Source organism: Thalassophryne amazonica, chromosome 18, assembly GCF_902500255.1.
Source record: "Thalassophryne amazonica chromosome 18, fThaAma1.1, whole genome shotgun sequence".
Taxonomy (NCBI): Eukaryota; Metazoa; Chordata; class Actinopteri; order Batrachoidiformes; family Batrachoididae; genus Thalassophryne; species Thalassophryne amazonica.
In genome coordinates, this window is record NC_047120.1 from 51842941 (window position 1) to 51962812 (window position 119872).

The window sequence follows — 119872 nt, forward strand, 5'->3', positions numbered from 1 at the left end:
CTGTGTCCCTTTTTGTATTTTGTGTGTATCCTCTCTCTGTCTGTCTCCCGTGTGGGTCCCTGTGGTGTTCTGTCTGATGCCCATGCATCTCCTTTGGTTTCAGTGTGTGTGTGTCCTCGTTGTCAATCATGTGGGTCCAGGTCGTGTATGTGTGTGCGCCTGTGGTGCATGTCTAAGTTGTGCAGGTGTGTGTCCCCCGTTCACAGTTCTTCATGTTAATGTGGTTTTTTGCTCTGTAGTTCTTTATGTAGTTATTCGTGTTTACACTTCATTCTATTTTGAGTTCCGTGTTTATTTTCCACGTATGTTCTTGGACTTAGTTTTGGTTATTGCACAGTTTGTTATTCGATCACTGTATGATTAGTTTTTCATGGTTTGGGTGTCTTTAAGTTCTATGGTTGTTTCAGCATTTTATGTTCTTAAATTATCTTTATGCCTCAGGTTTTGTTTCTTGATCAGGTTTTATTTCCGCGTACCTTTTGGTGTTTTGTTAACCTTGTGTCCCGACTTTTCGCATTCTCATTGGTTCCTCACATCTGTTGTTAATTAAAGTTTTTTTTAATCCACACCTTTGTTGCTATTCAGTTGCCGGTCCATTGCCACAGTGACGTGTGTTTGTTTCCACCCTGGTTACTGTATAAGTATGTTCTGTGTTTGTTACATTTCATCTGTTTGGTCCTCATCTTGTAATCGCCACCCATCTCTTTGTTTGAACTCTTTTACTTGCCCTGTCACTGTTGTCATGTTGTTTTCACGGTGGATTATTAAAGCATCTTGGTTTTTGCGCCTGTACCTGCTGTTTCCTGGCTGCCTGCTTTTTGGGGTTCAGTTAACACTGCTAAGCCCAAATGTAACAGTAAATGGTTGTTTCAGCATTTTATGTTCTTAAATTATCTTTATGCCTCAGGTTTTGTTTCTTGATCAGGTTTTATTTCCGCGTACCTTTTGGTGTTTTGTTAACCTTGTGTCCCGACTTTTCGCATTCTCATTGGTTCCTCACATCTGTTGTTAAAGTTTTTTTTTAATCCACACCTTTGTTGCTATTCAGTTGCCGGTCCATTGCCACAGTGACGTGTGTTTGTTTCCACCCTGGTTACTGTATAAGTATGTTCTGTGTTTGTTACATTTCATCTGTTTGGTCCTCATCTTGTAATCGCCTCCCATCTCTTTGTTTGAACTCTTGCCCTGGCACTGTTGTCATGTTGTTTTCACGGTGGATTATTAAAGCATCTTGGTTTTTGCACCTGTACCTGCTGTTTCCTGGCTGCCTGCTTTTGGGGTTCAGTTACACACTGCTAAGCCCAAATGTAACAGTAAATGCGTTTCAATAAAAAAGTGTATTTAACCCATTTTTGGATTGGTATATAAGTTGAATCCCTGGTCATTGGTGGCTAAAGTTGACCTTTAGATTTAACTTAATTGTAACAAAATAAATACATTTAGTGTCAGATTCAACAGGATACAGTTTTCCTACCCATTTTTTAAAAATAAGTACTTATTTCCATCCCGTTTGTGTTGGCATACTAATGGTTAACCTAACGATTACTCAATTTTCCCTTTAGTCACTTATTAACTGATGTTCATGTTGGTCGACCACGCCACATATCTGTTCTCATGCTGCTGATTTGTCATTTCCTTCTGGTGTGTAACCACCCTGCTGGCGTGTTGTCCCCCTGACTCCGTGTACACCAGGCACAGCTCCCCTCAGGCGCATAGGAAGTACAGCATTCCACGTACAAGCTGGCAGCACAGAAGCTCATGTCCCCGGTGGTGAAGATACTGTGCTCTCGTTTACATCCCTCACTGCCTCACCTGAGGCTGCTGGGAACTTCTGCCTCCAGGATGGGGATGACCAAGCAGTCTAACCCTGTCTCTGGGACTCTGATCTTTGAGGATTCCAGCGCGTTCAAAGTGAAGAGTTGGCCTGAGCTGATCCGAGCTCTGGGAGTCTTTCGCCTGTGCTCCTTCCCACTGCTGGTCAACAACTGTGGGAAGGTGAGATCTGACTTCTTTGTGTACAAGAAGAGGAAGAAAAGTGATGTTTCTTTGTGATGTCTGTCCCTCCTTCCAAAGGAATGTTGGACTCTGCAGTTTGGGAAATGTTTGGAAAAATGTTACTGAGAAAACAATCAACACTAGTTTGTAACTTAAAGAAGGAACACTGAGTTACAACTTCATTTTCATCAAAACAATCCGTGCTCTGAGCTATACAAATAACATTGCAGAGACCGTCACAAAAACTGAAAGACACGAAAAATATTCAGTAGCTTCATTGTTATAAGTTGTAATGTCACTAATGCCAGTCCTAGCCAATTTGGTGCCCCCAGTAAGATTTTTAATGGTGGATTCGAGGGGGTTAATAATGTGTGTAAAGAATAAAACTACAGTTGTATGACAAAGTTTGGGCACTCCTGATGATTTTCCTTTATAAATCATTGGTTGTCTGGATCAGAAATTTCAGTTAAATATATCATACGTATAGCAGACAAGCAGACTGATATTTGAGAAGTGAAATGAAGTTTATAGGATTTACAGAAAGTGTGCAATAATTATTTATACAAAATTAGGCAGGTGCCTAAATTTGGGCACCCTTGTCATTTTATTGATTTGAATACATTTAGCACTAACTGCTGGAACACAAATTTGGTTTGGTAAGCTCATTGACCTTTGACATCCGTACACAGGTGAATCCAATCACGAGAAAGGGTATTTAAGGTGGCTATTTACAAATGTTTCCCCTCTTTGCATCTCTTCTAATGAGTGGCAACATGGAAGCCTCTAAACAACTCTCAAATGACCTGAAAACAAAGACTGTTCAACATCATAGTTCAGGGGAAGGATACAAAAAGCTATCTCAGAGATTACAGCTCAATTTCCACTGTGAGGAACATAGTGAGGAACTGGAAGACAACAGACACAGTACTAGTTAAGGCCTGAAGTGGCAGGCCAAGAAAAATCTCATAAGCTGAAGCGAAGGATGGTGAAAGTCATAGTCAACCCACAGACCTGCTCTAAAGACCTACTACATGATCTTGCTGCAGATAGTGTCTCTGTGCATCGTTCAACTATACAGCGCACTTTGCACCAGGAGATGCTAGATGATACTGTAATGCAGAGGAAGCCTTTTCTGCATACATGCCACAGAGTCGCTTGAGGTATGCGAAAGCACATTTGGACAAGCCAGCTTCATTTTGGAATAAGGTGCTGTGGACTGATGAAACTAAAATTGAGTTATTTGGACATAACAAGGTGCGGTATGCATGGCTGAAAAAGAACACAGCATTCCAAGAAAAACACTTGCTACCTACAGTAAAATTTGGAGGTGGTTCCATCATGCTGTGTGGCTGTGTGACCAGTGCAGGTACTGGGAATGTTGTTCAAGTTGAGGGTCACATGGATTCTAGCCAATATCAGCAGATTCTTGAGAACAATGTTCATGAATTAGTGACAAAGTTGAAGTTGGGCTGGCTCTTTCAACAAGACAATGACCCTAAACACTGCTCAAAATCTATTAAGGCGTTCATGCAGAAGAACAAGTACAATATTCTGGAACGGCCATCTCAGTCCACAGACCTGAATATTATTGAAAACCTGTGGTGTGATTTTAAGGGGGCTGTCCATGCTCGGAAACCAACAAACCTGAGATGTTTTGTAAAGAACAATGGTCCAAAATACCTTCAACCAGAATCCAAACTCTCATTGGAACCTATAAGTGTTTAGAGGCTGTTATTTCTGCAAAAGGAGGATCTACTAAATATTGATGTATTTTTTTTCTGTTGGGGTGCCCAAATGTATGCACCTGCCTAATTATTGCACACTTTCTGTAAATCCTATAAACTTCATTTCACTTCTCAAATATCACTGTGTTTGTCTGCTATATGATATATTTAACTGGAATTGCTGATCCAAACAAACAGTGATTTATAAAGGAAAATCATGGAAATTATCAGGGGTGCCCAAACTTTTATAAACACAGACTACATCAACTGTAACACAAATAAACAAATAAGCTTACACCTATGTTATAGCATTTTTAGCTATTACAAGCAGAGGAAACTTTAACTTTGCTTAACCACTTGACATTTCAATCAAACTGTAAACAACCGCTGACACTGACAATCAATGCATGTTAAAATGACGGGGAGAAACTCTGCTCAAAGCCTCTACCAACTGTTCCCATCCAGAGGTGTCAAATCCAACTTCAGAAAGTAAAAGTCCAGCCACATATTTGTTCCATCTTCCCAATAAACCTGCTGATTGTAATTAGTTGAGCTCTTCAGGCAGGTGGATGAGCTCATTATTGAGATCACCTGTTTTAGGTGCACAGGTAGAAGCAACACATGGGAGGGTTTTTACTTTCTGAAGCTGGATTTGACACCTGTTCTCACCCCAACGAAACAGTTTATTTTAGGTAGGTCAGTTTAGGTAAACCCCACCCAGAAATGCCTTATAGTAGAAGACCAGCCTGTAGACCCTGTGACCAAATGCTGGGAACAAAGGTTTGGAAGTGGTTTGGGTACCCTAATGGATTTTGAACATTTTTTACTTGGGCTGCCCTCTTCAAACTTCCAGGCATTTTTGGGAGGGCACAACAAAGTTCAAACAAGGGTCAAAATTTATAATCATCCAAACAAGCAATATGCATATCAAATTGCTTGTCTACTTATAATGATGATATAATGATGTTTGCTATGCCTTCTAGCTCAACTGACGGTGCTATGGCCGGAAATATCAAAACGTCAACAATCTTAAGATATGAAAATTTAGTAAAAAAGGTTAACCTTGACCAATTTTGATGTTATTGGTGTCTAATCATATGTTTTCCTACATGAGAAATTCATTTAAGTACTTTTGACAAACATACTGTAAATGACAAGCTTGACTATGTAATTTCAAAATGGCTACCATTATTTGTACAAAAATGCAAGAATTAAGTGTCAAACGCACACTGGTTTATCACATCATACTACTCAGTGTTGTATCCATCAGAAGCAAAGTCAGAATCTTTGTCACAAGCACTAGTTTCTGAACCTGTGTCAGATTCTGCAATGTCAGTTGTTCCCTGGCTTGGAATAACGCAATAGCGAAAATTTACCCTCTTGTAATTTCCATCCATGCTGCAGAGGTGATGGTGGAGCGTCTGGTTTCATGTAGTTCAGCATGATGAATGACCTATACATGGTTCTTTTATAAGAATGAACAAATAAAAAAACAAAAACAATGATGATTAAACTTATAATGCCTCACCTGTACAGTGATATTCACAAATTATTGCTATGAGTGAATATAAGTGTATTGACAACAACAGCACATACACTGAAAATTCTATTTTATTTATTTACATAAATAATATGTATATTAACTGATTTCAATAGATAACCTATTTACAAATTTTCTCATTTGTTATAAATATTATATCAAAGTCAAATATAAAAATAACATTTTACTTGCCAATAGAAAGCCAATAAGATCAGTAAATTTCTTGAAGACAAGCATCACACAAGAGGGTATCACACCTATGATGTTCAGTTTGCGGGAGTTTCTATGCAGCTAAAGGAATGTCAAGGTTTTTAAGTCGATTCTAAGTAAATCATATTAATCTGTCATCTTACACTTATGGTTAATGTGTCCGATTTGAGGATAGAAAATACCTTGCTAATTCCAAGAGAAAGTACAGAGTAAGGAAATCCACCTGTTATAATTATTATATTCAGCATGAAATAAGGTCATGTCCATAACGGAGGGCACTGAACTCTTTACTCAGTACTTTTAAGATATTCAATTTCAATTTATTTCATTTACATAGCACCAAATCACAACAAAGCTTGTGATAGTGAAGATAGTGATGAAAAACATGAAAGGCTGTTATGAGGTAGGCCTACTTACCATCAAAATTTCAATTTGATTTAATATATTATTTATGAACTTGAATACCAATGAGACTAGTAAACAGTTTATTGAAGCCTTATTTCTTCACATACCTGGTCATCCTCATTGACCAATTACGTCAGTGTTTATTAAGACTGCTAATCATCATCTGCACAAAATTTGAAATTGTTAGTTTCCATTTTGCAGAATTTTCATTAAATCATAGATAGCAATTTCTGACAATTTTTGATAAGTGACATTGTCCTAATTTTACTTTTGCTAGGACCTACCCTGGTTGATTAGTGGAGTCATCTTAAAATTTCAAGCCCAAGAATTTAATTTTTAATTTTTTTAAGTGCTTAGATGAATTTCTCATGCTGAAAAACATTTCATTTGACACCAATATATAAAAATTGATCATAGTTAAAGGTTTCTACCAGTTTTTCAAATTATCAAACGTTCGTTGACCTTTTGATATTTCGGGCCATAGCGCCCTCATGTGAGGTCAGGTGCATAACAAACAATATATTTTTGGAATTGTTATAAGTTGAAACGTAATTTGATATGCATATTGACAAAAATGGGCTAATTTAAATTTAGATTAGATTAAATTTAGATTAGAGATGGTTTTATCAGTCAATCTCTGAGAGCAAATTATTCATCCGCTACAAAATAATTATTTCTATAACGCAGCGTCCAGCAGCACCCAGTGCAGCATCTGGCCCTTGTGCAGCCGTACGCGGGATAAAGGTGTGGCATAGCCTGACAACCAGCCCTGAATTGGGCCAGATACTGGCCTCCATTTTGGAGTGGGAATTCCCATTCCTAAATGACCAATAGGAAAGCAGCACTTGCACCACATCAAAGTGAGGCTGACGTCAGCATCTAGGCTACCAACCAATCACAGGCTAGGAGAGAGTTCAGTATCTGGCCCAATTCAGGGCAGATGTTGCCAACCGAACGGTCCCCCTAAAAATCGATCCCCCTGATGACGCGGGTCACGGATTATCACCTCGTTCCTGCTTCAAACTGCACTCCAGTCATCATCTATCTCATTGACAGACATCTGAAGCTTTTCTACAACAATCATTTCCACATAAATTCAGCATTATTTCATCATAAAATGCGTCGGAAAGGATTAGAGCGCCGTGGCTAAATGAGCTGCTAGCTGATGCATTCACTGCATGTCGGACATTTCAAAGCGTCATGGAATTTCGCCTTGTTTCTGCTTAAAACTGACTTTAGAATGATTTAAAAGGTTTTACCTTTATCATCTGATGGTTAATTAATCCCATTAATCCATTTGATTGCTTTGGGTGAAGAGACTCTATCTCAGACGAGCTGCTGTGGTCCAAAATGACGCATGCGCAGATGCAAAAGGTGGGCCGATTTTAGGGGCGGACCATTCGGTCTGTGACACCGGTTGTCTGGCTATGTGTGGCAGTGCCATATCGAGTCCTGTTGCTCTTATCATCCAGCCAGCCAGACTCGAGTTTGTTTATCAGGTCAGGGAATGATTTGCCGTCGTCATCTTTTAATAGGGCAGCGTAATCTGTCACCTTGTTCTGTTGTGATACAAATCAGTGCATTTTGTCCCACCTGTGTCCATTATTCATTGATCCAAATCACAGGCACATGTGCCTATAAACCTAATAAATGACACCGAACATGCAGGGAAATGGACCAGGCAGTTACTTCATGATTTTTTACTAGAGACACCATTCATGTGTCATTCACCAACCACATCCGTGATTAATTTTATTTTATTCTTCACAAATAATTTATTTCACTCTCTCAGAAACATGAACGTAGTGAGCAAGATTTACAGAGGTCCACAAAGCGAAACAGTGATCAGCTGATTCCGTTTACGAATAAACACTGCCTGGGTTGGCAGTGGGTCGAGTCGGGCTCATGTGCAACATAAGCTTCAGTTTTTTTTCCTTGGACACTAATACCACATTTTCACAAAAATCTTTCAAGGAATCAACACTCCAACGGGAAAAATAAACAAAGTCTGTCATTCTCGCTGCCCACACAGTCAGTCATGATGTCTCAAGACTACAGTTTACACCTCTTGTCCTTTGACCTCTCGCGTCAAACCCGGAAGAGAGTGAGATGGTGAAAAGGCTTATTTACGAGGTCTGTCCATAAAGTATCGTACCTTTTTATTTTTTTTAAACTATATGGATTTGATTCATATGTTTTCACGTCAGACAAGCTTAAACCCTAGTGCGCATGCGTGAGTTTTTCCACGCCTGTCAGTGACGTCATTCGCCTGTGAGCACGCCTTGGGAAGGAGTGGTCTCGCCCCGTCGTCGGATTTTCATTGTCTGGAAATGGTGGAATGATTTGGGGTTTTTTTCCATCAGAATTTTTTCAGAAGCTGTTAGAGACTGGCACCTGGAAACCATTCGAAAAATTTATCTGGCTTCTGGTGAAAATTTTACGGGCTTCACAGAGAATAAGGTCTGTTAGTACAGCTTTAAGGACCCCTTTAAGGACCCCTTTAAGGACCCCTTTAAGGACGCTCAGCGTGCCGCGCTCCGAGCTGCGACAACGCGGCACAAGCCACCGGACCATTTCTGAACTGATGGCTCTGTGGATACGAGACCGTCGTGTGCTCTTTCGAAGGTTATCACAAGAGCTGGACATCAGCCATTTTCCAGGAGAATTCACTTTTAACAAGAGATTTTGTCATGGAAAGCCACACATTTCAATCAATCAATTTTTTTTTTATATAGCGCCAAATCACAACAAACAGTTGCCCCAAGGCGCTTTATATTGTAAGGCAAGGCCATACAATAATGATGTAAAACCCCAACGGTCAAAACGACCCCCTGTGAGCAAGCACTTGGCTACAGTGGGAAGGAAAAACTCCCTTTTAACAGGAAGAAACCTCCAGCAGAACCAGGCTCAGGGAGGGGCAGTCTTCTGCTGGGACTGGTTGGGGCTGAGGGAGAAAAAAAATAAAAAGGTACGATACTTTATGGACAGACCTCGTATACCTCAGCCGGATGTGGATCCTCGGGTTTACCCGTGGATCCATACCTCCTGTATCAGGTGCTTTGGATTCACGTTGTGCCGAACTACTTTCCTTCGGCCATCTTTGTTGATGGAGGGACAATAGTTCCACACAAAATGGATCCTCAATCTTGTTTAATGTATCAGTTTTGTAAAAATACAGTCATGGCTGAGGTATAAAAACAAAACACCCACTCGTCTGGGGAGCAATATGAGCAGAGGTTCCAGTGAGTTGGGGATGGCGGAGGATCACCTGAGATCACCCAGACGAGTTGGTGTTTTGTCATTTTATCCTCAACATGCTGTCGAAAGTGGGTCACATAGGGTCATGCGATGACATCATCATGCTCAACCAATCATAGCATGAAATTTTGGTCACTTGCGTGAAGTCACGTGGGTCAGGTTGTGACTTCATCACGCTCGACCAACTTTGGCAAGTCCCGAGCCTGGTTCGGTAAACTTCGGCCATCTTTTGCCAAAGCATACTTGCCAATGTGCCAAAGCAATGTGCCATTCTTGTATCAACTGTGCTGCCATCAATGAAATTCACCAAAAAAAATAAATAAATAAAATTATGCGGGCCGATTTAGGCATGAGGGCGTGGATGATAAACTAATGCTTATGTTTTTTGTTTTAAATGCGGCCTTACAGTGCATCTGGAAAGTATTCAGAGCTTCATCTTTTCCACATTTTCTTATGTTACAGCCTTTTCTCAAAAATGGATGAAACAAAATTTTCCCACAAAATTCTACACACAATATGATACAGTTGCCATAACGACAATGTGAAAAAAGGTTTTGAGATTTTTGCAAATTTATATATAAAAAAAAACCCCACTAAGAAATCACATGTACATACATATTCACAGTCTTTGCCATGAAGCTCAACATTGAGTTCAGGTGCCTCCTGTTTCCGCTGATCATCCTTGAGATGTTTCTACAGCTTAACTGGAGTCCACCTGGGGTAAATTCACTTGGCTGGACAGGATTTAGAAAACCACACACCAGTCTACATATAAGGTCCCACAGTTGACAGTGCATGTCAGAGCGCAAACCAGGCATGAAGTCAAGGGAATTGTCTGTAGACCGCTGAGACAGGAATGTCTCAAGGCACAAATCTAGGGAAGGGTACAAAAACATTTCTGCTGTTTTGAAGGTGCCAATGAGCACAGTGGCCTCCATCATCCATAAATGGAAGAAGTTCAGATCCACAAGGACTCTTTCTAGAGCTGGCCGCCCGTCTAAACTGAGCGATTGGGGGAGAAGGACCTTAGTCAGGGAGGTGACCAAGAACCCCATGGTCACTCTGTCAGAGCTCCAGAATTCCTCTGTGGAGAGAGGAGAACCTTCCAGAAGGACAACCATCTCTGCAGCAATCCACAAATCAGGCTTGTATGGTAGAGTGGCCAGACGGAAGCCACTCCTTAGTAAAAGGCACCTGAAGGACTCTCAGACCATGAGAAACCAAATTCTCTGGTCTGATTGATGAATGAACTCTTTGGAGTGAATGCTAAGTGCCGTGTTTGGAGGAAACCAGGTACCATCCCTACAGTGAAGCATGGTGGTGGCAGCATCATGCTGTGGGGATGTTTTTCAGTGGCAGGAACTGGGAGACTAGTCAGGATTGAGGGAAAGATGAATGGAGGAATGTACAGAGACATCCTGGATGAAAACCTGCCCCAGAGCGCTCTTGACCTCAGAATGGGGCGACAGTTCATCTTTCAGCAGGACAATGACCCTAAACTCACAGCTAAGATATCAAAGACGTGGCTTCAGGACAACTCTGTGAATGTCCTTGAGTGGCCCAGCCACAGCCCAGACCTGAATCTGATTAAAGATCTGTGGAGAAATCTGAAAATGGCTGTGCACTGACGCTCCCCATCCAACCTGATGGAGCTTGACAGGTGCTGCAAAGAGGACTGTGGCAAAACTGCCTAAAGATAGGTGTGTCAAGCTTGTGGCATCATATTTAAGGAGACTTTGAGGCTGTAATTGCTGCCAAAGATACATCAAAAAAGTACGGAGCAAAGGGGGCGAATGTACAGGCGAGTTCTTCGTATTTTATTTGTAATATAAGTTTGCAAAATTTTCAAGACTTTTCATGTTGTCATCATGATGTGTTGTGAGTAGAATTTTGAGAGAGAGAAAAAAAAAGTAATTTACTCCATTTTGGAAGCAGACTGTAACATAACAAAATGTGGAAAAAGTGATGCACTGTGAATACTTTCTGGATATACTGTACGCCACGGTGTCACTGATATTTTCAATTTAAAAGATGCTGCAGCACATGAAGAAAAAAAAAAAAAGAATCTGGATTACAACCAGTACAATGTATAGAATGCTGTCAGACAGCACCTGTAAGGGCCCCTTCACACATAGTGCGAAGTTTGGTCGATGTCTGGTCGATGACAGCGAAACAGTGCAAAACTGTTTGAAATTAGTGCACCATGAAATATTGTGCCAATGGGAAGGTGTGCACGAACCTGGTGCGAGAGTTCACGCACACGCCGGTGTCTTTCAAGCAGGAACAGTGCGAGGTGCAGCACATGGCGCCGCTTATGTGGAAGAAATAAAAAAATAAAAACCAGCGGTACCTGTGGAACCACATTGCGCCGCTTATGTGGAAGAAAAAACAAACAAACAACAACAAAAAAAAATAAACAGCTGGCACCTGTGAAACCACATCACACTGCTTATGTGGAATAAATAAAAACCTGCCAATATCTGCGGAACCACATCGCGCCACTTATGTGAAAAAAAAAAAAAATCACACCACCCACTGGATGCAAACTCGCAGCTTTCAAAAGCTCTGATTCCCAGTCAGCGACTTTACCACTGAGCTATGGAGCTGTTCTTTGAAGGCTGCAGGAATCTGCCTCATATCAGGAAGGACATGGAAGTATTACAAAAAAATTAAAATTACACACCATATAAAAACGCTGCATTTATCAAGCAAGCAATACAAATATCATCTGTTCTGTTTCTCTGTAAATTACCCATGGTCACAGACATACGGTCATGAAATGACAAGAATGAGAAGCAGTTCACTCGTCTCATTCATGTTCACATCTGCTGGCAAGTCTCCAACTGGCCATGCGCATCTTGTGGACGACGCGCCGGTGGACACCGCATCATGTGGAAAAGAGCTCACGTGGGTGACGTGACAGTGAGATCGCCTGCTGCGTGTTCTGATCTGACGGTCCATTTCAACCTGGGAGCAGCCTGTCCATGTGCATGCTGTGCACACACTCGCTCACTGCAGCACGTCGCCACAGTGATACATGTTTTTATTTATGTCCACTTGATAACAGCAAACAGACACACGTGTGTCACAGTAGGCAGTTGTTAGTCCATGTCCGTCCAAACACAGTACGTGGTGTCCAGCTGGAATGTCCAGATCCAAAGATTTCCACAGCCGCTTCAGTGGGAGGACACACCTCCTGTCAGTTCAGCGCACAGACCAAAGCCACACTTGTGTGGGACTTAGACAAAATTCTCTGCGAGTACAGAAGTGATTGTCTACAGTCTGTTATCGTGCCAAGAGTGTGACTGACTAACCATTTTCTAAGTGCCATGCAAGCGGTGTTAGATGTTCGTGTGTGTCACCTGGAATTTGGCCGGCACTTGCCACGAGAGGGTGCAATGGGTTCACACAGCGCACACTTTGTCCTTCAGGCACTTGTGTGAAAAAATAGTTGTAGCAACAGGTACATGAGGCGTTGGAGACAGGGATGACATTACACAGTTTGCACACGATTCCTACGTCATGCGCACTAAGTGTGCACTTCATCCAAACTTCACACTATGTGTGATGGTGCCCTTAAAGAAAAACAGAAGCACAAAGAAAAATAAAAAATGTAAACAACTATGGGCCTCATTCATGAACCTTTCTTCAGAACAAATTTTTTCCTAATTCCTGCTTATGAAGTTTTTATGAAGACTGTGGCATTCCTGAATGTTTTCCTATCCAGGATTTGTTCTTCTCCTAGGAACACCCAGGAGTACTCCTATGCACATTTCAGTGCCGACATGTTGTCACATTGGTTGCGTTGCCTGCTTACGTGTATTTCATTAAAATGCAATATTTCTATAATATTTCTGTGATATCTCGGTTCATTATTATATATTACATTTTGGTAATTACATCTGCCAAGGACGTAATAAAATCATCTGCATTTATTTATTTATCTGTCTGTCTGTCTGCCTGTTAACAAGATTGCGTCAACACAACTGCACGGATTTTGCCGAAATTTTTACCACAGATAGATATTAGACCAAGGAAGACGCCATTAAATTTTGGAGATGATCCAGATCCTGGACCAAGTTTGACTTTGTAGGTTTTGAAAGATTACTGTTGGCAGGATTACGTCAAACTTACTGCACGTAGTTTGATGAAGTTTTCAAAACAGATAGATATTAGGCCATCGAAGACTCCATTAAAGTTTGGAGGTGATCCGGATCCAGATTGTGGATCAAGTTTCACTTTATAAAGTCGTTGAAGGATTACATCAAAACTACTCACAGATTCTCACTAAATTTTTAGCACGGACACGTGTTAAGCGATGGAAGACTCCATTAAATTTTGGAGATGACCAGGATCCGGATCCTGGATCAAGATTTCTCTTCATATACGCTTTGAAGGATTAATGTCAAAACTACTTCATGGATTCTCACCACATTTGCACCATAGATTGATATTATGGCATGGAAGACTACACTGAATTTAGGAGGTGATCTGGATCCAGATTCTGAATCAAGATTTTCCTTTCTATAGTCTTTAAAGGATTACGTCAAAACGACTTCACGGATTCTCACTAAATCTGCACCACACATAGATATTAGGGCATGGAAGACTCCATTGAATTTTGGAGGTGATCTGGATCCAGAGTTGGATTGTGGATCAAGATTTCCCTTTATGAACTCTTTGAAGAATTATGTCAAAACTACTTCATGGATTTTCACCAAAATTTCAGCACGGATACATAATAGGCCATGGAAGACCCTATTAAATTTTTGAGGTGATCCGCATCTGGATTCTGGATCAAGATTTCACTTTTTATACGCTTTGAAGGATTACGTCAAAACTACTTCATGGATTCTCACCACATTTGCACCACAGATAGATATTAGGGCATGGAACACTCCAATGAATTTTGGAGGGTGGATTGAGGTGCTTGATTAGTTAACATATCAGAGCTTTTTTCCTCACTAACAGCAGTTAACTAATAAAAAATTTAGTGCTACTTCTTTAGTACTATTTCTAACAGAGGGCTACGAGCCATCCATCCCTTGAAAAAAGGTATAGCCCCGTATTTGGAAAGAAAAGTACGGTTCAAATAGTTTAAAAATCATTTCACACACGCAAGAAAAGGTAGAAAAAAAAATTCACCAGCCGGCTATGCCAACGAGGTGTCCCTTATTTATTTTTCAGGGAGTCGTCAGCCCTAGTCATGAGTGAATCCAAAATCAGACTAGTTGGGACTTTGGTCCTACTAGTGCGGTGCCTGGACTGACAGAAGTAGTAGCTGGAAGTGGTCCGACAAAAGTGCCACTAGTTACTGAAAAAAGCGACTAGTTTTTGATCAAATGCCAATCTACTGTAGTGTGACCAAATTTTCAACAGGTGCTTACAAAGACTGACCTAGTAAAGAAAACTGCTAAATGATGTGGAAAAAAAACCTCACCTTTCCAAAAAACCTCACCTTTCCATAGTATTGTGTGCTGCACATTTTCTAACCCTAGTGACAGAAATTCGAGCCCCATGTCATGAGTTTCTCCTGCTTTATTTGTTGTTCTTCTGCTCCTTCTGTTCTTCTCTCCTTTCAGCTGATGTCGATATCGCGCACCCTCCTGGGGAGGAGGGGGTTCGCCCTGCTGATGCGACCTACAGTGTACTCTCAGTTTGTTGCAGGAGAGAGCGAGAGTGAGATTTCACAGTCCATGGAGAAGATGAGCCGGCTGGGGTTGAGGCCCATGCTGGCAGTACCGATTGAAGAGGATCTGGGAGAGAGCACCGGGTACAGCTCACTGTCATCACTAGTCATCAACTCAAGATCAAAATGCAGATTTTCAGCTTTAACTAGAGGGAATTCACACTCAAACTGGGTGAAGGTTAGAGGAATCAGCACTTTCATGCTGAAAAAAAAAAAAAATCTTGCATTTCTTTAAAAGTAGACTCCAGATTTTAAAAGGTTCCTCACTTCATAATCTGCACTTCCCCACATTCTGGAATAAGTTCATCTTTGTTTCTTCTGTGCATCTGGGGTTATTTTTCCTCACATAAATAGTTGACATCTTGTGGTCGACCCTCTGAGTGTCAACTTTTAATTCAATATGCTTGCATCTTGCAGGGTGTTCTTAATTTGGCCATTTGCCTTGAAATGGTATTTCTCCAGCACACTTGTAACACTTATTATCTGCAGTGCAAGATATGGCGACACGACACCCAAATTATTCATTTTTAACTGGTACTGTAGGTCCTGAGGTTCTTTGGTGTTGGTGCTTATCCTTTGGTTTGGTAACATGAAGCGGATGAGAATCTACAATTCGGAATGCCAGTCCAACACAGGTTACTTCTCCAGCCAAGCCAGGTACCTGTTTATAGCTGGGTGGACTGAGTCAATGCATTTTAAGTGTCTTGTTCAAAAACACAGACATGAAGCATGACCAGGACTTGAACCCAGCTCGACAGCCTTGGCCTGTGAACCTGGTTTGGTCAATGGTACAGATGGTTGCGAATGATGTTCTGAAACTATAACGTTGTTGGCTCAGTCCTTGATTACTCCTGTATCTGAAAGTCTCCTTGAAATTTTTTGCTTGTAAGAGTATTTCTACAGTGGTGTCACTTTTAATAGGGAAATATCTAAGTACTTTACCACTGAACACAACTTTATCAGTATCCAAATATTCCTGGACCCAGCTGTATATCACATCTAATGCTGACTGTTTTATTATATTTCTCTTTCACACTGTTCTAAAAAGTAAAGTATATTGATCAAAAAGTAAAGTATAATGAAGAATAATATTGCTGGTGTACTGTCTCCAGGGAGAAGCGATATGACGACAACATGGAGGCCATGTTGGAATGTGTGCGAATGTCCCACAGCAATGCGTGGAGCAAAGACCCGATGATGCAGCTGAAGGTCACGGCGCTGCTCAGCCCGGAGCTCTGCGTGAGACAACATTTACTGTCCCACATCATCACGTCACTTCATTTGGTCACATTTTGTGGACGACAGTTTGTCAAGAACAATGGTTCTAAATATCGTTTCAAGTCATCACATGATCTCAGAAACTGCTGGCATCATACAACCCCTGGCAAAAATTATGGAATCACCGGCCTCGGAGGATGTTCATTCAGTTGTTTCATTTTGTAGAAAAAAAGCAGATCACAGACATGACACAAAACTAAAGTCATTTCAAATGGCAACTTTCTGGCTTTAAGAAAGACTATAAGAAATCAAGAAAAAAGATTGTGGCAGTCAGTAATGGTTACTTTTTTAGACCAAGCAGAGGAAAAAAATAAGGAATCACTCAATTCTGAGGAAAAAATTATGGAATCACCCTGTAAATTTTCATCCCCAAAACTAACACCTGCATCATATCAGATCTGCTCGTTAGTCTGCATCTAAAAAGGAGTGAACACACCTTGGAGAGCTGTTGCACCAAGTGGACTGACATGAATCATGGCTCCAACATGAGATATGTCAATTGAAACAAAGGAGAGGATTATCAAACTCTTAAAAGAGAGTAAATTATCATGCAATGTTGCAAAAGATGTTGGTTGTTCACAGTCAGCTGTGTCTAAACTCTGGACCAAATACAAACAACATGGGAAGGATGTTAAAGGCAAACATACTGGTAGACCAAGGAAGACATCAAAGCGTCAATACAGAAAACTTAAAGCAATATGTCTCAAAAATCGAAAAATGCACAACAAAACAAATGAGGAACGAATGGGAGGAAACTGGAGTCAACGTCTGTGACCGAACTGTAAGAAACCGCCTAATGGAAATGGGATTTACATACAGAAAAGCTAAACGAAAGCCATCATTAACACCTAAACAGAAAAAAAAACAAGGTTATAATGGGCTAAGGAAAAGCAATTGTGGACTGTGGATGACTGGATGAAAGTCATATTCAGTGATGAATCTCGAATCTGCATTGGGCAAGGTGATGATGCTGGAACTTTTGTTTGGTGCCGTTCCAATGAGATTTATAAAGATGACTGCCTGAAGAGAACATGTAAATTTCCACAGTCATTGATGATATGGGGCTGCATGTCAGGTAAAGGCACTGGGGAGATGGCTGTCATTACATCATCAATAAATGCACAAGTTTACGTTGATATTTTGGACAATTGAAAGGATGTTTGGGGATGATGAAATCATTTTTCAAGATGATAATGCATCTTGCCATAGAGCAAAAACTGCGAAAACATTCCTTGCAAGAAGACACGTAGGGTCAATGTCATGGCACAGGTTCAATGTCAACGAGCAGATCTGATTTGATGCAGGTGTTAGTTTTGAGGATGAAAATTTACAGGATAATTCCATAATTTTTTCCTCAGAATTGAGTGATTCCATATTTTTTTCCTCTGCTTGGTCTAAAAAAGTAACCGTTACTGACTGCCATAAGATTTTTTTCTTGATTTCTTATAGTGTTTCTTAAAGCCAGAAAGTTGCCATTTGAAATGACTTTAGTTTTGTGTCATGTCTGTGATCTGCTTTTTTTCTACAAAATTAAACAACTGAATGAACATCCTCTGAGGCCGGTGATTCCATACTTTTTGCCAGGGGTGGTATTATGTGCCTGATGCAAGTTTGTAGCAACAGTAATGGAACATGATAAACAACAAAATTCACCCACCACTCAAATCTCAGTAACAAGAACTGAAAGGAGAGACCACAAATAGGTACAAATACTGAGAAAACCCAAATGTGTAGGTGATTCAGTTCAAAGGTTTTCCTGACCTTTGACCCAGTTATATGTCCGATGTATCTGAGTAACAGGTCAGCAAAACTGTTCCTTTGAAGAGATATGAACTATTTTTCTGCTGCTAAATGTTGTACTTGCAGCACGTTTCAGGATCTAAACAAAACTTCCCTCTTCGGCCAAATCACTAAAATCCATTTTTACAAACTGAGTGCTGTAGTATAACCAACAGGAGACTATTGATGTGTTCAGTGAATTTGGTGACACCACACTTGAATTTATTGAATATTTTGTCTGATCTCTGTTCATTTTTGCACTTTGTAGATGGTTCCTACACTTTCCGTTTCACAGCCGCCTGCTCGTTCAAATCAATGTTATTTTTTCAGCTCACAAGAAGGTTCATATGAATAAAAATAAGGCTGTAGCTCGTTGTCTACCTTCTTGAGGTTAGAAACTAGAGTTGTTTGTTTTTCTACAATGTTTCTCTTAAGATTTATTGAGCTGTGAACTTCAAATCTGTGAATATCTTTCTAACTTTACCGGAGTCTCCAGGGGAGGTTTCTGTCCTCCCTGAGTTTGACAACTATGTTACTGTTTGACAGGTGGACCATTCTAGTCAAATCCCTCACCTGACACTGTCCCCGGAGCGGGTCAGGGCCAGCGGGACCGGGCGCTTGGCACCAGAAGCAAGAGCTGCTGGGAGCTCACCTCACCACCTAGTGCAGCATATAAGAGAATCTTTAGAGCGGAATCCTGCAAACAGTGATACATGCATCATATTCGGCACAAATACTCCTTAGACATTACTCTTTTGAAAAAAAAAAACGGTCTCAAAATTAAAAGATGTTCCAATCATATTGAAAAATATACCACATTATTTGACTGATCATAAAGATTCCAAAAAGGTATAGTTTGGACTATCTATGACTGAATGTTCAGGAGTTATGGGGGAAAAACAGCAAAAATGGTGACAAAGGTCAGTTTCAGTTTGTACAGGGGTCAAAAGTTAAAATTGCTCCAATTTTGGTAAATAGTGATGAAAATTATCAGTTGAGTTAACAGAGTTTTAAAAAGAAATGGTTTGGACCATGTATCATGCTTAGTTATCACGTTACAGGGTAACATATGTCACATGTCACAGAATCCAATGAACGTTGACCTTATTTGACCTTTACTTTGGAGACTAAGCATTCAACACAGTCAAAACTATTCCATTTATTATTCCTATTAGCTCAACCAATAATTTCCATCATACCCCCGTCACACATAGCCGGGATCACGCAGAGTGGCGTTGGACTTATGAATTGGCGCACGTCCGAAAAGTGTCGGATTTCAGTTCCAAAACATTCTGACAGCCATCTGCAGAAGTCGACACAGTTGGTCAAAATTGGCCGACGGCCCTGAGTGTGATACACATGTTCAAAACTCTCTGGGCACCGTCGAGATGGGACACCTATTCCGACGGCGATCCATGTGTAATCTGACAACCATCTGACCGCAATTTACATATTCTGATGGCATCAAAACAGCATCTGAAACGATCTGATCATGGTTGATTGAGCTCTGAGATCGAATGGTCACAGCAAAGCCTGTCGACATGTTGCGTCACGTTTGTCCATCTCCGCTGGACCCCGGCCAGGGAGGGCGAAGGAAATGTTGTTATTTAATAACATGTGGCACTGTAGGCGCATCAGAGGCTCAGTGCAGCACCCAGAAATGCAGCTGAACAGGATGTCACCACTGTAACACAGGTATTATTACACATACACCTCCTAAGTCTATAGAAGGTATGATGTGGAAATGTTTGCCCAGCATATGATGACATAAATAAACATGTAACTCACTTGTGGTACTTTGTGTGTGTGCTGGCAATGTCGATCAGCTGAGAAATGCATAATCCACCTCTGGGATAAATAAATCCCATGTGAAACGCCGTCCCATAATGATAATCTAACTATAGTTGTGTTACGATGCGTATCAAGTAAAATGACAACAAAATGGAGTTTAAAGAAGAGAAAAGACAAAGTCTGGCTGCATCTGAAAGTTGCGCACATGTGGGAAGTTGGTGCACTGCCAGCACAGTCCAACAGCAGTTACAGAGTCCAGCCGGACAAATAAAATCTAGCAATGCAAGTATATACTGATCAAACACCTAAAGGGCTTTTTCACTGGACTAACAGCAGGCGATCACTGACAGCTGTCAGCCTGTTTGTGCGCTCTCTGAATGGACAGCTCCTGTGCTCACATGCGCACGTGCACCCCACGTGCACACACAGAGTGGCTGGTGCAGCGTTTATGAACACATATACACGCAGCTGAGCGAACATTTTGGCCACACACTCGCACACTGCTTTGATCACCTGTTCTACACACGCAGGCACACGCGGCTCTTTAAGCCATTGTGAACACATGTGCGCAGCTGAGTGGACACACACTCACCATTTGGATCACCTGTTCTACACACGTACACGCGCACACTCTGTCATGGGAGACACACACTGATGAGGTCAGTTTAGCGCTGGGAATGTGAAGAAAAGCAGAGATTTGATTGCGTGGGTGAGTGAGTGACAGCTCCAATGTCGGCGTCGTCTGACAGCAGTCTGTGCCATCTGACTGTTGTCTGATATATGTTTGGGCTGCATCCTGCAGGTGTGCACGAGGCAGTCCGGATGTGTTCAGCCCACGGCTGACCACGCCTCTTTTCCACCTGACTGCGTCAGATTATGGCAATATTTAGTGTGTTGGAATGGTTCCTCCACATTCTTGCTATGTGTGAAGGGGCTTCACTTTTTTTTAAACAAAATTGGTGCAACTTCAACTTTTGACCCCTGTACAAACTGAAATTGACCTTTGTCACTATTCTTGCTGTTTTTACCCGTAACATTCAGTCACAGACAGTCAAAACTATACTTTTTTGGAATCTTTATGATCAGATAAGTAATGTGGTGTTTTTAATGCGATTGGAGCGTTTTTAAATTTTGACCTCTGTGTAATTCTTCAATTGACCCCTACCTGGCTGCCGATTGGAAAATTAAAGTAGCCAGTTGGTTTTTTCAAAAGAGTAATACCTAAGGAATATTTGTGCCAAATTTGGTGCTTGTATCACCATTTGAAGGATTATTTCAGTTATCTGCTGCACTAACCTCACTGGCTGTAGTGTGAGCGTTTAAAGACACACATGCCGCAATGCATTATGGGAAAAATAGTTTCCTGACATCAGTGGTTGGTCAGTATATAACACACAAGTAACTGTAACATGTGGTGGGTTTTACAAATAAATCTGTATTTGTAAATATGTCATTTTTTCATTTGTAAAAAAAAGTCCATTTGAAAACTGAAAATTCTGTTTAGGTGATTCATCACTTTTAGCGAATGTGTGGCAACTGCTCTTTACACTGCTATGAACACTGCCATCTACTGGGTGGCCAGTAGATGGTAATTTTCCCATAATGCACTGCGGCATGTGTGTCTGTACTTTGTAAACACTAAAACCTTCAAAATTATTGCATTACTTTAAAACTAAAACATATAGCTGATAGTCACTTTGTAAAACAGCAGAGGTGACAATTTCAATAACTTATCTGGAATTAGTTTTTTTTAAATTTTAACCATAAGACAAAACTGTCTGCCTGTGCCTGACTTGTGTGATATGCCTGCAGGTCTGTATGTTGTGAAAAATAAATGATTTTTTTTCCTCCTCTCCTCTACTTTTCTTTCTCTCTTTGTGATCACCAAGTCTCTTTTGCTGAGAGAAGGATGATCTGAGACAGAAGCGCTGACTCATTGTGTCAGTAGCTGCCAGTGTACTGAAATCAATACTGAAAGTTATCAGTTTAGCTTTTAGCTGTAACTTCTGCAAAAATGTTTTAGAGGTTTATTGGTTTAGCTTCATAAAAGCTAACTTTTTGGTTAGCTGTGCCCACCACTGTATATATATTAAAATGAACGATATTCACGTTTTGCAAGACCTGCATTCACATTTTGGGAGATATTTTTTCAGTATTTGTGTTTTGCAATTAACGGTTTGCAGACATAAAATGTGAAAAATGCTATGAATGCACTGTATATATATATATATATATAGTAGTGTTCAGAATAATAGTAGTGCTATGTGACTAAAAAGATTAATCCAGGTTTTGAGTATATTTCTTATTGTTACATGGGAAACAAGGTACCAGTAGATTCAGTAGATTCTCACAAATCCAACAAGATGAAGCATTCATGATATGCACACTCTTAAGGCTATGAAATTGGGCTATTAGTAAAAAAAAAAGTAGAAAAGGGGGTGTTTACAATAATAGTAGCATCTGCTGTTGACGCTACAAACGCAAAACTGTTATGTTCAAACTGCTTTTTTAGCAATCCTGTGAATCACTAAACTAGTATTTAGTTGTATAACCACAGTTTTTTTATGATTTCTTCACATCTGCAAGGCATTAATTTTGTTGGTTTGGAACCAAGCTTTTGCTCATTTACTAGTGTGCTTGGGGTCATTGTCTTGTTGAAACACCCATTTCAAGGGCATGTCCTCTTCAGCATAAGGCAACATGACCTCTTCAAGTATTTTGACATATCCAAACTGATCCATGATACTTGGTATGCGATATATAGGCCCAACACCATAGTAGGAGAAACATGCCCATATCATGATGCTTGCACCACCATGCTTCACTGTCTTCACTGTGAACTGTGGCTTGAATTCCTTGTTTGGGGGTCGTCTCACAAACTGTCTGCAGCCCTTGGACCCAAAAAGAACAATTTTGCTCTCATCAGTCCACAAAATATTCCTCCATTTCTCTTTAGGCCAGTTGATGTGTTCTTTGGCAAATTGTAACCTCTTCTGCACGTCTTTTATTTAACAAAGGGACTTTGTGGGGGATTCTTCCAAATAAATTATCTTCACACAGGTGTCTTCTAACTGTCACAGCACTTACAGGTAACTCCAGACTGTCTTTGATCATCCTGGAGCTGATCAATGGGTGAGCCTTTGCCATTCTGGTTATTCTTCTATCCATTTTGATCATTGTTTTCCATTTTCTTCCACGCATCTCTGGTTTTTTTTGTCCATTTTAAAGCATTTGAGATCATTGTAGATGAACAGCATATCATTTTTTGCACCTGCGTATAAGTTTTCCCCTCTCCAATCAACTTTTTAATCAAACTAAGCTGTTCTTCTGAACAATGTCTTGAACATCCCATTTCCCTCAGGCTTTCAAAGAGAAAAGCATGTTCAACAGGTGCTGGCTTCATCCTTAAATAGGGGACACCTGATTCACACCTGTTTGTTCCACAAAATTGACGAACACTACTATTATTGTGAACACCCCCTTTTCTACTTGTTTTTTTTTTACTAATAGCCCATTTTCATAGCCTTAAGAGTGTGCATATCATAAATGCTTGGTCTTGTTGGATTTGTGAGAATCTACTGAATCTACTGGTACCTTGTTTCCCATGTAACAATAAGAAATATACTCAAAACCTGGATTAATCTTTTTAGTCACATAGCACTACTATTATTCTGAACACTACTGTATATATATATATATATATATATATATATATATATATATATATATATATATATATATATATATATATATATATATATATATATATATATATATATAGTAACATGCTGTAATTACTTTCCAAAATGAAGAAAGCTAATCTTTCAGGTTTAAAGATTAGAATGCATGTTTATGAGTGTTTTCACAGCTGCGGCACTGTGGGTTTCATAATTCCCACGCTTTTGTTTGTTCTGCCTGCATCAAGGTGAAGCTCACAACGCTGATGGCACAGCAACCGTACGAGCTGGATCTGCTGGTCAGCGCGATGAACAGAGAGGTACACCCACAGTTCACAAAAATAACTTTTATCTGACTTTGTATAAATATCTACAGAGTTTGTAATGACCTGACCTTTGCCCTAACCCATCAGCCAATCAGCTTCCCTGGTTTGGACAAAGGAGAGGCTGCCCACTTCCTCTGTGGCCTGCAGAGACTCAACAAAATAGCAGAGGTACTTCTGCAAAGGATTTTGGGAAGGTTAGAGTGATGCATTAGAGCGAGATGGCAGTTCGTCTTAAATTGTCACCTGTGTTCTTTAAGGCTAGTGTCAACAAAGTGCGAGTCCTGGTTGATGCAGAGTACACATACATGAACCCCGCCCTCTCCATAGTTGCCATGGCATTGATGAAGAAGTTTAACAAAGACGGTGCTTGGATCTGGAACACGTATCAGTGCTACCTGAAGGTGTTTGTCGCACTTTGCTATCAGTAGTGTTCAGGTTCAACACGATGCAGACTGTGAGTTTGTGTTTGCTGGTCTGTTTGTCAGGAGTCCAGGTCTCTGCTCTTAGAGGCGCTGCGTCTGTCCCGCTCCGAGGGATTCTGTCTGGGAGTCAAACTGGTCAGAGGAGCCTACATGGACAAAGAGAGGAAGCTGGCAGAGAAGGAGGGACGTGAGGATCCCATCCATATGTGCTGGGAGGACACTAACAACAGGTGGGGTCATGGCAACCAACACTTCTGGATTCATCCTCAAACCCAAATTAGCCAGCGAAACCAAGCGAATATCAAAAGGTTGTGTACTGGAAGAGTAAAGATCTGGTGAACAAAGACAGCTTTATTAATTATTCTTTTTGAAAATGACATCAGACTCTCAGCCTGGCTGATCAGTTCTCCTGATGAAGTGATCATGGCATGCTTGTCTCTGGGTCCTTGGACTTTGAGATTGAGAGATGCTGGTGAAGAGCTAGAATTGGGTGGATCGATCCTAATATCGATAATATTGATACCAACACTGGTATCGATATTGAACGATCCTCATGTAAAAAGATCGATACTCAAGCTTTTTTCTCTACTGCATGCACTGAGTGCTGCGCACGCAGATTAAAGATCAAAGTCTCCTCTCTGTCTGTAAGAGCAGCGCTGCACTGTGTCACACAACACGGAGCAGTGCAGCCTTGTATTGTGGTTTGTCAGCTCTCTACCTCAGGAGATTTTGTTTTAAGTTGAGTGATTTTTTTTTAAACAAAAATGTTGATTGTGATAATAAAGTATTTTCTTGTCACGTACAATGTTTGGCGAAATTCTATCCTAGGTCTTTTGGATCCTTTGGATCTATGAAGCTTAAATATGAAAAAGTATCGGTATCGGTGACACTGGGCCTGTATTTACTTGGTATCGGATCAATACCAAAATTCCCGGTATCACCCACCTCTACTACATAGAGCTGCGTTCTATTCTGCTAGAGTCCTCAATGCTCCCTGCTCACACTCAGACAATGAGAGCGCCACTGCCACCTACTGTAGTGGATGTACAATTACACTTTTTTTTTTTAGTTGGGGGGGGGGGGGAGCATGTTCCTAGAAGGGACAAAGGTGAGTGGTTAGTGGGCTAAAATCAGTTACATCTTGACTTTCTTCCAAATAACGTACATTTCATTCATAATATTATGAATACAGCCTATAACTCCTACATGTTTTTCTCAATTGTGTGAAATGGCTAATAAAAATAAGTTATACAAAACGATTATGTGGTCACTCGGGTGAACTGGTTTAGTCTTAACTTCTGGTTGTGACTGGGGAGATCTTGTTGATTGTCGGGAGCCAAATAAACAGAAATGGATAGAAAATGGTCAAAGCCATCAGGTGCCCAATTTAGGAAAAAAATAGAAATGTAGAAGAGGAGAAATGAACAATGGATAAAGGTATGCAACTGTGTGTTCTCTGTATGATTACAGCATCCATGTCATGAATGAAGAGCTAATGTTACCTGTTTTGGTACAATTCGATTTTAACAAACAACTAATTACACCATAAAATTGTACTCAAAATGATCAGAGAAATTGTTAGGCTTTTTAAAATTATTATTTTACACAGTTAAATGACAAACTGGAATTTGTCAGAGGGATGCACTAATAACAACAACAACAACAATAATAATAATTGTAAATTATGTATGAGACACTGAGATAAATTGGCTGAAGCCTAGTTACAGGTAAATAGAATAATTCTTTAACTAGTGCAAACATAAATTTCTGTTATTTTTGGGTGGTTATTTTAGGGGAGAAATCTCAAATATTAAAATAGTAATGTGTGCAAAATTAACACATGTTTAAATAGAAGAATGACTCATACTTGCAACAAAACTGTTACTCACTCATTCAATGTGTACTCCATTTAAGGGTTGCAGGGGTCTGGGACCTTTCCCAGCAATCATAGGGCGTGAGGTGGTGTACACCCTGGACACGATGCCAGTCTGTTGCACAAAACTGTTACAAGTTCAGTTATTATTTATAGCCATAATTTGGGTTAACGTTGGGTGTTAACATTAACATTCTCCCAAAATTTCTTGTATAATTTCCTGTTTTGTCTATTGTGTTGGTAGAATGGCCCAAGCAGAGGGTCACCCCTTTGAGTCTGGTCTGCTTGAGGTTTCTTCCTCAAATCAGAGGGAGTTTTCTTTACCACTGTCGACTATGTGCTTGCTCTGGGAGTTAGTAAGGTTAGACCTTACGTGTGTGAAGCGCCTTGGGGCAACTTTGTTGTGATTTGGTGCTATATAAATGAAAATAAATTGAAATGAGACAGATTAATATAGCATAGTTGACAGACAGTTAGCATGTGTAGCATGGTGAAGTCCAGATTGAAAAGATGTTCCTGCTAGCTTGGCTAGTGGAGAATTCCCCTTTGGCTGACCTGGTAGGGTTTGGTCTTGGCAATTTCAGGGGCACTTCTAAAGTATTAATGATAATGAAAATAAAATTATAAAAACTGGATGTTTGTACAAAATTTTGTGGGGTTTTTTTGGGAGGGGGGCGGCTGCTCAGAGGGGGTCTTGCCTATGGAGTCATTCAGTGTAGAACCACAACTCAAGTCACATCTTCCCATCCTTAGGCCCAATGAACCCGTCATGTTTGATCTTGTTCTTAAGAGTTAGTAGAGAAGCTTGAATCTTCGACTGGACTGGGTTGCTTGACGCGAGGACGTTTCATTCATTTCTTCTCTACAAGAGTCAAGACAGAAGTCAGACTACCAGAGCAAGAATTTCAGCTGAGGAAGCTTCTGCGATTTGAAGTGAAACGTCCTCGCGTCAAGCAACCCAGTCCAGTCGAAGATTCAAGCTTCTCTACTGTGGAAACCACCTGGACAACTGAGAGCCTTCACAGAAACTTCTTAAGAGATCTTGAAAACATACAGATGCCTGTGGCTGTGTCTAAAAACCGCTTTCTGTATAAATTTAGTAAATTACTTCATTTGGATCCAGCAGGTCTTGGAGGAGAACTAGTCATACCTTACTTATAATTGTCTATGTTTACAGGCAGATTCATTAATTTATTCTCTAACCTCACTTATTCCAATTAAGAGTCATTGGGGGCTGGGGCCTATTCCAGTATTGACTGGGCGAGTGGCGAGGTACACCTGTGAGAAACCGGCTGTCTGTCGCATATACACAAGACAGACAAACACATTCACACTCGGACTCACACCTACGGACAATTTACAGTCACCAGTTCACCAAACATGCATGTCGTTGGAAGTTGGAAGAAGCCGGAGCACCCAGAGGGAACCCACAAAAACATGGGGAGAACATGGAAACTCCTCACAGAAAGGACCAGGTCGGAAACGAATCTGGGACCTTCTCGCTGTAAGGCCACAGTGCTAACCACTAAGCCACCGTGCTGCCCATCGCGGACACATGATGAGGCAAAATTAAGTATTTGTAACCATTTATTCATTGGCATGTCCTTGTTTTTAATGCAGTTACAATGGCTCGCTCAACGTAATGCTGGATGCCATCTCACAGAACCCTGATCGCTACCGGATCATATTCGCCACACACAACGAGGAGTCAGTGAGGCAAGCCGCGATGCGGTAAGATCACATTAGCATGCCAATGACATGAAAAAAGAAGAAGAAGAAGAAAAAAAATATCACTGGATGAAGTATCAGTATTAGGTTGTTATTTGTACACAACTGAGATACTGAGCTCTATTAGTCAATGATTACTGAGCAGCTAACTCAAAATTCACTGTTATTTCTTGCATTAGCTGTTGTAAAGTGTTACATTTGAAAAATTTTAATAATTAAAAGTAATATTTGTTTAGAAATATTTTTGCAGTTTTAGAAAATGTTCCAATTTTTGTGCAGCGGTACAGTATAAAACATGAAGTTTGAACTTGACCGTCTGCTCTTGAAATAAGATATCTTTAGTGTCATTGCACAATATTGGAGTCATCTTCCAGGTGCCAAAATAAAAGCAATAAAAAAAATCTGATATTAGCACTGAGCAGAAGTAATATGAAACAATTTTTACGGTGAGCAAAGGCTGTAAGAATATCAAATAAACAGTATTTACAGCTGTATGCAATGTGCTAAAGTGGTGTAATGGATGTGATTTTCTGTTGGGTTCGATGGGGTCAGTGTTCAGCAGTGTGACAGCTCTGTGGTAGAAGATGTTTTCCGTCTTAAGGTTTGGGTGAAGATAGTGCCTAGGATGTGTGCTGTCCCTGTGACCTGCCTGATGCAGCGGGTCCTGTGAATGTTCTCTAGTCTGGGGAGCTGGAGAGCTTTTCTGTTGTCTGCAGTGCAGCCAGAGTACCATACTGAGATACAGTACATGAGGATGAACTCAATGGCTGACCTGTAGAAGCTCACCAGCAGCTGTTGTGGAGGTCGCGCTCTCTTCAGGAACCTCAGGAAGTGAAGCCTCTGGAGACCTATCTTGAACGCTACTGTTGTGTTGAAGGTCCAGGTCATATTGTGGCCGATGTTAATGCTGAGGTACTTGATACTCTGCATGACCTACACTCTCGTCGCTGATGGGGCGATATACAGTAGTGTTCAGAATAATAGTAGTGCTATGTGACTAAAAAGATTAATCCAGGTTTTGAGTATATTTCTTATTGCTACATGGGAAACAAGGTACCAGTAGATTCAGTAGAATCTCACAAATCCAACAAGACCAAGCATTCATGATATGCACACTCTTAAGGCTATGAAATTGGGCTATTAGTAAAAAAAGTAGAAAAGGGGGTGTTCACAATAATAGTAGCATCTGCTGTTGACGTTACAAACTCAAAACTATTATGTTCAAACTGCTTTTTTTTTTTATCAATCCTGTGAATCATTAAACTAGTATTTAGCTGTATAACCACAATTTTTCATGATTTCCTCACATCTGCGTGGCATTCATTTTGTTGGTTTGGAACCAAGATTTTGCTCGTTTACTAGTGTGCTTGGGGTCATTGTCTTGTTGAAACACCCATTTCAAGGGCATGTCCTCTTCAAGTATTTTGACATATCAATCAATCAATCAATTTTTTTTATATAGCGCCAAATCACAACAAACAGTTGCCCCAAGGCGCTTTATATTGTAAGGCAAGGCCATACAATAATTATGTAAAACCCCAATGGTCAAAACGACCCCCTGTGAGCAAGCACTTGGCTACAGTGGGAAGGAAAAACTCCCTTTTAACAGGAAGAAACCTCCAGCAGAACCAGGCTCAGGGAGGGGCAGTCTTCTGCTGGGACTGGTTGGGGCTGAGGGAGAGAACCAGGAAAAAGACATGCTGTGGAGGGGAGCAGAGATCGATCACTAATGATTAAATGCAGAGTGGTGCATACAGAGCAAAAAGAAAAAGAAACAGTGCATCATGGGAACCCCCCAGCAGTCTACGTCTATAGCAGCATAACTAAGGGATGGTTCAGGGTCACCTGATCCAGCCCTAACTATAAGCTTTAGCAAAAAGGAAAGTTTTAAGCCTAATCTTAAAAGTAGAGAGGGTGTCCGTCTCCCTGATCTGAATTGGGAGCTGGTTCCACAGGAGAGGAGCCTGAAAGCTGAAGGCTCTGCCTCCCATTCTACTCTTACAAACCCTAGGAACTACAAGTAAGCCTGCAGTCTGAGAGCGAAGCGCTCTATTGGGGTAATATGGTACTACGAGGTCCCTAAGATAAGATGGGACCTGATTATTCAAAACCTTATAAGTAAGAAGAAGAATTTTAAATTCTATTCTAGAATTAACAGGAAGCCAATGAAGAGAGGCCAATATGGGTGAGATATGCTCTCTCCTTCTAGTCCCCGTCAGTACTCTAGCTGCAGCATTTTGAATTAACTGAAGGCTTTTTAGGGAACTTTTAGGACAACCTGATAATAATGAATTACAATAGTCCAGCCTAGAGGAAATAAATGCATGAATTAGTTTTTCAGCATCACTCTGAGACAAGACCTTTCTGATTTTAGAGATATTGCGTAAATGCAAAAAAGCAGTCCTACATATTTGTTTAATATGCACTTTGAATGACATATCCTGATCAAAAATGACTCCAAGATTTCTCACAGTATTACTAGAGGTCAGGGTAATGCCATCCAGAGTAAGGATCTGGTTAGACACCATGTTTCTAAGATTTGTGGGGCCAAGTACAATAACTTCGTATTGTAACATATCCAAACTGATCCATGATACCTGGTATGCGATATATAGGCCCAACAGCATAATAGTAGAAACATGCCCATATCACGATGCTTGCATCACTATGCTTCACTATCTTCACTGTGAACTGTGGCTTGAATTCAGAGTTTGGGGGTCGTCTCACAAACTGTCTGTGGCCCTTGGACCCAAAAAGAACAATTTTACTCTCATCAGTCCACAAAATATTCCTCCATTTCTCTTTAGGCCAGTTGATGTGTTCTTTGGCAAATTGTAACCTCTTCTGCACGTCTTTTATTTAACAGAGGGACTTTGCGGGGGATTCTTGCAAATAAATTAGCTTCACACAGGCGTCTTCTAACTGTCACAGCACTTACAGGTAAGTCCAGACTGTCTTTGATCATCCTGGAGCTGATCAATGGGTGAGCCTTTGTCATTCTGGTTATTCTTCTATCCATTTTGATGGTTGTTTTCCATTTTCTTCCACACGTCTCTGTTTTTTTTTTGTCCATTTTAAAGCATTGGAGATCATTGTAGATGAACAGCCTACAATTTTTTGCACCTGCGTATAAGTTTCCCCCTCTCCAATCAACTTTTTAATCAAATTACGCTGTTCTTCTGAACAATGTCTTGAACGTCCCATTTTCCTCAGGCTTTCAAAGAGAAAAGCATGTTCAACAGGTGCTGGCTTCATCCTTACATAGGGGACACCTGATTCACACCTGTTTGTTCCACAAAACTGACAAAATCACTGACTGAATGCCACACTACTATTATTGTGAACATGTTTGAAGGGAAAGAGGTCCTATTAATGGGGGATATGAATATAAACTGGGCAGATAAAACACGTAAAAAGAACCTTAAAGAAATTATGAAATCATTCCAGATGAGACAAATAATTAATAAACCCACAAGGATAACAAAAACTTCTCAAACACTTATAGACTTAATCTTCACAAACAAACCTGAAAGGATATTGAAAATATATAATTTATTAACTGGATTATCTGATCATAATCTTATATTGGTTGCCAGAAAATTAAATAAAACCAGATTTAGGGATCAAATTCAATTAAAAACCAACCAACGTATATCTTTCATTTCAAAGAAGGATCTGTCTCTATTGGAAAATGATCTAAAGCAAACAAACTGGGATGACATAACAGAAAATAAATCATGTGAGGAAGCGTGTAATGATTTAATATTAAAATACATAAAGACAAAAAAAATCAAGGCTTGCCGTGGTTCAATAGTGACCTCTGGGAATTTATGAAAAAAAGAGATGCCTCACTTAAAAAGTTTATCAAAACTAGATTAACCTCTGATCAATTAATATATCGAAGTTTGACAAAGTTTGACAAAGTTTGACAAGTTTGACAAAGTTTTTAATTCGGCACACAAAATATTAAAATAGAAAAAAATGAACAATTCCACAAACAAACACAGACAAAACTAGTGAGTCCGAAAGGGTGTGGGCTGAAGCAAAGCTTATTAGCGCCCACCCCTGCTAGTACAAGTCCAACAATTCTAATCAGTCATATTTACATAAATATAAATTCACTACTACATGTCGACACACAGACATACACATCAATATACTATTCACTTATAATTATATTTATATAGTACCAGATCATAAGAAAGTCAAATCAAGGCACTTTACGCCAGTAAGGACTAACCTTACCAAGTCTGAGAAACAAGGTCACATTACTTAGAAAAGCAAAGGCAGATTTCTTCCTTAATCTAATTAAAGATGCAAAAGGGAATAGTAAATTGTTGTGGAGAAGTATGGACAAATTTCTTGGAAATGAAAAAAAAAAACACTCGATATGACCTACAGCTAAAAATAGATGATAGTACCAAAATGATGATGCAACACTAGCAATGTTTTTCAATGAATATTTTATAAACTCTGTTCAGAGACTGGCTCAGTTGTTTTCAGCACCTTGCTGGAAACAACTCAGTCTGTGATGTATCTGCCTTTAGTTTGACACCTGTTAATGATGCAAAGGTGGAAAGGCTCATTGGGCAACTCAGTAATAGCAAAGCAAAAGATCTGTATGGCTTAGATAATGCCTTTCTAAAAACAAACAAGGAAAGTCTAACACCAGTGTTGAGTAAATTAATTAATCAGTCTATTAGAGACGCTATCTTTCCTGATGTACTGAAAACTGGTATTGTCACGCCAATACGTAAGTCTGGAGACAAACTAAAGGTCAGTAATTACCGGCCTATCACCATCCTCCCTGCCAACTCCAAAGTGTATGAAAAGGTAGTAGCAGAGCAATTCATTACACACATCGAAACCAAATCTCTTTTAAATCATTTTCAATTTGGTTTCAGAAAAAATATTCAACAGAGACAGCTTGCTCCTACTTCCTTGAAGTAATTAAAACAAATTTAGATCATGGAGGTGTAGTGGGAGCTGTGTTTCTGGACCTGCGAAAGGCTTTCGATACTGTTTCTCACAATGTCTTAATAAGGAAACTATCAGATTTTGAACTGTCAAATCAGACAATAAATTGGATCGCATCATACCTAAGTGGCAGGAAACAATGTGTTTGAGTAAATCACACATTGTCCCCTTTAAAAGACTGCACTATGGGAGTTCCGCAGGGTTCCATTTTGGGGCCGCTGCTTTTTAGTTTGTACATTAATGATCTTCCATCAGTGTGTGACATTAACATCATTATGTATGCGGACGATACTGTCCTGTTTAGTCACGGAAAGAACATGATAGAAGTGGCCACAAAATTAACAGAATTGAAAAAGGTTGCTGCTTGGCTACAAAATTATCTCACACTAAATGTTGATAAAATGGTTGCAATGTACTTTACAAACAGACAAAAACCTTTAAATCAACCAGACATCCATATAAATGGGGAAAAAAATAAAATAAAAAATGTAAATAATTTTACCTACTTGGGCGTTACCCTTGACCCAACCTTGACTTTTAAAAATCATGTCAAGAAATTGTGTAATTCTTTAAAATTTAATCTGGCAAATTTTAGGTACATTCGAGGATCTCTTACTACTGAGGCATCTCATATGTATTTAAATTCTATGATTCTCTCACGCCTTCTGTATTGCGTGACTAGTTGGTCGTAGGCCAGTAAATCAGTCCTAAAGCCACTGAATCAATGTTCCAAAGGGCAATAAAAATTCATGATAGGAAATCCAGACAATATCATCATTGTCTTATTCTAAGTATGATTTTTTAAATTTTGTCAATCTAATAATACATGCAAATATCTGTCTACTCTTGACAGATGACATGGCTGCTCCTCCCCTAAGAAGGTTTGTCACATTGTGCTCAGAAAGAACAACTCGAGCTACAAGGGCGACCTCTAGAGGAGAGTGCAGCATTGCTAAATGTAGGACCTCTTTTGCCAAATCTGCCTTTTCTGTTGTTGCCTCTAGTCAGTGGAATATCTTTCCAAACGACATAATGAAATGTACAACTTTTCCAACGTTTGCACAGCTGACAAAGAAATGGCTTTTATCAAAGCAAGTTTGCACCCACCACTGATGAATGTATGTGTATGAGAGTGTGTGCACGTGAGAGCACAGAGTGCAGGCGTCTGAAAAATATGATTTGTATATACACTCAACAAAAATATAAACGCAACGCTTTTGGTTTTGCTCCCATTTTGTATGAGATGAACTCAAAGATCTAAAACTTTTTCCACATACACAATATCACCATTTCCCTCAAATATTGTTCACAAACCAGTCTAAATCTGTGATAGTGAGCACTTCTCCTTTGCTGAGATAATCCATCCCACCTCACAGGTGTGCCATACCAAGATGCGGATTAGACACCATGATTAGTGCACAGGTGTGCCTTAGACTGTCCACAATAAAAGGCCACTCTGAAAGGTGCAGTTTTATTTTACTGGCGGGGGGATACCAGTCAGTATCTGGTGTGACCACCATTTGCCTCATGCAGTGCAACACATCTCCTTCGCATAGAGTTGATCAGGTTGTCAATTGTGGCCTGTGGAATGTTGGTCCACTCCTCTTCAATGGCTGTGCAAAGTTGCTGGATATTGGCAGGAACTGGCACACGCTGTCGTATACGCCGGTCCAGAGCATCCCAAACATGCTCAATGGGTGACATGTCCGGTGAGTATGCCGGCCATGCAAGAACTGGGACATTTTCAGCTTCCAAGAATTGTGTACAGATCCTTGCAACATGGGGCCGTGCATTATCCTGCTGCAACATGAGGTGATGTTCTTGGATGTATGGCAAAACAATGGGCCTCAGGATCTCGTCACGGTATCTCTGTGCATTCAAAATGCCATCAATAAAATGCACCTGTGTTCTTCGTCCATAACAGACGCCTGCCCATACCATAACCCCACCGCCACCATGGGCCACTCGATCCACAACACTGACATCAGAAAACCGCTCACCCACACGACGCCACACACGCTGTCTGCCATCTGCCCTGAACAGTGTGAACCGGGATTCATCCGTGAAGAGGACACCTCTCCAACGTGCCAAACGCCAGCGAATGTAAGCATTTGCCCACTCAAGTCGGTTACGACGACGAACTGGAGTCAGGTCGAGACCCCAATGAGGACGACGAGCATGCAGATGAGCTTCCCTGAGACAGTTTCTGACAGTTTGTGCAGACATTCTTTGGTTATGCAAACCGATTGTTTCAGCAGCTGTCCGAGTGGCTGGTCTCAGACGATCTTGGAGGTGAACATGCTGGATGTGGAGGTCCTGGGCTGGTGTGGTTACACGTGGTCTGCAGTTGTGGGGCTGGTTGGATGTACTGCCAAATTCTCTGAAACGCCTTTGGAGACGGCTTATGGTAGAGAAATGAACATTCAATACACGAGCAACAGCTCTGGTTGACATTCCTGCTGTCAGCATGCCAATTGCACGCTCCCTCAAATGACTTGTGACATCTGTGGCATTGTGCTGTGTGATAAAACTGCACCTTTCAGAGTGGCCTTTTATTGTGGGCAGTCTAAGGCACACCTGTGCACTAATCATGATGTCTAATCAGCATCTTGATATGGCACACCTGTGAGGTGGGATGGATTATCTCAGCAAAGAAGTGCTCACTATCACAGATTTAGACTGGTTTGTGAACAATATTTGAGGGAAATGGTGATATTGTGTATGTGGAAAAAGTTTTAGATCTTTGAGTTCATCTCATACAAAATGGGAGCAAAACCAAAGTGTTGCGTTTATATTTTGTTGAGTGTATGATGTAAGTGTGAGAATATAGTGTGAAGATGTTTGAAAAGTGTGGCTATGTGTATGTGTGTACGTATATATATGTGGTATCTTTTGTATATGTCTTTGAATTGATAAAATGTTGAAGGTTTTTATGAATGGTATATTTGAGGGGTGAGGTATTATATGTTTACAGTATCAATAGTCTTTGTGCTAAATGGATTTTCTTTTCATTTACAAATGCTGTTATTTATAGTTAGACATCAACCTGTCCAGGGACTACAGGTGGAAATTAGTATTTTTTGGTATAACCTGGCACAATGCATCTTTCCTGTTTTTTTTTTTAGGTCAATGTATTATTGTGCACTGTCCCTGAGAAATAAAATCATACCATACCATACCCCCTTTTCTACTTTTTTTTTTTGTTTTTTTTTTACTAATAGCCCAATTTCATAGCCTTAAGAGTGTGCATATCATGAATGCTTGGTCTTGTTGGATTTGTGAGAATCTACTGGTACCTTGTTTCCCATGTAACAATAAGAAATATACTCAAAACCTGGATTAATGTTTTTAGTCACATAGCACTACTATTATTCTGAACACTACTGTAAGTGAAGATCAGCTCCTTTGGCTTTGTTGCGTTGAAGATCAGATTGTTCTCCAGGTTCTCAACCTCTGTTCTGTAGGCAGCCTCATCGCTGGCTGTAATCCTGCCTACCACGATAATGTCGTCTGCAAACGTTATAATGGTGGTGTTCTCATGAGTAGGTTTGCAGTCCTGTGTGTTGAGGGAGAAGAGGAAGGGGCTCAACACACAGCCCTGTGGTGCATCGATGTTCAGGGTGATGCTGGAGGAGACCGTGTGTACAGTCTGTGGTTTGCTGGTGAGGAAGTCCCAGGACACAGCTACACAAATGTGTGTTAAGGCCCAGGAGAACCAGCTTGGTGGCAAGTTTGTGGGGGGAGATGATGCTGAATGCGAAGCTATAATCTATAGCACATAGCTATTGCTGGTCGAGGTGGGTGAGGGCAGAATGACGGGCCAGTGAGACAGCATCCTCGGTTGACCCGTTTGCCTTGTTGGCAAACTAGTGCTGGTTCAAGGAAGGGGGATGCTGTTCTTCAAGTGTCCCAAGATGAATCACTCAAAGCACTTCATCACCGCCGGTGTTGGGGCCACTAGCTGAAAGTCATTCAAAGATCTGACGGCTGATTGCTTTGGCACAGGGATGATTGTTACTGACGTCAGGCACAGTCCCCAGATACAGCTTGAAGCACAGGCCGAATGCGACGTCACAAGAACAGGCGCTATGTTAACGCATCTTTATTTTGTCATCAGGATGGAAGAATTGGGGATAGACAAAGACGGCGGCTCCGTGTGCTTTGGGCAGCTGCTGGGAATGTGTGATCACGTCTCCCTCACACTTGGTGAGTTCTGCCTCAAACTGCGCTCTTTATAATTTAGCATCTAATCATACAATTAGCTTATTAAAAGGTGGGGTGGGGTACGGTCAACGTCACTGACAGTAAAGTCAGAATGGATGAATTATTGGAAATATTAGGAAAAAGCTAAGAATCGGTGTACACTCTGAGGAGCTTTGATAGACTAAATCAAAATCCTGTATCCTGTTTCAGCTCTCAACATTCCATCCTAGTGTGTATTTATGAGAAAAGGGATTTATTGGAGTTGTTCCTTGCACCGATTGATTTAAAGGCCTGTGCGGCAAAAATATAGTCGTTGAATGTGTGTTAGTCCATCCCTTATGTAACCAATCACTGAAAAACTATAAACATCCTGTAATTCACCAAATGCTAAAACGCTAAAGGCAGCACAGTCTGTATGTGTGTTTGCATGCACTTGTATTGTGGTATAGTCGAGTATATTAAGATTGTTTTTCACTCAACAGCCAGATGATGCAGGAGATTGTGATCTCATTTATGACCTAATCAGATGACTAATATTTTACTGGGATGTTGAGAAATAGACAAATACTCAACACGTTCTACCCAAACCTTTCAATTTTTGGGGCTTGAGATCATAATGACTGTTCAAACTAATATAGGCTTCTAAACTGGGTATGATGTGCATTTTTTTTTGTGGGTTTTAAACTGCAGATGAAGTCACATTCATCACAATAAGCAAAGCCCTAATACCGTGGAAGATATATACTGTATGTTCCAGAGTATAAGTTGCAGCTGTTAAAAAAGCCCTCTTGAAGAGGAACATTCATATATACAAGTCGCACCTTTTTTTCTACAGCAGCTCCTTAATTTGTTTGCACATTGCTGAAGTGTACTTCATATTATTTACATTTACTTTTTTATAATTGGAATTTATTTTGTTTAGTGCTTTGAGTCCTGTGAAAGTACACTACAGTTACTGAAAATATTAAGAACAAACTCATGGTTTTTCAATATATGTCGTAGGGCCTCCCAAACTAGTAAAAACAAAAGCAAGCCATGACATACTCTGGAAAATAGCTGAAAACACTATTTTTGACACCACGAGGATGAATTAACCTATTTTTCAACCTGACATTTTTAAGTGTGCTGGTATTGGTATGTCTGTGCACGTGCCTGTATTTTGATGTTCTGTCTTATACTATATTCCCCCTTGCCAGCTAAGGAGGGTTACACTGTGTACAAGTCAGTGCCTTACGGCTCGGTGGACGACACGGTGCCCTATCTGGTGCGCCGGGCTCAGGAGAACCGCACTGTATTGCAGGGGATCCGCAAAGAGAGAGACCTCCTGAAGCAGGAGTTTCGCCAGCGAATAAAGCGGAAGCTGAGAGGAGGCAGCTAACAAGCTTCCAACTCAGAAGAAATCAAATCTGCCTGAGCACCATTACTCCTTCAGATTTACAGGTTTAAACCACAGTCACACAAGAACTCTGCAGGTGGTGCCAAGGGCCAAACGTACCAAACGCATACATGTTTCTGGATCTCGGGCTGAAAGTTCAGCTCATATAGAAGTCAAATATTTTTTATTACTATTATTTTTATTACTTTGACCCGTTTTCAAAAGGTGCATTGAAAATAAGCTTTATTAATGTGAAATACACATAATGTAAGCTTATCTACAAAGCTGATGTTGCAACTAAACTCATGGTTCTAGCTTTTCTTTTAGTTAAGTCACTTTGATACTGTAAAATAAATATTTCCATTTTTGTGTGCTGATACATGTGGCAGAGAAATGTGCAGGCAGCTGCATTTAATTTGTGAGACGTACACACTAAATATACAGGGTTGTGAAATGAAAATTGTGAAATCTGAGGAAAATTTGCAGGGGGTCGAGCCAGAGCCTAGGGCCAAAACTAAATTAATTTTGTATCTAATGATCCATTTTCAGCATCTCCTGGAAGAAGACAAACAAACAACAACAAAAAAACCCAACTCAAAATAAGTGCATATGTAAATGATCCGAGATTCAGCCATTCATTTAAGCTGTCAATGATAATGTTGAAATAATAGAATATGACGTGGAAGTAGGACATGGAATGATTTTCCTTTTAATTGTAAACCAAATTATGCATAACTCAGAACAATTAAACTCTATGAACTTCATGAAGACTGAAAAGACTGTTACAGCATTTCAAAAACCATAGCTGAAGCTTGTAGAATATTTTGAAAATCAGGGTAAAATATCAATAACACACCTTATAGTAAAAAAGTCACATTGTTGTGTAAATTCCTGCAAATGCACTCAAAGCCAGTGTTTTTTCCCCCATAAAAAAACTCTACTTATTAAAACTCATTTACATTCTTGTGTAAATTCATGTAATCCATTTCAAAGCCACAATGTATTGTTTCCAATGAAAGAAAGTGTAGATTAGTAATAAAAAAGACACATAATCTTGTCTAAATCCTGTTTTGAACAGCACGTTTATTTAGAAAAATTCTTACTGTGTTTCCTGATGGCACAGTTCACTTTTCCCGTTTTATCTTTCAGATGTGTTCATGGAAGCCAGTGACAACTCCACGGATTGTTGTCCCTGTCAAACTTTTTCAACCATCTTTCTCGCCATCTTCGCTCTGCTGCAAAATTCTTTTAAAAACTTGAGAGCTCTAAAAGTTTGCGATGTCCACATGCTACATTTAGCTTAAGAGCACAGTGTCACCACAGCAAACCAGTTCCAACCGCCATGTTCCGCGGATCAGATGACAAGGATTTGTATCTGTAACACACAGATCAGTGTCCGCTGGCTTATAAAACTTGGATGATGTCGTTAAAAAAAAAAGAAAAAAAAAAAAAAAACATTTTGCGATAGGCATTTTAAAAACTCAGTGATCACAATTAGAGTACAAACTAACTCCACCCCCACCCCCCATGATGCAATCTGCGGAATTCCTCGGATCCGCTGAGTTTTCACAGCCCTGAATATATATGCTATATATAAACTGTCTGAATGTGATCTGAAACTTATAAATAGCCTTTCTGAACCTAAAGTTATTTAATTCGAGGAAGAGTTAATTATTAAGTGTCAAACTTTTAAAAGCAGCATTACAATATTTTAACAGTTGCTCCACAACAATAACAGCACACACTAAGTTGCAGCGAAGACAGACGTCTGATTATTGCCGTGGTTGCTGTAACTATGTTGTCTGCCTGATTAAAAAGAAACTGATTTTCAGTCGGCTCTAGTGAAGCCATTTCATGCAAGTTAAATAAATCAAAAAGGCTCAAAACACACTGTGTAATATTCTTTATTTAATTTGAAACACTTCCCCACACTGCAGTGACTTTATGAATTTTCTAACAATAACCTGAAATTGAGGAGCAGCAGAACAACTTCACTGCAAACTTTATGGTGAAAATATTTTTTTGATATCTGCACCCCACTCAGTAGTTGCCTTGGTTTGATTTCTGTAGCCGCCTCGCTGGTATCCCGTCTGTTTCTGCTGGTAAACTCCTTTCTGGTCTGTGATCACAAACAAACAAAAATATAAATGATCTCAACAATAAACATCATTTAACCTTCATAACTGCTTGTGTTTGCCATGAAGAGTTCGGTGTTCCACTTCACATACCTCTCTGGTACCCTTGTTTTTGTTGGTATCCACCTTTTTGATCTGAAACACGCACACACAAAATCAAACTGGCTTTGTTCAGATGCTTTAGAGTTTATAAAGCAAAGTCAGATGTTTAGTGGTCAGTGACAGCCTGTAAACATGTCACAACGACAACAGGTTGTGAACTCACCTCTATTGAAGTAGCCGCCGTAGACGCCCTGCTTGAGGTCAAAGACGCGCTCGTTGTTCTCCACTAGGCTGCCCAGTTTCTCAGCCAGCTGCAGGGCCATGTTCTGCAGGGAGGTGGGCTCTGTGCGGTGCATCACCACCGTCTGTGTGGGCTGATCAAGAGACGCCTGCAGACAGGAAATCAGGGCGCTGAATCAGAATCTGGTGTTAGTTTTTGCCAATCGCATCACATTTTTGAGACATGAAAACATATTTCTTGTATCAAGCACTGAAGCAAAAGTGGCAGTCTCGCACACCTCTTCTGCGCCAGAAACGATATTACGGCTCTTGGTACACATTTCGCAAACCTGGTTTAAAAACTATGCTTTTATGCATGAATGGTGGTGTCAAACCCGCGGGTGAATGAGCAACTTTTGCGTAATTCATTAATATGGAACATTCAGATTGCAAAAAAAAAATTAAAAATAAAAAAAAAATAAAAAGTGATCCATGTGATTTTTTTTTAAACAAGTGCAATAGAGAATAAATTTCAAGTTTCCACAGACACATCTTTTTTTTCTGTGATTTGTTTGACCAAAAACTGCATGAAGTGATTAAAGTGCTTCAAAATCCAAACAGCTGTTATTTAGGCTGAAGTGCAAGTCCACTGGTGCATGATGGGTAATCATTACTGCAGCATTAACTACCAGTACCAGAACAGTGTGACGGAAAACTAAAGTGGGATTAAAAACAAAACAAAAACTGAAGCCTGCAGACGCAAAGCTTGGAGGAAAACATGCCAACTTTTACATTTCGACTAAAGACCATAACACTTATGTCCAACAGTACAGACGATAAAAACGTACCATCAGCTCTTCATTGATGATCATCTTACTGATGATGCTGTGGACTGTAGATATCTCCAACTCAAACATCTCGGATAAAATCTCCATGCTGAAAGACGAAACAAAAACCAGCAGCCAATATTCAGATAGATTTCTTAAACTGAGGTTTCAAATTTGCTCAAAAAGTGGGTGAATCTAAGTGGAGAACACCATTAAATTTAACTTGGACTACCATCAAAGGTGAAACTATCCGAATGTGACCAATCAGATGTCACCTGCTTTTGAACTTTATAAAAGCTGGCACTGCGTGCTGACCTTATGGAGTCGTACACACTGCTGTATGTGAACAGGTAAGTCCTCAGTGACTCCTCTGGATCTTCCTACAAAAGGACATCCATGAAAACATAAACGAGAATTACATTGGCATTAAATTAACGATGACGAACTTGACCATTAAGAACGTCCTCAGATGATGACGGCACCAATCAGGTGGATAACGCCAGTTTTATAAAATTATACATTTCAGATTTTGTTTAACCTGTCAGTTATAGACCAATTATTAAATGTACTCTGTTTAAAAATCTACTACAAAAACAAACTCTAGATGATCAGAGTTGTCATCATCTGCAACTTGGTAAAAATGTCAAACATGTAAAACTATGTGAATGGTTAAGATGTTTGCTAACCTGACGAGCATCTCGCGTACTCGCTGTGTCTCAGGAAACAGGTCCCAAACCTTACTGTTCATTTTCTCATTGATTATGAAGGAGTGGCAGGTGCGCCAATCGCCCATCTTCATGGCCTTGCTGGCTGCCACCACGTGCTCCCTCATGCTCTCTGGGGGTCCTGAGAGCAAAAAAAAAAAAAAAAAAAAAGCACAATCAGCCACCTGCTTCTCCAAAAGCACAACTCTTTTTTTTTTTTTTTATAAAACTACTTGGCAGCCTGATCTGCCCAAACCAGAAGTAAAAATTTCTGAATCACTACTGTTGTTTGTCACCCTGCCATTCTACAGGGCTGACAGCCCCCATTTTCCTGAATGTGCTTCACAATAAAAGCATTTAAAAGTTAAAACAGCAGTAGCTACACATTAAGAATATGAAAGAGAACATTCTAGTTAAAGTAACCGCATCGTTGCTGGCTGCTAAAATTAGCAAACAAGTTGGGTGATGTTCAGTTTTCCCAAAAGCTAAATACTGACACGTTTGGCTAGGAAGTAATTTAGAAATACTAGATGCCAAATTTTTTTTTTAGGATAAGCCAGATCTCCACAGAATGATATCTGTGTAATCAATTCCTGGAGCGAGAGCAAAGACTGATTTATGCTTCTACCACTCCATAACTTCGTGGGCCATACAATCACATCAACATGGGCAAGACCCTTTCCAAGTTCTCCGTCGTGTTGGCGGGTGTCGCAATGCAATTTATTGCCAGAATAGTAAGAGGTGAGATGTGAAGAACAAGGCAGGACTTTCTTCCCACCTGCATCGCCACTGCTGCTGGTCATTTTTTCCCCCAGACTAAATTGTCCCTCAACGACGTGCACTTCTTTATATAATATCAACCTCCAAACCAATGTTGTGTGCAATTTCCCTGCTTGAATTGTGGGTCATCTGCGTGTCTTTGTTGTGTTTCGACTCTGGTTGTAAAGTTGGTGATATTTGCAGACTTTCTGCCAAACATTCCTGTATGATCCATGACTGGAATGTAATCGGCACTAAAAATGGTTTAAATATGACAGGAGAGGAAGGAGTGAAACCAGACTGGTCACCAATCACTGCCCTTGGGGTCTCTGTCGTTTCAACATGTAGTTCAGCTTTTGGGAGGTGCACGCCAGGCTACGCAGAGGGCTCTGTGCCAATGAACCCTCTCTATGGAGACGGAGAAGCACAAATCAGGCTTAAGGGGGATGCCGCTGGCACAAGCCACTAAGACTAAGCGGATTTGTGGTCTTTCTGTATTTTATGGCATAAAAAGTCTACTCTTAAACACTATACAGTTCTTTATAGCCTAGTAATCCCAGGAGGACAATCCTTTGTAAATAGAAGTCCTGCTTCATACCAGCAGGGGTTGTTCTCTCTCCTACTCTGAGCTGGTGATGGAACTGCTTGCTGATCATCCTGCGACGGGCATCAACTCATGGGCAGCCATGTAGGGGATTTCCAGCAGCATGGCCGACACCAAGTACACACACTCCAGTAGCTCCAGGTTGATGTGCATGTGGAACGGCACCTGTGACGGATGCCGAAGCAAGATGAGAACAGCTGTCAAGTTCTGTGCAACTTCACTCGTTTCCTATTTGGTATTCATCTTTCACCCACTGTTTGCCAAGATTATGTGAGGCTACTTCAAGATGCTCACTGTTGTTATAGTTTATAACCAGCTGGTCTGGTGCACATTAGTTAACTATGATCGCTTAGACTGTTGCACCTCATACAGCATGTGAAAATCAAAAATCACTGAAATCTAAAACTGTCATCTCTGCATTTCAATTAAACAGCTGCAGTGTACTCTGCTTTGAAAGTACAAATTAGTCAATTTCCAGCCTACCCATAGAAATCGAGGACCCAATAATCTACATGCAACTTGAACACTTAGACTACCATAAAAAAAGATTGCAGAAATACTTGTCTCCGTTTTTCTATTTCTCCTGCTCGGCATTCCTCTCCTGCATGTTCCTCATCAGCAAACCCTGACCCAAGAGCTCCTTTGCACGGCCAGAGGACTGGATGTCCAGCAAAGCATTGTGGCATCTTTAATCATGCCTTGTCGGAAAGCACAGATGCCCAATTGGACCATCGTTCTGTTATACAGAATCTAGATGACAGAGATGGAAATATTCTTACAGAGTTTTGATTTCTGCGTCTTTGCACAGCTGACACACAGCAGCTCTTTAACTTACCTGAACAGGTGGGTCGGCATGCTGAATGTTGTCCTGGAGGTGGCTCATCAGCATCAGGTCCCGGGCCTGGTACCAGCGGTGAATGCAAAGCGTGGTGATAGATGTGGCAAAGGATGGCGCAGGTGCGGATGTCGGTCAGTGCGATCTTTGGCGTAGATGAACTTGCACAGATGGTCCATGATCACAGCACTTGTCCCTCCCCTCACTCTCCTCCTGGTCCTGCTCAGACTGTAAAGTCAGAGTAACAACCACTCACAGTGTCAACAAATATTACACCAAAACACTCGCAGACTACAGCCTATATAGCAGCCAACAACTATTTTGTCAGTGAACAATTGGTGGAGTAATGACATCCTGTACAGAGAATGAAGCAACACTGTGTGCTGTTATCAGAGCTTTTCTGTCCCTTGTTTACATTCCCAGTCTGGCTGCTTGTGCAACATATATTTTTGAAGAGATGCCAGACAGTTGCAACTAGCGCTGCGCGGTTTACCTGGTTGAACCGTGACACGGTATAATTTTGGCCGATGATAGAGATTTGGACTCCACCGACGGATCGTCGTAACAGAGTTTTTTGATCCAGCAAAACTGAAGCGGCTGTCTGTGTGTGAACCGTTTGCTGCAGCGGAGAGGGGTGTTCGAGCTGACGGAACTCTCACTGTTGTTCATGTAGTTTGTGAGAGGCCTGTTCTGTCGCTGATATTTGCAAAGCATTGTTTATTTATTCAGAGGACACACTGGGGGGAAAGCAGACCCGCCGGTCATGACCTGAATCAAACATTTGAGAAAGCGCCACATTTAATAACACAAGGACTTTTTTTTAACCGAAGCAAAAAGACAAATCAGCCTGGATGAGACAATTTACCCAGACTGACTTCAAATATAGTAAATTAAGTGTGTTTATTATTTTTATTTATTTATTTATTTTTGGTGATTTCGTGTTGAGTTTTGTAAATAAGGAAAAGCGACACTGACCGTCCTGTAAGTGCTTCAATGTATTCAGAGTGGGAGTGCCATCTAGTGTTCAAGAGATGAAACTTCAGCCTCTGAACCAACAGCAAATAAATGTTATTTCTTTCACCAAACCATCAAATCTAGGCTCAAATTTTAGATATACCTTCCGGCAAATTGTACCAGTAGTTTTGAGCTCTGCATAATAAAATGTTTCCAAATTACATTATATCTGTTTTTGTTTTTTGTTGTTTTATTTATTTCAATCAATTTACCTTTGCTACAGGACCCATTCAGAAACATCATGATTTTTACACTTAGGTTTATATTGGGATATATACCGTTACGGTGAAGGGATTCAATCTATACCATGATATGAATTTTAGGTCATACCGCCTACCCCTAGTCCCAACTTTCTAGAAATTATTCCAAAGCAACATTCAGAGGCTAAACATGCCTCTGACCAAGATTGGTTGGGACTAGAACCAACATATGCTTGGCTTTTCTTAGACTAAAGATAAAGCAGTGGTGTAAGTTAAATGCTGACCTGAAAATACAGAAGTGTAACACATCGTGGACAAATTTTTAGTAGGTAATGAAACTTAAAATGTCTTTTGAATCTGCAACACTATACTTGAATTTTACTTCTTAGAGCATGTGTCCATATTTAAGAACAGAAATACAAGCCTTTCTTGCAAATTTATGTACAGGTTTCTCACCTTAGTTTCTCCTGGAGGCCCAGGCTGCGCCGATGTGCCTTATAGTCAAATTTGTAGTAAGTGTGCATAATTCTGCGCAGATAGATGCGGACAAATCTCCTCCGTGCTTCCCTTATTCTCCAAGTAATCGAGCAGCCGGTCAACGATGCCGCAAACACGGCCTTCATCCTTCAAATTGTCAACGTATTCTGGAGGAATAGTGGAGAGTGAAGCAACCTGTCACTAAGACGAGACAATTTAAAAAAAAGCAACTGATTCATGTCAGTAGTAGTACTCTAATGCAACTATGGACCTCCAGATCAATCATTTGGTGCCTTTTCAACTGCAACAGGTTTAAAATTACATTTGAATTCTGGTGCATTGTCACTTTTCACATGTTAAACTACAATACCCACTGAGTACGTAACTCCTGGTTTAGCAGGCAAGTCTCTATTTGTGACGTAGTTCACCTTGAGAGTGAGGATCAGTGTTCTGCATGATCTTGGTAAACTCTTCATCCATCCTCTCCACTAGTGTTAAGATACACCCTCGCACCCTGAATGGCTGACACAGATGAACAGATAAGGTCACATGCAACAACCATGCTATCTATGCATAAACTGTAATATCCATTGCTAATACATAAACAATGACAAAACAAGATAAAGAAAAGAGATATAAATGCAAAAATCTTGGGATTGTGTTGCTATCCACCACGTCAAACAACTAACAATATATAAACACAAGCAAAACCATAATGAAATATCTGGAGGAGGTGCAATACCTGATCTGAAATGCCCAGGTTCTCACTGTCCTCTGCAATGTTCTCCCCAATGAAGATGTTGTTGTTCTCAAAGAGGATGTCCAGGAGCTCATCAATGCAGTCCAGACACTTCTTCCACATGTCGGCTAAATTAAAATAAGCAACACACCAAACCAGTTATTCCTTTTGAAAAATGATTGGGACAGATTTACAAAACTACTTCATACAGTTGTGTTCATTTACTCTCAGTCCAAAAAGTAAAATAAATAAAAAATAAACAAATCCGTGCTGTATTTCTTTATTCATCAAGCAGGGAATAAAACTTGCACAATCAATCAATCAACTTTTTTTTTATATAGCGCCAAATCACAACAAACAGTTGCCCCAAGGCGCTCTATATTGTAAGGCAAGGCCATACAATAATTATGAAAAACCCAACGGTCAAACGACCCCTATGAGCAAGCACTTGGCTACAGTGGGAAGGAAAAACTCCCTTTTAACAGGAAGAAACCTCCAGCAGAACCAGGCTCAGGGAGGGGCAGTCTTCTGCTGAGACTGGTTGGAAATATACATACCCAATCTGATAGAAATATACATACCCAAAGCACATGCCATTTCAAAAGTAAAAATCTTACTGAAAAGTATTTAACTGATCCTATGTGTGGTGCAAGTACTGTCTGGACAGTATTATGGTGACAATTCTCTAAAACAAAAACTCAAATAACAGAGAAGCAAGATAATTAAAATACATTTACAAATACATTTGAAGATTATACCTAAAAACACATGAAAATGATCAAGATGTAAATAAATGCGTACTTTGCACCTGTTTGTACTAAATATTTGGACTGGAAGTTGTTCACCCGCCTCCAAAATTCCAAAGCAAACAAAAGAACTAGTCAGGGCATTCTATCAAATACAAAGCCCCTACCAAAGGTCACTCAAGCTCTGATGGCACACTTTGAGAGCAGACACTATGACTTCCTACTCATGTATAATAACTACTAGGGATCTAGCACTGTTCAGCCACTGTAAGTAACCAAACATGATTGACCTTGATTTTTACCTTCAAGGCCAAAGGTAAAACTTAACAGCATATTTCCAAAGCCCACACGAGTTTATATTCATTTAAAATAGTAACTATGGCTCTATCCCCTCTGATTCAGGAGTGATAAGCCTTTACAAATGTTACATCAATCTGCGTTGGGCCAAAATACCGGCCTTGATCCTCAAACCCTCGACCTCAAAAGTTAATAGGACTGTCAATGGTTGGAAGGCAACCAAGTGAAAAACCTGATGGAAATCCATCCACTGATTCTTGAGGTATTTATTCATATATTTTTACTGAAACACATGATTAAAAAGCAGCAATTCTACCCTGATTAGTACTTGTTCTGGAGACCGGGAAAGACCAGGGACTGTGTGTGTTTCTCTACGCAGAACTTGAGATGTGTCAGGAAGTGCACCCCCCAAAGAACTTGCGCCAAACCCCAATGTGGATCTTTACTCAATCCACTGCAGAAACCCTAAACAAGCAGGGGCAGCCAAAACAAAACCCACCACACATTAAAAAAGAAAAAAGGAACCTACCTTCATGAAGGCTGCCAAGTTGGGGTTGTAGTCATAGAGAGATGCGATGATATTGAACTTTATCTTAACCAGGATACCTTGGCCCAAGTTATTCTCATTGGAGATGCCTGCCAGGGCATGAAGCAGTTCTATTTGCGCGGCTCTATCAAAGGGAGAAGGATTTACAATTAGGGATGGCAAGACACTACTTTTTCATGTCCGATACAATACAGATATCGGAACCTTGTATCTCCCGAAACCAATCTGATACCTTTTCAAGGCTCCAGACTAAGTTTGTTCTGTAAGAGCAATGTAGCCACTTAATGAAAATTTTAGTAGCACAAGTAGAAAATTTAGCAGTGCAAATTTTAAAAATCCCTTTTTAATTAACTGAAAAGTCACTGAAAACAACAAGAGTAAAAAGAATGACAGCTGACCCCATTCTCCCCTACTCATTTTTTTTAGATGGGTGCCTGCCTGGTGGGCACAGCGCACTCACAGATGAGGAACAGAATTATATACTGGAATTTTGGGTCATCATTTCTGACCGATGGAAAACAATGCACTTTTTGTTTTTTATGACAGGCCTGCTGTGTTCACACAGACCAGCAGGCACGGTGACAGAGCTAAAGCTCTGCATGCAAGTTAGACACACTACCACTCTGTTTATGCTTCAATTCCTCAATGTGGTCACATTTCATATACCGGTGTATCAAAAAGGGTGGCCTTGTAACGCTCTGGTTAATTTTTATGAACATCAGATGTAATTTCTTGAAGAGCCCTATCAAGACATTCTGGTGTCATTTTTAAGCTTTGGATGTTTTCTTTCCAGTGATATGTATTTCATAACGTTTGGGCATGAATCAAGGAACTTCTGGTCTGTTGAAATAATTTTGTCAGGAGTGGATTTGGTGGTGGTGATTCAATAAACAGTCATTTTTTTGCCCAGATGTCCTTAAATATTGTATATTATGAAAGAACAGGTTCTTCAGACATTTTGACACCAGTTAAATAAAATTTGCATGAAAATGGACTGATTATGCTGTTTGTTGCAAAAAAGGTCAATTCCGAGAAAATCGAAACGTTTTGAATTCCAATACATTTTTCATTTATTTATGTCACATAAATTGGCCTTTTCTCTAAAACTAAATGGAATAATTAAATGCAGAAGGTTGCATATGAAAGGGATAAATGTGCATACGTTACATGACGAATTTAGGAAAAAAAATTACCATTTTGACCCTGTTACACTTTTTAGGCCCAGTTTGTGAAATGCAACCCTGTACAGCACAGCCATATTTCAGTGAATGGAGCTGTATTACCTGTCGGTGCCCTTTTTGCCTCTCGCCTGCAGGATCTCATTCAGCTTCTTCACCACAACAGCAGTGTTGATCTCCGTGCCTTTGGCAAACATCTTGGGCTTCTCCTGATTGATTGAATTCATCATCAAATCATTACAGATATGAGTTCATAGGACTGCAAAATAAACAAGAGTCTGAAGGAGGCCATGGCAGCAATAATACAAGAATTTGGTGGATTTGACTGACAATTGCTGTAATTCAAATTACAAATACAGCTAAATGCAGAACTATTTGTGACTGAATCATAACAGCGGTGCGTCTTCGATATGTTCTTACCTTGACTAGAGGCACACCTCCCTTCACCTTTTCCCATCCTCCTTCAACCTCCTCTCCTTCCTCCTCAGCCTCCTCTTCCAGCCGCTCTTTCTTCTTGGGTTTTCTCTTCTTTCCGAGCCTCTTGTCGCTGACCTTTTCAGTCTCATGGGTTCTAAGAAAAGAAAGTGTTTGTGGTACTAACACATGGACAGTGAAGTCACTTTTCTTTGACTTCATGGTTGGCAGGATCTGATCTAAACAAGGATCCTTAAAACAAACAGGAGGAAGGTGACACAATGACCAACACTGAACAAGTAAACAAACCACATCAATGATAAATTTGACAATTTAAAGACACCACAATATCATCAATTAAAAATCACAAATGTTACTTTCACTATCAAGGTTTACTTTCATATTTGATGTCTGTCTTATATTCTTCTCTCAATCTTGTACAAGGTCTAATCCAGGGGTGGCCAAGTTCAGTCCTCAAGAGCCACATTCCTGACACTCTTAGTTGTCTCCCTGCTCCAACACACCTGAATCCAATGAAAGACTCGTTAGCAGACTTTTAATGAGCCTTTCATTGGATTCAGGTGTGTTGGAGCAGGGAGACAACTAAGAGTGTCAGGAATGTGGCTCTCGAGGAACGAACTTGGCCACCCCTGGTCTAATCAATAACAGCAGTCTGATCAGAATCCCAGAAAACCTGATGGAGTTTTTGGGTACAGGTTTCTGAGGCTCTAGTCCCCGGTGGCCAAAATTCAAAACAAATCACTCCCAATGGTGAACATGTGAGGTTTTAGTGAGGTGACCTTGTGTACATAGTTTCACACAATAAGAACTGAAACACCCCTACTGTTGGTTGCAACAGATGCAACTGAGGTCTTGGTGCTTGTGTACCAAAATACACCTTGATACACAAAGTCTTATTTACGATATCTCATACACATCAACCACAGAGAGATGCACACATGGTGTCAAACTGAAAATCAATACGTAGAAAGACTCACTTCTTGAGGAAAGCATTCAAAGAATAATTCTTCTCCTCTCCTTCGTCAGAGCTCTCACTGCCGCTGTCCACAGTGTCCGAGCCCCAGTCTTCATCATCGTCTTCGTTGCTGGGCGACGACTCATCCTGCCAGCAATGGGGGGGGGGGGGGGGGGGGAGAAGAAAAAAAATTCCAGACAGTTAAACGTCCTTCATAAAGGCATTCATCATGAAATAGGTGTTGGGTGGATTTCTTGGTTTGCTTTTTGGCATCTTACACCAGATCCTTTTGCAGATTTGAGGAACTTGCTGGCATCTGGGACAGGCTCAACTGCAGGCTTCTTCTTCAAGAAAGCTTTCACCGACATGCCGTCATCGCCTGTCTCACCTTCACTCTCAGAAGACGAGCCTTGGGAAACCAAAGAACAGTAACTCGTTTGAGAGTTGATGCTTGCAAAACATTCCAGATGATCAGCAGTCAGCTCATCAAATGTGAGTTTGAAATAAACATGAAATGGAGAAAAAAAAGTGTTAGGATGTTTAATGACACGATCAGCTTCATTAATAATAATAATAATAATAATAATAGTACGAATTATAATGTTTCTGCTAAATTAATAAAGCTGAGGTACAGTAACTTCAGAGTGCCCTTCCAATGTGAAAGGCACAAACCCTTTCAGCAATTTTCTGTTTTCCACCAAGAAATAATTTGGGATGTGTGTGTATTTTTTAAATCATTATTTTTTGGGCGCATCTATTCTAAAAGAGGTACTGCGCAGACTAAGTGAAGTTAGCCTTGCAAACAGTGAATGTGCACATGCTATCGTGGCCCAGGATCATAAGATGTTGGAGAACTGAAATCATTTATTTAAACTGAATAATTAAATAATTAATAATGATAATAAGTCCAAGTTAAATGCCTCTGCTTTGATAATCCAGGAAGCCAAGTCCCCCCCCCAGCACTTCTGCTATGACTGACCTTTATAGTTTGTGCTTATGCATAAAAGAAAAGGAAGCTTACCGGAATCTTCTGGCTCTTTCTCCTCTTCTTCGTCTGCAGACTCCTGTGGGTTCTACCACACACACAAACACACACACAGTGAAATTTTAATTTTTAATCCAAGATGCATATATAGTGCAATAACACCATCTTGGTTTCACACACCATCTAAAAGCTACAGTGAGCAGTGGATGACCTTAAGACATCTGCACCACATTCATCATTTTAAACATGACAAAGTGTCCATTATTTACCTCCTTGTAAGCAGCAATTTCTGTTTCATAGTCTCTGTTGTACTTGCGGATTTTCTGACGCAGGGTGCTGAGGGCTTTTGCGTTGTTTTTGTTCATCTTCTTCTTTCCCTCTTTGTCTTCCCAAAGCTGGAAAGTAAACAGTTTACTGATTTGCACAACAGGGATTGGATGATTAATTCAAAAGACTCTCTTCACTACTATGATTAATGTTATTCCCTTTCTACAAATAAAATTCACAGTTGTCCTGAAAACACAGAATTGCAGCAAAACTCTGACTCACTGACCTGGTTCAAATAATCCTCCAGATCAGCCAAAAGACGAATATAGAAAGGCGGAACACCTTCTTTGTCCACAATGTTCTTGCTCTTGAGAAAGGCTCGACATAACTGCTCAAACTCTTCCAAACATTTGGCCATGTCACGGATTTTCATAGCATTGCGGATAGTCTTGATGAGGTTAGTCAACTCTTCAAACCTAAGATTAAAGAATGAACACATTCAAAGCAAAAGCAACATGAGACAACCATACATTTCTACTCTAACCATAAAATGGGTTTCCATGTTCACAATTTGTCAAACTCTTTAAACCAAACCTCCACGAACTACTGTTCATGACTAGCCATGTCTATTGGCTTGAAAAAGTGATCTGCCCACCACGTGGCCATTGCACTGCTGCCAAGCTTTGACAACAATGTAGCAGCGGTGCTAGACACCACCTTATCGAAAGCTGAGAAAACAGCAACAAGAATCCCCAAGAATTGTCGCCATATAAATACAAAACATCACAGAGGCGCTATGATGGCGGGAGCCCCCCTGGAAGCAAAAAAACCAAAACAAAACAAAAAACACACACAAGTGTAAAGGTGTTGATTAGACATCTAAACATTATCATGACATTGGAACAGCTTGCATGTCCTTGGGAAGAAATAAAGGAGGTGTTACGTATTTCCATCATTACAAAACATGCACAATGATTATGAAGAATAGATGCTGCTGCAGACGGTAGCTGAAGTGGGACAAGTATCTGTTGCCATCATATGATCCTGAATGCATCTTGGTATTTTCTGGGTGGTGCCTTTTAAACTTTGTGTTGTATATGTGCCAGCATGTAGCAGGTTAATGCCCCATCCAGGACCACTCATGATTCAGCAAGATGCTGTCACGAAACTGCCAGGAGGCACCGAAATGGTGAACAATTTTACAAAACCTCAACGATTGTCACTCGACATCAGCATGAAAGCTTCAGGACTCATCCAAATTTTACAATTTGGCGTGCATTGTGTTAATTGTGAAGATGGAAGCCTCCTGAAATAAATTAATAATAATATCAGCATTCATTCACACAAACCTTTTGTCTTTGGCGCTGCGCACCACTCTCTTGGTATCTTCCTCATCGTCACTGATAAGTAACGACCTGCAGACACAACATATAAATATTAAATCTTGCTACAATGTATAATCTGAAAGTGTGAGGAATCCACTTTAACGTGAGCTGCACAAACTGTTTGAAAGTAGTGCCGGGTGCTTTAGGGGCGATCTCATCAGCAGACGAGGACTCCTCTGACTCACTGTCAGACCCGGTGGCAAAGAATCGAGACATGATCGAAGAAAGCTGTCAATCTGAAAAACAAAAACAACAAGTGACAAATGTGGGATTCCTGAAAAACAGGGGCACACTTCCAAAATCTATTTGCAGAAATATGCTGTGATGCTCAAAAATGTTACTACATCGAAAACACGAAAAACATCTTAAGAGTGATTTCCGTGCTTTTTAAACCAAGGCTGTGGAATATTGTGAATAAAAAAAAAAAAAAAAAAAAACTACCAGTTTGCTTTGATCGACACAGAAGATAAAACTATATTAAATTTGTTTCATTGCTGCCATTTAATGTGTAAATGTTTGATGTAGTTTGCCTGAAACAGCACGTTTTGACATCTCCAATGAAAGACTCATTAGCAGACTTTTAATGAGCCTTTCATTGGATTCAGGTGTGTTGGAACAGGGAGACAACTAAGAGTGTCAGGAATGTGGCTCTTGAGGACCTAACTTGGCCACCCCTGCCTTAAAGGCTCCATGTCAGTCTTTGTTTTCTTCTCCTGTGAGACAGCATCTTTTAATTTGAAAATCCCAGAGGATTCAGACTGAATGACGCTGTGATGTAACTCTAGCACCTTTGGCAGGAAACCAATCATACCATCTTCACAAAGCTGAGAACTTTGTTTTTGAACTCGGACACTACATTCTGCTGAGGTGGATGAGTACATCAGTGCATGTGACGACGCAGCGAGGGTGGAACAGAGACCATTTTAGCCCGAGTGTGGAGCAACATGTTGAGAAAAACCACAAAAGTGTGGAGTCACCTTATTTCTAGCTCCATTTTCAGTACCGGTACAGTATCAAAGGTGCTGTTCTGCTCACACTGTGTGGGCTGTCAGCGACAATTATACTGAATTTATGAGATGACACTGATGTCAATTTTTGCATCACAGACAAAAGAAAATCAAAATGACTTAAAATGTGAGAATATATATGAATGCTCTGAATAATAAAAATCACACATACATGCATAAAGAAAAAGAAAGAAAAAAAAAAGAAACCTGATGTAGAGAAACTCTGCAGTGATGTTCAGAAGCAGAAACCACAATAAGCAAGTGAGAACACTGAACATTGTTATTTTCCATAAGTATTTATTTTAGATCCCAAGCTGATGTAGATGTGTTTTACGTTCAATTGCAAAAGTGATTGATGATGAGAAAAAAAACCTCCAACAAAAAACAGGATGATTTGTATCCCACCTAAATGAACTCTCGTCATAATAAAAATACAATCTGGTTGATGTTATGTTGTTTTTCAAAGTTATTAGGCTGCAGCTATATGCTTTATTTATTCAAAGTGAGTTACCTCTTCTTTTTTCTATTTATTTAAAGAAATATGGGGAGTCAAATGAGCCTGCATTGTTCTGTTCAGTTTGGCCTGTACATTCCCATGGTTGCCCCCTTCGTTATAAGTTTGGTGTTTACACTGTTCTACAAATTTTTAAAAACAATAAAATGTTAACACTTTTCTTTATAGCAGTTGATGTAAATACATAGCAGAAATGATGTACAACCCCAATTCATTCAAAATGAGCAAATATTTGCACAAAAACGTTTACCAGTTTGAACATTAAATATCTTGTGTTTGTGGTGTATTCAATTGAATATAGGTTTGAAGAGGATTTGCAAATCATTGTATTCTGTTTTATTTACATTTTACACAACGTCCCAACTTCATTGGAAGTGTGGTTGTAAATAAGGTCCAAGAAATATTCAGTCACTTGGAAATGATCATGATTCCCTGACGTTTCGCAATAAAACTGGCTGCAAAAACGATTATAATATTTAGTCCCAACCCCCCGGAATATATTGCAGGCCTTCAACTCAGTAAGGGATGTATACTAAGAAATAAAAAAGCTGACCACACAAAACATGAAATATGTTGGTTCCATACTATCTGCAGTTACGTAAATAGAAGTCAAAGAAAATGTCTGTTGTCTTTAGTCATTTTATTTAAAGGTCAAATACGTTTTGCGGCTCCAGAAGAATTTTATTTGTGGAAGACGGGACCATTTTTGATATTACAGGTTGTTTGCAGACTCCTACTCTAAGCTAAGTAAGCTAGCTAGCAGCGCGAACGCGGGGCCTGTCCGCATGATGTCAAGCTATCAAAATAATAGTAATAATATTAACAATATTAATAAAAAAGAAACAACCAAGCCAGTTCTCGAGACAGACTCACCTACGTCCTTGTAAACGTTACTGCGTATTTCACCAATTTGCTCTGAACGCCTTTAAAATCCAGTTTTGCTGTATAGTTTAGCTACAAAACGTGAGACACCTCAGTGACGCATTACATCAGCAAAGGAAGTCTACTGGCAAAACATGGGGATGGTCCCAGGCAGCGCAGATCTACAAAACATATTACAGCATGTCGCCCCCTACTGGCAAAACATGGGGATGGTCCCAGGCAGCGCAGATCTACAAAACATATTACAGCATTTCGCCCCCTACTGGCAAAACATGGGGATGGTCCCAGGCAGCGCAGATCTACAAACATATTACAGCATGTCGCCCCCTACTGGCAAAACATGGGGATGGTCCCAGGCAGCGCAGATCTACAAAACATATTACAGCATGTCGCCCCCTACTGGCAAAACATGGGGATGGTACCAGCGCAGATCTACAAAACATATTACAGCATTTCGCCCCCTACTGGCAAAACATGGGGATGGTCCCAGGCAGCGCAGATCTACAAACATATTACAGCATGTCGCCCCCTACTGGCAAAACATAGGGATGGTCCCAGGCAGCGCAGATCTACAAAACATATTACAGCATGTCGCCCCCTACTGGCAAAACATGGGGATGGTCCCAGGCAGCGCAGATCTACTAAACATATTACAGCATTTCGCCCCCTACTGGCAAAACATGGGGATGGTCCCAGGCAGCGCAGATCTACAAAACATATTACAGCATGTCGCCCCCTACTGGCAAAACATGGGGATGGTCCCAGGCAGCGCAGATCTACAAAACATATTACATCATGTCGCCCCCTACTGGCAAAACATGGGGATGGTCCCAGGCAGAGGAGATCTACAAAACATATTACAGCATGTCGCCCCCTACTGGTTAAGAATTGTATTAAACCCCACCGAATGCAGTGAACAACACACTGGTTTATACGATTAGATGAGGCTTTTTTGGGAGGAGGAACTGATCTGACAGTGCTGTGCAGACTTCAAAAGAAAAAGGTGTCAATAAAAGGTGTGGGCAAACCAGAACTACTGAAACACTGATTCTGCAGTTGGAATATTTAACAATAGCATTGCAATGTAGTTGCAATAATTATTAATAATCTAGTAATTTTGAGATTCACAGCAATGTGCAAATGTACTTTTCTTGGGGGAAAAAACTGATGATATATAGGCAGACGTTTTTAACGGCCCTCTGCAGGTATATAGTTGTAAACATATAGCAACCAGTTTTGTGGACTTAAAGCTAGTGTGTTGGATTTATTGTCATCTAGTGGTGAGGCTGCATTATGCCGCCATCGTTTCCCTGTCTTCCAGCCAGGCTGCAAAATACATAATTTTGACATTTTTTTGGTTAGTGTATCAACATGGTGGCCTCCATGCCACATAGATATGAAGGGCTCATTCTAAATTTAATGCACATTAATTTGTTGCGGGTAATTAATTCAGTACCCAAGAACAGATGGCTCTGTTTGTAATAAACATCCATAAATCCTACATACTTGGGCTTTACATGAATTTATCCAAAGCGATTTACAAGTGAGGAATCACAATCAACACTTCGAGTGGGACTCCATCATATAGTTTAAAGGAGAGATTTCAGCATAATGACAAAAATACCATCTTTACATACATATACGATCCACAAAGTTATGGTGCAAATATGTAAGCAATAAAGGAAGAGAAGAGCAGGCGGTAAATGTGATTTAGGTGTTAGGTTTCTGAGAGATGTTTGAAGAGAGATTCTCAAGAGCTGGGTTTTCAAGAGGTTCTGGAAGGTAGAGAGGGACACACCTGCTTATAACATTTGGCAGCTTGTTCCACCATTGGGGGTATCACAAAAGAGAAGCCTGGACTTCTTTGTATGTAGTAAGGATGGTAGTGCCAGGTGCACAGCAGCCGAGGGGTGACATATAGGCCTTCACAAAAGCTTCATGTTTAGTGAAAGAGTGGAAGAGATGGTGTGGCCCTGACAGACCCTGAGCTCAAAATTATCAAGTCACACTGGGATGACCAAAGAGATGCAAACAAGTCATAAGACTTTGGTTGTACGTCCAGGGTCATTGTTGCAGAATACATTGGACAATGCAGCTTTAATTAGTTAGAAAAACTGATGTAGTTATGCAAGGCAAATGTGGTTCATTCTGCCTCAATTTTTTTTTTTAAATAATCTTTAACCAGTTGCAAGTTTTACATTTGGCACAGCCAACTATTGCTATAAAACAATGCTGCCAATATATCGGATCAATGTTAGCCTTCAGTTTATTGCATTACTCAATTTACATACAAAACACACTTGTTAAACTTTTAACAAAGGCCGTAGAAGTGCCATGACATTATCACATCAGAATCATAGCAGAATTAGCATCAGCATCCTGCTGTTGCTAATTCTGCATTATAGTGAGCCTCAGAACTTTTCAGCCTGCCCTCGTACATGAAAGTTTAAATTACGGTGTTGTTGTGCAATGCAGACAGTATGAAACGGGCACTAAAGTTATTGTGCAACACTCTTCTCTGCCAATCTGATGCAGCCTGCTGCATTTCTGCTCTCTTGTCCTCTCTCGTCCCCAGCGGTGTTGTCACAGGCACAGCAGAAACGTGGTGTCTGACTGCTGGAGTGTCTTAGTGCAAAGGAAACAGGAAAGGATGAGATTTCACAAAGCTAATAGAAAACAACAAAAGCTCTGATGCCTGGATTGGTACCAAGGTATTCATAATCACTAAATGTAACATCTTTGACTTTTCACACAGTTTTTTTTATTTTAGGTTTGTAAAGCAATAAATTAAAAGCTACTACACATTCTGCATTTATTTATTTTGAAAATTTCTTTATTGGTATCTCTATTCGCATCCAATGTAAAACTCATGTCCCAGAATGGTCGAGAGTTGGATCCTTGAGAAGACTCTTGGCCACCGGTAGAGGTATGAACTCAAATTAAATGCTGTCACAAGTTTTTCTTGAGTAGCTCTATGGAGGAAAAAACAAGAAATGTACAGAACTGCATTAGTAACACAGAAATGTATTTATTTTATTTAACAATACATCAAGAAAACACCAAATGTGAAAAGTTAGATTGCTGGAATATCAAGCTGTATGGCCTTGATTTGAAGGATTTACGTCATAAAAATACATTCTGTTTGGCACCACAAATTTTATTTATTAGCCTTTAAATAGAGGATTCATAATATGGTGCTGCCAAGAGGAAGAAAATTAGCATTATCTAGAAAAACAAAACAAACAAACAAAAAACAAAAACATAAAATTCTTCCCCTGAAGGGGAAAATTTGAAAAGAACAAGATTGCCTTGAGCTACTTACAGTAGCCACCCATACATGTGGTCTACGATAGGGACGCCATAGATCCCACCCCGACTTGCGTGACGGATGCTGAGAATACATGGTGACAGCTAATCAGAGTAGAGAGGCACATTTTCTCCAAAAATATTAGTCCTATCAACATTACGTTTTACTGAAAGGTGCAGTTTTATTTTACTGGCGGGGGATACCAGTCAGTATCTGGTGTGACCACCATTTGCCTCATGCAGTGCAACACATCTCCTTCGCATAGAGTTGATCAGGTTGTCAATTGTGGCCTGTGGAATGTTGGTCCACTCCTCTTCAATGGCTGTGCAAAGTTGCTGGATATTGGCAGGAACTGGCACACGCTGTCGTATACGCCGGTCCAGAGCATCCCAAACATGCTCAATGGGTGACATGTCCGGTGAGTATGCCGGCCATGCAAGAACTGGGACATTTTCAGCTTCCAAGAATTGTGTACAGATCCTTGCAACATGGGGCCGTGCATTATCCTGCTGCAACATGAGGTGATGTTCTTGGATGTATGGCACAACAATGGGCCTCAGGATCTCGTCACGGTATCTCTGTGCATTCAAAATGCCATCAATAAAATGCACCTGTGTTCTTCGTCCATAACAGACGCCTGCCCATACCATAACCCCACCGCCACCATGGGCCACTCGATCCACAACACTGACATCAGAAAACCGCTCACCCACACGACGCCACACACGCTGTCTGCCATCTGCCCTGAACAGTGTGAACCGGGATTCATCCGTGAAGAGGACACCTCTCCAACGTGCCAAACGCCAGCGAATGTAAGCATTTGCCCACTCAAGTCGGTTACGACGACGAACTGGAGTCAGGTCGAGACCCCGATGAGGACGACGAGCATGCAGATGAGCTTCCCTGAGACAGTTTCTGACAGTTTGTGCAGACATTCTTTGGTTATGCAAACCGATTGTTTCAGCAGCTGTCCGAGTGGCTGGTCTCAGACGATCTTGGAGGTGAACATGCTGGATGTGGAGGTCCTGGGCTGGTGTGGTTACACGTGGTCTGCGGTTGTGAGGCTGGTTGGATGTACTGCCAAATTCTCTGAAACGCCTTTGGAGACGGCTTATGGTAGAGAAATGAACATTCAATACACGAGCAACAGCTCTGGTTGACATTCCTGCTGTCAGCATGCCAATTGCACGCTCCCTCAAATGACTTGTGACATCTGTGGCATTGTGCTGTGTGATAAAACTGCACCTTTCAGAGTGGCCTTTTATTGTGGGCAGTCTAAGGCACACCTGTGCACTAATCATGATGTCTAATCAGCATCTTGATATGGCACACCTGTGAGGTGGGATGGATTATCTCAGCAAAGAAGTGCTCACTATCACAGATTTAGACTGGTTTGTGAACAATATTTGAGGGAAATGGTGATATTGTGTATGTGGAAAAAGTTTTAGATCTTTGAGTTCATCTCATACAAAATGGGAGCAAAACCAAAAGTGTTGCGTTTATATTTTTGTTGAGTGTATGATGTAAGTGTGAGAATATAGTGTGAAGATGTTTGAAAAGTGTGGCTATGTGTATGTGTGTACGTATATATATATGTGGTATCTTTTGTATATGTCTTTGAATTGATAAAATGTTGAAGGTTTTTATGAATGGTATATTTGAGGGGTGAGGTATTATATGTTTACAGTATCAATAGTCTTTGTGCTAAATGGATTTTCTTTTCATTTACAAATGCTGTTATTTATAGTTAGACATCAACCTGTCCAGGGACTACAGGTGGAAATTAGTATTTTTTGGTATAACCTGGCACAATGCATCTTTCCTGTTTTTTTTTTTTAGGTCAATGTATTATTGTGCACTGTCCCTGAGAAATAAAATCATACCATACCATACCCCCTTTTCTACTTTTTTTTTTGTTTTTTTTTTACTAATAGCCCAATTTCATAGCCTTAAGAGTGTGCATATCATGAATGCTTGGTCTTGTTGGATTTGTGAGAATCTACTGGTACCTTGTTTCCCATGTAACAATAAGAAATATACTCAAAACCTGGATTAATTTTTTAGTCACATAGCACTACTATTCTGAACACTACTGTAAGTGAAGATCAGCTCCTTTGGCTTTGTTGCGTTGAAGATCAGATTGTTCTCCAGGTTCTCAACCTCTGTTCTGTAGGCAGCCTCATCGCTGGCTGTAATCCTGCCTACCACGATAATGTCGTCTGCAAACGTTATAATGGTGGTGTTCTCATGAGTAGGTTTGCAGTCCTGTGTGTGAGGGAGAAGAGGAAGGGGCTCAACACACAGCCCTGTGGTGCACCGATGTTCAGGGTGATGCTGGAGGAGACCGTGTGTACAGTCTGTGGTTTGCTGGTGAGGAAGTCCCAGGACACAGCTACACAAATGTGTGTTAAGGCCCAGGAGAACCAGCTTGGTGGCAAGTTTGTGGGGGGAGATGATGCTGAATGCGAAGCTATAATCTATAGCACATAGCTATTGCTGGTCGAGGTGGGTGAGGGCAGAATGACGGGCCAGTGAGACAGCATCCTCGGTTGACCCGTTTGCCTTGTTGGCAAACTAGTGCTGGTTCAAGGAAGGGGGATGCTGTTCTTCAAGTGTCCCAAGATGAATCACTCAAAGCACTTCATCACCGCCGGTGTTGGGGCCACTAGCTGAAAGTCATTCAAAGATCTGACGGCTGATTGCTTTGGCACAGGGATGATTGTTACTGACGTCAGGCACAGTCCCCAGATACAGCTTGAAGCACAGGCCGAATGCGACGTCACAAGAACAGGCGCTATGTTAACGCATCTTTATTTTGTCATCAGGATGGAAGAATTGGGGATAGACAAAGACGGCGGCTCCGTGTGCTTTGGGCAGCTGCTGGGAATGTGTGATCACGTCTCCCTCACACTTGGTGAGTTCTGCCTCAAACTGCGCTCTTTATAATTTAGCATCTAATCATACAATTAGCTTATTAAAAGGTGGGGTGGGGTACGGTCAACGTCACTGACAGTAAAGTCAGAATGGATGAATTATTGGAAATATTAGGAAAAAGCTAAGAATCGGTGTACACTCTGAGGAGCTTTGATAGACTAAATCAAAATCCTGTATCCTGTTTCAGCTCTCAACATTCCATCCTAGTGTGTATTTATGAGAAAAGGGATTTATTGGAGTTGTTCCTTGCACCGATTGATTTAAAGGCCTGTGCGGCAAAATATAGTCGTTGAATGTGTGTTAGTCCATCCCTTATGTAACCAATCACTGAAAAACTATAAACATCCTGTAATTCACCAAATGCTAAAACGCTAAAGGCAGCACAGTCTGTATGTGTGTTTGCATGCACTTGTATTGTGGTATAGTCGAGTATATTAAGATTGTTTTTCACTCAACAGCCAGATGATGCAGGAGATTGTGATCTCATTTATGACCTAATCAGATGACTAATATTTTACTGGGATGTTGAGAAATAGACAAATACTCAACACGTTCTACCCAAACCTTTCAATTTTTGGGGCTTGAGATCATAAATGACTGTTCAAACTAATATAGGCTTCTAAACTGGGGTATGATGTGCATTTTTTTTTGTGGGTTTTAAACTGCAGATGAAGTCACATTCATCACAATAAGCAAAGCCCTAATACCGTGGAAGATATATACTGTATGTTCCAGAGTATAAGTTGCAGCTGTTAAAAAAGCCCTCTTGAAGAGGAACATTCATATATACAAGTCGCACCTTTTTTTCTACAGCAGCTCCTTAATTTGTTTGCACATTGCTGAAGTGTACTTCATATTATTTACATTTACTTTTTTATAATTGGAATTTATTTTGTTTAGTGCTTTGAGTCCTGTGAAAGTACACTACAGTTACTGAAAATATTAAAGAACAAACTCATGGTTTTTCAATATATGTCGTAGGGCCTCCCAAACTAGTAAAAAACAAAAGCAAGCCATGACATACTCTGGAAAATAGCTGAAAACACTATTTTTGACACCACGAGGATGAATTAACCTATTTTTCAACCTGACATTTTTAAGTGTGCTGGTATTGGTATGTCTGTGCACGTGCCTGTATTTTGATGTTCTGTCTTATACTATATTCCCCCTTGCCAGCTAAGGAGGGTTACACTGTGTACAAGTCAGTGCCTTACGGCTCGGTGGACGACACGGTGCCCTATCTGGTGCGCCGGGCTCAGGAGAACCGCACTGTATTGCAGGGGATCCGCAAAGAGAGAGACCTCCTGAAGCAGGAGTTTCGCCAGCGAATAAAGCGGAAGCTGAGAGGAGGCAGCTAACAAGCTTCCAACTCAGAAGAAATCAAATCTGCCTGAGCACCATTACTCCTTCAGATTTACAGGTTTAAACCACAGTCACACAAGAACTCTGCAGGTGGTGCCAAGGGCCAAACGTACCAAACGCATACATGTTTCTGGATCTCGGGCTGAAAGTTCAGCTCATATAGAAGTCAAATATTTTTTATTACTATTATTTTTATTACTTTGACCCGTTTTCAAAAGGTGCATTGAAAATAAGCTTTATTAATGTGAAATACACATAATGTAAGCTTATCTACAAAGCTGATGTTGCAACTAAACTCATGGTTCTAGCTTTTCTTTAGTTAAGTCACTTTGATACTGTAAAATAAATATTTCCATTTTGTGTGCTGATACATGTGGCAGAGAAATGTGCAGGCAGCTGCATTTAATTTGTGAGACGTACACACTAAATATACAGGGTTGTGAAATGAAAATTGTGAAATCTGAGGAAAATTTGCAGGGGGTCGAGCCAGAGCCTAGGGCCAAAACTAAATTAATTTTGTATCTAATGATCCATTTTCAGCATCTCCTGGAAGAAGACAAACAAACAACAACAAAAAAACCCAACTCAAAATAAGTGCATATGTAAATGATCCGAGATTCAGCCATTCATTTAAGCTGTCAATGATAATGTTGAAATAATAGAATATGACGTGGAAGTAGGACATGGAATGATTTTCCTTTTAATTGTAAACCAAATTATGCATAACTCAGAACAATTAAACTCTATGAACTTCATGAAGACTGAAAAGACTGTTACAGCATTTCAAAACCATAGCTGAAGCTTGTAGAATATTTTGAAAATCAGGGTAAAATATCAATAACACACCTTATAGTAAAAAGTCACATTGTTGTGTAAATTCCTGCAAATGCACTCAAAGCCAGTGTTTTTTCCCCCATAAAAAAACTCTACTTATTAAAACTCATTTACATTCTTGTGTAAATTCATGTAAATCCATTCAAAGCCACAATGTATTGTTTCCAATGAAAGAAAGTGTAGATTAGTAATAAAAAAGACACATAATCTTGTCTAAAATCCTGTTTGAACAGCACGTTTATTTAGAAAAATTCTTACTGTGTTTCCTGATGGCACAGTTCACTTTTCCCGTTTATCTTTCAGATGTGTTCATGAAGCCAGTGACAACTCCACGGATTGTTGTCCCTGTCAAACTTTTTCAAACCATCTTTCTCGCCATCTTCGCTCTGCTGCAAAATTCTTTTAAAAACTTGAGAGCTCTAAAAGTTTGCGATGTCCACATGCTACATTTAGCTTAAGAGCACAGTGTCACCACAGCAACCAAGTTCCAACCGCCATGTTCCGCGGATCAGATGACAAGGATTTGTATCTGTAACACACAGATCAGTGTCCGCTGGCTTATAAAACTTGGATGATGTCGTTAAAAAAAAAGAAAAAAAAAAAAAAACATTTTGCGATAGGCATTTTAAAAACTCAGTGATCACAATTAGAGTACAACACTAACTCCACCCCCACCCCCCATGATGAAATCTGCGGAATTCCTCGGATCCGCTGAGTTTTCACAGCCCTGAATATATATGGCTATATATAAACTGTCTGAATGTGATCTGAAACTTATAAAATAGCCTTTCTGAAACCTAAAGTTATTTAATTCGAGGAAGAGTTAATTATTAAGTGTCAAACTTTTAAAAGCAGCATTACAATATTTTAACAGTTGCTCCACAACAATTAACAGCACACACTAAGTGCAGCGAAGACAGACGTCTGATTATTGCCGTGTTGCTGTAACTATGTTGTCTGCCTGATTAAAAAGAAACTGATTTTCAGTCGGCTCTAGTGAAGCCATTTCATCAAGTTAAATAAATCAAAAAGGCTCAAAACACACTGTGTAATATTCTTTATTTAATTTGAAACAATTCCCCACACTGCAGTGACTTTATGAATTTTCTAACAATAACCTGAAATTGAGGAGCAGCAGAACAACTTCACTGCAAACTTTATGGTGAAAATATTTTTTTTGATATCTGCACCCACTCAGTAGTTGCCTTGGTTTTGATTTCTGTAGCCGCCTCGCTGGTATCCCGTCTGTTTCTGCTGGTAAACTCCTTTCTGGTCTGTGATCACAAACAAACAAAAATATAAATGATCTCAACAATAAACATCATTTAACCTTCATAACTGCTTTGTGTTTGCCATGAAGAGTTCGGTGTTCACTTCACATACCTCTCTGGTACCCTTGTTTTTGTTGGTATCCACCTTTTTTGATCTGAAACACGCACACACAAAATCAAAACTGGCTTTGTTCAGATGCTTTAGGAAGTTTTATAAAGCAAAGGTCAGATGTTTAGTGGTCAGTGACAGCCTGTAAACATGTCACAACGACACAGGTTGTGAACTCACCTCTATTGAAGTAGCCGCCGTAGACGCCCGTCTTGAGGTCAAAGCGCGCTCGTTGTTCTCCACTAGGCTGCCCAGTTTCTCAGCCAGCTGCAGGGCCATGTTCTGCAGGGAGGTGGGCTCTGTGCGGTGCATCACCACCGTCTGTGTGGGCTGATCAAGAGACGCCTGCAGACAGGAAATCAGGGCGCTGAATCAGAATCTGGTGTTAGTTTTTGCCAATCGCATCACATTTTTGAGACATGAAAACATATTTCTTGTATCAAGCACTGAAGCAAAAGTGGCAGTCTCGCACACCTCTTCTGCGCCAGAAACGATATTACGGCTCTTGGTACACATTTCGCAAACCTGGTTTAAAAACTATGCTTTTATGCATGAATGGTGGTGTCAAACCCGCGGGTGAATGAGCAACTTTTGCGTAATTCATTAATATGGAACATTCAGATTGCAAAAAAAAATAAAAATAAAAAAAAAATAAAAAGTGATCCATGTGATTTTTTTTTTAAACAAGTGCAATAGATGAATAAATTTCAAGTTTTCCACAGACACATCTTTTTTTTCTGTGATTTGTTTGACCAAAAACTGCATGAAGTGATTAAAGTGCTTCAAAATCCAAACAGCTGTTATTTAGGCTGAAGTGCAAGTCCACTGGTGCATGATGGGTAATCATTACTGCAGCATTAACTACCAGTACCAGAACAGTGTGACGGAAAACTAAAGTGGGATTAAAAACAAAACAAAAACTGAAGCCTGCAGACGCAAAGCTTGGAGGAAAACATGCCAACTTTTACATTTCGACTAAAGACCATAACACTTATGTCCAACAGTACAGACGATAAAAACGTACCATCAGCTCTTCATTGATGATCATCTTACTGATGATGCTGTGGACTGTAGATATCTCCAACTCAAACATCTCGGATAAAATCTCCATGCTGAAAGACGAAACAAAAACCAGCAGCCAATATTCAGATAGATTTCTTAAACTGAGGTTTCAAATTTGCTCAAAAAGTGGGTGAATCTAAGTGGAGAACACCATTAAATTTAACTTGGACTACCATCAAAGGTGAAACTATCCGAATGTGACCAATCAGATGTCACCTGCTTTTGAACTTTATAAAAGCTGGCACTGCGTGCTGACCTTATGGAGTCGTACACACTGCTGTATGTGAACAGGTAAGTCCTCAGTGACTCCTCTTGGATCTTCCTACAAAAGGACATCCATGAAAAACATAAAACGAGAATTACATTGGGCATTAAATTAACGATGACGAACTTGACCATTAAGAACGTCCTCAGATGATGAACGGCACCAATCAGGTGGATAACGCCAGTTTTATAAAATTATACATTTCAGATTTTGTTTAACCTGTCAGTTTATAGACCAAATTATTAAATGTACTCTGTTTAAAAATCTACTACAAAAACAAACTCTAGATGATCAGAGTTGTCATCATCTGCAACTTGGTAAAAATGTCAAACATGTAAAACTATGTGAATGGTTAAGATGTTTGCTAACCTGACGAGCATCTCGCGTACTCGCTGTGTCTCAGGAAACAGGTCCCAAACCTTACTGTTCATTTTCTCATTGATTATGAAGGAGTGGCAGGTGCGACAATCGCCATCTTCATGGCCTTGCTGGCTGCCACCACGTGCTCCCTCATGCTCTCTGGGGGTCCTGAGAGCAAAAAAAAAAAAAAAAAAAAAGCACAATCAGCCACCTGCTTCTCCAAAAGCACAACTCTTTTTTTTTTTTTTTTTATAAAACTACTTGGCAGCCTGATCTGCCCAAACCAGAAGTAAAAATTTCTGAATCACTACTGTTGTTTGTCACCCTGCCATTCTACAGGGCTGACAGCCCCCATTTTCCTGAATGTGCTTCACAATAAAAGCATTTAAAAGTTAAAACAGCAGTAGCTACACATTAAGAATATGAAAGAGAACATTCTAGTTAAAGTAACCGCATCGTTGCTGGCTGCTAAAATTAGCAAACAAGTTGGGTGATGTTCAGTTTTCCCAAAAGCTAAATACTGACACGTTTGGCTAGGAAGTAATTTAGAAATACTAGATGCCAAATTTTTTTTTTTAGGATAAGCCAGATCTCCACAGAATGATATCTGTGTAATCAATTCCTGGAGCGAGAGCAAGACTGATTTATGCTTCTACCACTCCATAACTTCGTGGCCATACAATCACATCAACATGGGCAAGACCCTTTCCAAGTTCTCCGTCGTGTTGGCGGGTGTCGCAATGCAATTTATTGCCAGAATAGTAAGAGGTGAGATGTGAAGAACAAGGCAGGACTTTCTTCCCACCTGCATCGCCACTGCTGCTGGTCATTTTTTCCCCCAGACTAAATTGTCCCTCAACGACGTGCACTTCTTTATATAATTATCAACCTCCAAACCAATGTTGTGTGCAATTTCCCTGCTTGAATTGTGGGTCATCTGCGTGTCTTTGTTGTGTTTCGACTCTGTGTTGTAAAGTTGGTGATATTTGCAGACTTTCTGCCAAACATTCCTGTATGATCCATGACTGGAATGTAATCGGCACTAAAAAAATGGTTTAAATATGACAGGAGAGGAAGGAGTGAAACCAGACTGGTCACCAATCACTGCCCTTGGGGTCTCTGTCGTTTCAACATGTAGTTTCAGCTTTTGGGAGGTGCACGCCAGGCTACGCAGAGGGCTCTGTGCCAATGAACCCTCTCTATGGAGACGGAGAAGCACAAATCAGGCTTAAGGGGGATGCCGCTGGCACAAGCCACTAAGACTAAGCGGATTTGTGGTCTTTCTGTATTTTATGGCATAAAAAGTCTACTCTTAAACACTATACAGTTCTTTTATAGCCTAGTAATCCCAGGAGGACAATCCTTTGTAAATAGAAGTCCTGCTTCATACCCAGCAGGGGTTGTCTCTCTCCTACTCTGAGCTGGTGATGGAACTGCTTGCTGATCATCCTGCGACGGGCATCAAACTCATGGGCAGCCATGTAGGGGATTTCCAGCAGCATGGCCGACACCAAGTACACACACTCCAGTAGCTCCAGGTTGATGTGCATGTGGAACGGCACCTGTGACGGATGCCGAAGCAAGATGAGAACAGCTGTCAAGTTCTGTGCAACTTCACTCGTTTCCTATTTGGTATTCATCTTTCACCCACTGTTTGCCAAGATTATGTGAGGCTACTTCAAGATGCTCACTGTTGTTATAGTTTATAACCAGCTGGTCTGGTGCACATTAGTTAAACTATGATCGCTTAGACTGTTGCACCTCATACAGCACTGTGAAAATCAAAAATCACTGAAATCTAAAACTGTCATCTCTGCATTTCAATTAAACAGCTGCAGTGTACTCTGCTTTGAAAGTACAAAATTAGTCAAATTTCCAGCCTACCCATAGAAATCGAGGACCCAATAATCTACATGCAACTTGAACACTTAGACTACCATAAAAAAAGATTGCAGAACTTACTTGTCTCCGTTTTTCTATTTTCTCCTGCTCGGCATTCCTCTCCTGCATGTTCCTCATCAGCAAACCCTGACCCAAGAGCTCCTTTGCACGGCCAGAGGACTGGATGTCCAGCAAAGCATTGTGGGCATCTTTAATCATGCCTTGTCGGAAAGCACAGATGCCCAATTGGACCATCGTTCTGTTATACAGAATCTAGATGACAGAGATGGAAATATTCTTACAGAGTTTTGATTTCTGCGTCTTTGCACAGCTGACACACAGCAGCTCTTTAACTTACCTGAACAGGTGGGTCGGCATGCTGAATGTTGTCCTGGAGGTGGCTCATCAGCATCAGGTCCCGGGCCTGGTACCAGCGTGAATGCAAAGCGTGGTGATAGATGTGGCAAAGGATGGCGCAGGTGCGGATTCGGTCAGTGCGATCTTTGGCGTAGATGAACTTGCACAGATGGTCCATGATCACAGCACTGTCCTCCCCCTCACTCTCCTCCTGGTCCTGCTCAGACTGTAAAGCAGAGTAACACCACTCACAGTGTCACAAATATTACACCAAAACACTCGCAACTACAGCCTATATAGCAGCCAACAACTATTTTGTCAGTGAACAATTGGTGGAGTAATGACATCCTGTACAGAGAATGAAGCAACACTGTGTGCTGTTATCAGAGCTTTTCTGTCCCTTGTTTACATTCCCAGTCTGGCTGCTTGTGCACATATATTTTTTGAAGATGCCAGACAGTTGCAACTAGCGCTGCGCGGTTTACCTGGTTGAACCGTGACACGGTATAATTTTGGCCGATGATAGAGATTTGGACTCCACCGACGGATCGTCGTAACAGAGTTTTTTGATCCAGCAAAACTGAAGCGGCTGTCTGTGTGTGAACCAGTTTGCTGCAGCGGAGAGGGGTGTTCGAGCTGACGGAACTCTCACTGTTGTTCATGTAAGTTTGTGAGAGGCCTGTTCTGTCGCTGATATTTGCAAAGCCATTGTTTATTTATTTCAGAGGACACACTGGGGGAAAGCAGACCCGCCGTCATGACCTGAATCAAACATTTGAGAAAGCGCCACATTTAATAACACAAGGACTTTTTTTTAACCGAAGCAAAAAGACAAATCAGCCTGGATGAGACAATTTACCCAGACTGACTTCAAATATAGTAAATTAAGTGTGTTTATTATTTTTATTTATTTATTTATTTTTGGTGATTTCGTGTTGAGTTTTGTAAATAAGGAAAAGCGACACTGACCGTCCTGTAAGTGCTTCAATGTATTCAGAGTGGGAGTGCCATCTAGTGTTCAAGAGATGAAACTTCAGCCTCTGAACCAACAGCAAATAAATGTTATTTCTTTCACCAAACCATCAAATCTAGGCTCAAATTTTAGATATACCTTCCGGCAAATTGTACCAGTAGTTTTGAGCTCTGCATAATAAATGTTTCCAAATTACATTATATCTGTTTTTGTTTTTTGTTGTTTTTATTTATTTCAATCAATTTACCTTTGCTACAGGACCCATTCAGAAACATCATGATTTTTACACTTAGGTTTATATTGGGATATATACCGTTACGGTGAAGGGATTCAATCTATACCATGATATGAATTTTAGGTCATACCGCCTACCCCTAGTCCCAACTTTCTAGAAATTATTCCAAAAGCAACATTCAGAGGCTAAACATGCCTCTGACCAAGATTTGGTTGGGACTAGAACCAACATATGCTTGGCTTTTCTTTAGACTAAAGATAAAGCAGTGGTGTAAGTTAAATGCTGACCTGAAAATACAGAAGTGTAACACATCGTGGACAAATTTTTAGTAGGTAATGAAACTTAAAATGTCTTTTGAATCTGCAACACTATACTTGAATTTTTACTTCTTAGAGCATGTGTCCATATTTAAGAACAGAAATACAAGCCTTTCTTGCAAATTTATGTACAGTTTCTCACCTTAGTTTCTCCCTGGAGGCCCAGGCTGCGCCGATGTGCCTTATAGTCAAATTTGTAGTAAGTGTGCATAATTCTGCGCAGATAGATGCGACAAATCTCCTCCGTGCTTCCCTTATTCTCCAAGTAATCGAGCAGCCGGTCAACGATGCCGCAAACACGGCCTTCATCCTTCAAATTGTCAACGTATTCTGGAGGAATAGTGGAGAGTGAAGCAACCTGTCACTAAGACGAGACAATTTAAAAAAAAGCAACTGATTCATGTCAGTAGTAAGTACTCTAATGCAACTATGGACCTCCAGATCAATCATTTGGTGCCTTTCAACTGCAACAGGTTTAAAATTACATTTGAATTTCTGGTGCATTGTCACTTTTCACATGTTAAACTACAATACCCACTGAGTACGTAACTCCTGGTTTAGCAGGCAAGTCTCTATTTGTGACGTAGTTCACCTTGAGAGTGAGGATCAGTGTTCTGCATGATCTTGGTAAACTCTTCATCCATCCTCTCCACTAGTGTTAAGATACACCCTCGCACCCTGAATGGCTGACACAGATGAACAGATAAGGTCACATGCAACAACCATGCTATCTATGCATAAACTGTAATATCCATTGCTAAATACATAAACAATGACAAAACAAGATAAAGAAAAGAGATATAAATGCAAAAATCTTGGGATTGTGTTGCTATCCACCACGTCAAACAACTAACAATATATAAACACAAGCAAAACCATAATGAAATATCTGGAGGAGGTGCAATACCTGATCTGAAATGCCCAGGTTCTCACTGTCCTCTGCAATGTTCTCCCCAATGAAGATGTTGTTGTTCTCAAAGAGGATGTCCAGGAGCTCATCAATGCAGTCCAGACACTTCTTCCACATGTCCGGCTAAATTAAAATAAGCAACACACCAAACCAGTTATTCCTTTTGAAAAATGATTGGGACAGATTTACAAAACTACTTCATACAGTTGTGTTCATTTACTCTCAGTCCAAAAAGTAAAATAAATAAAAAATAAACAAATCCGTGCTGTATTTCTTTATTCATCAAGCAGGGAATAAAACTTGCACAATCAATCAATCAACTTTTTTTTTTATATAGCGCCAAATCACAACAAACAGTTGCCCCAAGGCGCTCTATATTGTAAGGCAAGGCCATACAATAATTATGAAAAACCCCAACGGTCAAAACGACCCCCTATGAGCAAGCACTTGGCTACAGTGGGAAGGAAAAACTCCCTTTTAACAGGAAGAAACCTCCAGCAGAACCAGGCTCAGGGAGGGGCAGTCTTCTGCTGAGACTGGTTGGAAATATACATACCCAATCTGATAGAAATATACATACCCAAAGCACATGCCATTTCAAAAGTAAAAATCTTACTGAAAAGTATTTAACTGATCCTATGTGTGGTGCAAGTACTGTCTGGACAGTATTATGGTGACAATTTCTCTAAAACAAAAACTCAAATAACAGAGAAGCAAGATAATTAAAATACATTTACAAATACATTTGAAGATTATACCTAAAAACACATGAAAATGATCAAGATGTAAATAAATGCGTACTTTGCACCTGTTTGTACTAAATATTTGGACTGGAAGTTGTTCACCCGCCTCCAAAATTCCAAAGCAAACAAAAGAACTAGTCAGGGCATTCTATCAAATACAAAGCCCCTACCAAAGGTCACTCAAGCTCTGATGGCACACTTTGAGAGCAGACACTATGACTTCCTACTCATGTATAATAACTACTAGGGATCTAGCACTGTTCAGCCACTGTAAGTAACCAAACATGATTGACCTTGATTTTTACCTTCAAGGCCAAAAGGTAAAACTTAACAGCATATTTCCAAAGCCCACACGAGTTTATATTCATTTAAAATAGTAACTATGGCTCTATCCCCTCTGATTCAGGAGTGATAAGCCTTTACAAATGTTACATCAATCTGCGTTGGGCCAAAATACCGGCCTTGATCCTCAAACCCTCGACCTCAAAAGTTAATAGGACTGTCAATGGTTGGAAGGCAACCCAAGTGAAAAACCTGATGGAAATCCATCCACTGATTCTTGAGGTATTTATTCATATATTTTTACTGAAACACATGATTAAAAAGCAGCAATTCTACCCTGATTAGTACTTGTTCTGGAGACCGGGAAAGACCAGGGACTGTGTGTGTTTCTCTACGCAGAACTTGAGATGTGTCAGGAAGTGCACCCCCCAAAGAACTTGCGCCAAACCCCAATGTGGATCTTTACTCAATCCACTGCAGAAACCCTAAACAAGCAGGGGCAGCCAAAACAAAACCCACCACACATTAAAAAAGAAAAAAGGAACCTACCTTCATGAAGGCTGCCAAGTTGGGGTTGTAGTCATAGAGAGATGCGATGATATTGAACTTTATCTTAACCAGGATACCTTGGCCCAAGTTATTCTCATTGGAGATGCCTGCCAGGGCATGAAGCAGTTCTATTTGCGCGGCTCTATCAAAGGGAGAAGGATTTACAATTAGGGATGGCAAGACACTACTTTTTCATGTCCGATACAATACAGATATCGGAACCTTGTATCTCCCGAAACCAATCTGATACCTTTTCAAGGCTCCAGACTAAGTTTGTTCTGTAAGAGCAATGTAGCCACTTAATGAAAATTTTAGTAGCACAAGTAGAAAATTTAGCAGTGCAAATTTTAAAAATCCCTTTTTAATTAACTGAAAAGTCACTGAAAACAACAAGAGTAAAAAGAATGACAGCTGACCCCATTCTCCCCTACTCATTTTTTTTTAGATGGGTGCCTGCCTGGTGGGCACAGCGCACTCACAGATGAGGAACAGAATTATATACTGGAATTTTGGGTCATCATTTCTGACCGATGGAAAACAATGCACTTTTTGTTTTTTATGACAGGCCTGCTGTGTTCACACAGACCAGCAGGCACGGTGACAGAGCTAAAGCTCTGCATGCAAGTTAGACACACTACCACTCTGTTTATGCTTCAATTCCTCAAATGTGGTCACATTTCATATACCGGTGTATCAAAAAGGGTGGCCTTGTAACGCTCTGGTTAATTTTTATGAACATCAGATGTAATTTCTTGAAGAGCCCTATCAAGACATTCTTGGTGTCATTTTTAAGCTTTGGATGTTTTCTTTCCAGTGATATGTATTTCATAACGTTTGGGCATGAATCAAGGAACTTCTGGTCTGTTGAAATAATTTTGTCAGGAGTGGATTTGGTGGTGGTGATTCAATAAACAGTCATTTTTTTGCCCAGATGTCCTTAAATATTGTATATTATGAAAGAACAGGTTCTTCAGAACATTTTGACACCAGTTAAATAAAATTTGCATGAAAATGGACTGATTATGCTGTTTGTTGCAAAAAAGGTCAATTCCGAGAAAATCGAAACGTTTTGAATTCCAATACATTTTTCATTTATTTATGTCACATAAATTGGCCTTTTCTCTAAAACTAAATGGAATAATTAAATGCAGAAGGTTGCATATGAAAGGGATAAATGTGCATACGTTACATGACGAATTTAGGAAAAAAATTACCATTTTGACCCTGTTACACTTTTTAGGCCCAGTTTGTGAAATGCAACCCTGTACAGCACAGCCATATTTCAGTGAATGGAGCTGTATTACCTGTCGGTGCCCTTTTTGCCTCTCGCCTGCAGGATCTCATTCAGCTTCTTCACCACAACAGCAGTGTTGATCTCCGTGCCTTTGGCAAACATCTTGGGCTTCTCCTGATTGATTGAATTCATCATCAAATCATTACAGATATGAGTTCATAGGACTGCAAAATAAACAAGAGTCTGAAGGAGGCCATGGCAGCAATAATACAAGAATTTGGTGGATTTGACTGACAATTGCTGTAATTCAAATTACAAATACAGCTAAATGCAGAACTATTTGTGACTGAATCATAACAGCGGTGCGTCTTCGATATGTTCTTTACCTTGACTAGAGGCACACCTCCCTTCACCTTTTCCCATCCTCCTTCAACCTCCTCTCCTTCCTCCTCAGCCTCCTCTTCCAGCCGCTCTTTCTTCTTGGGTTTTCTCTTCTTTCCGAGCCTCTTGTCGCTGACCTTTTCAGTCTCATGGGTTCTAAGAAAAGAAAGTGTTTGTGGTACTAACACATGGACAGTTGAAGTCACTTTTCTTTGACTTCATGGTTGGCAGGATCTGATCTAAACAAGGATCCTTAAAACAAACAGGAGGAAGGTGACACAATGACCAACACTGAACAAGTAAACAAACCACATCAATGATAAATTTGACAATTTAAAGACACCACAATATCATCAATTAAAAATCACAAATGTTACTTTCACTATCAATGTTTACTTTCATATTTGATGTCTGTCTTATATTCTTCTCTCAATCTTGTACAAGGTCTAATCCAGGGGTGGCCAAGTTCAGTCCTCAAGAGCCACATTCCTGACACTCTTAGTTGTCTCCCTGCTCCAACACACCTGAATCCAATGAAAGACTCGTTAGCAGACTTTTAATGAGCCTTTCATTGGATTCAGGTGTGTTGGAGCAGGGAGACAACTAAGAGTGTCAGGAATGTGGCTCTCGAGGAACGAACTTGGCCACCCCTGGTCTAATCAATAACAGCAGTCTGATCAGAATCCCAGAAAACCTGATGGAGTTTTTGGGTACAGGTTTCTGAGGCTCTAGTCCCCGGTGGCCAAAATTCAAAACAAATCACTCCCAATGGTGAACATGTGAGGTTTTAGTGAGGTGACCTTGTGTACATAGTTTCACACAATAAGAACTGAAACACCCCTACTGTTGGTTGCAACAGATGCAACTGAGGTCTTGGTGCTTGTGTACCAAAATACACCTTGATACACAAAGTCTTATTTACGATATCTCATACACATCAACCACAGAGAGATGCACACATGGTGTCAAACTGAAAATCAATACGTAGAAAGACTCACTTCTTGAGGAAAGCATTCAAAGAATAATTCTTCTCCTCTCCTTCGTCAGAGCTCTCACTGCCGCTGTCCACAGTGTCCGAGCCCCAGTCTTCATCATCGTCTTCGTTGCTGGGCGACGACTCATCCTGCCAGCAATGGGGGGGGGGGGGGGGGGGGAGAAGAAAAAAAATTCCAGACAGTTAAACGTCCTTCATAAAGGCATTCATCATGAAATAGGTGTTGGGTGGATTTCTTGGTTTGCTTTTTGGCATCTTACACCAGATCCTTTTGCAGATTTGAGGAACTTGCTGGCATCTGGGACAGGCTCAACTGCAGGCTTCTTCTTCAAGAAAGCTTTCACCGACATGCCGTCATCGCCTGTCTCACCTTCACTCTCAGAAGACGAGCCTTGGGAAACCAAAGAACAGTAACTCGTTTGAGAGTTGATGCTTGCAAAACATTCCAGATGATCAGCAGTCAGCTCATCAAATGTGAGTTTGAAATAAACATGAAATGGAGAAAAAAAAGTGTTAGGATGTTTAATGACACGATCAGCTTCATTAATAATAATAATAATAATAATAATAGTACGAATTATAATGTTTCTGCTAAATTAATAAAGCTGAGGTACAGTAACTTCAGAGTGCCCTTCCAATGTGAAAGGCACAAACCCTTTCAGCAATTTTCTGTTTTCCACCAAGAAATAATTTGGGATGTGTGTGTATTTTTTAAATCATTATTTTTTGGGCGCATCTATTCTAAAAGAGGTACTGCGCAGACTAAGTTGAAGTTAGCCTTGCAAACAGTGAATGTGCACATGCTATCGTGGCCCAGGATCATAAGATGTTGGAGAACTGAAATCATTTATTTAAACTGAATAATTAAATAATTAATAATGATAATAAGTCCAAGTTAAATGCCTCTGCTTTGATAATCCAGGAAGCCAAGTCCCCCCACCCAGCACTTCTGCTATGACTGACTTTATAGTTTGTGCTTATGCATAAAAGAAAAGGAAGCTTACCGGAATCTTCTGGCTCTTTCTCCTCTTCTTCGTCTGCAGACTCCTGTGGGTTCTACCACACACACAAACACACACACAGTGAAATTTTAATTTTTAATCCAAGATGCATATATAGTGCAATAACACCATCTTGGTTTCACACACCATCTAAAAGCTACAGTGAGCAGTGGATGACCTTAAGACATCTGCACCACATTCATCATTTTAAACATGACAAAGTGTCCATTATTTACCTCCTTGTAAGCAGCAATTTCTGTTTCATAGTCTCTGTTGTACTTGCGGATTTTCTGACGCAGGGTGCTGAGGGCTTTTGCGTTGTTTTTGTTCATCTTCTTCTTTCCCTCTTTGTCTTCCCAAAGCTGGAAAGTAAACAGTTTACTGATTTGCACAACAGGGATTGGATGATTAATTCAAAAGACTCTCTTCACTACTATGATTAATGTTATTCCCTTTCTACAAATAAAATTCACAGTTGTCCTGAAAACACAGAATTGCAGCAAAACTCTGACTCACTGACCTGGTTCAAATAATCCTCCAGATCAGCCAAAAGACGAATATAGAAAGGCGGAACACCTTCTTTGTCCACAATGTTCTTGCTCTTGAGAAAGGCTCGACATAACTGCTCAAACTCTTCCAAACATTTGGCCATGTCACGGATTTTCATAGCATTGCGGATAGTCTTGATGAGGTTAGTCAACTCTTCAAACCTAAGATTAAAGAATGAACACATTCAAAGCAAAAGCAACATGAGACAACCATACATTTCTACTCTAACCATAAAATGGGGTTTCCATGTTCACAATTTGTCAAACTCTTTAAACCAAACCTCCACGAACTACTGTTCATGACTAGCCATGTCTATTTGGCTTGAAAAAGTGATCTGCCCACCACGTGGCCATTGCACTGCTGCCAAGCTTTGACAACAATGTAGCAGCGGTGCTAGACACCACCTTATCGAAAGCTGAGAAAACAGCAACAAGAATCCCCAAGAATTGTCGCCATATAAATACAAAACATCACAGAGGCGCTATGATGGCGGGAGCCCCCCTGGAAGCAAAAAAACCAAAACAAAACAAAAAACACACACAAGTGTAAAGGTGTTGATTAGACATCTAAACATTATCATGACATTGGAACAGCTTGCATGTCCTTGGGAAGAAATAAAGGAGGTGTTACGTATTTCCATCATTACAAAACATGCACAATGATTATGAAGAATAGATGCTGCTGCAGACGGTAGCTGAAGTGGACAAGTATCTGTTGCCATCATATGATCCTGAATGCATCTTGGTATTTTCTGGGTGGTGCCTTTTAAACTTTGTGTTGTATATGTGCCAGCATGTAGCAGGTTAATGCCCCATCCAGGACCACTCATGATTCAGCAAGATGCTGTCACGAAACTGCCAGGAGGCACCGAAATGGTGAACAATTTTACAAAACCTCAACGATTGTCACTCGACATCAGCATGAAAGCTTCAGGACTCATCCAAATTTTACAATTTGGCGTGCATTGTGTTAATGTGAAGATGGAAGCCTCCTGAAATAAATTAATAATAATATCAGCATTCATTCACACAAACCTTTTGTCTTTGGCGCTGCGCACCACTCTCTTGGTATCTTCCTCATCGTCACTGATAAGTAACGACCTGCAGACACAACATATAAATATTAAATCTTGCTACAATGTATAATCTGAAAGTGTGAGGAATCCACTTTAACGTGAGCTGCACAAACTGTTTGAAAGTAGTGCCGGGTGCTTTAGGGGCGATCTCATCAGCAGACGAGGACTCCTCTGACTCACTGTCAGACCCGGTGGCAAAGAATCGAGACATGATCGAAGAAAGCTGTCAATCTGAAAAACAAAAACAAACAAGTGACAAATGTGGGATTCCTGAAAAACAGGGGCACACTTCCAAAATCTATTTGCAGAAATATGCTGTGATGCTCAAAAATGTTACTACATCGAAAACACGAAAAACATCTTAAGAGTGATTTCCGTGCTTTTTAAACCAAGGCTGTGGAATATTTTGAATAAAAAAAAAAAAAAAAAAAACTACCAGTTTGCTTTGATCGACACAGAAGATAAAACTATATTAAATTTGTTTCATTGCTGCCATTTAATGTGTAAATGTTTGATGTAGTTTTGCCTGAAACAGCACGTTTTGACATCTCCAATGAAAGACTCATTAGCAGACTTTTAATGAGCCTTTCATTGGATTCAGGTGTGTTGGAACAGGGAGACAACTAAGAGTGTCAGGAATGTGGCTCTTGAGGACCTAACTTGGCCACCCCTGCCTTAAAGGCTCCATGTCAGTCTTTGTTTTCTTCTCCTGTGAGACAGCATCTTTTAATTTGAAAATCCCAGAGGATTTCAGACTGAATGACGCTGTGATGTAACTCTAGCACCTTTGCAGGAAACCAATCATACCATCTTCACAAAGCTGAGAACTTTGTTTTTGAACTCGGACACTACATTCTGCTGAGTGTGGATGAGTACATCAGTGCATGTGACGACGCAGCGAGGGTGGAACAGAGACCATTTTAGCCCGAGTGTGGAGCAACATGTTGAGAAAAACCACAAAAGTGTGGAGTCACCTTATTTCTAGCTCCATTTTCAGTACCGGTACAGTATCAAAGGTGCTGTTCTGCTCACACTGTGTGGGCGTGTCAGCGACAATTATACTGAATTTATGAGATGACACTGATGTCAATTTTTGCATCACAGACAAAAGAAAATCAAAATGACTTAAAATGTGAGAATATATATGAATGCTCTGAATAATAAAAATCACACATACATGCATAAAGAAAAAGAAAGAAAAAAAAAAGAAACCTGATGTAGAGAAACTCTGCAGTGATGTTCAGAAGCAGAAACCACAATAAGCAAGTGAGAACACTGAACATTGTTATTTTCCATAAGTATTTATTTTAGATCCCAAGCTGATGTAGATGTGTTTTACGTTCAATTGCAAAAGTGATTGATGATGAGAAAAAAAAACCTCCAACAAAAAACAGGATGATTTGTATCCCACTAAAATGAACTCTCGTCATAATAAAAATACAATCTGGTTGATGTTTATGTTGTTTTTCAAAGTTATTAGGCTGCAGCTATATGCTTTATTTATTTCAAAGTGAGTTACCTCTTCTTTTTTCTTATTTATTTAAAGAAATATGGGGAGTCAAATGAGCCTGCATTGTTCTGTTCAGTTTGCCTGTACATTCCCATGGTTTGCCCCCTTCGTTATAAGTTTGGTGTTTACACTTGTTCTACAAATTTTTAAAAACAATAAAATGTTAACACTTTTCTTTATAGCAGTTTGATGTAAATACATAGCAGAAATGATGTACAACCCCAATTCATTTCAAAATGAGCAAATATTTGCACAAAAACGTTTACCAGTTTGAACATTAAATATCTTGTGTTTGTGGTGTATTCAATTGAATATAGGTTGAAGAGGATTTGCAAATCATTGTATTCTGTTTTTATTTACATTTTACACAACGTCCCAACTTCATTGGAAGTGTGGTTGTAAATAAGGTCCAAGAAATATTCAGTCACTTGGAAATGATCATGATTCCCTGACGTTTCGCAATAAAACTGGCTGCAAAAACGATTATAATATTTAGTCCCAACCCCCCGGAATATATTGCAGGCCTTCAACTCAGTAAGGGATGTATACTAAGAAATAAAATAAAGCTGACCACACAAAACATGAAATATGTTGGTTCCATACTATCTGCAGTTACGTAAATAGAAGTCAAAGAAAATGTCTGTTGTCTTTAGTCATTTTATTTAAAGGTCAAATACGTTTTGCGGCTCCAGAAGAATTTTATTTGTGGAAGACGGGACCATTTTTGATATTACAGGTTGTTTGCAGACTCCTACTCTAAGCTAAGTAAGCTAGCTAGCAGCGCGAACGCGGGGCCTGTCCGCATGATGTCAAGCTATCAAAATAATAGTAATAATATTAACAATATTAATAAAAAAGAAACAACCAAGCCAGTTCTCGAGACAGACTCACCTACGTCCTTGTAAACGTTACTGCGTATTTCACCAATTTGCTCTGAACGCCTTTAAAATCCAGTTTTGCTGTATAGTTTAGCTACAAAACGTGAGACACCTCAGTGACGCATTACATCAGCAAAGGAAGTCTACTGGCAAAACATGGGGATGGTCCCAGGCAGCGCAGATCTACAAAACATATTACAGCATGTCGCCCCCTACTGGCAAAACATGGGGATGGTCCCAGGCAGCGCAGATCTACAAAACATATTACAGCATTTCGCCCCCTACTGGCAAAACATGGGGATGGTCCCAGGCAGCGCAGATCTACAAACATATTACAGCATGTCGCCCCCTACTGGCAAAACATGGGGATGGTCCCAGGCAGCGCAGATCTACAAAACATATTACAGCATGTCGCCCCCTACTGGCAAAACATGGGGATGGTACCAGGCAGCGCAGATCTACAAAACATATTACAGCATTTCGCCCCCTACTGGCAAAACATGGGGATGGTCCCAGGCAGCGCAGATCTACAAACATATTACAGCATGTCGCCCCCTACTGGCAAAACATAGGGATGGTCCCAGGCAGCGCAGATCTACAAAACATATTACAGCATGTCGCCCCCTACTGGCAAAACATGGGGATGGTCCCAGGCAGCGCAGATCTACTAAACATATTACAGCATTTCGCCCCCTACTGGCAAAACATGGGGATGGTCCCAGGCAGCGCAGATCTACAAAACATATTACAGCATGTCGCCCCCTACTGGCAAAACATGGGGATGGTCCCAGGCAGCGCAGATCTACAAAACATATTACATCATGTCGCCCCCTACTGGCAAAACATGGGGATGGTCCCAGGCAGAGGAGATCTACAAAACATATTACAGCATGTCGCCCCCTACTGGTTAAGAATTGTATTAAACCCCACCGAATGCAGTGAACAACACACTGGTTTATACGATTAGATGAGGCTTTTTTGGGAGGAGGAACTGATCTGACAGTGCTGTGCAGACTTCAAAAGAAAAAGGTGTCAATAAAAGGTGTGGGCAAACCAGAACTACTGAAACACTGATTCTGCAGTTGGAATATTTAACAATAGCATTGCAATGTAGTTGCAATAATTATTAATAATCTAGTAATTTTGAGATTCACAGCAATGTGCAAATGTACTTTTCTTGGGGGAAAAAACTGATGATATAAGGATAGGCAGACGTTTTTAACGGCCCTCTGCAGGTATATAGTTGTAAACATATAGCAACCAGTTTTGTGGACTTAAAGCTAGTGTGTTGGATTTATTGTCATCTAGTGGTGAGGCTGCATTATGCCGCCATCGTTTCCCTGTCTTCCAGCCAGGCTGCAAAATACAGATAATTTTGACATTTTTTTGGTTAGTGTATCAACATGGTGGCCTCCATGCCACATAGATATGAAGGGCTCATTCTAAATTTAATGCACATTAATTTGTTGCGGGTAATTAATTCAGTACCCAAGAACAGATGGCTCTGTTTGTAATAATAAACATCCATAAATCCTACATACTTGGGCTTTACATGAATTTATCCAAAGCGATTTACAAGTGAGGAATCACAATCAACACTTCGAGTGGGACTCCATCATATAGTTTAAAGGAGAGATTTCAGCATAATGACAAAAATACCATCTTTACATACATATACGATCCACAAAGTTATGGTGCAAATATGTAAGCAATAAAAGGAAGAGAAGAGCAGGCGGTAAATGTGATTTAGGTGTTAGGTTTCTGAGAGATGTTTGAAGAGAGATTCTCAAGAGCTGGGTTTTCAAGAGGTTCTGGAAGGTAGAGAGGGACACACCTGCTTATAACATTTGGCAGCTTGTTCCACCATTGGGGGTATCACAAAAGAGAAGCCTGGACTTCTTTGTATGTAGTAAGGATGGTAGTGCCAGGTGCACAGCAGCCGAGGGGTGACATATAGGCCTTCACAAAAGCTTCATGTTTAGTGAAAGAGTGGAAGAGATGGTGTGGCCCTGACAGACCCTGAGCTCAAAATTATCAAGTCACACTGGGATGACCAAAGAGATGCAAACAAGTCATAAGACTTTGGTTGTACGTCCAGGGTCATTGTTGCAGAATACATTGGACAATGCAGCTTTAATTAGTTAGAAAAACTGATGTAGTTATGCAAGGCAAATGTGGTTCATTCTGCCTCAATTTTTTTTTTTAAATAATCTTTAACCAGTTGCAAGTTTTACATTTGGCACAGCCAACTATTGCTATAAAACAATGCTGCCAATATATCGGATCAATGTTAGCCTTCAGTTTATTGCATTACTCAATTTACATACAAAACACACTTGTTAAACTTTTAACAAAGGCCGTAGAAGTGCCATGACATTATCACATCAGAATCATAGCAGAATTAGCATCAGCATCCTGCTGTTGCTAATTCTGCATTATAGTGAGCCTCAGAACTTTTCAGCCTGCCCTCGTACATGAAAGTTTAAATTACGGTGTTGTTGTGCAATGCAGACAGTATGAAACGGGCACTAAAGTTATTGTGCAACACTCTTCTCTGCCAATCTGATGCAGCCTGCTGCATTTCTGCTCTCTTGTCCTCTCTCGTCCCCAGCGGTGTTGTCACAGGCACAGCAGAAACGTGGTGTCTGACTGCTGGAGTGTCTTAGTGCAAAGGAAACAGGAAAGGATGAGATTTCACAAAGCTAATAGAAAACAACAAAAGCTCTGATGCCTGGATTGGTACCAAGGTATTCATAATCACTAAATGTAACATCTTTGACTTTTCACACAGTTTTTTTTATTTTAGGTTTGTAAAGCAATAAATTAAAAGCTACTACACATTCTGCATTTATTTATTTTGAAAATTTCTTTATTGGTATCTCTATTCGCATCCAATGTAAAACTCATGTCCCAGAATGGTCGAGAGTTGGATCCTTGAGAAGACTCTTGGCCACCGGTAGAGGTATGAACTCAAATTAAATGCTGTCACAAGTTTTTCTTGAGTAGCTCTATGGAGGAAAAAAACAAGAAATGTACAGAACTGCATTAGTAACACAGAAAATGTATTTATTTTATTTAACAATACATCAAGAAAACACCAAATGTGAAAAGTTAGATTGCTGGAATATCAAGCTGTATGGCCTTGATTTTGAAGGATTTACGTCATAAAAATACATTCTGTTTGGCACCACAAATTTTATTTATTAGCCTTTAAATAGAGGATTCATAATATGGTGCTGCCAAGAGGAAGAAAATTAGCATTATCTAGAAAAACAAAACAAACAAACAAAAAAACAAAAACATAAAATTCTTCCCCTGAAGGGGAAAATTTGAAAAGAACAAGATTGCCTTGAGCTACTTACAGTAGCCACCCATACATGTGGTCTACGATAGGGACGCCATAGATCCCACCCCGACTTGCGTGACGGATGCTGAGAATACATGGTGACAGCTAATCAGAGTAGAGAGGCACATTTTCTCCAAAAATATTAGTCCTATCAACATTACGTTTTGGCAGCATTCATCCTTAATGCAAAAGTACATAAGCATACCAAACGACACGTCAGCTCTCCCAGTTTGTCCGTAATTGAAGTTATATACACGCGCACAGAAGCCACTTGGCTATTATAATATATATGCTTTAAAAAGACATGAGAAATATACTAATTTTAAAAATGATTAATGTTACTATTTAAAATATAAAGTAATAAAAAAAAAAACAAATACTCAAATCTCTCCAATATATTCTTCAGTTATGACATGAGAAGAAATCACACTCCCCAAAACAACATGTGTTCACAATAAAAACCCCACTGTGACATTTTGTGATTTTGCATTATATAAATTAAGCTGCATTTAAAGATAAACCTGGGACAGAATATACCTAATCTCACATGCAACATTTGGAGGTTTTTTGATTAACTGGAAACTTATCTGAAGGAGGAGGGTTGGACTTGAACGACGTGTCAAACACTATTTTTTTAACTTGATATTAGAGCAATCCTAAAATCTCTGCAGGTTGGACATAATAAAAAGATTAATGAAGAATACCTTCTTTCAGTCTTTTTATTTCATCTGACTGCACTTTGAGCTGCTCTTGAAGTGTGTGACATTTGGCACACCCTGCAATGGAAGTTGTATCATTACAATAACAGGAAGTCATCATCTTACGTATTCTTGTTTTATTATTGGAAAAGTGAGGGCAACCTCTTCCTTTGAAACAAAGCTGCAACTAATAACCATTTTCATCATCAATAGACTGATTATCTTTTTGATCAATGTAAAGATATTTATCACATGTTACTTTAAAAATAGTTTTGTGTCAAATTTCCATTAATTCATTCTTTCTCTGCAGCTATGGACTAATGCATAAGTCAGTCTGGAATAAAGATTAAAAACAAAGACTTGGCAGCAAACATTTAACTTCTACAAGACTTTTAGAGGTACATAAGTAGCACGTAACTGCTGCCCTGCAGGAAACACATAAAACAGGTCAGGCTTTTCTCTCTGTGGAAGCGCCATTTACCACCTTGTTTATGACTGGCTGTGATCCACAATCACATATCAGTTCAGTCACCACCCACATGACTGAGTTCAAGTTTTAGTCATTGTCCTGTATTTCAAATGGCTGTTACATGTCATGTGATACTACAACCCCTGGCAAAAATTATGGAATCACCGTCCTCGGAGGATGTTCATTCAGTTGTTTAATTTTGTAGAAAAAAAAGCAGATCACAGACATGACACAAAACTAAAGTAATTTCAAATGGCAACTTTCTGGCTTTAAGAAACACTATAAGAAATCAAGAAAAAAAAGTTGTGGCAATCAGTAACGGCTACTTTTTTAGACCAAGCAGAGGGAAAAAAAAAAATATGGACTCACTCAATTCTGAGGAATAAATTATGGAATCACCCTGTAAATTTTCATCCCCAAAACTAACACCTGCATCAAATCAGATCTGCTCGTTAGTCTGCATCTAAAAATGAGTGATCACACCTTGGAGAGCTGTTGCACCAAGTGGACTGACATGACTCATGGCTCCAACATGAGAGATGTCAATTGAAACAAAGGAGAGGATTATCAAACTCTTAAAAGAGGGTAAATCATCACGCAATGCTGCAAAAGATGTTGGTTGTTCACAGTCAGCTGTGTCTAAACTCTGGACCAAATACAAACAACATGGGAAGGTTGTTAAAGGCAAACATACTGGTAGACCAAGGAAGACATCAAAGCGTCAAGACAGAAAACTTAAAGCAATATGTCTCAAAAATCAAAAATGCACAACAAAACAAATGAGGAACGAATGGGAGGAAACTGGAGTCAACGTCTGTGACCAAACTGTAAGAAACCGCCTAAAGGAAATGGGATTTACATACAGAAAAGCTAAACGAAAGCCATCATTAACACCTAAACAGAAAAAAACAAGGTTACAATGGGCTAAGGAAAAGCAATAGTGGACTGTGGATGACTGGATGAAAGTCATATTCAGTGATGAATCTCGAATCTGCACTGGGCAAGGTGATGATGCTGGAACTTTTGTTTGGTGCCGTTCCAATGAGATTTATAAAGATGACTGCCTGAAGAGAACATGTAAATTTCCACAGTCATTGATGATATGGGGCTGCATGTCAGGTAAAGGCACTGGGGAGATGGCTGTCATTACATCATCAATAAATGCACAAGTTTATGTTGATATTTTGGATACTTTTCTTATCCCATCAATTGAAAGGATGTTTGGGGATGATGAAATCATTTTTCAAGATGATAATGCATCTTGCCATAGAGCAGAAACTGTGAAAACATTCCTTGCAAAAAGACACATAGGGTCAATGTCATGGCCTGCAAATAGTCCGGATCTTAATCCAATTGAAAATCTTTGGTGGAAGTTGAAGAAAATGGTCCATGACAAGGCTCCAACCTGCAAAGCTGATCTGGCAACAGCAATCAGAGAAAGGTGGAGCCAGATTGATGAAGAGTACTGTTTGTCACGCATTAAGTCCATGCCTCAGAGACTGCAAGCTGTTATAAAAGCCAGAGGTGGTGCAACAAAATACTACTGATGTGTTGGAGCGTTCTTTTGTTTTTCATGATTCCATAATTTTTTCCTCAGAATTGAGTGATTCCATATTTTTTTCCTTCTGATTGGTCTAAAAAAGTAACCGTTACTGACTGCCACAATTTTTTTTTTTCCTGATTTCTTATAGTGTTTTTGTCTTGCTTGCCTCTACTGGTGGTTGGCTCTCACTGCAGTATTGTATCACTTCCTGTTCCGAGCACAGCAGTGTTTTGCTGTATCTGTTAGCTGTTTAATCTGCATAGTTAGATTGATCTAGATAATTAGATAACGATTTGTTTCACAGTGTAATCTTCACGTGCCTTAACTAAAGCACTCCCTCTGCTGAATCACCTCTAAATTATTTACACATTATTCACTTTGTGTGTTTTTAGGAATCCGCTATCTTAGCGCAGCTACTAGCTCTTAGCCGGTTTAGCATGGCGGCTTCTCCTGTCTCTCCTGCACTTTTCTGCTCTGGGTGTGAAATGTTTAGTTATTCCTCGGCCTCCTTTAGCAGTAATGGTACTTGTAATAAGTGTAGCTTATTCATAGCTTTGGAGGCCAGGCTGGGCGAATTGGAGACTCGGCGCCGCACCTTGGAAAATCCTACAACTAGCCAGGCCCCTGTAGTTGGTGCGGACCAAGGTAGCTTAGCCGCCGTTAGTTCCCCTCCGGCAGATCCCGAGCAGCCGGGAAAGCAGGCCGACTGGGTGACTGTGAGGAGGAAGCGTAGTCCTAAACACAAGCCCCGTGTACACCGCCAACCCGTTCACATCTCTAACCGTTTTTCCCCACTCGGCGACACACCCGCCGAGGAACAAACTCTGGTTATTGGCGACTCTGTTTTGAGAAATGTGAAGTTAGCGACACCAGCAACCATAGTCAATTGTCTTCCGGGGCCAGAGCAGGCGACATTGAAGGAAATTTGAAACTGCTGGCTAAGGCTAAGCGTAAATTTGGTAAGATTGTAATTCACGTCGGCAGTAATGACACCCGGTTATGCCAATCGGAGGTCACTAAAATTAACATTGAATTGGTGTGTAACTTTGCAAAAACAATGTCGGACTCTGTAGTTTTCTCTGGGCCCCTCTCCAATAGGACCGGGAGTGACATGTTTAAAATGAGGTGGGCTTCATAGATAATTGGCAAAGCTTCTGGGGAAAACCTGGTCTTGTTAGGAGAGACGGCATCCATCCCACTTTGGATGGACCAGCTCTCATTTCTAGAAATCTGGCCAATTTTCTTAAATCCTCCAAACCGTGACTATCCAGGGTTGGGACCAGGAAGCAGAGTTGTAGTCTTACACACCTCTCTGCAGCTTCTCTCCCCCTGCCATCCCTTCATTACCCCATCTCCGTAGAGACGGTGCCTGCTCCCAGACCACCAATAACCAGCAAAAATCTATTTAAGCATAAAAATTCAAAAAGAAAAAATAATATAGCACCTTCAACTCCACCACAGACTAAAACAGTTAAATGTGGTCTATTAAACATTAGATCTCTCTCTTCTAAGTCCCTGTTAGTAAATAATATAATAATTGATCAACATATTGATTTATTCTGCCTTACAGAAACCTGGTTACAGCAGGATGAATATGTTAGTTTAAATGAGTCAACACCCCCGAGTCACACTAACTGTCAGAACGTTCGTAGCACGGGCCGAGGCAGAGCATTAGCAGCAATCTTCCACTCCAGCTTATTAATTAATCAAAAACCCAGACACAGCTGTAATTCATTTGAAAGCTTGACTCTTAGTCTTGTCCATCCAAATTGGAAGTCCCAAAAACCAGTTTTATTTGTTATTATCTATTGTCCACATGGTCATTACTGTGAGTTTCTCTGTGAATTTTCAGACCTTTTGTCTGACTTAGTGCTTAGCTCAGATAAGATAATTATAGTGGGCGATTTTAACATCCAAACAGATGCTGAGAATGACAGCCTCAACACTGCATTTAATCTATTGTTAGACTCGAATGGCTTTGCTCAAAATGTAAATGAGTCCACCCACCACTTTAATCATATATTAGATCTTGTTCTGACTTATGGTATGGAAATTGAAGACTTAACAGTATTCCCTGAAAACTCCCTTCTGTCTGATCATTTCTTAATAACATTTACTCTGATGGACTACCCAGCAGTGGGGAATAAGTTTCATTACACTAGAAGTCTTTCAGAAAGCGCTGTAACTAGGTTTAAGGATATGATTCCTTCTTTATGTTCTCCAATGCCATATACCAACACAGGGCAGAGTAGCTACCTAAACTCTGTGAGTGAGATAGATTATCTCGTCAAGAGTTTTATATCCTCTTTGAGGACAACTTTGGATGCTGTAGCTCCTCTGAAAAAGAGAACCTTAAATCAGAAGTGCCTGACTCCGTGGTATAACTCACAAACTCGCAGCTTAAAGCAGATAACCCGTAAGTTGGAGAGGAAATGGCGTCTCACTAATTTAGAAGATCTTCACTTAGCCTGGAAAAAGAGTCTGTTGCTCTATAAAAAAAAGCCCTCCGTAAAGCTAGGACATCTTACTACTCATCACTAATTAAAGAAAATAAGAACAACCCCAGGTTTCTTTTCAACACTGTAGCCAGGCTGACAAAGAGTCAGAGCTCTATTGAGCTGAGTATTCCTTTAACTTTAACTAGTAATGACTTCATGACTTTCTTTGCTAATAAAAATTTAACTATTAGAGAAAAAATTACTCATAACCATCCCAAAGACATATCGTTCTCTTTGGCTGCTTTCAGTGATGCCGGTATTTGGTTAGACTCTTTCTCTCCGATTGTTCTGTCTGAGTTACTTTCATTAGTTACTTCCTCCAAACCATCAACATGTCTATTAGACCCCATTCCTACCAGGCTGCTCAAGGAAGCCCTACCATTAATTAATGCTTCGGTCTTAAATATGATCAATCTATCTTTATTAGTTGGCTATGTACCACAGGCTTTTAAGGTGGCAGTAATTAAACCATTACTTAAAAAGCCATCACTTGACCCAGCTATCTTAGCTAATTATAGGCCAATCTCCAACCTTCCTTTTCTCTCAAAAATTCTTGAAAGGGTAGTTGTAAAACAGCTAACTGATCATCTGCAGGAATGGTCTATTTGAAGAGTTTCAGTCAGGGTTTAGAATTCATCATAGTACAGAAACAGCATTAGTGAAGGTTACAAATGATCTTCTTATGGCCTCAGACAGTGGACTCATCTCTGTACTTGTTCTGTTAGACCTTAGTGCTGCTTTTGATACTGTTGACCATAAAATTTTATTACAGAGATTAGAGCATGCTATAAGTATTAAAGGCACTGCGCTGCAGTGGTTTGAATCATATTTATCTAATAGATTACAATTTGTTCATGTAAATGGGGAATCTTATTCACAGACTAAGGTTAATTATGGAGTTCCACAAGGTTCTGTGCTAGGACCAATTTTATTCACTTTATACATGCTTCCCTCAGGCAGTATTATTAGACAGCATTGCTTAAATTTTCATTGTTACGCAGATGATACCCAGCTTTATCTATCCATGAAGCCAGAGGACACACACTGATTAGCTAAACTGCAGGATTGTTTTACAGACATAAAGACATGGATGACCACTAATTTCCTGCTTTTAAACTCAGATAAAACTGAAGTTATTGTACTTGGCCCCACAAATCTTAGAAACATGGTGTCTAACCAGATCCCTACTCTGGATGGCATTACCCTGACCTCTAGTAATACTGTGAGAAATCTTGGAGTCATTTTTGATTAGGATATGTCTTTCAATGCGCATATTAAACAAATATGTAGGACTGCTTTTTTGCATTTGCGCAATATCTCTAAAATTACAAAGGTCTTGTCTCAGAGTGATGCTGAAAAACTAATTCATGCATTTATTTCCTCTAGGCTGGACTACTGTAATTCATTATTATCAGGTTGTCCTAAAAGTTCCCTGAAAAGCCTTCAGTTAATTCAAAATGCTGCAGCTAGAGTACTGACAGGGACTAGAAGGAGAGAGCATATTTCACCCATATTGGCCTCTCTTCATTGGCTTCCTGTTAATTCTAGAATAGAATTTAAAATTCTTCTTCTTACTTATAAGGTTTTGAATAATCAGGTCCCATGTTATCTTAGGGACCTCTTAGTACCATATCACCCCAATAGAGCACTTCGCTCTCAGACTGCAGGCTTACTTGTAGTTCCTAGGGTTTGTAAGAGTAGAATGGGAGGCAGAGCCTTCAGCTTTCAGGCTCCTCTCCTCTGGAACCAGCTCCCAATTTGGATCAGGGAGACAGACACCCTCTCTACTTTTAAGATTAGGCTTAAAACTTTCCTTTTTGCTAAAGCTTATAGTTAGGGCTGATCAGGTGACCCTGAACCATCCCTTATTTATGCTGCTATAGACTTAGACTGCCGGGGGGTTCCCATGATGCACTGTGTGTTTCTCTTTTTGCTCTGTATGCACCACTCTGCATTTAATCATTAGTCATTGATCTCTGCTCCCCTCCACAGCATGTCTTTTTTCCTGATTCTCTCCCTCAGCCCCAACCAGTCCCAGCAGAAGACTGCCCCTCCCTGAGCCTGGTTCTGCTGGAGGTTTCTTCCTGTTAAAAGGGAGTTTTTCCTTCCCACTGTCGCCAAGTGCTTGCTCACAGGGGGTCGTTTTGACCGTTGGGGTTTTTCCGTAATTATTGTATGGCTTTGCCTTGCAATATAAAGCGCCTTGGGGCAACTGTTTGTTGTAATTTGGCGCTATATAAATAAAATTGATTTGATTTGTTTCCTAAAGCCAGAAAGTTGCCATTTGAAATGACTTTAGTTTTGTGTCATGTCTGTGATTTGCTTTTTTTTCTACAAAATTAAACAACTGAATGAACATCCGCCGAGGCCGGTGATTCCATAATTTTTGCCAGGGGTTGTATGTGGACACAACTTAAACATCCCTACTCTTGCAAATGGCATTCAAGGAAAAGCTTGTCTGTTAAAGTTCAGAACGTGACATCTCAACGCTGTCTCCTCCAGAAAAGTGTCTCCAACAGTTATATATTTGTTTTCATGACATGTGATTAAAAACGGTTAATGGGCATTGCAAGTGTCAGTGTCTGTTTCTGAGTGAAGAAGAATGTTGTTTTTACACCAATCACCCGCACTGTTTCAGTACCAAATCTACAACGCATTTAGGTGACAGACAATCATCCACTGAGTCAGGGGTCTACACAACAGTCAATGCACCAGGCTCAAGTGCACACAGCCCAACACATACCTTAGTAAATCTTTAATCTTTAGTGTGGATCTTAATAAACTAACTAACTAACTAACCTGCAATTAACTGAAAAGCTCTCTGCACACTGCGCTTTAATTTGGTGCTCAGATTACGCATCATGGAAATAGCAAAGTTGCCCCAAATGCATGTGCGCTATGTGGTTTAGATGGTCAAGATAGGCCCTATAACTTGTGCCTTATAGGGTTCTACTGTATATCAACATCTTCACTGATTCCCAAAGAAGCCAGTTGGATGAGCAGCAAAATACAATGAACACTAAGCTGGAAATCCAGATGCTTTTCAGTAAACTGCTAGCTAGACATTTACAACTTGGATGACTGAGAATCTTCAACAGATTTTTTACTATTTTACTCTGTTTTAACTGACGATGATAAAAATCAGTGTAATAGAAATGCAGCCTACCATTGCTTTGGGCTTTAGCAAGGACAGCTTTCTGGTTGTTTGACAGCCGTTTCAGGTTTGAGGCTTTGCTAGTCGGCTCACAAGAAGCAGATGGAACGACAGCATCTGGAAATATGTTTAGCTTGCATTCAGCTTCAGTCTGTTTTAATTACAGTACATGAAAGAATCCAAAAATAAACCTATTTTACCATCTCTTTTGACTTTAGTAGGCACAGCTATCTGGCTGGTTGCAAGTCGTTTCAGGGCTTTAGATCTGCTGAGGTCACAGGGAAGTTTTGAGGCTCCAGCATTGGCAAGTGCTTTAGGAGCTTCTGAAAGCACGAGATAAAGAGCGGCTTCTAAGTTATCAGAACACGTGTCTGGTGCCTGTCTTATCAGCTTGTGTATGTAAACGACAGGGTTTGTTAACTGCTGCAATAATCTTTTATCTTTTGCACAAATGCTAGTTGCACATACCTTAAAAATTAGTAACCCCCCCAGTGTCATGATTCAGAAGTTAAGGGTACTAAACTAGACTCTTACCCAGCTTTATCTTTGATATTTTAAATTGTGTAGTGCTGTTCACTGTGTTGGGAGCTGTTTTTGTACAAAGACACAAAAATAAGCTATTTTATTATATGGCTACAACGGTACACGCACTCTGATTATCTGATTTCCAGTCTGATATTCACCCACATCAGACCGTTACCATGTACCAGATCGCGTATTCGACTCATTACAAACTAGAAAACTAAAAACAGCTTTAGAAAAACCAAGTCGGACATGAACATACTCCATAAATATCTCTGGATCAGAAATTTCAGTTAAATACAGTAGTGTTCAGAATAATAGTAGTGCTATGTGACTAAAAAGATTAATCCAGGTTTTGATTATATTTTATATATATAGTATACTCTTAAGGCTATGAAATTGGGCTATTAGTAAAAAAAAAAAAAGTAGAAGTGGAAAATTAAAGTAAGAGACGCACAAGATTAAAGGAAGCATGCCCAGGAAAAGACTTGTGTGACATGATGGATGATGTTGAAATGCTTGATTCCGAATTGAAAGAAACCTATGACAACATTAGAAGGCAAGCAGCCCCAAGTCAAGGGGGTGTTCACAATAATAGTAGTGTGGCATTCAGTCAGTGAGTTCGTCAATTTTGTGGAACAAACAGGTGTGAATCAGGTGTCCCCTATGTAAGGAGGAAGCCAGCACCTGTTGAACATGCTTTTCTCTTTGAAAGCCTGAGGAAAATGGGACGTTCAAGACATTGTTTAGAAGAACAGCGTAGTTTGATTAAAAACTTGACTGGAGAGGGGAAAACCTATACACAGGTGCAAAAAATTATAGGCTGTTCATCTACAATGATCTCCAATGCTTTCAAATGGACCAAAAACAAAACAAAAAAAAAAAAAAAAACAAACAGACGCGTGGAAGAAAACGGAAAACAACCATGAAAATGGATAGAAGAATAACCAGAATGACAAAGGCTCACCCACTGATCAGCTCCAGGATGATCAAAGACAGTCTGGAGTTACCTGTAAGTGCTGTGACAGTTAGAAGATGCCTGTGTGAAGCTAATTTATTTGCAAGAATCCCCCGCAAAGTCCCTCTGTTAAATAAAAGACGTGCAGAAGAGGTTACAATTTGCCAAAGAACACATCAGCTGGCCTAAAGAAAAATGGAGGAATATTTTGTGGACTGATGAGAGTAAAATTGTTTTTTTGGGGTTCAAGGGCGCAGACAGTTTGTGAGATGACCCCCAAACTCTGAATTCAAGCCACAGTTCACAGTGAAGACAGTGAAGCATGGTGGTGCAAGCATCATGATATGGGCATGTTTCTCCTACTATGGTGTTGGGCCTATATATCGCATACCAGGTATCGTGGATCAGTTTGGATATGTCAAAATACTTGAAGAGATCATGTTGCTTTATGCTGAAGAGGACATGCCCTTGAAATGGGTGTTTCAACAAGACAATGACCCCAAGCACACTAGTAACCGAGCAAAATCTTGGTTCCAAACCAACAAAATGAATGCCTCGCAGATGTGAAGAAATCATGAAAAACTGTGGTTATACAACTAAATACTAGTTTAGTGAGTCACAGGATTGCTAAAAAAGCAATTTGAACATAACAGTTTTGAGTTTGTAGCATCAACAGCAGATGCTACTATTATTGTGAACACCCCCTTTTCTTTTTTTTTCTAATAGCCCAATTTCATAGCCTTAAGAGTGTGCATATCATGAATGCTTGGGCTTGTTAGATTTGTGAGAATCTACTGAATCTACTGGTACCTTGTTTCCCCATGTAACAATAAGAAATATACTCAAAACCTGGATTAATCTTTTTAGTCACATAGCACTACTATTATTCTGAACACTACTGTATATCATACAGCAGATGAACACACTGATATTTGAGACGTTTCTCGTATTTACAGAAAGTGCAATAATTATTTAAACAAAATTGGGCAGGTGCATAAATTTGGGCACCCTTGTCATTTTATTGATTCGACTACATTTAGCACTAGTTATTGGAGCACAAAATTGATGTGGTAAGCTCATTGACCCTTGACCTCCTTAGACAGGTGAATCCAATCATGAGAAATGGTATTTAAGTTGTCAATTTGCAAATGTTTCCCCTATTTGCATCTCTTCGAATAAGTGGCAACATGGTAGCCTCTAAACAACTCTCAAATGACCTGAAAACAAAAATCGCTCAACATCATGGTTTAGGGGAAGGATACAAAAAGCTATCTCAGAGATTTCAACTGTCAGTTTCCACTGTGAGGAACAGAGTGATGAAATGGAAGACCACAGACACAGTACTACTTAAGACCCAAAGTGGCAGGCCAAGAAACATCTCACATAAGCTGAAGTGAAGGATGGTGAGAACAGTCATAGTCAACCCACAGACCTGCTCCAAAGACCCACAACATGATCTTGCTGCAGATAGTGTCTCTGTGCATCATTCAACTATACAGCGCACTTTGCACAAAGAGATGCTGTAATGCAGAGGAAGCCTTTTCTGCATCCATACCACAGAGTCGCTTGAGGTATGCTAAAGCACATTTGGACAAGCCAGCTTCATTTTGGAAAAAGGTGCTGTGGACTGATGAAACTAAAACTGAGTTATTTGGACATAACAAGGGGCGGTATACATGGCTGAAAAAGAACACAGCATTCCAAGAAAAACACTTGCTACCTACAGTAAAATTTGGAGATGGTTCCATCATGCTGTGGGGCTGTGTGGCCAGTGCAGATACTGGGAATCTTGTTAAAGTTGAGGGTCACATGGATTCCAGTCAATATCAGCAGATTCTTGAGAACAATGTTCATGAATCAGTGACAAAGTTGAAGTTGCGCCAGGGCTGGATCTTTCAACAAGACAACGACCTTAAACACTGCTCAAAATCTACTAAGGCATTCATGCAGAGCAACAAGAACAGCATTCTGGAATGGCCATCTCATTCCCCAGACCTGAATATTATTGAAAATCTGTGGTGTGATGTTAAACGGGCTGTTCATGCTCAGAAACCAACAAACCTGAGATGTTTTGTAAAGAAGAATGGTCCAAAATACCTTCAACCAGAATCCAGACTCTCACTGGAAGCTATAGGAAGCATTTAGAGGCTGTTATTTCTGCAAAAGGAGGATCTACTAAATATTGATGTATTTTTTCTGTTGGGGTGCCCAAATTTATGCACCTGCCTATTTGTTTAAAGAATTATTGCACACTTTGTGTAAATCCTGTGAACTTCATTTCCCTTCTCAAATATCACTGTTTGTCTGCTATATATTTAACTGAAACTGCTGATCCAGACAACCAATGATTTATAAAGGAAAATAATGGAAATCATCAGGGGTGCCCAAACCTTTACATACAACTCTCTCTCTCTCTCAATATATATATATATATATATATATATAAAAAATAAATGAATTATTAACCAAACGCGAGGTCTGATATTTTCCTGTACAGACCTCACACTTGGTTAGTAATCCTTTAATATTTTATTTATTCTCATTCATAATTCCTTTTAACTTCAAAATTTTACCATGAACAGACCTTTGCAAAAAACATGCCAAATCATGTGCCTGTCTGTTTACAGTACAATTGTGCAAAACTAAAGTGGGAGGGAGGGGGACAGTCCATGAAAAACAGGATCTGTAGTCTGATACTGGGTATGAATACCTGTAGGACCAAGGGCCTTGGCAGCTCCCAGAGAACCCTGCGTATTACATTTTGCTGAGGGCAGCTTGAGACCTCGTGTGACTCTTTGTGAAGCTGATGGTATGGCACTCGACTGCGGTTTCTGCAATCCTGAATGAGGCACTCTAGATACTAGAAAGAACACTATGAATTGTACAGTATGTGCACACACCATCACCTGACAGTCCAATTGTACACTCCCCCCAAAACAAGACAAGAATAGAACTGAACTGGCAACATTAAAACCATCAAGTAAATTGACTGCATTTATATAGCACTTTTTCATCTGCATTAGATGTGCAAATCGCTTTGCAATAATGCCTCACATTCACCTCGATGTGAGGGTGCTGCCATACAGGGTACTCACTACACACCGGGAGAAACTAGGGGATTAAGGACCTTGACCAAGGGTCATTAGTGATTTTACGGTCAGGCTGGGATTTGCACCGAGGATCCTCTGGTCTCAAGCCTAATGCTTAACTAGACCATCACCTCCCCAAAAGTAATGTTAAATATACATATGCAAAACAAAGCACACATTAACAGACTCCAAACATCAAGATTAGAGTGTACTTCAAATACAGCACAATTATTATTCCACATTTTTCACAATAAAATTAAAGTGTGCTTACATAATATGTAAAGTAAGTAAACTGTATGTATAAAGTGTTTCAGGGGTCACAAAGTTTTGTTTTGTCTGCCCTGAGGTTGTCAAAATTAGAAGCACACATGCTATATCAAGTAAAAATAACTGACTTAATGGACCATCAATAGTAATTAAAAGATCATAAGGCCATTGTTCTTCTTTGGATGAACCAAAGAGAGAGAAACAGAAACAAAAACTAATGAAATCACTTTACTCTTTTGAGATCTCCGTGTGTGGTCATTTGCACGGGCTTGTGGGCATCTAAACCTTTCTTAGAGACAAATCTCCAAAGGAAAAAAAGTTGTGAACCACTGCTATTAAGTAACCACACCCATTTAAAATGAGCATGCACACAGCCTACCTGTTGTTGCAGCACGCAAGTTGTAGCAGCGCGGTATTCCTGTGGGCTAAAAACAGCAAATTTATTTTATATGGATTTTAGAATCCATATACAACCCCCCCCCCACTCTTCTGTATGTTTCCCTAATGCCTCAGTGTAACTGAAATAATCATGATCAATATATTCTTAATGTAACACTGAAATCCACGCTTACAGACATGTAGTGCAAGCAGATATGCAGGTCGTGTTTTTCATCTTCATTCTCTTAGTTTTTCAATATACACAAAGTGGATTAGCAGATAAAAATGACAAGGTCTTAGAGATCTTATGTTCCTTTGACCAGTACATGTGCACCTGCATGTCAGAAAGAAACACTAAAACCTTACCCCCTTTGTTGTGTTAACACCGGGAGCACCTTTCAAAGCTTCTGCCTGGGCTCTCTGTCTTGTTAGGGGTTCAGTCCTTCCTAAGTGCATGGGAACCAGCTTGTATTTCAACATCTCTGATGTAGCTTTCAAAGGAGGCAACAGAGATTTAACTGCTGGGTGTGTCAAGAACATCTTTTGGTCACCAATTATGTTTGACGGACCTTCTAACTGCGCATGACCAGCAGGCTCATTGTGGTATAGTTTTTTCTGTACCCCTGAGGGCTTGTTCCCTTCTCGTTCAACAACAGAGCTTAAAATCTTGCAGTTAGTCATAGGTGTAGATGTAATCAGGCAGTGAGAATTCAAGTCTAGGGCGTCATCCAAAGTGAATGTGTTGGACTCGTTTTCCACATCTACGATTTGAGTGCTCCAAAGATCAGAAAGCCTAGGAGGAAGCTCAGGTTGTGACTTTTGCTTGGTCTCACCACTAACATCTCCAGAAGCTCTAACAGGATTAGTCTCCAAACCACTCGCTGTTGTGCCACTGCCGACTCCCTGACTACTAGAAAGTACATCAGCTGTTGTCTCATTATATTTTGACAGTTCAGGAGGGTGGACTTCATCACTGTCGCCTTTAGGGCTCATGGTCACGATACAGGGCTTGGGGGAGGAGGCATCATTTAATGGGTTCTGGCCAGAATAATCTGAGACAGTTTTGGACAGAGTTATTGTAACACTAAGAGATTTTGTATCAGAACTGTTATTATGGAGGCCAGTGCTTGTAACACAAGAAGGTTCTAAATTGTTATTACCATTGGATTTCTCGAGATCAAAAGTGCTGTTCTGGACAACATCGCTTGTCTTTGTAGCCACGTTATCCTGATTAATACCAGGAGAGGTGTCGGCAGCGTTCATTGTTGTAGATAAAGAGGATATCGCCCCACTACTCGTCAGTGGCACTGTGGAATCACAGCTCTCTGGGCAAGACTGCTCATTTAGTTCAAGTGTGGGAGCATCTGTGTCACCACATGGCTGATCACAAGGCTGACTGGAGAAATCTAAAGTGTCCTGATGTTTAGCATCACTCTCTCCTGCAGAAACAGCATTTGTTTTGTGTAGAGCCAGCGTCGTATTCTGAAGACAGGTTGCTGGAGCAGAAGTGTTTAAATCAGTCAGGGACTCAGCTGGGTGTCGGCTTGGTTGTGGCACCTTGTCAGCAAAATCAGGATTGGGCTTTGACGGCGCTTCTTCATTATTAAGTCCATTGGGATTGGAGTTCTCCATTGGTTCATCCTCAAGGTCATAGGTGCAATTATTTGGGCAATTTTTGGAATCCATATCAGAAGTAGAGGACTGTGATAGACCAAACTGTGAAGATTTGTCAATAGAGGAACTAATGTCACGAGTAACATTTTTAGGATGTTCATCCAGTGAGGGTTCAGCTGGGCTTTGAATCACAACTGATCCACTGGTCTTCACTGTGTTTTTTACACTACTCTCTGTTAAAGTCTCATTATCTCCCTCATTGCTGACTGTATAAATATCCTCAGTTACTTGCAAAGAAGCTGTGAGGCATACAGAGTCCTTGGTGGTGTTCCCCAATTTTGGATCGACCACCGATGTGTTCTCCAGTGCTGAGGTTAAAGAAGGTTTCTTCTCAAAGTCTGAATGTTCATCACCAGCTTTCTCTGCTTTACTTTGTTTTGTAGACATAGGAGAGGTAACTGCATTGCTACTCTGCAGTACAGAGCAATCCATAGTTACATCACAAAAAGTAATCTCTGGAAGGACTTCATCTTGCAGCCAGAACTGAGTACACTCCAGGTGATTTACTGGTTGGGCAATATGTCTATTCGAGAATTCTGAGTTATTCTGAACATCAGCTCCGTTGTTTGTTGTAGGAGTGGAAAAAATTATGGAAGGAGGAACCAGCATATTATTCCGAGAGCAGGACATTTGACAAGCAGCATTCACATCAGCCAGAGAACCTGTTGGTTTCAGGTTTGAGTGTAGAATGTCCTTGATTAATTCATGTCTGGATATAATCCTTTCATTGTCAGCTTCCCCAGGGTTAGAGCCCTCCATAGGCCCAGAGTTCTATGGAGAATGAATCTGAGGATCACACAGTACATCTGTTATTATTTATCTGAATGTACTGTCCAAACAACCAATTGTAGTACCTGCGGTTTAATGACATATCAGCACCTATGGCTATTTCATTCCAAAAAATAAAATAAATAAAAACAAAACGACCATACAAATAACATGATGCAAACAAATAAATAGACAAAATTGCACAGATAAGCAAACAAACAATTATGGAAGATTTGAAATATTCACACATGAAAAGAATCCAAAAACTTTCCATGCTGGTATCTTAGTAAGAGCTTTTTCTAAAGTAAATTGAGAATAAAATAACAGCGCAGGACAATATGCTTAAATAACATGATGGCGATTCTTGACCCTTTAATAATAATAATAATAACTAGAAGCACTCAGAGAGTGCAAACCTCCGCCAAGGCCATGGGGTCACTGACGCCATAACATCTACACGCTGTGGAATCATTGAACCTAAAAAAGTCTAACAATGATGTTTGCTCAGTAGTAAAAAAAGTTTCATCTGCCGTGACTGGATAGCATGTATCCTTAGCGCTTGGCATCACAGTTTGTTGCAACTTGCACCTTTCCCAGAAGCTACTGTCATCTGAGCACTGATATTGATATTGCATGTGCTTATAGACAAAAACAAATAAGAGACAAAATTCAATTTATTATTCAACTAAACTGCAAATATATGAATTTTTTAACATTTATGAAACACTTCTCTAAACAAGGCCATAGGGTCACTGACCCTAAAGAGATTCCCTCCTTGGCACGGTGATCTATTTCTTTTTGTCTCTTTCTCTAAAATTGTATATAATAATCATTAGATTATTAATATATAAACAAAAACTAATTTAAGAAATATTACAATTTGAAAACAAATGCACCCGAACGTGATGACAGCTGCAACTGCTTAATGCTAATTTTTAACATTGAAAATGCCATAGACATGCTAACGCGTTAGCATCGTGATCCGAATCACCACTAAAATTTAATCACTTGTTCCTCTTGTCATTTCCAACCACTCCACAAAATTTCATCAAAGTCCGTTCAAAACTTTTTGAGTTATCCTGCTGACAAACAGACAGACAGAGGTGGTAATAATAATGCCATTGCTAATGATAAGTATGCAAACCACAGTACTTATTATATAAACTGCCTTAAAAATAATCATAACTCATATTCTTTTTTGGCTAATTTAATCCATTGTGTCTTTGTTAATGTTCTGTGTTTTGTCTGTTTGCACCATAAAGTAGCAAGTTTAATTTTGCTTAAGTACATACAATGACAATAAAGTCAAAATTTGTTTTATACTGTATCCATGACGGCAGGTAAATAAATAAAGGGAGACAATATTAACATTCTGATAATGACATAATGATAACGACAGTTGCCTTATCGTCATGTTTTCAACATCTGCCACTTCGACAAACACCGGCTCGTGACAAAAACCTGTAACAGGGACAAAATTCGAACCGAAGCACTGGAGACGGGATCCAAAAAACATTAGCTTCAGTTAATTACACATAAAACGACACTTTGTCTATAATAAACTCACTAGCAACCATAATATGGCAGCAAAATAAATATCTATACATATTGGCGTTTTTATATTTTGTTTGAAAAGGTGTGTTTTTTTTTTTTTTTAAGGAAGCTCTTGAAAGCTAATGTTAACTTATTGAAGAAGAGATACACAACTTACCGTCTAAACGACCGTTGATAAACAACTTGAAAACGTCTTTTTAACTCGAGGTACTTTGAATTTTCACGTTTCCCGTTCATTGGACAAAAACGACCAATCACGGATGATGACTGACTTCTTCCTGTACTTTACCTCGTAAACAAAGACTTCACCATAACCACACCGCCACCTACAGATTATCTAGCAGAGTAAAGTTTAACTCAATCTGTTCTCGAGTTCATTTTTTGATTTATATTGTCGTTTGCAATAGTATTGTCTCCTTAAAATACTTTAACCTTTATATGGACTCTTAAGACCCATTTAAGATTTGTTTGGTCATTGGTTGTATGATAATTTCTGTAAGAAATATTTAGTTTTTTTTTTCAATGTACATTTTGTTTGTAGTTTTTGAAGACCACAATGAAAAAGGTTTTATGTTTTATTATGTTTTTGTGTTATTCTAAGCCATATTTACATGTTAAAAAGCAAAATAAAAGAAAGCATATGCTTACTCTGTGAAAAAAGGCCCAAAAACATAAACTTCACTGATCTTTGAGGCTCTTTGCTGAAGGCATAATATTATTCTAAACATGGAGCAAATATGTCAAATATAAACTACTTTTGTATTGTGTAATATGTATATGTCACAGACATGAACGAGTGAAGCTCTTCAGCATCTCACCGTGTCATTTAGGTCCTTCAGACTGACATTTTGAGCAAATGTTTCAGGGGAGCATTAGCATGGCTAAAACCTTTCAGCTTCTGAAGGGGCTCCACCCTCCAGACCCCCCAATTACAGCCCTAATCCTCTGCCACTTTAAGCATTTTTTAAATGTTGATGTAAATTAATATTCAAAGTTTTCAGCAAGTTGACAGTAGGGCTGTACAATATGGCCAAATGATTATATCTCAATTGTCATATTAATATGATATACAATATGACTATGATTTCATACAAAGTGCAGCCTCCGCTCTAGCTCCACCATGACAGAAAGTGTTCAACATTTGACATTTCCTGTTTCACTGTGGACTCAAAATTTGGCACTTCCTGTTTCAATATGAACTTGTCACTGTATTCCCGTGAGATTCCATGAGATCTCGTCTGTCAATCCAGGAAGTGTTTGACATTTTACATTTCCTGTTTCACCGTGGACTCAAAATTTGGCACTTCCTGTTTCAGTGTGACCTTGCCATTGTATTCCCGTGAGATTCCATGAGATCTCGTCGATCAATCCAGGATGTGTTTGACTTTTTTTAATTTTTCAAAAATAGTTATTTACAACACTGCATGATACACAACAAGTGAGGCAGTAATAAAGTCTCAATAACATTACAAAAGCAGGCTGCACAAATAAAAAAATAAAGTGCAATCCAACAAAAGAAAAGAAAAGAAAAGAAAAAACAATAGTATTCCAAATGTTATACAAGGGGTTATGCATTTGTAGAAAGTTTGCTCAATATATCATAAATTGTTTCATATCTATTTGATTTAACACATTTTAGGGATTTTAGATACTTTAGGTCCTGTTTCACTGTGGACTCAAAATTTGGCACTTCCTGTACCATGAGCGAGCTTCATCGCTTCGCTCGTAATATGTTCACACAGAAAAATGTAGTATTATTTTTGCTCAAACTGTATCAGAGAATGCCAGCTTTTTTCAGAGGTTTATTTAAATGTACATACTATTACTTTACTACTACTATGGCATGCTATGCTACATTTAACTGTTTGATGAACACACAGTAAAGCATATTACTTAAAAAATAATATGGTCATACATTATTACATTTGATTGTAGCAAAACAATTTGTGAGCTTTTCACTCTTTTGTAGTTTTTTTAAGTTTGGTCTTGAGCTCAGACAGAAGTGGATTTCCAAATCTGGTAAGACAAAAGAATAAGCAAAGAATTAAAAATTAAAAAAAAAAAGTTTATTCCATTACAAATGTGTTGTTAATGAGCAGTATTTTTTTTTTACCCTGGATGTCTTGGTGGCATCCATTTCGGTTTTGGTGGTGCCTCATCTTCTTGTGGAGCATCACTTTTCTCCTCAGGTTTTGCCTCAGTTTCCTGATGGTAATGTGATGTTAAAATATTTGTATATTATTAATACAAGGAAAAGGTCACATTCAAACTTTAAAAATAATACCTGCGGGGAGATGTCGAGGTTTTCATCTCTCATCCTCTTCTGTGTCTTTTTCAAAATAGGAAACCCCTCACCAAGTCCTAAAATTTACAAAAAAGCAATGTTATTGAGCGGTTATACGCAAAGTCCAGACACAGTGGGATCCTACTGAATGTGACCTACCAGGAAGCTTTATTCCAATCCCCAAACCTTCCATTGGCACACCAACAAGGACTTTGGCCGCCGGAGGTTTGGAGGGCGTTGGACACACTGAAGGCATTTGCAGAAGGGCTCGTGGGTTTCTTGGAGGCCTTACATGGGGGTTTTTAACAGCGATTTTGGACCTTTGAGCCGTGAAGTCCAGCGCAGGAGCATCTACCTGCAGAGCCAAAATAAGTCACATTCCCAATTTTATGCATGTGCCTTGAATCTAAATATGCATTGTGAAGTATTACCTCATCCTTATCCGATTTTATCATCCACTGCTTTTCCTCTGACCATTCCAGTTGGGATTTGTCGACTGCAGGAAAAGTCTTCAGGGATTCTACACAAGCCGGTTGTTCTTTGAACAAAACGTCCGATCCACTGAGCATGTGGACATTTTTCTCTGTTTCATGCATTTGGTCAATATCTGACTGCTCAGTTTCAGTGGAAGGATCATCCCGAGGTTGTGTTTGCTCAGCTTTGAGAATTGTTTCTTCAGTTTCTTTCTGCTCAGTTCTGACCTCAGGATCAATGCTAATGTGCATTTTAGCTTCTTCTTCATCTTCTTTATCTGACGTTTCTGTGTCACTTGCTAATCCTGATTCCCCAGAGGAATCAGATTCCACCACGTCCTCTACTTTCGCAGTTGATGCTTCACCCTCTCCGTCAGATTGTTGTTCACATTCAGACTGTTCCAACAGTTCAGGTTTCACACCGTCAGTGTCCTCTGACAATGTTTCATCTGCAGTGTCTGATGGAATGTCTTCATCCCAACTTTCATCTCTTTCACTGGATTGTTGAGTTTCTGTCTCCAAAGACAGTACAGGTGCCTCAGCTGTAGAAGTTTCTGATATTTCCATCTTAGTTTCGTTCACTGAATCTTCTTCAATTCCACCGTCTATTCCAGCCACATCTATTGTTGCCTCTTGCATTTCAGTTGCTACAATTTGAAGTCCACCAGCTCCGTCCTCATGTATTTTAGTCTCAGATTGCATCACAAATCCAGAATCCGTGAGATCTAGTATCACTTTATCTATAGTGTATTTCATGGTTCCATCAGAGAATCCTGCTGCAGCCTCAGTTCTTGTGTTTTCATGACCCTCATCAACAGTTTGTGTAGCATCGTCTCCTGTAGACTCACATAATCCACCATCAGTTTTAAGTTCAACCAAAGTCTCTTCATTCTTGTCCTGTAGCTCTTTATCAGTTTGATCCACTGATTCCTCTTCTGAGTTCTGGACTTCCATCTTCATGGAGTCACTGGGAAATTGTGCCACATCTTCAAAGTAGAGCAACAAACCTTGTGTTGGTGGATCATGATTCAGCTTCTGTCTTTCTAGTGGAGCTTCATTATCTGTAAGTTGCACAGTTCCACCACATTCTGCATTGTGTTCCTCTTCTGTATGATTCCTCATCAGTAAATCCTCAGCTTCTGTGCTGCTTTGAACACTTTCTGGTTCTTTACTCTCCAGCTCTTCTGGCATTTGTGTCGTGGGATTTTCCTCATAATAGCCTGCTTCCAGGAACCACTGTGCCATGTCTTCACTTAGTTTGGGCTTATTGTTGTATCCAGGAAGACCCTCTGGAGTTTCCTGACATGCTGCAGAATTCAGCTCCTGGTGCACAACACTTTGGCCTTCACATATCTGCAGGGGAACATTTTCACCCTCGTGTGCACTCGAGCCTTCAGCTGTTTCTGTAACTGTGGTGGCTGGATGACTGTTCTTGATGTCTTCACTTGACAGTGAATCATCTTGCATTCTGTCCACTTTCATGGAAGTAAATCCGTCTTCTGCTGAAAAGTCTGCTGTTATATTGTCAGATTGTTCCATTCTGTTGTTTGCAGTTTTCATCACATCTGTGACAGTTTCTTTCTGACTTGCAGGACCCTCCTCCTCTTCACTCACTCTGCTCTCACTCTTCATCTCTTCCTGGTCATCAGAATATTCATGTAATACTTCACTTTTATCAGCCATCATGTGATCCTGCTCTAAATCGACAAGATCATCATGTGGCACAATCCTGCTTTTGTTGTACCCTGATTCCCCTGATGACTCTGATTCTAACAGATGGTCTTTCTCATCTGTTTCCAGTGATGATGTTTCATCTCTTCCTTCATTTGATGCATCCATTTCCACGTCAGTATGTTGTTCAGGCTCAGACCGTTCCAGCTGCTCACTTCTTATTTCAACATCAATGTTAACCTCTACTTGAGTTTTTCCTTCATACAGTTGATTTGGGACTTGGTCATCTGATAAATTAATTTCCAAATCAGAGTGAAATCCTGCCTCATTGACACTTTTGTTACCTTTGATGTTGAGCTGCACGTCTTCTGCTGCATCCTTGATCAGGACATGCTGAAGTTCAGACTGATTTGTAGATAGGCCAGGTACGTCTGCTGAGTTGGACATCACACATGTGCCTTGAAATACTTCACCAGCTGATTTTGGGAATTGTGTGTCATAGTTTGGCACGTACCAATCACTGGAGGAATCCTCCAGACATCCTAACTCGGTTGATGTTTCTGTGTCACTTGCTAATCCTGATTCTCCTGATGACTCTGATTCCACCAGCTGCTCTTTCTCTTCTGTTTTTGCAGATGATGTTTCATCCTGTCCCTCAGGTTGTTGTTCAGTTTCAGACCATTCCAACAGTTCAGGTTTGTCACCCTCAGTGTCCTCTGACAATGTCTCTAACCACAAGTCAAGGATTTTGTCTTCAGTCACGTTTTCATTCCCAACATTTGAGTTCTCTGCCTCTCCAGCAGTAGCCCCCTCTGATTCCCACACGTAATGTGTGATTTCTTTTGATTTGAATGATGGCTCATTTGATCCAGATTGGCCTGTGATCATCATCTCATCTGCTGCCACAGTGTCTGATGGAATGTCTTCATCCCAGCTCTCAGCTCTTTCACTGGATTGTTGAGTTTCTGTCTCCAAAGACGGGACAGGTGCGTCAGCTGTAGAAGTTTCTAATATTTCCATCTTAGTTTCGTTCTCTGACTCTTCTTCAATTCCACCGTCTATTTCTGCCACGTCTATTGTTGCCGCTTGCGTTTCAGTTGGTACACTTTGAAGTCCTCCAGCTCCGTCCTCGTGCATTTTAGTCTCAGATTGCATCAGAAGTCCAGATTCTGTGACATCTAGTATCACTTTATCCAGAGTGTATTTCATGGTTCCATCAGAGAATCCTGCTGCTGCTTCAGTTCTTGTGTTTTCATGACCCTCATCAACAGTTTCTGCTGCATCGTCTCCTGTAGACTCACGTAAATCAACATTGATCTCAAATTCAACCAAAGTCTCTTCATTCTTGTCCTGTAGCTCTTTATCAGTTTGATCCACTGATTCCTCTTCTGAGTTCTGGACTTCCATCTTCATGGAGTCACTGGGAAATTGTGCCACATCTTCAAAGTAGAGCAACGAACCTTGTGTTGGTGGATCATGAACCAGCTTCTGCCTTTCCAGTGGAGCTTCACTATCTGTAAGTTGCACAGTTCCACCACATTCTGCGTTGTGTTCCTCTTCTGTATGATTCCTCATCAGTAAATCCTCAGCTTCTGTGCTGCTTTGAGCACTTTCTGGTTCTTTACTCTCCAGCTCTTCTGGCATTTGTGTGATGGGATTTTCCTCATAATCACCTGCTTCCATGAACCACTGCGACAGGTTCTCACTTAGTTCTGGCTTATTGTTATATCCAGAAAGACCCTCTGGAGTTTCCTGACGTGCTGCAGAATTCAGCTCCTGGTGCACAACAGTTTGGCCTTCACATATCAGCAGGGGAACATTTTCACCCTCCTGTGCACTCAAGCCTTCAGCTGTTTCCGTAACTGTGCTTGTTGTAAATGCATTTTTCACATCACTTTCTTTGTCTTCACTCGAGAACGTCCACTCGTCTAATGGGTCCAAATTCATTTCAGCAAGTCTCTCTGATGATTTTTCTTTGATTGTAATTCTGTGTTCTGTTTGATCAGCTTTGGTCTTGGTTTTTAAAGCAACATCTTTAGCTACATTCAACAGCTGTGTTTCTCTGCATGTGACATGTTCAGGTGCATCATGATCATGAGTTGTAGGACACTCCTCTCCATCAGTCACTGTGCTCTCACCCTCCACCTCTTCGTGGTTATCAGATTTATCACTTCCATCAGCCATCACTGGCTCTTGCTCCAAACCAACTATCTCATCACTCAGGACAATGTTGTTTTTGTTGAGGCCTGCTAGTGATTCATCCTGCAGCAGGTTCTCTGAGAACATAAGATCTGCAACATCTTGCTTGTCTACTGAGACTGAAAACAGATTTATTGCTCCAGGTTCCAGTCCCACATTAAAGCTGTTTCCATTTTCAGCAGTCATCTGTAGCATGCCATCAGTGTTCTCTGTCACATATGTACCTCCTGTAGCTGCTGCATCTTCTGTGTGGATGTTGTCTTCCTCTTCTCCATATAAATCAGTGGTTGTGCACGGTTTTACAGTGTGATCTTCATCCTCTAATCTGCACAATGGGTGTGGCATTTTAAAATCTTGAGGTTCATTTTCAGATTGCTTGCCATCGTCTTCTTTCTTTACCTGGAAATCATTTATGGCCTCATCTATCTCCTGTGGTATCATCGCTTCAGCACCGTCCTTCATACTTCCTTCATTGGAATCATCTTTTTTTGCAACTGTATCTTCATTTTCAGATTGGTTAGATGGTTCCTCTCTAATTTCATCGGGCTGTAAGTTCATGTCTGTGTTGCAACCCTCCCAGGTGACAGCTGGCCGAGATGAGCCAACCACCGAGGTTGTTGTAAGCTTGCATGGTTCCTCAGTGACTCCACCTCCATGACTGTCATCTTCTCTGTGTCCAAGATCAGTGCCAGCTCTGTTTTCCTGGACTGGATTAGCAGACTCCGGTCTGAATAATCTGGTCACAGCTCCAGTTATGTAGGACTGAAAGAGACACAGAGAGAGACTCATATAACTCTAAGAAGTTGCACCCATGTCCGACCAAGACAGTCACCCTGCACACAGTGCAACACATTGGAAACTGGTACTTTCTAGTAAATAAGTCCCTTCGGTTGCTCTCTTGTTTGCACTCGGGGTCGCCACAGCAAATCCAAGGTGGATCTGCATGTTGAATTTGCACAGGTTTTACGCCGGATGCCCTTCCTGACGCAACTCCACATTACATGGAGAAATGTGGCAGGGGTGGGATTTGAACCCGGAGAACTCTAAATTCCAAAAGTAATGGTGACGGATCACCAAGTCCCTCTAGTAATTGGCATTTTGTTGTTGTTTTTTTCTTTTTTAAATCCAGTATTGCAGTAACGTCATCTCTTACAATGTTTAACAAGCTCTTTATCTCTTACTTTGTTCACACATGCTCACAATTACTGTGTATTTTAGGATGTCACATGACTCTTTTTGTACATCCTGTGGCCTGTAATAGTGGGAAAAGTGTTTCCATTGTAGTTTTTCCAAAATAAAACTTTTTAAATTGCTTAAAAAAACCACCTCATCCATCTATTTTCTATACCTGCTTACTTAAATTAAGGGTCCGGGGTGAGGGTGGGGGGTGCTACAGCTTATTTGAGTGGTCATACTGCGTGAGGCAGGGTACACCTTGGACAGGATGCCGCAGGGCCACATATAGACAGACAAACATATTCACACCCACACTCACTCCTACAGTCAATTTAAAATTTCCAATTTACCTCACCTGCATGTCTTTGGAAGCAGGAAGCCGGAGCACCCGGAGGGAATCCACACAAACACGGGACGGGGTGAACATGCAAAATCCATACAGAAATGCCGCAGGTGGGAAGCGATCTCGTGACCTTCTTGTTGTGAGGCAACAGTGCTAACCACTAAGCCACCGTGCTGCCCAAAAATGACCTCATGTGAGTGTAATTTTTTTGTGTATTATTTGTATGTTTTTTTTTTTTTATTAAATACGTGTTTCAATTTATTACTTCAAATTGTGCAATTTGGAGGGCAATGAAAACCCAACTATTGTTTTATCTCAGGGAGCTTTTGTGGCTGTTCTCTGCTGCTGTTGTTGTGGCAGAGAACCAAAAACCTGCCAGAAAATCTCTCACTCGAGTCTACTTTCTAAACAGCTCTTTGGCTGTTAAACGGGAATGTTGACATTTTTTCAACCTGGCTCTTATCTGATGTTTTGGAGTTGCCTCAGTGGAGAATAGTGCTGTTGTGTGGGCCGCTGAAGAGGAGGTACTGCTGGCCCACCACCACTAGAGGGCGCCCTGCCTGGAGTGCGGGCTCCAGGCACCAGAGGGCGCTGCCGCCTCACAGGAGCAGCCAGGACGACAGCTGTCATCCATCACTAGAGACAGCTGATCCCAATCAAGACAGAGGTATATCAGCAGGACGGCATCTCCACCTCATTTGCCGAGATATCGCCATACCTAAGAGGTAACGTACTCAGCCAATTGTGTTGTCTCTTTGAACATAATACGTTGTTGCTTTTGCGCAGATAGTGAGTGGAACAGCAGGAGACTGTATTGGACCTTTTTGATAAGTACTCACACTCCTGCACTCACCAGTATTTTCCTGACGAGAGGTGGAGGTGGACTCTCCACCCTCCGTGTTGCTGGGTGCAGCCGCATCCACACCTGACTGTTTCTGTTTCCTGCCAGCAGTACCGGATCCGGCGAGCGGAGGCAGTGGCCACCTGGGAATTCGGGACTTGGCGGCTCCAGTATCCCCGGGGTCCGGTGGCGGCGGAGATCGGGTTGGTTCCGGTTCGACTTGGACAGACGTCTCCTATCGTCGAGCCTGCCCACACGACACCTTTGAATTAGACTTGATCTCTCTATTGTTATCAGTTGTATTTGTTGTGCCCTTTTTTCACAACAGTAAAAACAGTATATTTGATTCCTCCATTGTCCGTTCATTGTTGCCCCCTGTTGTGGGTCCGTGTTCCTACACTTTCACAACAGGATATCTCGGCCAGCGTCATGGATCCCGAGGGGCGTCAACCGGCTGTTGAACGGCCAATGGAAGAACAGGACGCGCAGGTGTCCGCGGGAGGGGTAATCGGTGAGTTGCAGCGGATCCTCACCGCTTTCACGACTCGGTTAGATTTGATGACCGAGCAGAACGTCCTCCTGAACCGCAGGGTGGAGGCTCTCGCCGCGCAGGTGGAAGCGCGCCCTCCGGGCACCGCTGCGGCTCTCCCTCCCGCAGACCCTGTGCGTAGCGTTGACGTTCCACTGGTTGTTCAACGACCTCTCCCACCTTCCCCGGAAGCATACATAAGCCCCCCAGAGCCGTACGGAGGCTGTGTGGAGACGTGCGCGGATTTTCTGATGCAGTGTTCGCTCGTCTTCGCACAGCGTCCCGTTATGTACGCGACCGATGCTAGTAAAGTAGCTTATGTTATAAACCTGCTTCGCGGTGAGGCACGCGCTTGGGCTACAGCGCTCTGGGAGCAGACTTCACGGCTCCTTCTGACATACGATGGGTTTGTAAGGGAGCTCAGAACCGTGTTCGATCACCCTAATAGAGGCGAGATCGCTTCAACCGTGCTACTGTCAATGAGACAGGGGCGTCGGAGTGCAGCTGCCTATGCAGTCGACTTCCGCATTGCGGCTGCGAGATCTGGCTGGAATAGCACTGCCCTCCGCGCCGCCTTTGTAAACGGACTGTCTTTGGTTCTTAAGGAGCACCTGGTGGCTAAGGACGAACCGCGGGACTTAGATGGTTAGAAGAACGTCGGCGGGAACGAGACGAAGGGCGTGGCCGGGTACGCGCCGTCACTCTCCCTTCCGGTTCCGACCGCGCTCCGCCTTCCCCACGCTCCACGGCCCCTGCGCTCCGTGGGGCCACAGCTCCCCCTACTGACGAAGCTATGGACACGAGTAGGGCAACATTTAGGGCACCAGATGCACAGAGGAGACGGGCCCATGGAGCTTTTTTTGTTTGTGGTGCAATAGAGCACCATATGAGAGACTGCCCCGAGCGGTTAAACTCCAACGCCCGCCCCTAGAAACTGGGCTAGGGGTGGGCCGAGACATTCACGTGGGACACACCCACATCGCCACACGACTCCCAGTTACGATCCTTTATGAGGACTCGACCCTGAAGGCCCCAGCACTGGTGGACACGGGCTCTGAGGGGAATCTGTTGGATAGCAGATGGGCCAGGGAGATAGGGCTCCCTCTGGTGGTGCTTACCTCGCCTGTACAGGTTCGGGCACTAGATGGCTCCCTACTCCCTCCGATCACGCATAAGACACCACCTGTAACGCTGGTGGTGTCAGGAAACCACCGGGAGGTGATCGAGTTTTTTGTGACTCAGGCCACTTCCCGTGTGGCTTTAGGTTTTCCCTGGATGTTGAAGCACAATCCCCGGATTGATTGGCCGTCCGGGGTAGTGGTTCAGTGGAGCGAGACCTGCCATCGGGTGTGTCTAGGTTCCTCGGTTCCTCCCGGCTCCCAAGCTAAGGAGGAGGTCAGAGTCCCGCCCAATCTGGGGACGGTGCCGGTGGAGTACCACGACCTTGTCGACGTGTTCAGCAAGGATCTGGCTCTCACGCTTCCCCCCCACCGTCCGTACGATTGTGCCATTGATTTGGTTCCGGGCAGTGAGTTCCCGTCCAGTAGGCTGTACAACCTCTCACGGCCTGAGCGTGAATCAATGGAGACCTACATCCGGGACTCGTTAGCTGCCGGGTTGATCCGGAATTCCACCTCCCCGATGGGCGCAGGTTTCTTTTTTGTGGGTAAAAAAGACGGCGGACTTCGTCCATGCATTGATTATAGGGGGCTGAACAAAATCACGGTTCGCAACCGATACCCGTTGCCCCTGTTGGATTCGGTGTTCACACCCCTGCATGGAGCCAAAATTTTTACCAAGCTTGATCTTAGAAATGCGTATCATCTGGTTCGGATCCGGAAGGGAGACGAGTGGAAAACGGCATTTAACACCCCCTTAGGTCACTTTGAGTACCTGGTCATGCCGTTCGGCCTCACAAACACCCCCGCGACGTTCCAAGCCTTGGTTAACGACGTCTTGCGGGACTTCCTGCACCGGTTCGTCTTCGTATATCTAGACGATATACTCATCTTTTCTCCGGATCCTGAGACTCATGTCAGGCATGTACGTCAGGTCCTGCAGCGGTTGTTGGAGAACCGGCTGTTTGTGAAGGGCGAGAAGTGTGAGTTCCACCGCACTTCTTTGTCCTTCCTGGGGTTCATCATCTCCTCCAACTCCGTCACTCCTGATCCGGCCAAGGTTGCGGCGGTGAGAGACTGGCCCCAACCCACAAGCCGTAGGAAATTGCAACAGTTCCTAGGCTTTGCTAATTTCTACAGGAGGTTCATTAAGGGCTACAGTCAGGTAGTTAGCCCCCTGACAGCCCTGACCTCACCAAAAGTCCCCTTCACCTGGTCGGATCGGTGCGATGTCGCATTCAAGGAGTTGAAACGGCGCTTCTCGTCTGCACCTGTTCTGGTGCAGCCCGATCCTAATCGCCAGTTAGTGGTTGAAGTGGACGCCTCTGACTCAGGGATAGGAGCCGTGCTATCCCAGAGCGGGAAGACCGATAAGGTCCTTCACCCGTGTGCCTATTTTTCCCGCAGGTTGACCCCAGCCGAACGGAACTATGACGTCGGCAATCGAGAGCTCCTTGCGGTGAAAGAGGCTCTTGAGGAGTGGAGACATCTGTTGGAGGGAACGTCCGTGCCATTCACGGTCTTCACTGACCACCGGAACCTGGAGTATATCAGGACCGCCAAGCGGCTGAACCCCAGGCAAGCCCGCTGGTCACTGTTCTTCGGCCGTTTTGACTTCCGGATCACCTACCGTCCCGGGACCAAAAACCAAAGATCGGATGCCTTGTCCCGGGTACATGAAGATGAGGTCAAAACGGAGCCGTCGGATCCCCCAGAACCCATCATCCCGGAGTCCACTATTGTGGCCGCTCTCACCTGGGACGTGGAGAAGACCGTCCGGGAGGCCCTGACACGAGACCCGGACCCCGGAACCGGACCGAAGAACAAACATTACGTCCCACCAGAAGCCAGGGCTGCAGTTTTGGACTTCTGTCACGGTTCTAAGCTCTCCTGTCATCCTGGGGTGCGAAGAACCGTGGCAGTCGTCCGGCAGCGCTTCTGGTGGGCGTCCCTGGAGGCCGACGTCCGGGGTTACATCCAGGCCTGTACCACCTGCGCCAGGGGCAAGGCGGACCACCGCAAGACACCGGGATTGCTACAGCCGCTGCCCGTGCCTCATCGCCCCTGGTCTCACATCGGCCTGGATTTCGTCACGGGTCTCCCGCCGTCCCAGGGAAACACCGTCGTCCTCATGATAGTGGACCGATTCTCCAAGGCGGCCCACTTCGTGGCCCTCCCGAAGCTACCAACGGCCCAGGAGACGGCGGACCTCCTAGTCCTCCACGTCGTCCGTCTGCATGGGATACCATCAGACATCGTCTCCGATCGCGGTCCCCAGTTCTCCTCGCATGTTTGGAGGAGCTTTTGCCGGGAACTGGGGGCCACGGTCAGTCTCTCGTCCGGGTATCACCCCCAGACCAACGGACAAGCAGAACGGGCCAACCAGGAGATGGAGCAGACCCTACGCTGTGTGACAGCCACGCACCCGACGGCCTGGAGTACCCACCTGGCCTGGATCGAGTACGCCCACAACAGCCAAGTGTCGTCCGCCACCGGCCTCTCCCCCTTCGAGGTGTGCTTGGGGTATCAACCCCCGTTGTTTCCGGTGATTGAGGGGGAGGTCGGTGTGCCCTCGGTCCAGGCCCACCTACGGAAGTGCCATCGGGTGTGGCGTGCCGCCCGTTCTGCTTTGTTGAGGGCCCGGACAAGGGCGAAGAACCATGCAGACCAGTTGTCCACCAAGGACATTCCCCTTCAAGTGGACTCCCCGAAACTACAGGAGCGATACATTGGACCTTACAAGATTCTCAAGGTCATCAATCCCGCCGCAGTGAGGCTCCAGCTTCCGGCCTCACTGCGGATTCATCCGGTTTTCCATGTCTCCAGGATCAAACCCCATCACACCTCACCCCTCTGCACTCCGGGTCCGGCGCCACCTCCTGCCCGGATCATCGACGGAGAGCCGGCCTGGACCGTGCGCCGGCTCCTTGACGTTCGACGAATGGGCCGGGGTTTTCAGTACTTGGTGGACTGGGAGGGGTACGGCCCCGAAGAACGCTCCTGGGTGAAGAAGGGCTTCATCCTGGACCCGGCCATCCTGGCCGACTTCTACCGTCGCCACCCTGACAAACCCGGTCGTGCGCCAGGAGGCGCCCGTTGAGGGGGGGGTCCTGTTGTGTGGGCCGCTGAAGAGGAGGTACTGCTGGCCCACCACCACTAGAGGGCGCCCTGCCTGGAGTGCGGGCTCCAGGCACCAGAGGGCGCTGCCGCCTCACAGGAGCAGCCAGGACGACAGCTGTCATCCATCACTAGAGACAGCTGATCCCAATCAAGACGGAGGTATATCAGCAGGACGGCATCTCCACCTCATTTGCCGAGATATCGCCATACCTAAGAGGTAACGTACTCAGCCAATTGTGTTGTCTCTTTGAACATAATACGTTGTTGCTTTGCGCAGATAGTGAGTGGAACAGCAGGAGACTGTATTGGACCTTTTTGATAAGTACTCACACTCCTGCACTCACCAGTATTTTCCTGACGAGAGGTGGAGGTGGACTCTCCACCCTCCGTGTTGCTGGGTGCAGCCGCATCCACACCTGACTGTTTCTGTTTCCTGCCAGCAGTACCGGATCCGGCGAGCGGAGGCAGTGGCCACCTGGGAATTCGGGACTTGGCGGCTCCAGTATCCCCGGGGTCCGGTGGCGGCGGAGATCGGGTTGGTTCCGGTTCGACTTGGACAGACGTCTCCTATCGTCGAGCCTGCCCACACGACACCTTTGAATTAGACTTGATCTCTCTATTGTTATCAGTTGTATTTGTTGTGCCCTTTTTTCACAACAGTAAAAACAGTATATTTGATTCCTCCATTGTCCGTTCATTGTCGCCCCCTGTTGTGGGTCCGTGTTCCTACACTTTCACAACAAGTGCCGCCAAATGGACTGGAGGCTGAGGTAAGTGGGTAACTGTAAGCGGACATCTTCCAAAGTTTATTTACATAAAAGTAAACATGCACACATTTACCTCTGTAGGAATCTTCTCCATACTACTAGATCCTTCTGATGACATGTTTACCTGTTCAGTGGCACCAATAAGGGTTTACGGTTTAGTCTGAACACAGGAAGTGAACTCAGCACCAAGTTATTACAGGCAGAAATATTTTAGTTTGTATTAAAAGAAAGGAAAAAAACACTAATAACCGATCACTACTGCTTCAAATTAATGCCTCTCTTCTGGAATATAAAGCTTCTGGTCCTGTTTTTGTTCCTAGTGACATATTTCAGTTTCAATTTATTTTCATTTATATAGCGCCAAATCACAACAAAAGTTGCCTCATGGCGCTTTACACAAGTAAGGTTTAACCTTACCAACCCCCAGAGAAAGCACAGGCGACAGTGGTAAGGAAAAACTCCCTCTCAGGAAGAAACCTCAAGCAGACCAGACTCAAAGGGGTGACCCTCTGCTTGGGCCATGCTATGAGACATATGAGTTGCTTGTGGTTTTCATTGTTTTTCCTTGAACTGGTTCAAAGCCTTGATCATAAGGTGAGAGACACGGGGAAGAGATGCAAATAACAGACAAAACACATCTGAATAAGATCCAGTTCTACAGGAAAGATGTATCAATTTGACACCCCCCCCCCCCCCGCCTGCTTGTTGAAGTATCATACAGGCAGACAAACAGTTAATCACATGAACTTTTATTACATCTGCCAAGGACATAATAAAATCATCTGCATTTATTTAGCTTATTTATTTGTCTTTCTACATGTTAGCAGGATTACATCAAAACAACTGCATGGATTTTGATGACACTTTCACCACAGTTCGATATTTGGCCCTGGAAGACTCCATTAAATTTTGGAGATGATCTGGATCCTGGATCAAGATTTCACTTTAGACTTTGAAGGATTACATCAAAGCTACTTCACGGATTTTCACCAAATTTGCACCACAGACAGATTTTAGGCCATGAAAGACTCCACTGAATTTTGGAGGTGATCCGGATCCAGATTCTGGATCAAGATTTTAGGTACAGTCCGGGTCACCATGTGAATCACATATCTTTTATTTTGAGACATTGTCAACCCTTGGCAGATTATTAGATTAGACAGAACTTCATTAATACCTTGGGAAGACTCCCTCAGGGAAACTGAGTTTCCAGCAGTATTGTATAGCAGCACACAGGGTAAGAAGCACACAGAGCATCCAAAAACAACTATTGACAACTATTCTGACAAATGATTAATTATTTCAGTAACTGATTAAAGAAATCTGAAACATCAGGATTAGTTGTTTCCCACTACGGTTTTGTGTGTGTTAATGGGTGAATGTGAGGCATCCTTATAAAGCACTTTGTCGACAAGAGACAGGAAAAATATTACAGAAATGCAATTGCATTTTTCATATCTTTAGGTTTGGAAACAATCAGCCAAAATTTTGAAAAGTACATGATCATTTGAAATAATTATTTAGGTGAAGCAAAAATATCTAGTTAGGAGTCTCAGCTCACCAAAATTGTCCAGAAAGTCCTCTCAGCTCTGGACCGTGGCCCGTCAGGGTCCATCTTACAATAAACTCTTAGACCATTTGATTAAAATTAGATTTGTTATGCATCTCCCAAATATAGTTGATTTGTTTCAACCAAAAATCCAACGGCACATCATCTTAATATGTATTTGCTTCCATTAAGGAACCAAGTTTAAAGCTCTCAGCAGGCAGCTGATGCTTCAGTTCCTCTTACACGTCCGCTGTATCGTGATGAGGAAGAGAATGAGTAAGCAGAGACACCACAGCGTTTGCGGATGTGCACAAAGCCTCTGACTTTACAGAGTGAAGCCTGTGTTCATCAGTGGCTCGAAAGGTCAATTTCACATATTACGATGGTGAAACGTGCACACACTGCATGAAACCCATGGTCACTGCTCACTAAATTGTTTCCTGCAGTAACTGTTGCTCTCACTCCTTTGTGAGGTAATTCTGTTCTGCACAGGATGTTGAAACAGGATCACTTCTCGTTGCGTTTTGTTAATATACACAAACACGGTAATGCAGTTTAGACAATACAGTTGATAGTTTTTAGATTACGGCAAAAAATCCTGCAGAAAACTTGATGCAATTTTTGCATCGTCACTTTATCTAATTTTCTTTTGATGTTGTTGACAAGAAGATGTGGGAATCAATTGATCGATCACTGTTCCACTTTGGGCAGAATTTCTCCTGCATTTGCATATATTTTCTTTTACACCCATGTGTTAGGGAGGGGTGTTATTTCAAAAAATTTGGAAATCTATAAATGCTTGCATGGAATATGGAAATATACACAGAATAAACCATAGCAGGATAAATTTTGGGTCATTTGGTTCCAAAAACCCATATGGACGGAGCCAGTGAAGATATCGGTTTCAAAAATCACCAAAAATATTGACGAAAATGTCTTATCTTGAGAACCGCTGCACCTAGAGACTTGAAATTTGGCTCCAAATGTTGCTTGACCCCAAGTTTATATTCAACTTCTATAGTAACAATAAGCCTATCTGGTGTTTTTAAGAGTAACTGACAAAAAACCTAATTTCAGTACATATGTTACAATCAATTGTAACAAAATCTATGTAGTTTTTATTTCAGGAACATCAGTTGAGTATAATCATCACATGTAAAGAATGTCATGGCCACAATGAACTAATTATAAGCAACAGAGTGGTTTTCTATGTCAACAGCACATATATACGACACATGCGTTACTTGAAATTTTCAAACGCTCCGTCCATATGGGTTTTTGGAACCAAATGACCCAAAATTTATCCTGCTATGGTTTATTCCGTGTATATTTCCATATCCCATGCAAACATTTATAGATTTCCAAATTTTTTGAAATAACACCCCTCCCTAGTTGTAATACCTGTGAAGTATTGTTTTTGGATCTGTGTCCATATGTGAACAAAATAATTAGTTGGTGGTCAGTCAAGGACAAAGTCAATTGATTTTGAGAAAAAGCATTTCAACCTC

At 41.0% G+C, this 119872-nt stretch overlaps 6 protein-coding genes across 15 annotated transcripts; 2 read left to right on the forward strand and 4 right to left on the reverse strand.

Annotated features, from left to right (window-relative positions):
• Window positions 1-1715: 1715 nt before the first annotated feature.
• prodh2 (proline dehydrogenase 2) lies at window positions 1716-38433 on the forward strand. Its single transcript, XM_034194663.1, has 10 exons — window positions 1716-1995; window positions 14715-14905; window positions 15934-16060; window positions 23595-23666; window positions 23760-23840; window positions 23930-24073; window positions 24158-24324; window positions 27588-27698; window positions 36790-36878; window positions 38072-38433. Exons 1-10 carry the CDS (start codon window positions 1759-1761, stop codon window positions 38251-38253), a joined length of 1401 nt encoding a protein of 466 aa, XP_034050554.1. The 5' UTR covers window positions 1716-1758; the 3' UTR covers window positions 38254-38433.
• A 1705-nt stretch (window positions 38434-40138) lies between these two features.
• Window positions 40139-56129, reverse strand: LOC117530379 (eukaryotic translation initiation factor 3 subunit C-like). The gene is given in 32 exon segments (XM_034193237.1): window positions 40139-40369; window positions 40479-40520; window positions 40651-40816; window positions 41495-41582; window positions 41789-41853; window position 42073; window positions 42160-42319; window positions 43535-43609; window positions 43612-43705; window positions 44101-44117; window positions 44120-44224; window positions 44227-44290; window positions 44376-44453; window positions 44455-44505; window positions 44507-44566; window positions 44568-44603; window positions 46046-46059; window positions 46062-46134; window positions 46136-46233; window positions 46495-46588; window positions 46809-46933; window positions 48374-48519; window positions 49679-49782; window positions 49994-50144; window positions 50986-51110; window positions 51242-51372; window positions 51985-52036; window positions 52218-52343; window positions 52502-52691; window positions 53565-53630; window positions 53719-53836; window positions 55995-56129. Coding segments are annotated over 31 exon segments (2811 nt in total). The 5' UTR covers window positions 53817-53836; window positions 55995-56129; the 3' UTR covers window positions 40139-40253.
• Window positions 56130-62125: 5996 nt separating this feature from the next.
• Window positions 62126-63782, forward strand: LOC117530378 (hydroxyproline dehydrogenase-like). Its single transcript, XM_034193236.1, has 2 exons — window positions 62126-62224; window positions 63421-63782. The coding sequence occupies exons 1-2, from the start codon at window positions 62137-62139 to the stop codon at window positions 63600-63602; spliced, it is 270 nt and encodes an 89-aa protein (XP_034049127.1). The 5' UTR covers window positions 62126-62136; the 3' UTR covers window positions 63603-63782.
• A 1700-nt stretch (window positions 63783-65482) lies between these two features.
• Window positions 65483-81524, reverse strand: LOC117530377 (eukaryotic translation initiation factor 3 subunit C-like). The gene is given in 25 exon segments (XM_034193235.1): window positions 65483-65714; window positions 65824-65866; window positions 66001-66045; window positions 66048-66165; window positions 66845-66932; window positions 67139-67204; window positions 67517-67622; window positions 67625-67675; window positions 68898-69069; window positions 69470-69661; window positions 69747-69971; window positions 71413-71600; window positions 71863-71956; window positions 72178-72303; window positions 73755-73896; window positions 75059-75162; window positions 75375-75525; window positions 76368-76492; window positions 76624-76754; window positions 77368-77419; window positions 77601-77726; window positions 77885-78074; window positions 78948-79013; window positions 79102-79219; window positions 81390-81524. Coding segments are annotated over 24 exon segments (2877 nt in total). The 5' UTR covers window positions 79200-79219; window positions 81390-81524; the 3' UTR covers window positions 65483-65536.
• A 2151-nt stretch (window positions 81525-83675) lies between these two features.
• Window positions 83676-102773, reverse strand: LOC117531285. Of its 8 annotated transcripts, none has more exons than XM_034194314.1 (8): window positions 102452-102773; window positions 98665-100758; window positions 98300-98345; window positions 97275-97436; window positions 93285-93407; window positions 93097-93201; window positions 84739-84807; window positions 83676-84384 (listed from the first exon to the last, which is right to left on the reverse strand). In XM_034194314.1, exons 2-7 carry the CDS (start codon window positions 100729-100731, stop codon window positions 84761-84763), a joined length of 2550 nt encoding a protein of 849 aa, XP_034050205.1. In that variant the 5' UTR covers window positions 100732-100758; window positions 102452-102773; the 3' UTR covers window positions 83676-84384; window positions 84739-84760. The 8 variants fall into 8 exon arrangements, 7 of the variants coding, with proteins under 7 accessions (XP_034050205.1, XP_034050203.1, XP_034050200.1 ...); XM_034194312.1 differs by lacking the exon at window positions 84739-84807 and adding an exon at window positions 85427-85498 and having other exon boundaries at window positions 97275-97424; window positions 102452-102771; XM_034194309.1 differs by lacking the exon at window positions 84739-84807 and adding an exon at window positions 85427-85498 and having other exon boundaries at window positions 102452-102771.
• A 1305-nt stretch (window positions 102774-104078) lies between these two features.
• On the reverse strand, window positions 104079-118690 carry si:ch211-136m16.8. Of its 3 annotated transcripts, XM_034193231.1 has the most exons (7): window positions 118377-118690; window positions 105185-109683; window positions 105010-105094; window positions 104738-104933; window positions 104579-104655; window positions 104408-104505; window positions 104079-104310 (listed from the first exon to the last, which is right to left on the reverse strand). In XM_034193231.1, the coding sequence occupies exons 1-7, from the start codon at window positions 118428-118430 to the stop codon at window positions 104250-104252; spliced, it is 5070 nt and encodes a 1689-aa protein (XP_034049122.1). In that variant the 5' UTR covers window positions 118431-118690; the 3' UTR covers window positions 104079-104249. The 3 variants fall into 3 exon arrangements, with proteins under 3 accessions (XP_034049122.1, XP_034049119.1, XP_034049120.1); XM_034193228.1 differs by having other exon boundaries at window positions 105010-109683; XM_034193229.1 differs by having other exon boundaries at window positions 104408-104499; window positions 105010-109683; window positions 118377-118689.
• Window positions 118691-119872: the final 1182 nt, after the last annotated feature.

Excerpts from the sequence above, each read along its gene's own strand:
- LOC117530378 (XM_034193236.1), top strand. The coding sequence starts at position 62,137 with ATGGAAGAATTGGGGATAGACAAAGACGGCGGCTCCGTGTGCTTTGGG. Across the intron at positions 62,225-63,420 it reads TCACGTCTCCCTCACACTTG|CTAAGGAGGGTTACACTGTG; the intron begins GTGAGTTCTGCC and ends CCCCCTTGCCAG.
- prodh2 (XM_034194663.1), top strand. The coding sequence starts at position 1,759 with ATGTCCCCGGTGGTGAAGATACTGTGCTCTCGTTTACATCCCTCACTG. Across the intron at positions 23,667-23,759 it reads TCAGCGCGATGAACAGAGAG|CCAATCAGCTTCCCTGGTTT; the intron begins GTACACCCACAG and ends CTAACCCATCAG. Across the intron at positions 27,699-36,789 it reads GTGAGGCAAGCCGCGATGCG|GATGGAAGAATTGGGGATAG; the intron begins GTAAGATCACAT and ends TTTTGTCATCAG.
- si:ch211-136m16.8 (XM_034193228.1), bottom strand. The coding sequence starts at position 118,430 with ATGGACCCTGACGGGCCACGGTCCAGAGCTGAGAGGACTTTCTGGACA. Across the intron at positions 109,684-118,376 it reads GGACTTTCTGGACAATTTTG|TCCTACATAACTGGAGCTGT; the intron begins GTGAGCTGAGAC and ends TGTCTCTTTCAG. Across the intron at positions 104,934-105,009 it reads TAAAATCGGATAAGGATGAG|GTAGATGCTCCTGCGCTGGA; the intron begins GTAATACTTCAC and ends TTGGCTCTGCAG.
- LOC117531285 (XM_034194309.1), bottom strand. The coding sequence starts at position 100,731 with ATGGAGGGCTCTAACCCTGGGGAAGCTGACAATGAAAGGATTATATCC. Across the intron at positions 97,437-98,299 it reads CTTGCGTGCTGCAACAACAG|TGTTCTTTCTAGTATCTAGA; the intron begins GTAGGCTGTGTG and ends TACAATTCATAG. Across the intron at positions 93,408-97,274 it reads CAAGGCCCTTGGTCCTACAG|AAGCTCCTAAAGCACTTGCC; the intron begins GTATTCATACCC and ends TCGTGCTTTCAG.